The 144,179-nt window shown below is 39.2% G+C and overlaps 3 protein-coding genes, 1 long non-coding RNA gene and 1 pseudogene across 6 annotated transcripts; 2 read left to right on the forward strand and 3 right to left on the reverse strand.

Annotated features, from left to right (window-relative positions):
- Positions 1 to 8,705: 8,705 nt before the first annotated feature.
- NDUFB5 (NADH:ubiquinone oxidoreductase subunit B5) lies at positions 8,706 to 24,125 on the reverse strand. The gene is made up of 6 exons (XM_036115932.2): positions 23,902 to 24,125; positions 17,222 to 17,310; positions 15,789 to 15,855; positions 14,234 to 14,295; positions 13,191 to 13,297; positions 8,706 to 9,367 (listed from the first exon to the last, which is right to left on the reverse strand). Exons 1-6 carry the CDS (start codon positions 24,023 to 24,025, stop codon positions 9,247 to 9,249), a joined length of 570 nt encoding a protein of 189 aa, XP_035971825.2. The 5' UTR covers positions 24,026 to 24,125; the 3' UTR covers positions 8,706 to 9,246.
- Positions 24,126 to 24,171: 46 nt separating this feature from the next.
- MRPL47 (mitochondrial ribosomal protein L47) lies at positions 24,172 to 55,178 on the forward strand. The gene is made up of 7 exons (XM_036115921.2): positions 24,172 to 24,308; positions 27,760 to 27,911; positions 28,671 to 28,731; positions 43,581 to 43,677; positions 48,917 to 49,047; positions 51,323 to 51,418; positions 54,085 to 55,178. Exons 1-7 carry the CDS (start codon positions 24,211 to 24,213, stop codon positions 54,206 to 54,208), a joined length of 759 nt encoding a protein of 252 aa, XP_035971814.1. The 5' UTR covers positions 24,172 to 24,210; the 3' UTR covers positions 54,209 to 55,178.
- ACTL6A (actin like 6A) lies at positions 54,677 to 81,863 on the reverse strand. 3 transcript variants are annotated; one of them, XM_036115915.2, is made up of 14 exons: positions 81,670 to 81,863; positions 72,677 to 72,753; positions 72,346 to 72,520; positions 69,629 to 69,729; positions 68,689 to 68,786; positions 62,848 to 62,942; positions 62,441 to 62,547; positions 62,254 to 62,343; positions 60,665 to 60,726; positions 60,263 to 60,377; positions 60,033 to 60,113; positions 58,935 to 59,030; positions 56,343 to 56,429; positions 54,677 to 55,155 (listed from the first exon to the last, which is right to left on the reverse strand). In XM_036115915.2, exons 1-14 carry the CDS (start codon positions 81,692 to 81,694, stop codon positions 55,075 to 55,077), a joined length of 1,290 nt encoding a protein of 429 aa, XP_035971808.1. In that variant the 5' UTR covers positions 81,695 to 81,863; the 3' UTR covers positions 54,677 to 55,074. The 3 variants fall into 3 exon arrangements, with proteins under 3 accessions (XP_035971808.1, XP_077924991.1, XP_077924987.1); XM_078068865.1 differs by lacking the exon at positions 81,670 to 81,863 and adding an exon at positions 81,190 to 81,319; XM_078068861.1 differs by lacking the exon at positions 81,670 to 81,863 and adding an exon at positions 74,337 to 74,397.
- Positions 81,864 to 85,067: 3,204 nt separating this feature from the next.
- LOC118550790 (uncharacterized) lies at positions 85,068 to 118,101 on the reverse strand. Its single transcript, XR_013443380.1, has 4 exons — positions 117,989 to 118,101; positions 89,475 to 89,590; positions 86,328 to 86,433; positions 85,068 to 86,087 (listed from the first exon to the last, which is right to left on the reverse strand). It is a non-coding gene; the product is annotated as an uncharacterized LOC118550790 (long non-coding RNA).
- On the forward strand, positions 102,053 to 102,574 carry LOC118550789 (large ribosomal subunit protein uL5 pseudogene; annotated as a pseudogene).
- Positions 118,102 to 144,179: the final 26,078 nt, after the last annotated feature.

Consider the following 144,179-nt stretch of genomic DNA (forward strand, 5'->3'; position numbering starts at 1 on the left):
TATAAACTGTGTTGAATCATTTTCAATGTCACGTTGACAGCCCCATCAAATTAAGCAGTTTGCAAGAACAGCTTAAATATATGAATATTTCTCGAGAAGTTTGCCCTATGAGACTGTCAAGAGAAGAAGAAGGTAAAGGACAATAAAAGGATGAGGAGGAGGAGGAAAGGGGGAAAGAAAAGAGAGGTAGAGAAATAGGAAAAGAGTGGTAACGTATTGAGCTCCTGCTGCACCAGGGGCTACATATGTGTTATACCATTTAATCCTCAGAAAACCCTACCTTGAATGATTCTTACATCTTTTTTCCACCATTACAGTCCTAACAACAGAAACAATATGAAAACACTGAGACAAAACCGGAAGTAAAACACACAAATCATCCCAAATTCTTTCACTCCGAACTACCGTTGTTTATAATACGTGAACTTCACTCTAGCTCTCTCTGTATGTCTATAGATTAAAAGGTGGATGGAATGGCTAGTCAGAAATAATTTTTTTAAAAATGAAAACATGTGACACCTGAAGCAAGTTTGGTTTTTCTACCTTATAAATGATCTGATTTTTTTACCTGGAGATTTCCCCTACCCGCATTTTATTTTTTTTTAATTTTTTGAAGTACAATACAGTGTTATCAACTACAGTCACCACGTTATACACTAGATCCTGTCTTTATTCATCTTATAGCTGAGGGTGCCCTTTTTCCAACCTCTCCCTATTTCCTTCATTTTTAAGCCCTAAATGCTATCACTGAATCAGGATATTTTTTTTAGCATCTATTTTTCCATTACTTCCTAGAACATAGTATGTCCTTTTTATCATTGGCTTAGGTTCTTCCTTTATTTCTTAGGAATTTCCCTTCTTGGAGCACCTGGGTGGCTCAGTCAGTTAAGCATCTAACTCTTGATTTTGGCTGGGGTCGTGATCTTGAGGTCATGGGATCGGGCCCCATGTGGGGCTCCGCACTCAGTGCAGTCTGCTTGAGATTCTCTCCCTCTCCCTCTGCCCCTCCCCTCGCGCGCTCTCTAAATAAATAATAAAATTGTTTTTTCTTTAAAGTAAAGCAATTTCCCTTCTTACATCTCCATCTCAGGGATTTCAGTGCCTGCTCCTACTTCACATTTCATCTTCAACATGATTTGGACCGGCAACGGGTGGCAGAAGTAAATGCAAGGGAAATCCAAAGCTCACAGTAAAAAAAACATCAGGCACACAAGAAAAAGCGTGATTAGTGACGTCAGCTGAAACAACCAATACACAAAGATATACCTGCAAGACTTCAGGTACTTGAATTCTCAAACACAGACTATAACATAACTCTGGTTATCATGTTCAAAGAAATGGAAAACAGATTTTTAAATACCGGCCGGGAACAGAAGACTACCTTCTGAAGAAATGTGTTTTGTTGGTATTAATCATCTTTTATTGCAATTCAATGAGGACATCAAACAATTTAGTAAACAGTGTCAGATGCCAAGATCTGGAATGCTGAGCTAAGGTATAAGGTCTGTGCTGAATGGGAAAGAGTATGTTGAGAATTACAGTGTCGAAAGGAACTATCTGTCACAAAATCGTACCATCAGGCTGACAATAGATTTGGAAGTTAAGAAAATTGATGCCCTCTTATGAGGCCTATGGGAGTGTGAATTGGTCCAACATGAACAGGAGGGCAACTTTGAAACGTACCAAAAGCCTGAAAACTTACTCATTTGCTAAAATCTCCCTTCTGGGAGTTTATTCTAAAGAATCAATTCTTTAATGCATGGAAAGAGGGGCACCTGAGTGGTGCAGTTGGTTAAGCATCTGACTCTGCTCAGGTCCTGATCTAGGGATCATGATATTGAGCTCCAAGTCGGGGCAGAGCCTGTTTTAGAATTCTCTCCTTCTGCCCCTCCACACCACACCCCTGCCCTGCTCATGCTCTCTCTCTTAAAAAAAAAAAAAAGGGCATGGAAAAATTTAATTATGATATTAGAAGCAATATAGTTGTCCAAAAATAGCAGATTGTTAAATAAGTTTTGCACATCCAAGGGAAAGGAGGAGACTGGACACTTAGAAACAGATATGTTAAATGAAAGCCACTTTGCAATGTACCAAAGCCGAATCCTGTCACTTCCCCTCTGAAACTGGTGTGCTTTTATTTATTTATTTTTAATTCCTTTTGAAAATCTGGTACAACTTTTATTTGACTCAACCTTAGGCTACTTACTTTATTTAAACTTTCTGCGCTTCAGTTTTCTTATTTAAGAGAGAATAGTCAAATCTACGCTGCAACATTATTGTAAGAAATAAACAGGATTAAACAGACAAAGTGCTTAATTAGTGTTTGCTATGTACTGGACTCAAGAAGGGGTAGCTACTTTTTTTTTTTTTTTAAGATTTTTTATTTATTTATTTGACAGAGAGAGACACAGCAAGAGAGGGAACACAAGCAGGGGGAGTGGGAGAGGGAGAAGCAGGCTTCCCGCTGAGCAGGGAGCCCGATGCGGGGCTCAATCCCAGGACCCTGGGATCATGACCTGAGCCGAAGGCAGACGCTTAACGACTGAGCCACCCAGGTGCCCCAAGAAGGGGTAGCTACTTCTAATTCATTGAAAAAGAAATGTGAAAAACAGTAAATAGCATCACAAGAAGTTGGATATTTGAGGGGAAAATAATTCCTCCACCTTAAGTCAACCATTTTATCTTTTTTTTCACTTTTAGTTTTGTTCACATATGCAATTATGGTGGACATATACTTATTTTTTATACATTATTTTTAAAACTTTTAAAAGTAATAATAAAGTTGTATAATAAAATAGTACAAGGAACACTCACATACTCATACTCTTTACCCAGATTATCTATAATCCTTATACTTCATTTGCTTGAATTTTGTCTCATTCCTTTGTGTATATAAGGGTGTATACATGAGTATACACGTACACACACACACACACACATAGATACAAAGATATACAAATATATTGCATTAGTCCACAAGGGCTGCCAGAACAAAGTACATAGATTGGGGGGGCTGAAACAACAGAAAATTATTTTCTCACAACTGAGAAGGCCAGCAGTCCAAGATCAAGGTGTCAGCAGGGTTGGTTTCTCCTGAGGCCTCCCTCCTTGGCTTGTAGATGGCCATCACTTCCCTGCATCTTTCCATGATCTTCCCTCTGTACATGTGTGTGTTCTATTCCGCTCCTCTTAGAAGACCAGTCATGTTGGATTAGGGCCTACCCCATGAACTCATTTTAACTTAATTACCTATTTAAAGACCCTACCTTCAAATACAGTCATAGTCTGAGGTACTGGGAGTTAGGACTTCAACATGAATTGCGGGGGACACAATTCAGCTCATAACACACACACACACAGAGATCTAAATCTGTAGAGATAGATACACACAGACACAATACATGTATATATGTGTACATACATTCATATCATATACATACATATATTCATATACACACTTAGATGCACATGTATGTATACACATGTGTATGTATATATACACATCGATAAATATAAATATTTTTTCTGAACCACTTGAGGTAAGTCACACACATATCACATACATCACCTTTACCCTAAATATTTCTACTTTCTACTTCTAAATATGTCTATTTCCTAAGAATGGGGATAGTCCCTCATACAACCACAGAGTGTTACCAACTTCCTACATTCACTGTTGTAATACTTTCATCTGATCCATCTTCCATACTCCGATTTTGCCAATTGGTCTGACAATATCCTTTATAACATTTCCTCTCGCTGTAGTGCAGTGCAGTATCGAGTATTGCATTTACTTGCATGTCTCTTCATCCCCTTTTTATGTGGAAGATTTCCACAGCCTTTCCTTGTCTTTTATGACATTCATATTTTTAATAAATACACTTCAGATTTTTTTTAAAAATGGAGTACTTACCATTTTTGTTTGGCTTATCTTTCCTTGCAATTTGATTGAATTACACTGAGGTTATATATTCATGGTTGGCATACTGCCTGGGTCATGTTCTTCTCAGGGTACATCCCTATGTCCCTCATATCTGAGGTTAACTTTTGTGTGTGTGATGCTAATTTTGCTCATCGGGTCAAATTGTTGCCTGACTTCTCCACTGCATTAATTACTGTTTAGCATGCAGTTACTTTTCCATCCTATTTTCACTTAACATTATAGAAGATTGAAAAGAAAAAAAAACGTAGAAGATTGGCAGAAACTCTAGTTTCCCTTCAACATCCATTCTCCAAAATTTTTAGCTGGTTATAATCATGTGACTAAGTCCTGTCCAGCGATGTGGGAACAGAAGTGACATGTGATTTCCAGGCATATGTTTTAGAGGGAAAGAGCATTTCTATTTCCCTTTTCTATTTCCCTCTTCCCATTGGCTAGGATTTAGTGATGACAGCTGAGGCTAGATCAGTCATCTTGAACCACGCAGTGGAAGCTGCATGTGTAGAATGACAGAGCAACAAGACAGAAGGAGCCGAGCATCCTGGGAATTTCATGGAGGAGAGCCACCATACCAGCTGACACTCTACAAAGACAGATAAGTAAACTTCCATCGCACTTGTGATATATTTTGGGTTTTGTAATAGCTTTGGTACCTGTATTTTAACTAACATAGGTGTTACCCCTCATTGCCACAGTTTTTATAATCGTTAATTGCTACATTATATTCCATCAAGTGATGGTAGTAAATTAACATTCTCCTATTAAGTATGTATTGATTATGTTTTCCCACTATTACATATATATAACTATATTCCACTATATTATACATATATTATATATAACATTATATATAATATAGCATTACATTATATATAATATATATAGCATTATATACAATATACATTATATACAATATAATACTATATATATGTATAACATTATATATATATATATAATTAGGAGTTTATATAACTTTTTCATTTTTGTGGATTATTTCCTTAAGATAAATTCCTATATATGTGATTAGGCTAAAAATAGAAAAGAGATCATGGCTCTAGGTAGGTTCTGTTCAAATGTTTTCCAAAAAGCAACTCTGTGGTTGGATTCTGATGTACAGTGCTGAACAACTTATGCTTTTGGCTAATTAACTAAATGTGATGCTAAGTGATATGCTTTAGCAATTAATATGTAACTTAAAACAAGTCAAAATGTGACTTAAGATTAATTTTAATTGATACGTTAGAGATATTTATTTACATATTTCCCAATGTCAATAGTACTGCCATCCTAATGAAATATAAAAATTTGCAAAAGTGGGCATATGTAGAACTGCCATACAATCCAGCAATTCCACTTCTAGGTATTTATCCAAAGAAAATGAAAAACACTAATTTGAAAAGATATATGCATTACTATGTTCATCACAGCATCATTTACAATAGCCAAGATATGGAAGCAACCTAAATGTCCATCCATGGATGAATGGATAAGGCAGATGTGACATTTATATATAATGAAATATTACTCAGCCATAACAAAAGAATGAATTCTTGCCATTTGTGACAACATGGACAGACCTAGAGGGTATATGCTAAATGAAGTAAGTCAGACAGAAAAAGAGAAATAGCATGACTTTGCTTATATGTGGAATCTAAAAAACAAAACAAACAAAACAGAAACCAACTCACAGATACAGAGAACAAACTGATGGTTGCAAGAAAAGGGTGTTGTTGGGGGGGGTAGTGGACGAAATAGGTGAAGGGGATTAAAAAGTACTAACAGTTGTAATAAGACACAGGGTTATAATGTACAGCATAGGGAATATAGTCAATAATATTGTAACTGCTTTAAATGGTGACAGATAACTAGACTTATTGCAGTGACCATTTCATAATGTATATAAAAACTGAACTACTGTGCTATACACCTGAAACTAATACAATATTGCATGTCAATTATTCTTCAATAAAAATAATAAAATATATTTTAAAAAAAGATGTGGGCATGTACCTGGAGGATATAATTCATCACATCATGACTAAGTTACTGCTTTTTCAATTCTCCATTTGATTACATCAAGAAAAGCCTCCATTTGGTACTGGTATGTTTTAACGCCACTAATTTCCTTTTAAAATTCTCCATTTTCAACAAAAGGAGAGCCAGGCCTTAGGCTCAGAGCTTTGGGTGGGCAACAGAATCTAGGTGGAACATAATAGTTATATCTGTGATTACTTTTTAATTATGACAAGGGCCTCATTTTCTATTCATAGTCATGATATAACATTTCTTTTTTCAAACTTAAAGTTTAAAAAGGTCAATTTAAAGAGAATATTAAGTATATATCATACATGGAGGCAAAATAGAAACAGTTAAAATCAAGGACTGAAATTTGAGAAATAGTGACATAAGAGATTGAGCCCAGGAATTACTGCAAACTCTTTTTTGATCTCCAGCAGTGTATTTTTTTCTAGTGAGAATAGTATGCTTAATTTACATTGTAGAATTTGGACTTTTTCCATGGTTTGGAAGTAGTGTCAAAAACATTGCCCATTGGCTCTAGTCTACCTGAAACTCCATTACTCTTTGAAGTCAATAGGCTTGAAGCAGAGACAGTATGGGATATTTAGTAATTTTCTTGGAAAAGGAGTGGACCATTTCAATCTTGCAGAGAGAAGTCTTCATCACCTATTATTTACTAGTGTAGTAGGCACTTTACATTGTCCCAGTAATTTTTACAACATTACCAGGGGACGAAGATTATCATTTCTTTTAGAGATAGGGCTCAAAGCAGTGACGAAAATTTCCAAATATAAGTTCCTAGTGCAGTGTCTGACACATGCAGCAGATACCAAGTAGATGATAGTCATCATTACTGTCCTGGTAATTAGCAAGCTCAGGATTTAGTCTGAGGTCTGCTCAATTCCAACAAGCCCACCATGCTGGGCTCTGTAGAATTGCAGAAGAGAAAAAAAAAAATAAAGATAACCCAAACAATATTAAATCCATGTATCATCCACTCAAAAGATCTTTACTCAGTGTCTACTATGTTCCAGATGCTATGAATTGAGCTTATAAACATTCCATGTTGCCTTAGGCTAGTTTGGGGTCCCACAGATTGCTACAATGCCATTCTTCCTGTCAAACCCAGTGCATATAATTTCTACTTTAACATCTATCATTTATACTAAAGAGTAAACTCTTGGGAGGAAATATGTCTACTGTGTCACTAATATATAATAAGCTTAAATATTTAAATTAGAAAAAAATTACATAAAAATCAATATAAACATATATATACTAGCTTTATTAAAATTTCCCTTCAAGAAACACTTTCAAACCTTAAAAAAAATACATATGATCCCAGCTATGTTAAAAGAAGGAAGACTGGGGCACCTGGGTGGCTCAGTCGTTAAGCATCTGCCTTCGGCTCAGGTCATGATCCCAGCGTGCTGGGATCAAGCCCCGCATCGGGCTCCCTGCTCAGCGGGAAGCCTGCGTCTCCCTCTCCCACTCCCCCTGCTTGTGTTCCCTCTCTCGCTGTTTCTCTCTGTCAAATGAATAAATAAATCTTAAAAAAAAAAGGAAGACTGAAGGAAATTTCTGAAATTTCTTTATGGATGGTGGCATTAATAGTATTTCTTATACTTTCGATATTTCTATGTCATGTTTTCTTACATCTATATTAGTAGAAAGGAGAAAATAAAGGAAAACCTAATAATGCCAGAAAGTAACCTATAAACTCTTAAAAATGTTAACATAAATGTCCATAGATGTAGCATAATTTACAATTACCATTCTCAAGACCTATCTGCCTCCATTCTCCTACAAAATTGAATGATTCTTGTAAACAGAGGCTTAGGGACTGCATGCCCTTCCCTCAAATCCTTTGTTAGAATTATGAGGTGGTAATTAGACTTCATTAGGGAATCTTCAGAATGAAATCTGGAAGTAGTCGGGTGAGGCAGCCCTCTTCTGGGAAAATAAGAAAATGCAACTACTCCAAAGGATCTTGGCCGGATTGTAAAGGGCACTAAGTGCCTCTCTGGGGCACAAGGATACTGAAAGGTATTTCCTGAAAACAATGGATTTTTGAAGCTAAAGGTCATTCTGGAAGTTAAAGTGTAAATATTTATTTCTGTAAGTATTGAGTATGTATTTAAAATCTCTGAGCCTCAATTTCTTACCTGCAAAACATAGTAATAGTATCTCATACGGTGATTTTGAAATTAATGTGAAAAAATACAATCATTTAGGGCGCCTGGGTGGCTCAGATGGTTAAGCGTCTGCCTTTGGCTCAGGTCATGATCCCAGGGTCCTGGGATCGAGTCCTGTATCAGGCTCCCTGCTAGGTGGGGAGCCTGCTTCTCCCTCTGCCTCTGCCTCTCTCGCTCTCTCTCTCTCTCATGAATAAATAAATAAATAAAACATTTAAAAAAAAATACAATCATTTAGCACAGTGTTCCCCAGACAGTAAATGCTTAATAAATGATAGCCATTATTTTAGCTGTTACTCACATTTTATAATCTTTGCAGTAATCATTTTACATTGTGCAACTTTTCCAGTGTTTACCAAAAAAAAAAGACTCTAGGAATCTTAAGAGATTGAATCTAAGAAAAGGGGTGCAAGTGTGTATGCATTTAAAAAGCATAATATACTATACTACATCTGAAACCAACGTAACATTGTGTGTCTACTATAGTTCAATAAAAATTACTTTAGTAATAAAAAAGTTTTAAGGTAGAAAGCATGAAAATATTCAACAGATTTGTTCACTGAAAAACTGTTTATTAAGATGTTAATGTTTAGTTCAGTAATTATGTAATTTAAAATTCTGAATCACCTCTGAATAATTTAGACATGTATGTAAACTACTATATTTCCTGATATTTAATATAATTAGACTTCTCTAACTTCCAATTATCAGACAAATGAAACATTAAACTTTCAAAGACACACCCTTAGGAGTTCATAAATTCCTATTTGCCCAAGTTTTTTTTAAATATATGATAAACCTTCTTAAAGGAGGAAGCCCAAATCCACAAATCAAAAGTCTTATTCTGCCTTTCACAACATATATCAAATCATCACAATGTACACTTTAAATATCTTACAGTTTGTCAATTATGCCTCAATAAAGCTGAAAAAAAAAAAAAGAAATCCCACATGGAAGTCTTAATCTGAACCAATGTTGAGAAATAGTACAATGGAAGATCTTTTATTCATCATGTGACCAAAAATACAGAATATATTTATTGATTAATTTTCCCCTAAAGAGAATATACTTTGTATTTAGAGAAATAAAAGATTAATTGTCAGGAGTTGCTTTTGGAGAATAATCAATCAGCGCCTTATCAACAGTCGGATACTGATACCAGGGACCATCACCTCTCGCACGCATTAACCTTCGCACTTCCAGCTCCTGTACCCTGTAACAAACAGGATAGCAGTATTGTGGGTCCAGCATTTCCAATTGCAAAGTTAATGAGTTATCTCCATAAAGAATAACCACCAGAGAGTCTTTTGCTTTTGTGTAAAGTATTATCAAAAGTATTTTATGTGGGGCGCCTGGGTGGCTCAGTCATTAAGCATCTGCCTTCAGCTCGGGTCATGATCTCAGGATCCTAGGATGGAGCCCCGCATCAGGCTCCCTGCTCATCGGGAAGCCTGCTTCTCCCTCTCCCTCTGCTGCTCCCCCTACTTGTGCTCTCTCTCTCTCTGTCAAATAAACAAACAAAATCTTAAAAATAAATAAATAAATAAAATAAAGTATTTTATGTAAAGTATTAATGTACCTCCATAGATTGATGTGTATGCATGCATCTGATATGCACCTATTAGCAAAATCTGGGACTTATTTTTGACTTTCATTATTTTGCTTAGGTGGTTAGCAACAAATCCTGTTTTTAATCACCAAAACACTACTTGAATTGATAATCTATTCTCTCCTCTTGTCCCTGCTCTTTATCTGGACAGATCACTTTCACGTGAATAATGGTAATGCAGTTCCTGTCTTCTTGCCTTTTAGAAAACCTCTTGAGACCACATATTCCTGAAACAGTCCCTCTCCAAAGCAAACCATATAAGAGACTCTTAACTATAGAGAACAAACTGAGGGCTGCAGGAGGGGAGGTGGGCGGGGGATGGGCTAAATGGGTGATGGGTATTAAGGAGGGCACTTGTGTTGAGCACTAGGTGTTATATGTAAAGTGATGAATCACTAAATTCTACTCATGAAACCAATATTACACTATATGTTAACTAACTAGAATTCAGATAAAAACTTGAAAAATAAAAAATGAGATAGTCTTTTCTCCATCAAACCTTTTTCTTTCCATTTTTATAGACTACATATTAAATTTTTCATGACTGGAAATTTATCACAGTTAAATAATTCACTTTATTAACCTTAACCAGCTCACTAACCCTATCCCCTATGAGAAACTACAAACCTTTGTGATTGTGTATCTGAGTGTATTTCTTTCCTTTTTTTTTTTTAGGATTATATATCTTCATATTATCCTTTTTCTTTTCTACTCTTTAGAATGTAATTATCCAAAATGCAAATATTAAAATATTCATCAAAAGGACTGGTTAAATAATGTTTCACCCTTATAAGAGACTACTAGCCATCTGTTAAAAAGAATGAGGAAAATCTGTATATAGTAAATACAGATGATACACATATGGTTAAATTAAAAATGCAAGGTATAACGTGAGTATGTGCAGCATATTCCCATTTCATTAAAAAATAGAAAGTAATCATCTGCGACTATGTATATGTACACATGCAGAGAGTATTAAAAAATCTGGAGGGCCATAATAAATAGTTATCTCTAAGGAGAGACCATTATGGAAGATAGCCCCTTTCTATTTTGTATCTTTCTTTTATGCTTCAGTTTTCCAAATACCTAAATATACTTTTTAAAAAATGTAGGTACTCTCATTCCATCCTCACAATGGCATCTTTTCTTTGGGGGTAGAAGCCAGGGTTTTTTGTTTTTACTTTGTTTTGCTTGGAAATTGTTTAAAATCTCTATATGTCTAAGGAATTCTGGGATCTGTCTTTTAATTGGAACTCAAAGGTATATGTGTGAAGTTCAAAAAAGTCCAATGTTACGAAGTATGAGCCATATTGCTGTTCCACGCTCTTAAATATTTAACAACAATTCCATATGGTAACTATATATGTGTATAATTTCAAATCTAGGAAACAGGCCCATCATACATTCCTTTAATCATTTAAATATTTTTTAATATCATAACAATTTTTATAAACTACAAAGTTTAAAAGAGAATAAACAGAAAGCAGATCAATGGTGGACTTGGGCCAGGAGGAGGGGATGGGGAATGACTGGAAAGGACCGCAAAGAGGCTCAGTAGGTGATCGAAATGATCTTGACTGTGGTGGTTACACAGCTATTTACCTTTGTCAAAAACCTATCAAACTTAATGGGTACATGTGACTGTATGTAAACATCACTACAAACACTAAGATAAATCTCAGACAGGATCACATTTAAAAGTAGCAAAAGGAAAAATGAGTGAACATTTAAAAAAATAATTTGGACTTACATATTTGCTTATTTAATCACTATCAGAGGCCTATGCATGACACAAAATCCCAAAAGCTAAAGAAAAAGACTGACAAACCTGACAATAATCAAATGAGTAAATATATATAAGTAATTAAAACACTAATACATAGTAAGTGTTCAGAAACATATTAGCTACCACTATACTTTTGTTATCTGAAACATAAAAACACTTTAGTTGCAAAAAAATTCTATACTATCAAAAGACAAATGACAAGTTGGGAAAACATAATTGCCACAAAACCCAAAAGAGGTATTTTAGTTAAATGTATAAATTAGTAGAAAAATGGGCAATTTACAGGACAACAAATACAAACAACCAACAGATATATGAAAAAATACTCAACCTTACAAAAAAAACAAAATTAAAATAATAACACTTTTCAACTATCTTATCAGCAAAATGTTTAGGTTTGATAAATTCCATTTACAGGGAAAGGCATGGAAAATAGAAATTATCATGTATTGGTGGCAGAAAAAACAACTGGTACTTTTTGGAAAAGAGTTTGGCAACATCTATCTAAAATTTAAAACATAAAACATTTGGTTTATCAGTGCCACAGCTAGGAATTTATATTTCAGATACACTAAATATGCAGAAATCTATGTATGAGGATATTCACCATAGCACTATGTATATTATCAAAAAACTTGGAAAGAACCTAAGTACCAACAACATGGGACTGGTTTAAAAAAAAAAAAAACCCTAAGTACCAACAACATGGGACCAGTGAAATATATGATGCAGCCATTAAAGTGAATGGGGTATATACTATTATAGAAAGATCACCACGATACATTTAAGTGAAATGAAGACAGGGTGCAAAACAGTACTTATAAGAGGATTCTATTTGTATTAATATATTTTTATTTTATTTTTTTATTTAAATTCAGTTAGCCAACATATAGTACATCATTACTTTCAGATGTAGTGTTCAATAATTCATCAGTTGTGTATAATACCCAGTGCTCATCGCATCACGTGCCCTCCTTAACGTCCATCATCCAATTACTCCATTCTCCCACCCACCTCCCCTCCAGCAACCCCCAGTTTGTTTCCTACAATTAAGTGTCTCTCATAGTTTTTCTCCCTCTCTGATGACTTCCCAGTTTTCCCTCCCTTCCCTTATGGTCCTCTGCGCTGTTATATTCCACATATGAGTGAAACCGTGTGATAACTGTCTTTCTCTGACTGACTTATGTCGCTCAGCATAATACCCTCCAGTTCCTTCCACGTCGATATAAATGGTAAGTATTAGTGTTAATATATTTTTAATGCATTTTTTTTTTAGGAACAGAAAAAAAAAAAAGAACTAAGTAAGTAGTAGTCACCTTTAAGGATGAGACTAGGTAGAAGAGGAAAGGAAATTGGGAATAGGGGCAGAGGGAGGGGAGGGCTGCCTTGCACTCAAGAGTGGGATATTTTAAAAAGAATTCCTTTTACTCTGACAGATATTATCAACTAGTAGTCTCTCAGTCTCCAACTTATAAACTCCACTCTAAACAAGCTATTCCCTCCCTGTCTTTATCCTTTTACATGGAGCATTCTATAGTGCTGATATAGTTTATTAGATTTTTTTTTCACGGCTTGCAATAGTAAGAAAGGATTTTCTTCCTTGCCCCCCCTTCCCACTTTATTTATTTATTTATTTTTTACCGTAAATCAGCCTTTTCAGCTTCAATCTGAAGGATAGCCATTGTTTTTTCATAATTCTTTTCAGGGCTATCAAAGAAAGTTCGGGCAATCCATCTTGATATAGGATGCTACAAGAGAAAATTTGTTTATTTTCTGAACAGTACTTTGCTCTTCCAGTTTCCTATTCTTTAAAATGGCCATCTCAGGTAAACCAATAATACTTACTAAATGCCAACTACTAATTTTAATCCATTAGGTGGATACTATTTTTGTCCCCATTTTATAGATGAGCAAATTGCACAAAGTTATACAGTTACTAAGTGCCAGCAGCTGGACTCAAACCAGGTCTGTCTGACTCCAAAACCTGTGCTCTTCGCCATTATACTACACTGAGTACTTTAAGTGGCAGATTTAGGAGCCAAACCCAGGGTTTGATGATCAAAAACTGAAGCTCCTTCTCTCAGCACAGAGAGACTACCTGTATGGCCTGCCTTAAGGTATGATAATGATATTCTTTTCTGAAATACAGTTCATTCAGATAATAGAACATGACAGTATTCACTCTAATCAAGGCCACAGGCTGTCGGGCCAAGCCTACCTAGGCTCCAATACTGGCTCTAATTCTTGGACAGGTCACTTATCCTCTTTTAAGCCTGTCTCTTCATGTCTGAATTGGGAATAGTAACAGCACATTTCACATGGAGTAAGAGAATATTTGCAAAATACTACCACAGTGCCTGCCATAGAGTAGGTGCTCAATAAAGAACAGCTAGCATGAGCATGGGTAACATCCTCCGGGACTGAACTTAGGATAAATTCTGACTGCTACTCTGCTGGGATAAGAACACACTACAGAGTCACACTTTAAAAAACCGTGAAGATCAAAGTAATAAAATGCAGAAAATTACCAAAAGAAGTTGCTTGTAAAGAGTGAGCACAAAAGTGTCATCTACTTGATATCAAAAACTGAATATAAAACAGTATCATAATTGCTAAATAAAGACATTAATCAGTGCACTGACAAGACACCTAACAGAAAGTAACTTTCAATGACGCATACCAACCTTGAAGTATTCCCAGTGTTCTGGGATGTAGCCTTCTGGAATCTCTGCTAACTCAGCTTCACCTAGTAAGAGAAAATAGTGGTGTCCAATTTTAGTATCAAGAATTTATAATATTAATTCTTCCCCATTTAAGTAAGAAACCAACTTCTTGTGGTTTTAAAGGAACTTTTGTTTGTACCAATGAAGATTCAAACACAGTTGACCCTTGAACAACATGGGTTTGAATGGCCTGGGTCTACTTACACATGGGTTTTTTACCGTAGAGTACTGTAAATGTATTTTCTCTTCCTTAAGATTTTCTTAACATTTTTTCTCTAGCTTACTTTATTTTTTCATTTAATTTTATTTATTTGAGAGATCGAGCATGTGCGCAGGTAGGGAGGGGCAAAGGAAGAGGAAGAAGGAGAGAAGCGGACTCCCCGCTGGGGAGTGGCCAAGCTTGATGCGGGGCTGGATCTTACAACCACGAGATCATGGCCTGAGCCTACACCAAGAGTTGGACACTTAACCGACTGAGCCACCCAGAGCCCCTCTAGCTTACTTATATAAGAATACAGTATATAATACAAAAATTAGCCAAAGTACATGTTAGTTATTGATAAGGCTTCTGGTCAACAATAGGCTATTAGTAAAGTTTTGGGGGGAGTCAAAAATTATATGTGATTTTTGACTGAGCAGGGGGTTGACACCCTGACATTGTTCAAGGATCGACTGTATTTTAATTACTTTAATGTGGTTGAAAATCATTTCATTCATTAGATATTTTTTAGATGTCTTCAATGTGTAAGGCATTGCCTATAGGCATTATATAAGAGTTTCAAACTTTGTTTTTATATAGTATAACAAAATATAATAAAAGACACATTATTCCTTCTGGTTTTTCCTATCACTACTAGACAAAACATTTTAGGATTCAAGATGTTAGAAGTACTTTGGACAGAATTTCCCATGAAAATCTAATGTTAGCTGTCTTTCACAGTTTCAGTCTTTTTTAGAAGATTATAATTTTATGTGTTCCAAGATGGATAAAAAAAAAATTCTTCCATCCCTCAGCCTCTCTTCCACCTCTATTTCTATTTTCCTTATTCTGGTTTGTCAAAGCTGGTTTGGAGAAGTAAAAAGGAGGAGGAAAACAAGGCTTTCTGAAGCCTTTTGTGGCCTCTACAGAGCTGATGACCTTAAAGGCTGTTGGAGCAAAAAAAAAAATGTTTAAAAAAAAAAACATTGTATACTATTGCAGATTAAGATGTCGTTACTGTAAAATAAAATCCCATGCCTACGTTTATTATTTAAATAACTTTTCTTGGGGCGCCTGTGTGGCTCAGTCGGTGAAGCGTCTGCCTTCAGCTCAGGTTATGATCCTGGGATCCTGGGATCAAGTCCCGCATCGAGCTCTCTGTCTGCCCTTTCCCCTGTTTGTGCTCTCTCTCTGTCAAATAAATAAATAAAATCTTTAAAAAAAAAGGATTAAAAAACAAATAAATAACTTTTCTTTATAACATCCATAATTTCTTTGTTACTAATGGACATAGGTTTTAGTCAGAGAGGTACTTACCAATGAATATATTCACCAGAGTTATGCCAATTGCTACTGGAATCCCAGTCAACAAAATGTAGAATTTCTGTTGAGATTAAAAAATAGTTTTCAGGGGCGCCTGGGTGGCTCAGTCATTAAGCATCTGCCTTCAGCTCAGGTCATGATCCCAGGGTCCTAGGATGGAGCCCCACATCGGGCTCCCTGCTCTGGTGGAAGCCTGCTTCTCCCTCTCCCACTCCCTCTGCTTATGTTCCCTCTCTCGCTGTGTCTCTCTCTGTCAGATAAATAAATAAAATCTTAAAAAAAAAAATAGTTTTCAAATAACCATTTCTTAACTCTCTTTCCCCACTCTCAAACTGTCTACAATTTTTTATTTCCTTACATTGCCTGTAAAATAAACTTGCCAAATTGAAGATGTGATACCAAATTATCTCTGAGGTTTTCTTTTACTCTTTTATAGATGCCTATATTTGGTACCAAAAATGAAAGAAAAAAGTAAGGATTAATTGTACAAGTATAATACAATATCTATTCAAGTGATTTTTCATTTTTTGGTTAACACAATGTAATACAAGTTGAGAAATTTTTGTATTAAGATAAAAATGTTAAAAACATTTGAGTGATTTCAACCACTGTAGAGTTTGAGTTGGTCATAACAAGTAAAGTGGGAGCTCAACCAAGAGGAGGGATATTAAGAACAAAGGGCAAGCAAGAGGTCTAGAGGGCAGCCATTGCTGAAATGGTCACAGCTGTAGGAAGAATGGTAGAGAATCCACACAATCTTCCATCTTCCAAGCCTCTACTTTTCATTATAGAGCCTTGAAATACAAATATACAGCCAGTAGCTCACTTGATCCTCTGAAATCAATGTTCCTGAACAATACAGAAATAAAAAATTATAACCCAAAATAATGGAGTTACTTATTTAAAGAAGTCTTCCAGTGAGTTCCTTGGTAATTTAAAGAATATTTTAGGGCAACCCTGTCGGGACCCCTCTCACTCTTGAGAGCTTTTTCTGTATCTTCACTTAATAAACTTGTATCTCTTTACTCAAAAAAAAAAAAAAAAAAAAAATAACTATCCCCAAACAAATCCATTTTCAAAGTTCTATAATTTATAGATTTTGGTGTGTATGTGTGTGTGTGTGCAGGGAACACAGATTATATTTCAAAACCCCACAATCTTAAAAATAAGGGAATGGCTCAAATTTTACCTCCAATACACATGAATCCTTTTTATGATGAAGTAAAGGTTCATTAATTTAAAAAGAAATTCAGGAACAAATCAGACATTACTACAAAATCTCAATATCTATTGAGAAAATAAATATGAATTTACAAAATAACATCTTTTATAAAATGAAAGATGTTCTCTAAATAGACAAAAGAAAAAAAAAACCCACATTCCTATTTGTATGTAAAGAGTTTAGTTCAGAAAAATTTTTAACTCACCATTAAACTCAAAAAACGTCTGTCATAGAATCCAGATGGTTTGATGATAAACAGTCTTTTCCCATGGTCTCCACTGTGTCGCAGAGGAGCTGGAAATATTAAATTACCCTGTTATATGCAAGGCTCAAGGTATACTGTTATATTCTGAGATCAAATCAGGTTATAAGAAAATGTACATGCATAAATTTTTAATATGAATTAAGATAAAAATACGTATTTGACTACTAAAGGCAGAGCAGATATCTTTAAACAGAGACTGGTATACTGTTGTAAACTATAGTTCTCTCCATTTTTATTCAACGTTAAAGAAATATCTAAATAATTGTTTCAAATTGTTTCCATAGCAGGCAGGGAGGTCAGATACTCTTGGCAGGCTACTTGTCTTTGTTTACCTCTACAATAACTATTTGCTAAAGCTATTAAATAAATAAACTTAATTTAAATCGTGTCATTTCATATGATGGGGCAACATACATTAGGGGCTCACAGCAAAATAGACGGAAAGACATTTATTCAACATATCTCCAGCAGGAATTTGAACTTGTTCAAAAGTAAACACTCTAACGTATCTCGATAAAATCACTCTGTAAGCCATTTCTGATTGTGAATACCGTCCTCTTCAAATTCTCCCTCAGATGGTATGTAATCAACTCTCACTGGAGATAAACTGAGGCAAAATTTCACTCCTGATCTTATTTCCACACGATTTCCCTTTCTTGGATGTCTGGAAGGACCATTGCAAACACTGTAAGCCCTTTCTGCCGGAAGCAGGGAAGGATCTCACTGCTACTGGGAAACTGAAGTTACTGCTTCTGCTGTGTGTAACTGTATTCAAGGAACCTTCACATGAGAGTCACTGTGGGAGAAAAAACTAATTCCCATTAAAGGAATTTCAGTCATGATAGACGTCATAAAGATTTGTATCCTTTGTTCAAGCGTAAATGTCTGGAATGCCCTCCCCTCTCCTGAAATCTATTCTTTAGGCCCAGATGACATTTTATCCTCCAAGAAACCAACCCTCTTCCCAAGCATATGAGATCTCTCCTACCTTTGAACTGTGATATTCATACTTGCTTTCACTGCTCCCACTGAAATATAAATGTCTTGAAGGCAGGAACTGTATTCTTAATTTTGGCATCACCTTCAGCAGCTTGCAATGAATTTAGGAGGTTAATTCATAAGAGAATTAGAAGCTGGCATGAATTCACTGGGTACAATTCATACCGTTAAGGCTTCTACAATGACAAGAGAATGTGACAAAGTAATCATGTATTTCAGAAAATAATTTGAGGGCGCCTGGGTGGCTCAGTCGTTAAGCGTCTGCCTTTGGCTCAGGTCATGATCCCAGGGTCCTGGGATCGAGTCCCACAGCGGGCTCCCTGCTCGACAAAAAGCCTGCTTCTCCCTCTCCCACTCCCCCTGCTTGTGTTCCTGCTCTCACTATCTCTCTCTCTGTCAAATAAATAAATAAATTAAATCTTTAAAAAAAGAAAAAAAAGAAAATAATTTGAAAGATACAATGGAATTCTTTGTGGACTAGGTGGGAAAAAAAGGGCTGGATAACAGTATAAACCACTCAATAATTCAATAAATATCTAAGTGCAGGTCCTGTGCTAGGCCTACAGTCTAAAACGGATATATATTCCGCTGGGAGAAACAAATAAACATAATTAGACATCTATAAGGACAACAAAGAGAAGAAACAGGATGTGATGTCAGAAAAAAAACAGGCCCAGAAGTTCCTATTTACACAGGACGGTGAGGGTGGGGGAGTATAAAGAAGGTGGATTATAAGCTGAGAGAAATAGCAAGTTAGGTGAATTTGTAATGGGTAATTGATTGATTGATTACATCCAAAAGGTGCTGGTTACTTAATTCAATAACCTGCCAAAAGGCTCTCTCCATAGCCCTGAGAGGTCAAGACTTCTATACATGGCCTGGATGAGGTGAAAATATGCCTGATGACACAAAGCTACTACTACAAGAGTGGTTACTGCACTGATGATGAAGTGGGATCCCAAAAGTCTTCATACACATTTACAAAAGGCTGATTCTAAAAGGATTAAATATAGTAAGTGGAAAGTCCTGACCGCATCCCCCAAAAGTTGCTCACAGATTTAAGAAGAGTCATTGGTGTGATGTGGTTACTAAGAAGGCCAAAGACAGTTCAATCCTAATCTTATGTAGTAGAAGCATAGGGTCAAAACAGGAGCACCCACCCCCAACTCCTAACCACACCTGCAGAAGTGTGTCCATCCCAGAGTACACCATTTTAGAGAAACAATCTGGAGCACACCCCAATTTAAGCAACCAGGATGGCAAACAACCTGGAAACTGATACAGTGAGCCTTAAAGAACTGAAACCGATTGGCCTACAAAAAAGAAGTCTGGGTAGAAACCAGTAAGTGCCTTTAAATAGCTGAAGGGCTATCCCATGACAAAGGGCTTACACTATTCTGTATTGACCTGAAAGGAAGAACCAGGATCAATGTGTGAAAGAGTAATTTTCAGCTTAATACAAGGAAGAAGTTTCTAACAATTTTACTGGTTCAAAATAAAATTGGATTGCATTTCCAGTTCCCCTTTATGGAGTTATTCAAGTATCAACAATGGGATATAACAAGGATACTCTGGGAGTTGGCCTAGAGGATTTCTAAGGTCCTTTTCCTCAAAGAATCTGAACTTATGACCTGTCTTAGAACAAAAGGGCATACCACTGGACCTTATCAGTCTCAATGATTCCCTTCCAACTCCAAGAACTGGTTCCAGGCTTCATGTTTTTGCACTTACTTTCCTCTTTGCCCAAAAGCTTTTCCCCAGGCTCTTTGAATAGTCACCTCCACACCTCATCCTTCAGGGCCAAGATCAAATGTAACCTCCTCGAAAAGTCTTCTCTGCCTTATCGAAAGCTGGCCTCCCACTTACCCTCCTTAACATCATTTGGTTAGTTCCTTTAGAACAATACACACTAAGCCTGATTTTTTTTTTTAAGCCTGATTATTTTGTTAAAGTCCATCAGGTCAAGGACTGTATTATTCAGTACTGTATCTCCAGTACCCTTTAGTGTCTGTCACATGGTAGGTGCCCCATAAATATTGTTGAATTTACATTTCTTAAGTAAATTAAATGTTAGTCAGGATCCTTCCTCGCCTTCTGAAAGTAAATCTACTCAGAAGAGACAGCGTACTCCCAAATTTCCTTTTCAATCCAGAAGACAGGCAGGCAGGCAGACAGAAAGACACACACACACAAACACACATACCCCACAGAGAGAGCGAGATGGATTATGCTCTGCATGGTTTTGGGGACAACTGATAATGAATAACACTCTTAATAGATATGGAAAATGTAACAAACAAAAAACTATGGAAGAATACTTGGTCTGGCTGCATTCTAGTTAATATTAATGCAGTTAGGAAAGCGAACTGCTTGCTTTCTTTCCATATAATTACCCTACTGTTAAACAACAATTATTAGTGTCATTAAATGTGGTAAATAACTATTGTTACTATTAGCTGTTCTAAAGTATACTTCATAGCACTAAACTCTTTTCCAATATTCTGAGGCTTCATGATTTGTTGTTGATGTAGTAAGGCCATCTGCTTACAATCTAAAAATATTAGGGTGAACACTGCTTACAACCAGGTGACTGCCAGGATTTCTGGAACTCAGATTCTCCTTCCACCAAAATACGCATCTTTACCATTCTCTAAAGCCTGGACTTTCTCAACTAGGTATTCATTTAGCTATATGAAACTCAAGTTTCAATAACCAATTTTTTAAATGCAAATAACTTCAGGAAAGCTATGTTTTTGACAACTGTGATATTTGTGAGAATCAAATAAGATAATGTAGATTTTGTGTCTTCATGACAACAATCGAAAATCGGCCACTTTCTTTCTCTCATTCTCAGACTACTCCCAGTTAATGACTCCACCAACTCAATTACCCAGGGTAAAAATCTCACTCATCTTCCTTGCACCTCCCCCTTGCTCACCAGCTGTCAAGGCCTCTTGATTCTTCAAACTTTTTATTTCTTTCCATGCTCTCTTCACCTCACTCACTGGCTTAAGTAATCAACACCTCCTTAGAAGCCAACCAATATTTAGAAGCATCTTCCCAAAACACTACTGATGTTGCTCTCAGCTAAAACATTCACTCTCTGCAGCCTACAAAAGAGTTAAGATAGTTTGGTTTTGTATTCAGTCCCTCCACTCCCCCAATTTAATCCCAACTTCCCTTTCTTAAGCCTTCTCTCTCAACACCTACCTACCGCAAGAGCCCCATATTAGATACATCAGAAAATACAGCCTCTATTTTTCTGCCAATTGCACCTGTTAAAACTAACCAGAATCTAATTAAAATGTCCCACCTTCTATGTCTGAATTAACTCCATACTGCTTTGTTTATATAATCATTTAAATACTCTTCTCAGTTTTTTTAAACCATAATATGCACACATCAGTCTTCAAGTTAAAGCTCCTGCAGCTGAGGGAAGAACTTAAGTTCATTTCTGGAATCCTTTGATATAAGACAATAAATAATTTAATTAAATAGAATACTTGTATGTGCTTACTTCCTGAGAAAGGTTTTCAATGACAGTGAATGAAGGTAACGTGACAGTACCAAATGTTTAAGAAAGGGGTGGTCACAAGGCTCTGTAGAAGGCTAATGCTTCTAAATCCAGGTGCTGTAGATTTTCCCACTCACTCTTCACAACCCCCTTATGAGGTAGGTTAAAATTATCCTCCTCTTTTTTTTTAAAGCAGTTCTTATGGTAAGAGATAAGTACCTTTCAAAATGACATTCTAGAAAGATGCAAACTTATGCAGAAACATATTTCAGGGTTATAAATTCTTGTCAGTAGGAAAGAGATTAGATTTATTTTCTCTGTCAACTGAATATAAAGATACTTGTAATAAACATCCTCTTTTTTTAAAGATGAAGACACGTAGGTTCCAAGTAATTGCCTTCCACTTAGCTTCCAAGATATGATGACCCAAGGTCACATAGCTACTAGACTCTGGAGCCAGGATTTGAAAGTAGGCAGTCTAGCTCCAGGAAAAACAAAACAAGGCAAGGTTCTCTACACTGCTGGATCTTACAGTCAATCTCATAGGGGCAGACATAAGCAATAATACAACAGATTAAAACCTTTCATTCAACTGTGATAGATGAGACCACCTGCAAAATACCTTTGAAAGCAGGTATAGGGCTGAAACACAGTAACTCTAGCGTAGCTATTAGATCCTTTCCTGCTCCCAGTGGAAAGGGTGTAGATTATCTGTATAGATCCTTCCAGAACTCCAAGAATGGGGTATAATGTATAAAGAGGATCTGGGAGTGAGATTTTACCTTAGTTTATCTCCAACAAAGCATGATTAAATACTATCCCCAGCAAATATTTGAAGAGGATATTTGTAATCAAAAATGGCTTACAAACAGAGTTTATCAAAGAATGTTTGCACATGTAGTTTTTTAACAGGTTCAAATTCCTGCTGGAAATTTGAATACCACTGGTTCTTTCCAACATTTTTGAAACAAGTCTCTGTATAATGCCTCATCATGTGAAGTGACATAACTCAAATTAAATTGGAAGAAGAATAAAGGAGTAAACAGAGAAAGGTATTTTCAGGGTGGAGAACTTTTTGGCTTCACTTCCTCTCTACCTGCTTCTATTGCATAGGGCAGATAGCTTATGGTATATTTTTTACCAAGAGCATTAAATGAATTAATACCTTTAAAATCTTAGGATGGTACATGGCACACAGGTGTTCAATAAATGTTAGCTACTGTTATCATTATTAAATTTGATGCAGCACTGCATGATTTTTGTCATAACTAAGTCACAGTTCCTTCATTAGTAAAATGGGGATACTAACATTGTACTTACTTTGCAGTCTTTGAAAGAATTAGATTGAATACAAGGCATCTGAGGCTTTGCTATTACTATTATTCATTCTCCTATAAGTCAATACACAGTCTCCAAGAAGCTCCAACTAGCCTTTCCATGACTTTCCTGGACCTAGTGACTTTTCCTTCATGGGCCCCTTCCTCTCTAAGAAGATATTAAAATTATTATTTTATGACCGCGCTGATATAAAACGAGTACAATCCAGGCTGGATTCCTTACCACATATCATTAACATTAACCCTAAAAACGTAGGTGTTTTTTTTTTCTTCTGGTTTTAAAATGAATTTAAATTAAAACATTTTCATGGACCCTAAAAGTATCGTGTAGGCACTGTACCTACCTAATGAGTTAGCCCTGAGCCTCTCCACCTGCCTACCTATTACTTAGCATCGGTGGGCTCCTGGACAACATGACTTCCAATATTGTGGGACTAGTACCTAGTGCGGGGGAACGTACAAAGAATCTGGTGCCTGAGAAACATAGGTCTCAGCTCTATGCCTTCTTAACCTCAACTTCATCCGCAAACCAGCACCAACTGGAATGGCTGAGAGGCAAAGTGTTCACAAATGCTATTTAACAATTTAAAAGCGAACGATCTGATTACTTCAGGAAAACCCTTGTCTCCTCACAAAGACCACGCTCCGTCTCTCCTCTCAAGCCCCAGGCCCGCAATTTCTCCCAGATCTCACCAAGGTCACCCGGGAAGAGTTCTCCATCTCTCACCCCACATCCCCCGAGCGCGCTTTCTCCCAAATCTAGCACCCACCGACAGTCTTCGGAAAGCCACGGGTGAGGAAGCCCCCGAATCCAAGCCGAATACCAAGCCGGTGGCCGGAGAGCGCGGCCACTGCAGTGACCGAAGCCCGCCGCAATAAGCTCATGGCCGCCATGGCTACTACGGGCAATTGAAAACTGAGGAGAGTAACGGGAGCCGAAAGAGCCAATTTACGAACCAGGGCGAAGGCGGAAAGTGGCCATGTTGAGTGAGGGCAAAGCCTATTTCTGTTTTCTCCATCCGGTCGGCGGAAGTGACGTTATTGGAGGAAAAGAGGGCTGTGCTTACTTCTGTGGAAATATGGCTGCGGCCAGTTTCGGCGTTCTTTGCAGAAAAGTCTTAACCGGCCTGAAGGTTTCCAGGTCACTTTTAAGTCCTCAGGCCCTAGCTAGCACAGGGTAAGTGATGCGAGGAGTAGGTTTGTTCTCCTCTCCGACTTTAGATCTTGTTTGGCTGCCGAGATGCTGAAAACCCTGAGAGGCCGTGCGGATGGCTGAGACCAAACGCGCTTGGGTGAGGAGGGCATGACCTTAGAAAAGTCGCCCATCTCCGACATTTCGGTTCTTTCCTCAAAAGTTTTGTTGTCTCCTACTGTGGACCAGGCAGTCCATGGGGTCTGTGCATACCCAGTATTTGTTGAATTAAACCTAGAGGTACAGAAGCATCCTGTTTGGCTGGGTGAGTTGCACTGGAGAGTTTTTTGTTATGGAACGGAGTCAGGTTTGGATGGATAAAAAAGAAGGGGCCTTTGTACTTCCAGAATCTATCACAGAGATTGTTTGGTAATGTTCAGTGAATAAATGAAAAGTAGTCAAATGAACGGAAAGTAGCCCTGGCGGTGTGAGAAAGGAACGTTCTATATATGGTGTTCATTATTTCTGGAAAAAGTTTGTTTTCTGGACAGACCGACTAGAGTTTATGGTGTATGGTTTCCTCACTTCTTCGGCTTTTGTGTGTAGTGAGTTGAATTTTATACATAGTTGGGTATGTCAGATTTTTTAAAATTATTTATATATAGGGTGCCTGGGTGGCTCAGTTGGTTAAGCGACTGCCTTCGGCTCAGGTCGTGATCCCGGAGTCCTAGGATTGAGTCCCGCATCGGGCTCCCTGCTCGGCAGGGAGTCTGCTTCTCCCTCTCACCCTACCCCCTCTTGTGTTCTCTCTCTCTCTCTCTCTCTCTGTCTCAAATTAAAAAAAAAAAAAAAAAAAAAATTATTTATATATATATATATATATATATTTTTTTTTTTTTTTTAAAGTAGGCTCCACACTCCTCTGGCAATGGAGCCCATCGCCTGGCTTGAAAGGAAGTAATGTATGTGCCCTTGAATCCAGCACAGACAATTGTTGAGCATCTGTTACGTGCTACAGTATTATAACTTACACTTACCTTAGAGATAAGAATATTTTTTTCATTTTGTAGAGGCTCAAAGGTTGTAACTTGATAAAGGTGACAAACTTGGATCAGCTGTCTCTTCCTCATCCTTTTTTCTTCAAAGTAAATTTTAGATTTTTATTACTAAATGAATATCTGTTCATTTGCAGACACTTTGGAAAATAAGGCAAAGTGTTTTGAAAAAAGTAATAATAGGCTATAATTTTTGCCACTGATACATAAAGATCTCCTTCCACTCTTTAATTTTGCATATATACACATACATGTAATTTTGAAATAAAGTCAGAATCATATTTACATATATGCAGTTTTGTGCTTTATCCTTGTTTCCCCAACTTTTTATTTTTAAAAATTTCAAACCAACAGAAAAATTGTAAGAGCAGTACAAAGAATAACCATATACTCTTCATCTTTATTAAGCAATTCTTAGCAATTTTGTCACATTTTCTTTTTTTTTTTTAAGATTTTATTTATTTGTTTGACAGAGACACAGCAAGAGAGGGAACACAAGCAGGGGGAGTGGGAGAGGGAGAAGCAGGATTCCCACCAAGCAGGGAGCCCGATGCGGGGCTCGATCCCAGGACCCCGGAACTATGACCTGAGCCAAAGGCAGCGGCTTAACCAACTGAGCCACCCAGGTGCCCCTTGTCACATTTTCTATATCTCTTTATATCCATGCCTTTATATTTTTTTTCTGAGCTAATTGAGGCATGTCAGAATTGCAAACATCATGACACTTCAGCATATATCTCATAAGAACAAGAACACTGTCTTAACTACAGTACTACAATGATCACGCTGGAGAATGTAATATCAACATACTACAGTTACTGTTCTTTTATCTAGCATACAGTCCAAATTCAAATGTCTTCAATTATCTTGCTAATTTCTTTTTTTTTCTTTCATAATTTTTTATCCAGGGTCCAGTCAGTGATCATTTGTTGCATTAGTTATGTCTCCTTCATTATCTTTAATCCAGAACATTTTTTTATAAAATCAGCCTTTTTAGATTATCCCTCCATTTGGATTTGTCTGATTGCATTCTTGTGGTTAGATTCAGGTTAAATTTTTTTTTGTTAAGATTTTATTTATTTGCGAGAGAGAGAATGAGAGACAGAGAGCATGAGAGGGAGGAGGGTCAGAGGGAGAAGCAGACTCCCTGCCGAGCAGGGAGCCCGATGTGGGACTCGATCCCGGGACTCCAGGATCATGACCTGAGCCGAAGGCAGTCGCTTAACCAACTGAGCCACCCAGGCGCCCTCAGGTTAAATTTTTTAGGTAGGAATACAACACTTGTGATGTACTTTGCTATTATGTTTTCAATGATTTCACCAAGTTATTAAATATTCTTTAAAAACATGATTTTTAGGGACGCCTGGGTGGTTCAGTCAGTTAAGTGTCTGCCTTCGGCTCAGGTCATGATCACAGGGTCCTGGGATCGGGTCCCATGTCCGGCTCCTTGCTCAGCAGGGAGCCTGCTTCTCCCTCTGCCTGCCGTTCCCCTTGCTTGTGCTCTCCCTCTCTCTTTTTATCATACAAATTATCATACAAATGCATAATTGGGGAAATTATCATACGAATGCACAGTAATTGGGGTGCTTGGTGGCTCAGTCTGTTGAGTGTCCAACTCTTGATTTCTGCTCAGGTCATGATCTTAGGGTTGTGGGATTGAGCCGCCCCGCCCCCCCCCCCCCCCCCCCCGCAGGGTCCACACTCACTATGGAGTCGCCTTGGGATTCTCCCTCTCCCTCTGCCCCTCCCCCTGTGCGAGTGCATATGCGCGTGCGCATGCTCTCTCTCAAATAAATAAAATCTTTTTTAAAAATGCACAAATATGTTTTTAACCATTTCCTGGTTGCATATTTACATTATTATCAACTTTTGGATATCACATATAATGCTTTAATAGACATTTTTACTTATCAGTTTCCATCTATAATATTTTTAGTTGAAATTTCTAGATGAGGAATTATTGGGTTGAAGGGGGAAGCATGGAGGCTTATGATACATGTTTGCAAAATTAACCTTCAGAATGTTTTTATCTGCTCATAGAACCACTAGCAGTGTATGAAAGACCTAAAAATGTTACTTTGAAATATAATTAATATCAGTGGGGTGGCTGGCTGGCTCAGTCTTTTAGAGCATGGGATTCTTGATCTTGGGGTTGTGAGTTTAAGCCCCATGTTGGAGCGTACTTAAAAAATAAAAAATAAAAATATAATTATATCAATATATTACCTCCAAAATCATGTGAATATATTAACCTCTGAAATTAAAGGGTAGCAACATCTATAATGCAATATTAAAACTAATTTCTAAAGCATTTTATGTTTGTTTCTTGTGCAGAAACCCTGAGTAATTTTTTTAACATTGTAGATGAGGAAATGATTCCGATTATTGCTTATGAAATCCAAATGTTGTAAAACTTTAATCACTTGTTTATATATGTTCAGTTGCAGGTTTTCTCTTAGTCTTTTGCCTAAGAACATACCAAATGTCACATCTTTTCACCAGTGTAGATTACTTCATACCACATTGTCAACGAAAGGACTGGAAGAATTTTTTGATGACCCAAAGAATTGGGGGGAAGAAAAAGTGAAATCTGGTAAGATATTTGGGTTGGTCAATATTAAATATATTTATTGAACCCTCTATTGTTTTGGGATTATTTATGCACCTTGGAAATCATTTAGGTGTTTCGTTTTGATTTTCTTTGGGAATGTCAAAGAAAATTAAAAGGATAATGTAAGTAGAGTTAATTGTTAATTGGCAGGTTGGCAAAAGGTTTAGAAGAGGAGTAGGTTGAATTTATTAACTGAGGGGCACCTGGGTGGCTCAGTTGGTTGAGCATCCAACTCCCAATTTTGGCTCAGGTCATGATCTCAGGGTCAAGAGATTGAGCCGTGTCCAGGCTCCGTGCTGTTCAGCCTGGAGTGGCTTGAGATTCTCTCTCCCTCTGCCCATCCCCGCACTTGTGTGCACACTCGTGCTCTCTCTCTAAACAAATAAATAAAATGCTTAAAAAAGAAAAAAATGTTAATTGAAGGGAGGTTTAAGGTTTTAGATTTCATTTTTTAGAAGTAATTGAAAATTTATGATGATATAAAGTATTTTGTCATTAAATTTTGCAAATACATTCTATATTAATATAACATTTTTTGAATGCTATTGCCAGTCACATTACTAATATTTTCATATGTTACCTAATTTAATGCCAGTTTAATACTAATTATGTGTTACACTACAATATGATAAAACTATTATATTTTATAGATAAGCAAATAGGTTTAGAGAAGTTAAGTAATTTGCCACAGGCCCATAGCTAGAATATTATTTCATGTTGTGGATTTCATAATTTTAATAGGAGCTTCATGGACCTGTCAGCAATTAAGGAATAAAAGTAATGAAGATTTACATAAACTTTGGTAAGTATACTGAGTACATTAATATGTAAGTGTTCGAGGGGTGCTGGACTGGAGTCAGTAGAGCATGTGACTCTTGATCTTGGGGTTGTAAATTCAAGCCCCACATTGGGTATAGAGATTACTTAAAAGTAAAATCTTAGGAAATATATATGTGTAGGTGTTTGAAGCAGTTAAAGTATAACAATGAGGTATAAACATTATATCTATTTGATGTAAGAAATTGAGTAACATGTTTTGTCTTATAATACTATGGATGATATATAAAATCATTATAGATTTTATAAATATGACAGGTTAAATTACATGAAGACAAATTAGTGTTCTCAAGTATTTGGGGATTTAGAAATTTTACTGTTACTGCTACTAGGCATACTAGCATCTTTATACTAACAATTTTAGTAAACTAATGAAATGGGAAGAGTTTGTTATATTTAGGCCTTCCTCCTTTTTATTACCTTATGCATGGTCTGTAATCTTTAGCTTATTTACTCTGGGGAAGTATGTTGGAGAGTGAATTTAGCTAGATATTTCTGGCAGATTTTCCTGAATTAGAGAGGGTTGAGAGAATTTAAGACAGGGTTGCATTTTTAATGGATTACTTATTTATTTACTTATTTGTCTTTATTTTCATTGAGGAGTAATTGACATAACATTATGTTAGTTTCGGGGGTACAACATAGTGATTTGATATTTGTATGCATTGTAAAATGATCACCTTAATAAGTCCAGTTCAAATATGTCACTGTACATAGTTGGAAAATTTTTTTTCCTTGTGATGAGAACTTCCAAGATCTGTTTTCCTAGCTAATTTCAAATATGAAGTACAGTATTATCAACTGTAGTCACCATGCTGTACATTACATCCTCATGACTTACTCATAACTGGAAATTTGTACTTTTTCACCCTCCTCACCCATTTTGCTATTACCCTTAAAAATAAAAGTTATCTTACCAGCAAAAATGGGTTTATTCAGGAATAGCAGAATTGAAGTTGAGGACAAGCAAGCTATGGCAAAACCATAGACAAGTCCAACAAAGGAATACTATTTTATGGAGAAGGAGGAGAAAGTTGAGCGGGGTTGTTTTGAATGAAAGTCCACTGGAGAAAAGCAAGAGTTCAGGGTGATGATGGTTTCTCATTGGCTGAGCTGCAGAAGTAATTTCTTATAGGAGATGGCAATGTATGTCTTTCCCTGTTGGAGCCTGTAATTGATTCTTTCCTGTTGAGGATTCTTCTGTTAGGGATCTGTAATTGACATTTTTTCCTATACTTGACATGGAGTGTTATGGCTCCCCCTTTCAGCATCCCCTTCCATCATCTCCAATCCACTTTAGTTAGGTTTTCCTTTTATTAATTCTCACGTTTCCCTCTTTTGATCAAGATCTTTCCTTGAAAGCGGTGCTAATCAAGTCTCAGTTTTTCTATATTTAGTGGAATTGTCCTTCAGTGCCAGGAAGGACCTTTCCTGGTTGTCATGTCCTACCTTGGAGGGAAAGTGCCTAACAGTTGGGAACCTCGGCAGGCCACATTTGAGTAACAAGGAAGGTTAAGAGGGAAAATTCTTTGGCAATTCCCATCTAAAGTTGTTATGTTCTCAAGGCCCAACTGTTGGAGATCATCTCCTTATTGGGTGCATCATTTTTTTTTAATTTCAGTATAATTAACAGAGTGTTATATTAGTTTCACGTGTACAGTATAGTGATTGAACAATTCTGTACATTACTTAGTGCTCATCACCCTAAGTGTACTCTTAATCTCCTTCACCTGTTTCACTACCCCCCACCTCCCTTCTGGTAACCATCAGTTTGTTCTCTAGAGTTAAGACTGTTTTTTTGTTTGTCTCTTTTTTACTTTGTTTTGTTTCTTAAATTCCACATATGAGTGAAATCATATGGTATTTGTCTTTCTTGGACTCATTTCACACTTAGCATTATATCCTCTAGATCCATCCTTGTTGCAAATGGCAAGACTTCATTTTTTTTATGGCTGAGTAATATTCTGTTGTACATATATACCACATTTTCTTTATTCATTTATTGATGGATACTTGGGTTGCTTCCATACTTTGCCTGTTGTAAATAATGCTGCAATAAACATATGGATGCATATATCTTTTCGAATTTATTTTAGTATTCTTCGGGTAGATACCCAGTAGTGAAGTTACTGGATCATATGGTAATTCTATTTTTAACTTTTTGAGGAACCTCCATGCTGTTTTCCACAGTGGCTGCACCAGATTGCATTCCCACCAACAGTACACAAGAGTTTCTTTTTCTCCATATCCTTGTCAATATTTATTTTTTGTGGTTTTTATTTTAGCCATTCTGACATGTATGAAATGATATCTCATTGTGGTTTTGATTTGCATTTCCCTGATGATGAGTGATGTTGAGCATCTTTTCATGTGTCTGTTGGCCATCTGTGTTCTTTGGGGAAATGTTCATGTCTTCTGTCCATTTTTTAATTTGGTTATTTGTGGGTTTTTTGGTGTTGAGTTCTATAAATTCTTTATTATTTTAGATACTTACGCTTTATCAGATATGTCATTTGCAAATATCTTTGCTCTGCAAAGGGCTTTGTATTTGAATTGTCCCAATACTTTACTTTTTTAATTTATTTTTTAAAAAGTAGACCATACCCAGTGTGGAGCCCAACATGGGGCTTCTACTCACGACCCTGAGATCAAGACCCGGTAGTTTATTTTTGCTTTTGTTTCTCTTGTCTCAGGAGACCTATCTAGAAAAATGTTGCAGTGGCTGGTATCAGAGAAATTACTGCCTGTACTGTCTTCTAGGATTTTTATGGTTTCAGGTCTCACATTTAGGTCTTTAATCCACTTTGAGTTTATTTTTGTGTATGGTGTGAGAAAGTGGTTCAATTTTATTCTTTTGTATGTGGCTGTCTAGTTTTCCCAATACCATTTGTTGAAGAGACTGTCTTTTTCCCATTGCATAATCTTGCCTCCTTTGTTGAAGATTAATTGACCACATGATTGTGGATTTATTTTTTTTTTTTACGGTTTTTTATATTTATTTGCGAGAGAGAGCATGTGCGTGAGGCGGGGAGGAACAGAGTGGGAGGGAGAGGGCGGGAGAAAGAATCTCAAGCAGACTCCCCACTGAGCACAGAGCAGGACCCTGAGATCAGGACCTAAGCCGAACCAAGAGTCGGAGGCTTAACTGACTGAGCCACCCCGGTGCCCTTCGTGAGTTTATTTTTGAGCTCTCAATTCTGTTCCATTGATCTAGGTGCCTGTTTTTGTGCCAGTACCATACTCTTTTGATTACTACAGCTTTGTAGTATAACTTGAAATCTGGAATTGTGATACCTCTGGTTTTGTTCTTTTTCAAGACTGCTTTGGGTGTTCAGGGTCTTTTATGGTTCCATGCAAATTTTAGGATTGCTTATTTCTAGTTCTGTGAACAATGCTATTGGTATTTTGATAGGGGTTACATTAAATCTGTAGATTGCTTTGGGTAGTATGGGCATTTGAATAATAATTGTTCTCCTAATCCATGAGCATGGAATATCTTTTTGTATGTGTTGTCTTCAGTTTCTTTCATCGGTGTTTTATAGTTTTCAGAGTTCAGCTCTTTCACCTCCTGGGTGAAAGTTTATTCCTAAGTACCTTATTATTTTTGGTGCAATTGTAAATGGGATTGTTTTCTTAATTTCTTTTTCTCCTGCTTCACTTTTAGCGTATAGAAATGCAGCATATTTCTGTAGATTGATTTTGTATCCTGTGACCTTACTGAATTCATTTATTCTAGTAGTGTTTTGGTAGAGTCTTTAGGGTTTTCTACATACAGTATGTCATCTGCAAATAGTGAAAGTTTTATTTCTTCCTCACCAATTTGGATGCCTTTTATTTCTTTATGTTGTCTGCTATGGCTAGGACTTCCCGTACTGTGTTGAATAAAAGTGGTGAGAGTGGACACCTTGTCTTGTTCCTGACCTTAGGGGAAAAGCTCTCACTTTTCACCCATTGAGTATGATGTTTGCTGTGGATTTTTCATAGATGGCCTTTATTATCTTGAGGTGTATTCCCTCTAAATCTACTTTGTTGAGGGTTTTTTTCATGAATAGATGTTGTATTTTGTCAAATGATTTTTCTGGAGCTATTGAAATGATCATATGGTTTTTATCTTTTCTTTTGTTGATGTGATGTATCATGTTGATTGATTTGTGAATATTGAGCCACCCTCTCATCCCAGGAATAAATCCCACTTGATTATGGTGAATTATTTTGTTAATGTATTGTTGGATTCTTTTTGCTAATATTTCACTGAGGATTTTTGCATCTAAATTCATCAGAGATAGTGGCCTGGCGTCCTCTTTTTTTGTAGTCTTTATCTGGTTTTGCTATGAGGGTAATGCTGGCATCATAGAATGAATTTGGAAGCTTTCCTTCCTCTTCTATTGTTTGGAATAGTTTGAGAAGAATTGAGTATTAACTCTTCTTTAAAAGGTAGAATTCCTGGGGTGCCTGGGTGGCCCAGTCAGTTAAGCATCTGACTCTTGATGCTCAGGTCATGATCTCAGGGTCATGAGATCAAACCCAATGTCGGCTCCTCACTCAGTGGGGAGTCTGCTTGAGATTCTCTCTCCCTCTGCTCCTCCCACCTGCGTGCCTCCCACGTGTGTGTGTGTGTGTGTGTGTGTGTGTGTGGTGTCTCTCTCTCTCTTGCAAATAAATAAGTAAATCTTTAAAAAAATAAGTAAATAAAAAAATAAAAGGTAGAATTCCCCTGTGAAGCCATCTGGTCCTGGACTTCTGTTTGTTGGAAATTTTTGATTACTGCTTCAGTTTCATTGCTGGTAATTGGTCTGTTCAAATTTTCTATTTCTTCTGGATTCTGTTTTGGGAGGTTATATGTTTTTAGGAATTTATCTATTCTAGGTTGTCCAATTTGTTGACATATAATTTTTCATAATATTCTCTTACAGTACTTGTTATTTCTTTGTCGTCAGGTGTTTCATTTATGATTTTGGTTGGGTTCTATCTTTTTTTTTATGAGTGACTAAAGGTTTATTTTGTTGATATTTTCAAAGAATCAGCTTCTGGTTTCATTGATCTGCTCTATTGTTTTAGTTTCTATTTCATTTATCTCTGCTCTAATCTTTATTATCTTCTTCCTCCTGCTGGTTTTGGGTTTTGTTTGTTGCTTGTTTTCTAGCTCCTTTAGGTGTAAGGTTAGGTTCTTTGAGATTTTTCTTGCTTCTTGATATATGCCTGTATTGCTGTAAATTTCCCTCTTAGAACTGCTTTTGCTGCATCCCAAAGATTTTGGACCTGCTGTTTTCATTTTCATTTTCATTTTCATTTGTCTTCATGTATTTTTTTTATTTCTGTTTTGATTTCTTGGTTCACCCATTCATTTTTTAGTAGCATGTTATTTTAACCTCCATGTATTTGTGTTTTTTCCATATTTTTCTTGTAGTTGACTTCTGGTTTCATAGCGTTTGTGGTCAGAAAAGATGCATAGTATGACTTCGATTTTTTAAAATTTGTTAAGACTTATTTTGTGGCCTAACGTGTGATCTGCTCTGGAGAATGTTCCATGTGCACTTGAAAAAGAATGTGTATTCTACTGTTTTAGGATGGAATGTTCTGAATATATCTGTTAGATCCATTTGGTCCAATGTGTCATTCAAAGCCACTCTTGTTGATTTTCTGTTTAGATGATCTCTCCATTGATGTAAGTGGGGTATTAAAATCCTCTGCTATTGTATTACTATCAATTATTTCCTTTACATTATTAGCTGCTTTATGTATGTAGGTGCTCCCATGTTGGGTGCATAAAAATACACAATTGTTATGTCTTCTTGTTGGATGTTCCCTTTATGATTACATATTGTCCTTCTTTGTCTCTTGTTACAGTCTTAATGTTTTAAAGTCTATTTTGTCCAATATAAGTATTGCTGCCGGTTTTCCTTTTGCTTCCATTTGCATGATAAATGCTTTTCCATCCCTCCACTTTCAGTCTGCATGTGCCTTTAGGTCTGAAATGCGTCTTGTGTAGGCAGCATATAGATGGTCTTGCTTTTTTATCCATTCCATCACCCTTTGTTTTTTGATTAGAACGTTTAATCTGTTTACATTCGAAGTAGTTATTGATAGCTGGCCATTTTATTACTGTTTTATGATTGCTTTTGTCCTCTGTTCCTTTCTTCTCTTGCTCTCTTACAGTTTGCTCCCTTTCTTTAGGGATATATTTGGATTCCTTTCTTGTTATTTTTTATATATTGATTACTGGTTTTTGATTTGTGATTACTTTTAGGTTTATGTAAAACATCTTGTGCATATAGCAATCTATGTTAGGTTGATGGTAACTTAAGTTTGGAACCCATCCTAAAAGCACCAAATTTTTACTCCTCTATTCCTCATGTTTTATGTATATAGTGTCATACTTTACATCCTTCTATTTTGTGAATTCCTTGACTGATTTTTGTAGATATACTTAATTTTACTGCTTTTGGGCTTCCTACTTTCCTTTTTCCTGCTTATGGTCTTTCCACCCAAAGAGTCCCCTTTAACATTTCTTATAAGGCTGTTTTAGTGATGAATTAATTCCTTTAACTTTTATCTGGGAAACTCTTTATCTCTGCTTTTATTCTGAATGATAACTTTGCTGGATGATAGAATATTGTTGGTTGCAGGTTTTTTTCTTTCAGCACTTAAAATATATCATGCCACTCTCTCTGGCCTGCAAATTTTCTGCTGAAATCAGCTGATAGCTTTATGGAGTTTCCTTTGTATGTAACTGTTTTCTTTTGCTGCTTTTAAAATTCTCTTTTGGTCACTACCTTTTGCCATTTTAATTACTATGTGTCTTGGTGTGGACCTCCTTAGGTTGATTTTGTTGGGGGCTCTCTGTGCCTCCTGGATCTGAATTTCTGTTTCCTTTCCCATGTTCAGGAGGTTTTCAGCTATTATTTCTTCAAATAAATTTTCTGCCCCCTTTTCTCTCTTCCCCTTCTGGGGTCCCTATAATACGAATGTTATTATGCTTGATGATGTTGCTGAGTTCCCTAAGTCTATTGTCATTTTTTTTCCCCTCTCGCATTCAGCATGATTGCTTTTCATTTTTCTGTCCTCCAGATCGCTGATCTGTTTTTGTTTCCTGTAGTCTGCTATTTATTCTCTCTAGTGTATCTTTAATTTCAGGTATTGAGTTGTTCATCTCTGATTGGTTTTTTTTTTTATACTTTCTGTCTGTTTGTTGAGGGTCTCACTGAGGTCCTCCACTCTTTTCTCAAGTCCAGTGAGTATCTTTATGACCATTACTTTAAATTCTCTATCAGGAAAATTACTTACTTCTGTTTCGTTTAGGTCTCTTCCTGTGATTTTGTCCTTTTCTTTCATTTGGGACATATTCCTCAGTGTCCTCATTTTTGTCTAACTCTGCATCTGTTTCAATGTGTTGGGAAAATCAGCTATGTCTCTTGCTCTTGAAAGTAGTGGCCTTATGAAGAAGAGGTCCTGTATGCCCTGCAGTGCAGTGTCCCCTGTTCACCAGAACCTGGCACTTTAGGGGTATATCCTATGTGTGTTGCATGCACCCTACTCTTGTGTCTGAGGTGTGTTTGGATTGTCAGTCTAGTCATCTACAATGATTTGCATTGTGTGTTGTTGGCAGGGTTTGGTCCCTGTCTTGTTAGTGTGCCAGTCTGGGGCCACCTTGGCTTGAGTTGGGTGAGATCAGGTATTTGCCAGGGCTGTGGTTACACCAAACTGCAGGGTATTCTCCCTGTGTTGTTCCCTAAGTCTTCATTGTTGGGCAAGGTCTGCAGATGTCTGCTCCCAATCCACTGCTGGGACCACGGTGGAACCAATGTATGCGGTTATCTTCCTCTCTCCCCAAGATAGGAGTCAATTTGGAGTGGTATTGACCCCTGTCAGGGCTGCTTGCACACTGCCAGGCTTGTGGTGCCATTTTGGATGGACTCCTACTGAGAGAGAGTTGGAGGGAGCATGTCCACAGAAGAACACAAGGGCAGGTGCACAGTGTTAGTAGAGTTTGTGCTGGTCTGCTGTGGGAGGTGGCCAGGTTGGAGGGAGTAGATCTGCAGAAGTGGTTGGGGGCCAGGCACACAAGCGAGGTGGAGAGTGTTTGCACCACACTGGTTCCCATAGGTGTCCATGTATCTAGGGAAGGGAAATGGCACCTACAAATTCCTTTGTTCTTAGAGAAATCTCCCTAAGATCCTTGCCCCTCCAGCATAGGTCCCGAGATTAACAAACAAATCTCCCTCCTGTACATCCCAGGATTCTTTCAAACTGGTGCTCTGTTTTGTATTTCAGTGGGACTGTTTGTTGTACTGTCTTTAAGAGTGGGGACTCCATTTCCTCTCACACTCAACTCTCTTGGACCCAAGCCTGCTGCTTTTTAAAGTTACAAGTGTTGGGCGCCTGGGTGGCTCAGTTGTTAAGCGTCTGCCTTAGGCTGAGGTCATGATCCCAGGGTCCTGGGATCGAGCCCCGCATCGGGCTCCCTGCTCAGCGGGAAGCCTGCCTCTCCCTCTCCCACTCCCCCTGCTTGTGTTCCCTCTCTCACTGTCTCTGTCTGTCAAATAAATAAATAAAATCTTTAAAAAATAAAAAAATAAAGTTAAAAGTGTTAAACCCCAGTGATTGTAAGGATTAGAGAAATTAAGCCCCTCTGCTTTTCAAAGGCAAATGTTACAGGGATTCATCTTCCCAGTGCAGGTCCTCCATGTCTCAGGTGCCTGGCACAGGATCTGCTCCTCTCTCCTCTCTGCATCCACCCTATTCCTCTTACGGACAGTCCCATTGGTTTGTTTGGCTCCCCACTACATCTCCACCCTTCCTACCCTCTTTGAGGTGGCCTCCTCTCTACGTTTAGCTGTGGAAAGTCTGTTCTCCTAATCTTCGGGTCGTTTTTTGGGTTATTTACACTGATGGGGGTGTTATCTAGGTGTATGCATGGGAGGAGGTGAGCCTGGGATCCTCCTACTCTGCCATCTTCCACATGTCTGGGTACATTTTTTACAAAAGTTTAACAGACAACAAAGTACAAAAATTTTAAATAACTATACAAAATACAAGAAATAACAATTCAAAATTGTTTCATGATTCTTAACTAGGACCCTAGATCTGAAAGTAGTGAACCGAAAATATTTATTGGCACTTACTCCAACTTAAGAGGAGAAAAGTTCAGGATGCCTGGGTGGCTCAGGTCATGATCCCAGAGTCCTGGGATCGAGTCCCACATCGGGCTCTCTGCTCAACAGGGAGTCTGCTTCTTCCTCTGCCTGCCACTCCCTGGCTTGTACACGCTCTTGCTCTCCCTCTGGCAAATAAATAAATAAAATCTTTTTTTAAAAAAAAAAAAGGAGAGGGGCACCTGGGTGGCTCAGTCGTTAAGCGTCTGCCTTCGGCTCAGGTCATGATCCCAGGGTCCTGGGATCGAGCCCCACGTCAGGCTCCCTGCTCAGCGGGAAGCCTGCTTCTCCCTCTCCCACTCCCCCTGCTTGTGTTCCCTCTCTCACTGTGTCTCTCTGTCAAATAAATAAATAAAATCTTAAAAAAAAAAAAGGAGAAAAGTTCTCCCTACAGAGGCAAACGCAGAGTCATGTATGCCTCCTATAAGTCCCCACTTAAAGTGGCCACAAGAGCAAAATGGATACTGCGAAAACACACTGGAAGAATCAGTCAAGTGCATTTTGGAAGATACAGTGCAGGTGTAAACATGAATCGAGAGTTAATGAACTTTTGCAAAAAAAAGCAAAACTTCAAAAATGTATTAAAACAGTATTATCTGAAAAACTGTTTGAAAACAGACATTATTCAATGATACAACCAGTAAGGTTGCATATTCAGAGACCATGACTTTGGATAAGTACCCAGAATCAGATAATAGTTTAGATGAAAGACTTTTTTGAATTCTGAACCTATTCTAACCCTTCAGGAGAAGCCCGCAAAAAAGTTGTTCGTCACAAGGTCATGATGAGGCTATTTCTGAAAGGCCATAATGAAAAAAAAAAAGAGGTTTCCCCCCTCTTGCAGGCATTTGGGAAATGCACACAAGGATATTTTCTTTCCAAGAAAGAGATGGTAGAAGCAAACAGGAGAAGACATGCAGGCCTGGTCTGGGCATGTTGAGAAAGCTGTCTCGTTACATGTCTGCTTCAATTCTAGGAAACTTTACTTACAGGTCACTAGAGGTGTGCAGGTCTGGTCAGGGTTTAGTGCCTTCTCTAGATAGGTCATGTGAATCCAGGATTCTGTTCCTTGGAGTTTGGTGGCACAAGGTTGAAGAGAGTCTTTCTGGAGGTGTCTTTTTCACTAGATGAAATCTTCAGGTTGCAAAGTGTGATGCTTAAGGTTGCCATCTCTAGGGAGTGCACTGTGAAAAGATCGCTCTACCAAAGCATGGTTATTTTTTTTTAGAGACTTTATTTATTTATTTGACAGAGAGACAGTGAGAGAGGGAACACAAGCAGGGGGAGTGGGAGAGGGAGAAGCAGGTTTCCCACAGAGCAGGGAGCCCAACGTGGGGCTCAGTCCCAGGACCCTGGGGTCATGACCTGAGCCGAAGGCAGATGCTTAACCGACTGAGCCACCCAGGCGCCCCTCCATTATTATTTCTTCAGTGGCCTTAATTAAAGGGGTGGAGGCAGGAATGGCTCTGAGACAAGGGGGAATCCCCATGCCACAGGGTCTGGTTATTAGCTGTAATACCCTATGGGTTGATGATGGTCCCCATGTTTTGGGGTGAGTACTCCCGAGGGCATTCTCTTCTCTCTTACAAAGAGGTAAAAGGAAAGTTGATGATTAGGACATCCAAGGGCAGGGGACATTACTAGGCTTTTTTTAAAGTTCCAAAGGTTACATCTTCCTGACCTTTCCAAATAATAAGGTCGAGTTTGTCATTTTTTAGTAAAGCATATAGAGTTTGAGTCATAAGAGAATTTTGGGATCCCATTTCCAACGGTAGCCAGCAAGTCCAAGAAAACCTCATAATTGGTGCTTAGTTTTAGGTTTTGGGAGGTTCAGGATATCTTGAAGTCTACCTGGATCCAAATATCCTTGTTCCAAGATCAGGTGCCCTAAGTATCAAACCTAAGTTTGAGCAAACTGCAGTTTATCTTTGGAGAGTTTATGTCCCTTTAAGGCCAAAAGTTGCAACAGTTAGATGCTGTCTTCCTGTGAAGAGTTTTGAGAAAGGGAGCAGAGAAGCAAATCATCTACATAGTATAACAAAGTAGAGCCTACAGAAAACTATATCATCTAAATCAGTAAGATTTAAAAAAACCTCTAAGGTTTGTGACCGTAAGAAAGACTCTCTGTAGGCCTGAGGCATTATTGGCCAGGTGTATTTCCCATTCTGCCCAAGTGAAAGCAGAAAGATTAGCTATCCTTATCAGCTGGAATACTAAAATACTACTGCAGAGGTCAGTTACAGTGAAAAATCTGCTTTCAGTGGGAATGGATGTCAGTAGCATATGGGGGGTGGGGAGCCAGTTAGGAACAAGGTGCCAAGGAATAACAATGTTATTTATTGCTTGGGCTAACCTCCATCCTTGGCCGTCTGGTTTTCTTACAGGTAAAATAAGGGTATTACAGGGACTAGTGTAGGGATTAATGCAGCCCAGAGCCTTGTAATCTTTTATTATGGGCTTGATGCCTTGCAAGGCTTCTTTATTTATAGGCTGTTCATTAATTCTCGGGATGGGTTTTGAGGGATCTGTTTGAATCTTGATGGGAGATGCACTCTGGATTCTGCCAACATCAGTTGAAGATCTTGCTCATCAAGAGGATGGTAACTTATCCAATAGGGACAAATGATCAGTGTCCCCAAACTCAGCTATAGTGCTGCCAGAGATGGAGCAAATAATAGATGTCAGAGGGCCATTTAATTTACCTAATTGGCTATTTTGATTACTACCTTCAAATTCCAGAATTATTTCCCTATTTAGGAAGAAAGGAATTCTGGTATGGTATTTTTCTAAGAGATCTTGGCCCAACGGGGCAGAGGAACTAAGGAGAAAGAGTTGTGTCTCTCAAAGTGCCTAGACAAATGGGAATAGGTTCAGGGACAGGAACCTATTGCCGTTTATTAGAGATCCCTACTATTTGAACTGTTTTAGTACTCTGAGGCAGAGGCTGCAGTGGGGTTGAGCATCAAGAGTGTAGCTCTCACATCAGTAGAGACAGATTCATTCCCAGTCTGGAGAGTGGTTTCTCTGAGCTGAATAAGAGGGAAAACTGGGAAGAGCTCCTGTTGTTCCTCAGAGCCCTGTCATTGGGAATTAGGAAGACATTGGAAAGGCTGGCTAGGGGGCTGAAGGCTCCTGGAGCATTTCAGTTGGTAACAGTCTTTTTTTTTTTTTTTTTTTTAATGTCCTGGCTCTTTGCAATAATAGAAGGTAGGAGGGTTTTTGTTTTGGTTAGGGCCCTTATTTGCAAGACTTGAAAAGTAAGAATTCTAGGTGACTCCTCCAAGGATGCAAGTAAGCTCATTTGCCAAATTAACTAAATCTGCAGTGAACATAGTTTCCCTTTCCATCCTGGTCCTTGTAACTAAAATAGAAGTATCTTGGTTCAGTCCATTAATAAATATACGGTTAAATGTTACCCAAGTGGATTCAACATATAAAAAGAAGACCAAATTGTCTTTCAGTTTTCTTTAAAAGACAATTTGGAGTCGATTATAATAATAATGACAGATTCACCAGACTTTTGTGTATAAGCCTGCATTTCATTCTAGTCAACAGGCTTAGGAAAAAGTACTGTAATTGCTTGGTGGAGATTTCCAGTGAGTGTCCTAGCATCTTGCCAAAAATTAGGGATCTGTTTCTCTAAATCCTTTTACGATGTTTCCATTGAGCTAGTTTCATCTAGTGTTTGGTCTAGCCCTCACCAACAAGGATATTATCAATCTGAGAGACCGGGTTGGTGAGTTTGAATGACAATGCTAAATTCTTCAGCAAACCTCTGGGTGTCCTTGGTCACTTTAGGGAACTCCTTTAACTATGGCTTGCAATTCAGCCTTAGTTCAGTGAACATAGATATGTGGGGTTTATTTAGATCCTCAGAAGACTTAACTTCAAATTCAGGTTCAGGAAAGGAAAGGAGAGAGGAGGGAAGTTTGGTGAGAATTGGCAAGGCGAAACTGCAGGTGTGGAGGGGGAGGCAGTGCAGAAGGGAAGGAGGAGGACGGCACTGGATGTGGGGCCTGAACACAGTGGCTGCTGCACATCCTGAGACAAAGAAGATAGGAGGGGAAAGACCTTATAAGCCTTTTTGTCTTTTTAATTGTTTGCCTGTTAGTCTAGAAATTGTATTTGGCAGAGAGACAATTTTAGATTCCTAATAATATTTGGAAGTTTCAAAATACCAATCAATCCCATTCTGTCTTGGCAATTTTAGAGCCATGGCTGTCCAGTTCAGTTTTGAAAAAAGTAAGTTCGGGAAGATTGAAAGACCTCCCAAATGGCCACTGAAGCCCCAGTTTATAGCTGTCAGTCAAATGTCTGGGGGGGGCTGGAACTTGCTATTGGCATGTAAAGTGGGGGACAGTCTTAGGGGACTGAAGCCTTAAATCTGTGGAATCCGGCTCTACAGGGAGTGTCAGAGTGTTGGAGAAGTGGTGTTGGAAAAGTCAACACGTATTTGGCATCAGGATGGAAAAAATTTTTCATTTGGTATCAGAAGTGTTATGTGTAGAACAGCACAGATTCATTATAGAAAAATTAGTTGTATAAAAGCATTGTTATTGTAAGTTATTGGTAAAGGGCTAGTCAGGGCTGTTCAGTATTCATCTTGGCTAAAACCAGTTTATCTTCTGCCAGTTCCTTCCCCAAAATCATCTTGCATAGCTTAAGATACCCCAATGCCTTTGTGTCATTTTCAGTGCCCTCCACATTTATTTTCTTTCCTTTGTTCCAGCTCTAAATCTCAAACAGATTTATTCACAAAACCTACCCCACTTCAGCTCTGCCGCTTCAGTAAATTTGGTTATGTTTGCTTTGGTTTCCTTTCCAGCCTAAAAAATCCCATCTCTCTGAAGCTTTTCTTGATCATCCTAGCTAGAGGAGATGTGTCCCCTCCCTCCCACTTAATTCTTCTGGTACTTGTCTATGCCACTTAATACACCACATCACATTACAATTTCTGAGGCAGCATAGTGGAGTAAAAATAAAAAGAATTATGCACACAAGGAGTCCAGAATTTGAATCTTGAATTAGCTATGTGCCCCAGAATAGCTTACTTCTGTCAGCCTTACTTTTTTCTTTTAGAAAGTGGAAATAGTACCAACCTCAAAGGATTGTTGTGAGAATTAAATGAGGTAATATATATAAAATGCTTAGCACATTGCCTGGCATGTCATAGGCACCAAATACATATTATCTTCCATCTTCTCCCTCTACTTGGAATGTAGGGACATTTTGTTTATGCTTTTTTATACACTCTCTTGACAATACAGTATGTGGCAAATGGAAGATTTATTAAACGAATAAGAATCAATACAGCTTTGTTTAAAGGATAATTCTCTGTAATGACACTCTAAAGGACTTTTGAGTACAGATCATCAGTTTTTATGTCAAAAATTACAACCTCAGGGTCACCCAGGTGGCTCAGTTAGTTAAGCGTCCAACTGTTGCTTTCACGTCAGGTCATGATCTCATGGCTCCTGGGATCAAGCCCCGAGAGGGACTCTGCACACAGAAGGGAGTCTGTTTGGGATTCTCTCCCTCTGCCCCTCCCCCTGCTTGCTCTCTCTCGCTCTCTCTGTGTCTCTCTAAAATAAATCTTTTAAAAAATTTACAACCTTAATGTAACCATAGGATAGCATTACAAGCTTTGTGTTCTTTGCTATAGGTATGTCCTACTGAAAGAAAGAAACATGCTCCTAACTCTAGAGCAGGAGGCCAAGCGGCAGAGTTTGCCAATGCCAAGTCCGGAGCGGTTAGAAAAGGTAACATTTATGGGAGACTGGAGACTGTTGGATGGGATAAAAGCCAAAATATGTAAGTGTGTGGTTCCTATTTTCTTGGCAAGTAGATTTCTTTTTTTAATAAGTTGGGGTTTTAGTAAATGTACAGAGTTGTGCAACCTTCACTATTTTAGAACATCTCCATCACCCCAAAATGAAGTGTCATGCCCATCTGTAGTCACTCCCCATTCCCACCTGCAAACCTCAGTAGATATGTGGACATGTGTTTTTATTTCTCTTGGGTAGATACCTAGGAGTGAAATTGCTGGGTCGTATGGTAAATCTATGTTTAATGTTTTAGGAAACAGCCCAACTGTTCTCCTAAAGTAGCTGCACCATTTTACATTTCTAGTTCCAGTTTAACTACTTCCTTATGAACCAGGTCAAAGTTTTTAATACTTTTTTTTTTATTGTGGTAAAAAACAGATACCATAAAACTTACCTTTTTAGTCATTTCTAAATGTATAGTCCAATAGTGTTAAGAATATTCACATTGTTGTGAAAAGGTCAACTATTGCTCAAATTAGGTTTTCTTCATCATTAAAAAAAAAAATCCCAGGGCACCTGGGTGGCTTAGTCAGTTGAGCGACCGACTCTTGATCTCAGCTCAGGTCTTGATCTCAGAGTTATGAGTTCAAGCCCCACATTGGGCTTCCTGCTGGGCATGGAGCCTATTTTAAAAAAAAAAAAAATGCCTTGGGTTCATTATTTCCACTCCTGGAGGTAATCAGTCATACGTATTTCCTATTTATCCATCAGAATTTTTCTCTGCATGTAGAAATGTGCCTAATTATTTTTATTTACAATAAGTAATTCCTCTAATTTGGTTATACACTATAAACTCTTCTGACATTGGCGTCTTCCACTTACCTAGTATATCCTGGATATCTTTCCCTATCAGTATATGTAGATCTGCCTTTTCTTTTTCGTGGCTGTACACGTGTAAGCTAGTTCTTCCATGTCGAAGTTTTTTGGTTTATTTAGTTAGATTTCTCAGGGTTTTTTGCCTGGATTGCTTGCGAGTCCGCTCTTTGTTGATGTGTCTGTGCCAGAGTAAGTAGTCAGTGAGAACAGAGCTCGGCTGTTTGCCTGGCCTCAGCTGTGTTTCGCTTTCCTTTCCCCACACTACTCGCGGCCGTCTCTGCCTCTAAGAGAGGAGGACCTAATATTCCTGCAGAGAGTCCAAGAAGGTAGAGAGTAACATCTCAGTTATTTACCCTAACTAGAATTCCATAGCATACTTGTTTTTTTAAACTTTATTTTGACATGAGACTGACAGAAAAGAGAATGGTACAGAGGTACTTTTCACCCAGTTTCCCCAAGTGAATATTTTACCACATTTGCTTTATCCTTCTCTGCCTCCTTCTCTAAATAACACATTTTTTTCTTCAGAAGTTTGAGTAAGTTATATACATGCTGTCCCTTTATCCATAAATAATTAAGTATATGTTGCCCCAAAAAACAAGGATATTTCCTTAGATAAGTATTGTACAATTTCCAAAATCAGGAAATTAACACTGATACAGTACTGTTATCTGATCTGCAGATCTCTTTCATCAGTTATCCTAACAACATCCTTTATAGCAAAAAAAAATCCTGGATCATTTGTTTTCAGTTGTTCTCTTTAGTCTCCTTTGATCTGGATACTCAGTCTGTGTGTGTCAGGACATTGACATTTTTGAAGAGCATAGGCCAATTTGGATTTGTATAATGTTTCTCCTTATAATCATGATGATTGGCAGAAATATCATGGGGGTGATACTGTGTTCTTCACAGTGCGTAATATTAGGCAAAGGATGGGGATTTTTTTCTGTTACTGGTGTTGACATTAATGATTTTGTTAGTGTGGTATCTGCCAGGTTTCTCCACTGTATATATAGTTACTCATTTTTCTTTGTATTGAGATCATGTAAATATCCTGTAATTCCTCAAACTTTTATTCACTAGTTTTAGCATCTCTTGATCAGTTATTACTGTGATGTTTGCTAAATGATGATTTTCTTATCCCACAATTCATTCTATGTTTATTGGTTAGCTTTTTTCTAAAGGAATGGTTTTCCCTTCTGTTTCTTCCTTCTTTCCTATCACTGTGGACTCCTGGATTCCAGTTTTATTCAGTGAGTTATAATTCTTTAATACCATCATCCCTAAATGGCCAGTGTGGGTTCCTTCACACTGGCCTCTGTGTTCTCATCATTCTTTCATAAGGCACAACAAGTTGTTCTGGATTCATTTTGTACTTTCCCTGCCCCAGCCTTGGAATCAGCCATTTTACAGAGGAATACCCTGATTCCTTTTAGTGGAGAGTGATTTTTTTAGAAACTAAGATCTGGGTGATAGGTGTCCTCATTGCTACACAACATTTGTAAAGAATTGAGATTTTATTTTCAGGTATATTTGCTAATTCTGCTATTAAGGAAAGTTATGTTTTAGAGATTTTTTTTTTTTAAGATTTTATTTATTTATTTGTGAGAGAGACAGAGCATGAGCCAGGGGTGGGGAGTAGGCAGAGGGAGAAGCAGACTCCCCACTGAGCAGGGAGCCTGACACGGGACTCGATCCCAGGACCCTGGGATCATGACCTGAGCCAAAGGCAGACGCTTAACCGACCGAGCCAAGAGATTCTTAATAAAAGTGCATTGGCTATTTATAAATAGCACATTGTTTATTTGGTGAAGAAGCTTTTGCTTGTTCTAAGATTTTTAAACTTCAGAGGTAGACTATCCCCTATCCCTGTTTAAAAAAATATATTTCAGAAGTGAACTTCATCCCCATAGGTCCTATTAATGTATTGCATTTTCTGAATAAGTGGAATCCAAAAATAACATTTTCTCCAGATAAACTGAAAGCAATAATTTTTTTTTTTTTTTTAAGATTTTATTTATTTGCGAGAGAGACAATGAGAGACAGAGAGCATGAGAGGGAGGAGGGTCAGAGGGAGAAGCAGACTCCCCGCTGAGCAGGGAGCCCGATGCGGGACTCGATCCCGGGACTCCAGGATCATGACCTGAGCCGAAGGCAGTTGCTTAACCAACTGAGCCACCCAGGCGCCCTGAAAGCAATAATTTTTTAAGCCTCAAATGTATGGAGTCTTCTCCATGTTTTGTGACATACTACTAAGGAAAATTTATCAAGAAAAATACTTAAAAAGAATTATTCTCAATTTAAGATAAAACCTGAAGATTTGGAAGTGTGTAAGGACACTCTAAGCTCTGGAGTAGTTAAACTAGAAAGGAAAGAAAGCTCTTTGAGGTTGGCTTGTTTTGAATAAGGTGTATCTAATTGATACTTCTGATTTTCCTTCTTATCTGGTGGCATGAACATGAGTTATCGAATGTTAACTCTGTGGACTGGGTAGCCATTTACTTTCTTTGTGAGCTAACAGTAGATTTCAGTTAGGAGCCCCAGAAGTAAGCTTGCATGGGAGAACTCTAATGTAGTCGGTTCACAGCCAGGCTTACTAAGTTCCTAAGAGCTACACAGCTTCGTATTAGGCCCTGACCAGTCTGGTTTCTTCACTCTTCTGAGTTTGTCTGTCTTCAAAATAGGATTCACTATTCTCACCCATCTTTTATTTCTCAGAGATTTTGTAGAAATTCATATAGTTAAGAGGAAGTACATGTGGATTCAGCTGCTCATTGTGGCTTTGACTGAAGAAGGGAGAATAGAAGCACTGAGTGTGAGCTGAGTGTACGGGTTATGAGGTAGTCTATCTAAATTTGTGGCTTTCATATCTCTTTTGGGTCTCGCAGCCAACTAGAAGACTTTTTTTTTTTTTAAGAGTGTGCGCGCCTGTGCATGTGGGGGTGGTGGGCAGAGGGAGAGGGAGAGAGAATCTTAAGTAGGCTCTACACCCAGCATGGAGCCCAATGTAGGGCTTGATCTCATGACCCTGAGATCATGACCTGAGCTGAAATCAAGAGTCAGACACTTAACCGACTGAGCCACTCATGCACCCCTGGAAGATTATAATCTAATCTGTCATCCCTCCTCCCCCCCCATTTTTGAGAGCTCTTTTAAGAAACAAATATGTATGTGCAATATTTCTATTTGTTATGATGCTCACAGAGAATACATACAACCAGCTAAAAATGCCTCTCAGTATTTAGAGCTATGAAAAAATTTAGCTCATCTGTCATTATAGTCCCCAAATATGAATATTTATTTATAAAAATACATATATTGCCTTACCAGTATATTATTATATGCATTGTAAAACTCAATAGAAATGTTAAAAGAAAGAGATAAGAATAGAGGTCCTAATAGGATCTTCTTCCATCTTGATGGATCTTTAGAGATTAGGATTGGGGTAGACTGATACTCCATTCTCTGTAATAGTAGCGGCTGCCAATTAGGTCAAAATATCAATGTCTGTGTGTTAGGGCACACTGATTAGTTGAGGCCAAAACATGGGTTTTAGCAAACTGTTACCATTTAATAATTCATTGAGTTTTGAAATAACAGGAGTCAAATGGGGTCTCCATAAGGAGTCTCTGCAAGTGTATCCCACTCCAAGCAAAACTAATACATATATATGGAAATCTGAGCTAAGTAGATCTTCATTTAAATGAAACTAAACTTTTGGGGCACCTGGGTGGCTTGGTTGTTTGAGCATCTGGCTCTTGGTTTCAGCTCAGGTCATGATCTCATGGGTTGTGAGATCAAGCCCCGAGTCAAGCTCACACTCAGCGGGAGTCTGCTTGAAGATTCTCTCCCTCTGCCCCTCCTCCAACTTGCATGCACACGAAGGTTCTCTCTCTTTCTCTCTCAAATAAATCTTTTAAAAAATAAATGGAACTAAACTTTTAAAAAATTACAAAAAGTGATACTGTAAACACCCATGTATACATACCTGTGCCAAAAAGATTTTTAAGAAATATTTGACAGAATGGTTTTTTGTTTTTTAAAGATTTCATCTATTTATTTGACAGAGAGAGAGACAGCACAAGCAGGGGTAGCAGCAGAGGGAGAGGGAGAAGCAGGCTTCCTGATGAGCAGGGAGCCCGATGCGGGCGCTCTATCCCAGGACCCTGGGATCATGACCTGAGCTGAAGGCAGACGCTTAACCGACTGAACCACCCAAGCGCCCCCAGAATGGTTCTTTGACAAAAATATTCATTAAGGTTTTCTGTAGCATTGTCTTTATATGTTCTCTCTCTCTTTTTTTTTGGTATTTGTTGTAGGTGATTGTTGAAATTACATCTTCTTATTCTCTTACCAGGTAATAGATTCCATGGATGCATTAGATAAAGTTGTCCAGGAAAGAGAAGATGCCCTAAGACTTCTTCAGACTGGTCAAGAAAAGGCTAGACCTGGTGCTTGGAGAAGAGACATCTTTGGAAGAATCATCTGGTACATAGTTTCCACTGTGGTTTTTCTACGATGAGAGTGGCAGTCTCATGGCTTATTCTCCTGTCCAGTATCTTTTACAAAAACTCTCACCATAAGAAATATATTATAGATGTATCTAATGTAAACAGAGGTCCCCAGGCCCCTTTGGGGCCCCAGGATATGAATGAAGGTAACATTATCTGGTAGGCCAGGCACCCCATTCTCATGATTCAGTTATTCGTAGGTTCTTTTTTTTTTTTTTTTTTTAAAGATTTTATTTATTTATTTGACAGAGAGAGATACAGCGAGAGAGGGAACACAAGCAGGGGGAGTGGGAGAGGGAGAAGCGGACTTCCCGCCGAGCAGGGAGCCCGATGCGGGGCTCGATCCCAGGACCCTGGGATCATGACCTGAGCCGAAGGCAGACGCTTAACGACTGAGCCACCCAGGCGCCCCTATTTGTAGGTTCTTTATAACAGTAGTTCCTAACTTATGTCAGTCATATGACTTTTTGAGAATTTGATTAAAGTTATAGATCCTTTCCCTAGAAAAATGAATGTACATGTGCACATGTAATTTCAAAGAGTTATAAAAACCATGAAGCTAATTTTAGGGCACATACCTGCCAATTAAGAACCTGAGATTTAGGGACGCCTGGGTGGCTCAGTTGGTTAAGCGACTGCCTTCGGCTCAGGTCATGATCCTGGAGTCCCGGGAGCGAGTCCCGCATCAGGCTCCCTGCTCGGCAGGGAGTCTGCTTCTCCCTCTGACCCTCCTCCCTCTCATGCTCTCTGTCTCTCATTCTCTCTCTCTCAAATAAATAAATAAAATCTTTAAAAAAAAAAAAAAAAAAAGAACCTGAGATTTAAGCGGCATCTGGGTGGCTCAGTCGTTAAGCGTCTGCCTTCGGCTCAGGTCATGATCCCAGGGTCCTGGGATGGAGCCCCACATCGGGCTCCCTGCTCAGCGGGAAGCCTGCTTCTCCCCCTTCCACGCCCCCTGCTTGTGTTCCATCTCTCGCTGTGTTTCTCTGTCAAATAAAGAAAGAAAGAAATCTTAAAAAAAAAAAAAAAACCTGAGATTTAAAAAATTCTCAAAAGAAAAAAGTTCTCAAGGAATAAGGCCATATGAACCCATTTCAATGTTTGCTTCCATTGCCATCAGGATAAGCCCTAGTCCAAATTATGAAACAGTTTATTTTCATTACATCTTTCCACCTTTTGTCCCTCTAGTTCCCGAAGTTCTGTCAGACCTTGGGAAAGGATCTGATAATAAACATTCAAACTGAGGTATAAATAATTGAGAAGACCCAGTGTAGTCTGTCTCTTCCAGGGTTGTACTGACATTTGAATTGAGCTGCTAAAAGGAAGCATACTTAGTAGAATTTTAAACATCAGTCAGCAAAACGAAGAAGGCATTGTGGGTGGTTAGAGACCTTCTGTGCGCTCCTGAAAGTAAACCACATAATAGTGCTTACTCATTAGATAGGATCTTTTAATGGAGTTTGCAGTAATGGGGCTGCTTGGAGCCAAGTGTAGGGGAGTAGCTATATGTCTGTAACTGTGTAATCCAATACAGGAAAGAAAAATTACCAAAACACCTAAGTAGAAACTTTATTTTTTACTAATTTTTATTTGGATTAATCCAGTTGAGGTCAATTAGGAAAGGGTGAGGATAAAGGAGAGAATCTGTGTCAATACTAGAATCTGGATGAGTGCTATTCTCTTCCAGATTTTTAAAAATTTTGCTTTTTAACTTTCCAGAGCTAAACAAAGTAGTAAACAAAGCAATTATGTCATCTTTCCAATGTAGTTTATTAACTCAAACATTTTAATTCCAGTGCCTTTTCCCTAATTTTCTATTGCATGTTAAAATATTTAAGATGCTAAACCTTTTAAATGCAGAGCTCCTTCTTAAAAACATTTCATCTAAGGTTTTTTTTCTGTCAACAAGAACATGTAGCATATTATGTTATATTAATATTATTGCAGGGGGAGGGGCAGAGGGAAAGAGAATCCTAAACAGGCTCCGTGCTCAGCGTGGAGCCCGACATGGGGCTTGATCTCATGACCCTCAGATCATGAGCTAAGGCGAAATAAAGAGTCGGACATTTAACCAACTGAACCACCCAGGTGCCCCTGTAAAAGCTTTTAAAAGCCAGTTTAAAAAAGAAAGCCAGTTACATCTCATTTTATTGAAACATATTTAGCTCAAAGATGGCTAAAACTTTTTGTAAAAAGTGAAAAATGTATTAAATATTTTCTATTAAGGCAGTACCTTTTTGTTTTCTTGGCAGGCACAAATTCAAGCAGTGGCCTATACCTTGGTACCTAAATAAAAGATACAATAGGAAACGATTCTTTGCAATGCCCTACGTGGAACGTTTTGTCAGGTGAGCACAAATACCCTTAATAATGAAACTTAACACAAGTTAAGCTTTTACGTAAGTAATACATGTACATTGTGGGAAAAAATAGAAGAATCAGGTAGAAAAGATGAAGTTAAAGTCTTCCATAATCTCACCATCCAGAAATAGCTTCTGTTAACATTCTAGTGTATATCCTTTCAAAAATTTGTATTGCCCTTCTATTCATCAATCTGTATGTAAGTACATGATTAAATCCCTCTGTAATGTGAAAAGGAAGGTCCAGATACTTCAGTTGCATAACATAGGAGCTCATGTTATCGCATGAAAGGGAGCTAGGGTGAGGGGAGTGCATCTTTTGTTACATTAATGATGTAACTTTTGGAGAGCACCTAATGATGGGGACTAGTTGCTAGAGGAACCAACTTTGAATAGATGGTTGAAACTTTCAGTCCCACTCCCTGATTTCTGGAGAGGGGAAAGGGGCTGGAGGGGAATCAGTTGCCAGTGGCAAGTGATTTAATCAGCCATGCCTATGTAATGAATCCTCCATAAAAACCCAAGAGGACAGGGTTCAAGGAGCTTCACTTTTGGTGAGTAGCACCTGGAAGTTGGAGGAGAGTGGGATGCCCCACTCTTTGCCCTGTGCACCTCTTCTATCTGGTTGCTCCTGAGTTTATATCCTCTTATAATAAATCAGTAATCTAGTGAGTAAAGGGGTTTCCTGAATTCTGTGAACAACTCCAGCAAATTAATCGAACCTAAGGAGGGGTCTTTGGAACCTCTGATTTACAGCTAGCCTGTCAGAAGTACAGATAACAACCTGGACTTGGAACTGGCATTTGAAGGTCAAAAAGTTGTGGGAACTTCCAGCCTGTAGCGGGTTGTCGAGCACAGGTGACGACCTCTGATGCAGTTTCCATGTAGATAGTGTCAGAATTAAGTTGGAAGTCTCAGACATTCTGCTGGTGTCTGAGAATTGCTTGGTAGGAGGGTGGGGGTAGGGGGGCCCACCACCCATGGAATTAGGTCCAGAACCCTTTTATATAGTACATCGTTTTACATGGGCATTAAGTAGCACTCATCTTTTTCATCATCAGTGCTCTAGATGCGGTCAGTCCTTGATTTAATTCTTCTTGCAGGTCTCCAGGGTCTGTCCTTTGTACTCCATCTCTGCCCTAGTGCATTCCCTCTTCATCAAAATGAATTATTGAACATCTTCCTCATTCCAGTCCATTCACATATTGCTTCCTGGCTCATTTTCCTCAAACCTTTTTTATCACTCAGTGTTGTTCAAAAATCTACAGTAGCTTCTTGTCTACAGAACAAATCCCAACTCCTTCCCACCCATTTCCACAACTTAGTGTTAGCTGCATATCCTTCATAAAAGTCATACCTTTCTTATTTCCTGAATAGTCTTGCTCATTTTCCTTTTGTTGCTCCTTTATCTACAGGTCTGAAATCTCTCCACCATTCACATTTTAAGGCCCAGTTCAGATGCTAAGCAATTAAGAAATTCAACTGCACTGTTTTTTTCCTCCAGTTTCTCTAAGCCTAATGTGCCATTTGGTGCTTTTGTCCCTTAGTCATACAAGGTGAAGCTATAGTTGACTTTTAAAATAACGTATGAGAATTTATGAATCCAGTGTCACTCTTATAGGCCTTATACATGTTCTAACTATTCTATTTTTGAAACTACCTTTTTAGCCTTACCTTCAGAGCATGAAGCATAATCTTCTGACTATTCTTAAGAATAACAAACCTTATTCTTTCATATGGGTTCATTGATTTTTTTAATGGCCAAAATTTAGTTGGAGCAAAGATTGATGAATAGAATGGGTAATCTGATTTCAGCTTTGCTTAGTCTTTATACTTAATTTACAATATACCTTGTATTTTTAAACATCTACGCCTATTTTGGTCTTCACCCAGATAGAATTCTTATCTCAAATTTCTATGACCTCTCCCACAGCATTGGCCTATTAAGTTATTCACTACATAGCTCTTAATTCTTGTTATATTTTATATAAACTTATGCCTAGTGATCCATACAGTATCCTGGAAAATATCATCTTAAGTACAGCAGAGGGTTGGCATCCATGATGAATTTGTCATTTGCAATTTTGATTCGTAATTGACCTTAGAGGTCAAAATAATTTTAGCTGAGGCACAAATGCTTCATGCTCCAGGATGGTGATGGGTAGAAGCAAACTCACATAGAAAGTGGCGAGTCTAACTAGCACGTAAGCATCATCTGTTAGTAGAGTTTTATTCTCTCTGTTGTAGGGAAAAATGATATGGTAGACTGAGTGCTATTTGGAATTAGGGAATTCCTAAAAGTCTCAGGATATATCTCAGGGTACAGAAAAATCTATTGTATTCAATAAAACTAGTGCTTTTAAAATAAAGTATAGAAAGGTAGCCCAGTCTTTTACAGGCTCACATGATCTGTTCATTCTTTTCAGGTAGGAAACAGAAGAATTGGTGTAGGGTTACAGAGGGTTTTTATTTCAAGTTCATCTCTGACTTGTGTAGGTTTACAGTGATTATTCAAGTTTAATAGTCTATATGACACACTTAAGATGGAGGCTGGCATGACTGAGGCTTTTAGGTAATGGATTTGGACATACTTTGATAGTACTGATAACGGGAATAGTTTTGTATAAATTGCTGTTATGCTTTTATTATTCTAGATTGAGACTTGAGAAACGAGCCCGCATTGAAGCAAGAAAGAAAAGTTTAGAGAAAAAGAAAGAAAAATTTCTTCAGAAAAAGTTTCCACATCTTTCTGAAGCCCAGAAGTCAAGTCTTATGTAAAATGTCTGAATTCTTAAGTTGCCATTTTGTTTTCCTTTGATAAGTCTATATACAAAAGTAAATATGTATTAAGTAATTTTATAAAGAAATTGTGTTTTTAGTCAAATGACTATCAACTCTTTTAAGAATTAATATGCATGCTAACTCTGGAAGTGGTCATGCTTCTGCCAAAATTTTTTAAAAATCAGGTATAAAGTTCAGATACCCACTTTATAAATTCTGACATCTAAATAGACTTTAATTAACATCACCTGTACCCTGGGGTGGGAAAGTAATGTCAACTGCTATAGCAGAGGCTGTAAGGTCGTTTTGGATCCAGGTAACATTTTTACTTTTATGTTAACAGCATATGAAGGGGGTGTGGATATTACTGTTAATAAACAGTGAGTACTTTCACTCAAAATCATGATAAATATATTTAGTCCTTAAAGTAGTTAAGTCATAACACAACAATAATCCAAAAAAGTATTTCTGGAATGGCTAATAATTTTTATTTAATTTTGCAAGCCTAAGGTAAAAAGCATAGGCAATAAGTTTTACTAGTCAATAAAAACCAATTCTACTAGTCACTGGTAACTGACATACTAAACAGAGTTGGAAAGCATTTTACTGAAAGCAAAATATTTAGAGAAAATAGACATTTATACAAAATTATAAAATGCTTGTAATAAGAATAAGTGCATTTCAAGGAAAGCACAAACTTATCTTAATTTATAGAGCCAGTTAAAGCCTTAAAAAATTTAAGTGGAAATTGAAATATGCAAAAATGTATAAACATTCTACAAAAGATGGTCATTCTTTTCCTGAGTATACTAAAGCTATGAAACTTAAGGTGACACAGGAAGGTAGAGCTTTGGGAACTCTTTTCAAGGGCATTTCCTTTCTACACACTGTTTCCCTCCTTCTTCATATTCTTGTTTGGAAATCCACATCTGTTGAAAGGTACCCTATAAAATGGAAAGAAAAGTTATATATTGTGCCTTTTTATTAGAAAATACTTTTAAATATCTTTTCACAACTCCCAATCTTTAAAGAACTCTTAGGCCCCTCCCCCAAATAGTCCTCCATCACTCCCCTATTTCAGCCCTCCTCTAGAACACTCAAAGACACTATTTGGAAAGAATATTAAGTCTTCCTATTCACACGGAGGCTTTAGAAAATGGCTGTGACAGGAAGATGGGAGGTTTAGCTCTGATGGCTTGCTGCCAACCTACGACAACAATAGAAACTGTCGTTGGAAGGCTTGATCCCAGTACAGAATTGAAGAGCTATACCCTAGCACTTGACTAATGGCAGCACTTAGATCTCAAAAGTGCTCATCCATCAGGACTAGGATAAAGTTTTGCAAGTACACACTTGATAGTACATAGGCACTATAGACAATGGAAAGGAGGAAAATGACCCGAGGAGGAAGGAGCCTAAGCTACATTAGTAATAAAACATATAAGTAGGACAAATTCATTCCCTAAGATTGACTCTATTCAAGTGGATTCATGCGTGGTACTCCATTTTGATCTAAGATCTAGTAAAAGACTGCAAATAGAACAAATACATAAGAAGACATTTACTAGCTTAAAAATGTTCAGTATAAGTACTTCATGACATTTACTTTGGCTGCTCTGAGGTGAAGGGGAAATTCTCCCCAGTCTAGGATTGCAGGTAAGTACAAGGACTTTTTCTCGTGATTCAAAGCAAGCACCTGTCAAAGCAACATGCAAAACCCAGCACTATGACTTCACCATTTGCCCCAAGAGCCAACTCCTGATTTCTTCTACCTCCCCAAGAGGCCAGGGAACAACCAGGACCTGAGAAGGAATGATTTAATTTCAAGTGTGCTACAGAGAAGTCCTGACCAGTGCCAATGGGACTATGAGAAGAGGCGTGAGTAAGTTAGTAAATTCCCACCTTTGAGAAGGGAAATTGAAATTCGGCTGACAAATAGCCACTGATAAGGCACTGAAGCATTTTGTTAAATTAGAACATGTGAAACTGGTATTATTAGGTCCTCTACTCATCTGATAGTTATAAAATACAGAGATAAATGATGCACTAGAATTATTTTTAGTCTTTTTACTATATTCACTGGTACACTTAAGTTAAATCATTCAATAAGACTATTTTTCAGTTTACTAACCAAAGATGCTAGAATCGAGCCTCCAATCCATGAACTAAACCTCCGTTCAACTGTTGTATTATTTGCAATCAATTTCAACCGCATACTCTAAAATAGAGGGAAAATTAAGTATTAGTACAATCAAAACAGATGACTCAACTCAGAAAATTCAGTTGACTGCCTAATGACTTTCAAACACCAATTATATGTGATTATTTTGCAACAGCTAGGCTAATAGTAGGCATGGGTTGAATTACTGTATAAAGTATTTTGACTAAACTACTTTGATTGTGGCTTTTAATGTATAATATTTAATAATAAATTATATAAACCTTACGAACTACATACTAAAAAGTATGGCATTCACAGTTTATATCCTAGAATAGCAAACACATACTGAATACTTATAAATCAGATACTATGCTAAGTGCTTCATATATTATTTCATTTCTTCTAACACCAAATCTGTCATCCCAACCTGCTACCCGTTCTATATAATCCTCCTCAACTTGCTAGCTACTACTCTTTTAGGCCTTCACGCTGTCCTAATCCCTTCCTATCTAAGGTCACTCCACCCCCCTCCACTTCCAAATCAAAATGCAGACATTAGATTTCAGGTTAAGTTTTTTATTCATATTGATTTCCTCCCAAATTAGTGTTTATATTTTGAACTCTCTTGATAAACACAGTTTATGGCTCAGTACTGTCCCTGTCTCCCTATATCAGGAGATTTTCCCCCTACCTAGGACTTTGTTTCTGGGGAAAGTTCTCAAATTGTTGATACTTCCCTATTATTTTATATGAACACATAGTTTTGAGTCTTTTTCACAGTGAATAAATGTGTATGTTTTGGGGGTAGAATATGTGATACAGGAGGGAGGGGGTGCTGGAAGCAGGAGGGATGAACATGGATTTTTGTAGGTGAGGAACTGGTTGATATGGATCATGAGGAAATTTTTTTCCCTGTTATTGCATTGATTTTTAATTGCCTCCTAAATGACAAGGATAATACCTAACTGCTCTTGACCAGACCTTGGACAGCCCAGGTCTATATATTCATTATTCTGGGACTTCCTATCAAATCTAATTAAAGTCTTTTCCAGGTCAGACTATATCTCCAAGAATGTAGTAAATACAAGTCAGGTGTCAATCCTGTGCCTATTATCAATATTTAAATAACAATATAACAACTTAAATAACAATTCTAAAAATGTGCCATATATAAAATGTTCCTTTATATGAGAAACAAAAAAGACTCCCAAATATAGAAATTCTATAGATACAATTAGGGCCCATGTAACCCTTAATAAGTTTCTTTTAATGTAATAACTAGTACAGAGTAACATACAAAAAACTACTTGATAGAAGTTTTAAAATCTAAAGATTATGACTACTACTCTGTTATCAATGTGTACCAGATCTTCTCCCCAAACCACGTTCTTCTAATCCTTTTAAAATCCTTTTTAAAATTGTCATAATGCACCCAGTGATCTTTTTAAAACAAACATAGGAGTTCTGCAGTCCTCTGCCAAATTTTATCCCAGAGGTTCACTATTAATAAGCAACATGACCTGGTACCTATCTGTGTGGGTGGAATTGTGTCCCCCAAAGAGATATGTTGAAGTTCTAGTCCCTGGTACCTGTGAATGTTACCTAATTTAGAAATAGGTTCTTTGCAAGTGTAATCAGGATACAAATTAAGGACATATTGGAGCAGAGTGGGCCCTTAATCCAATAGGACAGGAGTTTTTATAATGAAGAGAATAGACCCACAAGAGAGGACTGCCCTATGACAATGGAGACAGACTGAAGTGTTGGAACTGCAATCAGTAATCACCAAAGGACTCCTCGCAAACCATCAGATGCTAAGAGGGAAAAGAAGAATTCTCATCTGTATGTTTCAGAGAGGAGAGCCTGCTGACATGTTGATTTCAGACTTCTGGCTTCCAGAACAGAGAGAATAAATTCCTGTTGTGTTAAGCCACCCAGTTTAGTTTGTGGTACTTTGTTATGGCAGCCCTAGGAAATTAATAAACCATCCATCTTCCCAGCCATATCACTCTTCCCACTTCTGCACAGACTAAGCCAACTACATTGAAATACCAGAATATGCCATCTTCCCTTCATAGTTTGCACATGGCATTCCCTCCACCTAGATGTCCTTTCATAAATTACCAACCAGTTGAACTATTCATTCAGTTTCTTCATGAGGGAGTTAAGTGCTCGCTCTAGAGTGTTCCCTAGAGTGCCTGGTTCATGACCTACTAAAACCACTTAGCACGTTACAGTCTTTATGCATGTCTATTCCTCCTAGCAGACTGAGCCCTTAGTGGGCAGGGATTATAGTTTATATCCCCTAGTGCCTAGCAGACTACAGGTATTTAAATATGGAATCAATGAATAAAAGATTCAAGTACAAGAGTCATCTATGAAAAGATGTCATCTATGAAAATTTAAGTAACAAGGGCTATTAACGTTTTTTTAGGTAATACTGTATTAGGCACACACAAAATATCAATCTACTACTGAAAAACAAACCTTATCTATAAGATTACACCAGCGATGAGGACACACAAGACTGAAGAATACTGCTAAAGAACAAACAAAACTTACTGGGGGAGTTTTCTGAGAGAGCTCTCTATTCAATCTGTCAGTAAAGCTCTGTATTAGCGTGTTTCCTCCTGCCACTATAACACTTCCATAGAGACCCTAGGATTAAAAAAAAAAATTAGTTCCAAATGTTTCCAACAGTTTTGTTTTTTTTTTAAAGATTTTATTTATTTATTTGACAGAGAGACACACAGCGAAAGAGGGAACACAAGCAGGGGGAGTGGGAGAGGGAGAAGCAGGCTTCCCACCGAGCAGAGAGCCCGATGCGGGGCTCGATCCCAAGACCCTGGGATCATGACTTGAGCCAAAGGCAGATGCTTAATGACTGAGCCACCCAGGCACCCCAGTTTTTTTTTTTTTAAAGATGTTATTTATTTACTTGAGAGAGCACAGAGGGAGAGGGAGAAGCAGACCCCTGCTGAGCAGGGAGCCTGATGCGGGGCTCAATCCCAGGACCCTGGGATCATGACCTGAGCTGAAGGCAGCCGCTTAACCGAACGAGCCACCCAGGTGCCCCTGAATCTAGAGTTTAAATAAGATATAATCAATCTAATAATTAGTATATATATAATATGGAGTTAGTATATAAAACTTGGCAAAGCACAAAAAATATGAAGGTTGATTCTCTAAACTCCATGTAAAAGTTACATAATTTAAACCCATACCTTCCTAAACAATAAAAGTAGCAAAATTACACAAGAAAAATCACCAATAATATATATTTTGGTTTGTCACGTTTTAGGAAATCTCTAGAAGAGCACTGTCCAAAAGAACTTTCAGTGACGATAGAAATGTTCACTATCTGCACTGTCAAACAGTAGCCGTTAGCTACATTTACAGTGTGGCTAGTGCAACTAAAAAATGGAATTTTAAATTTTTACTTATTTTAATTTAAATTGTCACATGTGGCTGGTAGCCTCCACACTGGACACCATAGCTCTAGAGTTCTGCATTTTTCCTTTTCCACTACTTCATGATTTTACACATTCTAAAATGGACTTCAAAGTCAATGGCCAAAGTTGACAACTTAAATACTGATCTGGGGGTACTTCCTTACCCAAAAAAATACCTTTATACTGCAAGCAGGAGGCTGACACTTACTGGTCTGATATCAATATCGCACATTCCAACACTTGTAGTGACAACGTGACTGACTCCCAGCATTGTATTTCCTGATAATCCCTACAACAAAATAAAAATTAGTAGTTAACAGAAGAACTTCAAACAACACACCCAAAAATATCTAGTCAGTCTTATTTAGGTTTTATAATTACACAAGATCTTCACATATATGGGACAAGTCAAGCTAATTATGAAACAAGCTTTTATACCTTTACATTGGAAGGGTCAAATAATCCTTCAGGAATCTTTAACCGTTCTGCTCCAAAGTCACAGTTGTACCCATTGGGGAATTCATAATGAACAGTTGGCATCTGTGCAGCTACTCTGAAAACATATTAAACAACATTAAACAAAAGACAAAAAAAAATCCTGCTCAAAATATAAACTAAGAAATTATCAACTTGTAATAAAGCAGAGTGAGAATATCTTTCTTTTATGTTAGTCAGTGTTTCTTACCATAACTTTTTACCTTTAGACCAGTTAAGCATATTCTGCAATTCTTTAACTAAACAAATCGATTTCTCTCCTCATTTATGAAGTATTCAGTGTTTAGAAGTTTAGTATGAAGGTTTTAATGAGCTATTATAAATCTTGTAGATAAGAAAACATACTGTTCATCATAAGTTGAATCTGATACTTGAAGTACTGAAGCTTGAAAGTCCTGGATAACACACTATGGATTAAAAAAAAAAAAAAAAGAGTTTTTAAGAAACAAGGTTATGGAGATTTGTCTTTGCAATCTATACTTTTGTAATATTATATTTAAAATACTTTTCTTAACGAAACCAGACCATGTTCCTGGATGGCAAAGTCATTTCAAGGGTATAAGTCTATCCAGCAAGGACTCAGAGTATCAAGAAACCCAATTCTAAACATTTGCATTAGAAACTATATTATACCACATTTAAATTAACAATAATTAGGGCGCCTGGGTGGCTCAGTTGGTTAAGCGACTGCCTTCAGCTCAGGTCATGATCCTGGAGTCCCGGGATCGAGTCCCACATCAGGCTCCCTGCTCAGCAGGGAGTCTGCTTCTCCCTCTGACCCTCCTCCCTCTCATGCTGTCTCTCATTCTCTCTCTCTCAAATAAATAAATAAAATCTTTAAAAAAATAAATTAATTAATTAACAATAATTATGGAACAATGATGAAATAAAAAAAATCAGGAACCCCTGTACCTGTCCTGCATAACAAAACTGATTTGAGAACACGGTTTTTTCCTTAAAAATAAGCCTAAACTTAGAAGCAAGATTTCATTATCTGAATATGTGTACATGTACACATACATGGCATCTTATGTAATTTTTAATGACTGCACATAGTGTAAAAACAATTAAAAAATTTTGCTACGAAATACATACAACCTCTAGGCTGCTAAGGAAAAATCTAATATCTAGGCAAAATTGTTAATCATCTTCACAATTTTTCCTTCTACTGAACACCCACAAAAAATCTTTATCTTTAGGTGCAAAAAAGTATCAGAGAGGATACATCTCTGACATAGTAAATTATGGCTTTCATATCCTTTTACTGTTAGAAATGCATATACATCTGTGGTGTGAGAGGTTTTACTAACCCCTCTTCCTTTAAGTTGTATGTTCAGAGATGGATCTTTAGTAAAGAGAATCTTACTGGCTCCTTACTATGAATAATGACACATTTTTTTAATATGGCTGACTGATGTTAAAAAAGAGAACATAACTGAGCCATAATAGCAGGTCTCTACATACTAAAACCATTCCCTATCTTAGACGAAAAATGTACAGAATAGCATAATGTTTGTTTTTACTCCAAAACCAAAGTTCCTTCCAGGTCTTATTGTAATCCAAATGAATATATATAATAGTTTGTTGAGATAATTTGTTTGACAAATATGAAAAGCATCCCTTCCCTCTCAAAATAAGCTATTATTTTTGTTTGTAAAATACCATTAAAACTATAAAGTGCTCAGGGTACCTGGGTAGCTCAGTTGGTTAAGCATCCAACTTCAGCTCAGGTCATGATCTCAGGGTCCTGGGAGTGAGCCCCGCATTAGGCCCTGCACTCAGTGGGGAGCCTGCTGCTCCCTCTCCCTCTGCCCCTCCCCCAACTTGTGCTGTCTCTCTCAAATAAAATCTTGAAAAAAAAATACAAACTGCTCACATTCTACTCAAAAACATATAGCCTATAATAGTTTTATAAAGAGAATAAGGGTACTTACATTACACATGTAATTGTGCCAAGATCTTGTAACCTGTGGCAACTTCTCTTTTCTTTTCCAGTTTGCTGGAGATCCTTCACGAACAGCTTCCTGAGTACCAAGAGCATGTGCTAGGTTAATAGAGTTCACAACATGGGGGTGGGGAGTTGGAGATAAATCCCAAAGAGAAAATTCAAGCATCACTTACTTTTGACGCAATCATATATGGAGGAATCAGTTCTATATTCATTTCTTGGAAGAGTTCTCTGCATTGCATAGTAATGAAGTCTCCAGCAAGAGGGGATTTCACAATGCCTATGAAAACAGATTAAACAAGGCTAAGACAGCATTAAATCCAAGCTCCTTGGGACAAATTCTTCTGTGTATTTACATATGAATAATTTTTTCAAGTAGAATTAACTGAACTATCCCTCTAAGCATGAATGAAGCCATGCATCAGTTTCAAATATACATTATAAAGATGTTTTAAAAACTCTTAATAAAGAGACATTATTTGGAAACTGATATGACTTGATAGTCCAATTCACTGCTCTGTTATCTACGTCTTCATGACAGCTAACATCATCTCAGCATACCCTCATTAAATCCATTTACCTTGCTGAAGGACATAGCCATCATGAACTGGAATTGCAGTGGTATGAGTGGCTCCACTGTCCAAAATAAGCCCAGTAGAACGACCATTAGCAAATCTAGTTTAAAGCATTAAGGAAAAGAAAGTATCAAGGCTTGTAAAGGGAAAGTTTTATTAAGGCATTCTTAAACATGTGTATTATGGCTTAAAAGGTGTTAAAGTTAATCCAGGGATGAAAACTGGTGTCAAATAACTGGCTTAAAGACAAATGACAACAAGCAGCACTTCCAAAATGATGGTGAGAGGGAGTCAGGGAAACCTTTATCCCAGAGAGACATCTATTAAACTGGTCAAAATTAGCACAATCACTCAAAGTCTCTGGAGACAAATGAAAAGACTTCTATTTAACAAAATCTATAGAAACTCAGTAAAACGGTGTGAGGCTGTGGCATTTGAGCTAGGAACTAAAACCATTCTCCACATAGGTTAAAGAACAACCATTTCAGCAGTGTGGCAGTTCCCACAACTCAATGGGAAAGCTATTCCAGGTGGATTCAACAGCCAACCAATACTGGCAGACCCCATCTTCCACAGCTCTGTGCTGCAGAAAGCATGTGTCACATGAACCTCATAAACCAGTATGCAGGAGGAGGGCCATTCACTTGGTCATCAAGTATTTATTGAGCATCTATTAGGTGCCTAGTGTTAAGTCTGGTACTGAATAAAGGAAGGTATTCAGTCTGGCCCTGACATTCCCAAGCACAGAAGGCACAAAAAGGTGCTCCTAAATGGACTCCGCCCTGAAGGATATCCTGTTTAGTAGAGACCAGTAACCTGTAAAAAGAACAACTCAGGGTGCCCCGGGGTTGTAATGGAGAGCCCACCTAACCAACCCTGGGGAAATCTAAATGTAAGCTAGGGAGGAAAACACAGGGAAGATAGAGGAACATGTGGAAAGGGCAGGCGGCAAGAGGGTACAGTGAGGCCAGCAAAGTGCAAAGTAGTTCAGCAGAGCCTGCAAGAATGTTGAAGATGATTCTGGCTTAAAGCAGCCTGCAATTAAAGATGATTATTAGAGGGGAGTAAAAAGAATGGGCAAGGTAAGAGGAAGGCTTACAGTAATCCCAGAAATAGCTTGCACTGAACGCAGTGGCAGTGGAGAGAGAGAAATCAATGAATTTGAGAGGTAGTGGGGAGAAAAAAAAAAAAAAGGTCTTGATGACTGACTAAATTAGAAGGGGTAAAAAGAAAGATTTCTAGTCTGCGCAACTGCGAGTAAGAAGATATAAAGAAGGAGGAATAAATTTGAGGGGAGAGAAGATTAATTCAGTTTTGGACATAATGAGTTTAAAGTGCTTCAACAGATAATTAATACAAAAAGTTCTAGTAGGACAGCTGGATGTGCGCCTGGAGCTCACAAGATCTGGGACACAAAACAGATACGGATTTGGAATTTGTTAGTGTAGAACTGGTATCTGAAGCCAAGGAAATGGATAATTTAAACCAGAAAGAGCATGTCAAGAGAGATGAAGGGCTAAGGGCAGAAAACCAAGCAATGTGTAAGAATGATCAGAATCAATGAGAATCAATGGCCAGAAAGACAGGTTGGTGATTTATCTTTGCTAGTACTGGTACTCTATTGACCTCTGGTCAACTATATACATAAACATTAATCTGATGCTCTATTAATACAAAGTGACAGATGCAGTAATACCAGACTAAAAAGTGGCATAAAGGTATATGGACCTTCCTATAAGTAACAAAATCTGGACAAATTATCTTAAATGACCATTTTAAGATAAAGTGTTCAAAAGCAGTCAAAATTCAGCCAAAATTTACTCTCATAAAACTGCAACTGGAAGGGGTAAGAAGTTCAAGTTGTAGCTTCCTTGCCTGAAAGTGCTCCCCACCTCCATGGCTACGGTTGGGAAAGCAGTGGTGGAAAATTGCAACTTTACCACCTTGAGTGAACAGAGAAAGGAGTTCAGGGCTGGAAGAAAAGCTGGACAGGTAAGGTAGAAACCCTAGAAGTCAGAGAACTACAGAAGGGGTCAAACCCAAAATCAGAGTATAAAATATACCCACATCTCTGACTGACTGCTAAACTCTTCAGGGGCAGGACTTCAGGAGGCCCAACAAAAATAGAACAGAGAGTAATCCACTCTGCAAAATCACAGCAGCTAACTGCATTCTCCAACAGTATGCAGCTTGGACAGCAGAAGGCCCTCTTTACTAGCCTGAGGTGTCAAGAGGACAGGGCCTGAGGTTGGCAGATATGAGAACCCAGCTATCAGTTAAGTCAGATAAAACAATGCTATCCTTCTCACTAATATTTTTGTTTTGGAAAATATATCTTTTTCATAAAAATGGTATTTATGTTAACCTTAATGGGTCTTTTTTGGTCATATTTAAGTGAATAAATAAATGCTAAAACAATTCTCAGTTGGGGCACCCGGGTGGCTCAGTCAGTTGAGCACCTGACTCTTGGTTCTTGCTCAGGTCATGATCTGGGGGTCCATAAGATAAAGCCCCGCATTGAGCCATGCGTACATCAGGCCCCCGCATGCATCAGGCTCCGAGCTCAGCTGGGAATCTACTTCTCTCCCCATCTCTGCCCTTCCCCCACCTCACACACCTGCTCACTCTCATAAATAAATCTTTAAAAAAAAAAACAATTCTTAGTTTTAATTTCTCACAGTAATCCTGACATATAATCCACATAAACAAAATCTTGGCAGTCCTCAGTAATTCTTTAAAGTGTAAAGGAATCCTGAAGCCATACAAAATGTTTGAGGTCAAAACAATTTTTAGAATAATACTAAGATGTTATTTGCCTTTTTCACTCTCACCCTCTCATGAGTGTATATGCGACTTTTCCAGAGACCATGTCACGTGTGATACAGAACAGACTGAACTCAAAAGACAGATATGAGAATCCAACATCTGCTATTAAGCCTGACATTAAAGAGATCTGAAAATATGTAAAATAATTCCACTCTTCTCGTAATTTTTTGGGTTTCAGAAATCAACTGATTTTCATTAAAATATTTTACATTAACATATAATGATTTATTATTAATTTACTTAAACTAAGAAATCTAATTTTTTTGGTTTCTATTTTAATTTCCAATATGGTAAACACTGCCAGATACAATCCACATAAATAAAAGCTCTGGATGTAAAAGGTTTGAGATCCACTGGGCTAGAAGAACATAGTAAAAGGACACCAGTCAGCTAAATCCAGAAATGTAGGAAATTCTACAGGACAATCTACTTCCTTAACAGACAAATAACAAGAGAAAAAAAGGGTCAGGGGGAGTAGAATCTATAGATTAAAAGAGACCTAAGAGACATACTGAACAAATACAACGTATGATCCTTGTTCAGATCCTGACTCAAATATACTACAGTGTTTTTTAAAAAAGTTGTGATTACTTCTTTTTTTGTCTTTAGACACATGGTAAAATCTTTTAGAGATACATGCTAAAGTTTCTATGGATAAAATTATACCATGTCTGGGATTTACTTCAAAATCATAGTGGGAGGGGGAGTGGGCAGGGTTGTAACTACTACTAGTTAGCTATGTGTTGAAAACTGAACTGTGTGATAGGCACATGGAGGTTCAATATAACATTCTATCTTCTTTTGTGTTAGAAATTTTCCATAATAAAAGGTTAAAAAAATAGAACAATGCCCCATTCTGTTTACACACTCCTTGTAAGGAAGTAGCCAAACAGACCTATATTCAAAATCAGTAAAGCCACTTTTAAATTGTGAACTTGAACTAGTTTGCTTACTTTGACCATGTTCCTGAGAGGCTTATTATGAGTATTAAATGAGATAATGCACACAGTGCTAGCTAGCATTCTCCAGCCTCTACTCAAAAACCTGCAATGCTATACTAGAGTCTAAAGTTCAAATTTTAGAAATCTAACATGCAAGGTCTCTACAGTTTGACCCAAACCTATTTCCACAACTCCTTCTGAAGTCTAATAGAAATCTTCAACCATAAACTAAGTCACCGGAAAGAACACTTACACTTTCTACCTCCACACTTTCACTAAAATCATCTCCAAAACACAGCACTAGGGACACCTGTGTGGCTCAGTCGGTTAAGCGTCTGCCTTTGGCTCAGTTCATGATCACAGGGTCCTGGGATCGAGTCCCGCTGAGCAGGGAGCCCGCTTCACCCTGCCTGCTGTTCCCTTGCTTGTGCTTGCTCTCTCCCTCTCTCTCTCCTTGTCAAATAAATAAAATCTTAAAAAGAAAAAAAAAGCAGAACACAGCACTATAGACAATGTTAGATTACAGTTACCACAGTGATTCTCATATATATGTAAAATTTACTTGAATATTACAGCAATCCAGGGAGGTATACGGCATAAATGAGTAAAAAGTAAAGCTAGGTTTTAAGTACTTAATTCAAAAATCACAGTTTGTAAGCATTTCAACTTAAACTCTAAATACAGGGCTCCTTCCCCCACATCATACAAATAAATTCTATTCTCTTCATAAAGATTTTTTTTTAGTTTTAATTTTTTATTGTTATATTAATCACCATACATTACATCATTAGTTTTTTTTTTAATTTTTTTTTATTTATTTATTCATGAAAGTCAGGGAGAGAGAGAGAGAGGCAGAGGCAGAGGGAGAAGCAGGCTCCCCGCCCAGCAGGGAGCCGGATGCGGCACTCGATCCCAGAACCCTGGGATCATGACCTGAGCCGAAGGCAGACGCTTAACCATCTGAGCCACCCAGGCGCCCCTACATCATTGGTTTTTGATGTAGTGCTCCACGATCCATTGTTTGCGTATAACACCCAGCGCCCCATGCAGAACGTGCCCTCTCTAATACCCATCACCAGGCTAACCCATCCCCCCACCGCCCTCCCCTCTAGAACCCTCAGTTTGTTTTTCAGAGTCCATCGTCTCTCATGGTTCGTCTCCCCCTCCGATTTCCCCCCCTTCATTCTTCCCCTCCAGCTATCTTCTTCTTTTTTTTTCTTAACATGTAATGTATTATTTGTTTCAGAGGTACAGATCTGTGATTCTGATTCAACAGTCTTGCACAATTCACAGCGCTCACCATAGCACATACCCTCCCCAGTGTCTATCACCCAGCCACCCCATCCCTCCCACCCCAACCCCCACTCCAGCAACCCTCAGTTTTTTTTTAAGATTTTTATTTATTTATTTGACAGAGAGCGAGCGAGCACGAGCAGGGGGAGCAGCAGGCAGAGGGAGAAGCAGGCTCCCTGCTGAGCAGGGAGCCCGATGTGGGACTCGATCCCAGCACCCTGGGATCATGACCTGAGCCGAAAGCAGACGCTTAACCGACTGGGTCACCCAGGCAGCCCTTAAAGTACTATTTAAATCAATTATTTACCTTTTAAGAAGAATATTACATTACAAATTCTTTGAGATAAGGACATAGTATTTCCTTGTCTGTCCCTTAACATGTCTACAATAAATATGTGATTTTCTAAAAATTGGTGATTAAATCTTAAGTGAATTTATAGGTAATTTCCACTTTTCTATGGCAATGAGAGAGGAGAACAGAAATGGCAATCTTTGAACTTATTTAATCCAACTGGCTTAAATATTACCTTCTATTCACACTCCCCTCCTAAAAACAAAATTTTTAAAAACCTTGTCAACAAGCAGGATTTGAGCATTTCTTTCTTATTTCCCTAATAACTTCTGGTATATCTATTCCAATAAGAAATACTGAAAGACAGATAGCTACAAAGGAAGAGAGAAAAAGCCAAAGAACTGGCTCATGTCTTCCTGCTGGAGGCATTCTCTTTAACGGCAGCACCACATTTACTTTGAAAGAAAAGCTGAGTATTACTCATTCAAGGATACGCTGTCAAAACTGCAGTTTTGCAAAGGAAGAATGCAGGGATGTTGTAGTGTTCAAACATTAACTCTGTCAGTTTCTCTCTCTTTGCTCTAGTATTCCACTTGAGAAGAGGGAAAAAGAAATGCAAGTTATTTACTGTTTAAAAACTAAAATGTTGATTTATTTCAAGATTCAACATAGCACTATATTAACAAAGATGTAAACTTAATATTAAAAATAGAATAGAGTACCACAGAAAATAATCTTCATATATATGTATTATTTCTATTTATTTGTAAATAAATTTAGTAAATATAAATTAAAATTTATCATTTAATAAGAAGTAAAATTATCTGTTGCCATAAACTCTACAAGTTACTGACTTTTCAAAGTACAAGAAAATCACGATTCTTATAAACATAAAGTATATTAAATCTTAAGAGTGAATCTAGTAATTTTAAACCACCAAATTTTCCTACTTAAAAGGAAACTAGGGAACAAAATACTGATAATTTATGATCGCTATGCTAGCCTGCTGGGCTCTTTGGACTCTGTACCAAATTCATTTCACAAGAGACTTCGGTCTAGTAATTTCCAGCCCTAGCTCCACATTTGACTTCTCTCCTGGAAAGCAGAGTATAAAAGCAGATACGCCCTGCCCCTGGGGCATAGGGACAATTCATAAACCCAAATGGGAAGCAGCCCAAGGAAATCAAATGTTAAATAAATCCCTGGGAAAAAAAATAATAATCAAACCCCATTTAGGGTGCTTTGTTATTGTTCTCTGAATATTTTAATTACTGAAATAATAAAAATTATAATAGTATAGAAAAATTAATCCCCCTTTCCCTAATTTTCAAAATTCAAAATATGAACTTCTATGCCTCTTTAAAGAAAAATAAAACATTCTTCGAATTAGTTTAAAAATAACTACAGAAACTCAGAAAAGAAAGCTTGTCTTACCGGTGCTTCTGACATGAGAACAGGATGCAGGCTGGCTTCTGATTTGACATGCATTTTGTAGGTATGATCCAAAATAGCCTGGAAACTATCCCAGTCTTCAACTACAATATAAGATTAACACCTTGAAAACAATGCTTAGCTGAAGATAAATAAAGAATCTTTTAAGAGACTGTTTCTACAGTTTAGCATTAACACTTAATATACAGAACCTACTTATTTCATAGATTTACTTCATAATATAGTACTTTATATAGACATCATCTTTGTTTTCTAAAAATATGGAAATTCTTTTTGGTTGCTCTAGCCCCCACAGCATCACAACCCTTAGACCTGTCCCAAATGTAATTAGTGATACCAAATAAATATTATTCAATAAGTACTTACTAGAGGCACAGTATGCAATTCAAATGGTAAGAGAAAATACAAAAGAATGGTATGATCTAGATCTGATATTCAAAAAGCTTATAATCTACTTGAAAAAAGATTAAAAGATTAAAAATAAGAACCCTCAGGGAATATAATATGCCTTCAATTTGGCTTCCACCTAAACATTCCATCAAAAATGCATGCATAAATCACTAATGACCTTCTAACAGACAAATCCAGCAGAAACTTCACATTTGTAATATTGCTTGACCTTTTTTTTTTTTTAAAGATTTTTATTTATTTGATAAAGAGACCGCGAGAGAGGGAACACGAGCAGGGGGAGTGGGAGAGGGAGAAGCAGGCTTCCCGCCGAATAGGGAGCTCCACGCGGGGCTCGATCCCAGGACCCTGGGATCATGACCTGAGCCAAAGGCAGATGCTTAACAACTGAGCCACCCAGGCGCCCCTTGACCTCTTTAACATTATCTGACATTAGTGACTGCTCAAGAGTTTACAAACTTGCTCTGCCACAGTCCAAAGAAGAATGTCATGACTCGTACAACATACTCCCACAGGCATATGAGGATTTTGTTTTGGTCAATGAACTTTGTCAGTCACTCTAACTTTTCCCTTCTTAGTGTAAATCTCAATGTCACAGCTGAGAACAATGAGAATGAATCACTTCTATGCTTCCAGAACTTGTTCTTCCCTTGGCCTTCTGCTGAGTATTTATTCTCCTACATCCCTAACTATTCCTTCTCATTCTCTTTCATGGGCACCCTTTCTTCTCTTCGGTTAAATACAGAACAAGCTCTGACAAGGAACCCCATCCTCAACCCGTGTCTCATATTTCACACTCTTTCTGGCTATTAAAATGCAACTCCGTGTCTTAAAATTTTTCTCACCTGCTTACTACAACAGCACCTATATTCAAATACTTTGAACGCAATAACAAACTCATTTACATGCTGTACAGAAAAAAGCATGCTGTACAGAAAAAACCCTTGGCTGGCATCCAGGAACTGGCCAGTTCCCTACACTGATATAAAACTTCCCCTAAATGATAAGACTAGTTCACTGAGCCTAAACTGTTTGTACAATGTGGTTTATGCTGAACACCTTCTTTCCCTCTGGGAGCCTTGGATTTTTAGTACATGCGAGGCACAGGGTCCCTACGTGACCACCCCCAGTAAAAATCGTCTCTAATGAGCTCCTGTAGTAGGCAATACACATGTTGTTACATCTCGTCGCTGGACGAATTAAGTACATCCTGCCTGACTCCACTGTGAGAAGACTCTGAGAAGTTTGCGCTGGTTTCCTATGGACTTCACTCCCTGCCCTTTTTTCCTGTCTATTTTGCTTTGTATCCTTTCAGTGTAATAAATTTTAGCCATGAGTACAACTATAGGCTGAGTCCTGTGAGTCCTTCTCGTGAATAACTGAAACTAAGAGTGATCTCAGGTAATACACTTGCCTTTTAAGACCATAAACCTTGCTCCTTCCATTCTATCCTACTTCAATGCATGGTACCCAATCACCCCAATCAAAAATCAAGGAAACTTTTTCAACTCTTCTCTTTTCACCTCTTTGATATCTCTCAAAGCCACCTCAGGACCTCCACCATCAGTGATAAAATTTCAACGCTCTTCACTTCTCATCTGAATTCTCACCTCCCTAACTGATCCTCCTGTCTCTATTAACTCCTTCCAATCTAGCCTACATATTGCTTTTAGAATCATCTCTCCAGCTGACAAATATGAACGTTTCATACCTCCGTTTAAATTCCTTTGGGGTTACCTTTCAGAGTTGCCAGCTTAATATACCCTTTGCATGGTTTACAAGCCCTATTATGACTGCTCTCTGCCCACCTTTCCTGCAACTGGTCCTAATGGATCCACTCTTACAGCCATACTTAATTGATGATCTTTCTAAACATGTACGCTTCTTACACAGCTCCACCTCTTTACATATGCTGGTTGCTCTCCTTTACCCAGCCTTCCAGTCAGGCTAATCCTTATTTATTGATCAAGATCCAGTAAAAAAGTTACCTCCTTTATGAAAACCATCACTGACCCCCAATGACAGAGTTAAATACCTCTCCTCTCTAATCCCACTGCTTATCAAACATAGCTATAACATTTATCCTACATATTTGTATATTTGTATCTATCTCCCCTGTGAGTCTGTTAAGGAAGAGGAACATGTTTAATGCATCTTTGTATTCTCAGTGCCTGGAACATCAGCTTGTGGAATAAAAACAACAAAATACCCGATATTCGACTTACAAGTTTTAGCTCTAAAACATAGCATGTATACTCCATAAATCAAATCCACAGAAGCAAACATCGTACCCATCCCATTTTTTAGTGGTGAAATGGCCTCCGTGTTCTCCCTGGGAACGCGCAGGGCATTAGTATCTATGTAATAGGTGGGGCCGCCTTGTTTGCCTTTATCGCCGTCTATCTCCATCAGTGTGCTTCCATCATCTCTTTCTACCACCATACCAATAGCTGTGGGGAAATCCACCTGGAAGAGTCAAGAACATGATATACAAGTTTCACCTGCTTTCATCAAGTAGTCATTTTTTTCTAACTAAAGTCTTACTATAAATCAGTCAGAATTTCTGCACAAATTTAATTCTACATAAATGGCCTTTTCATATCCAATTAACACTACACTTACCTTGGGACAGTCTTCACCAGCATAACCAGCTCTCACAGTATAGGATCCAATATCAAAAACAAGAGCTCCAACTTCATCTGAAAAGATGAAAGGATAATTAACATTAACAACCTACAGGTATCATATGAAAATTGAGAAAGTATGTAAAACCTCTATTACAAATTAAAACAGGTATTACATTCACATTATTACTAGCTTGTATCTAGTTTTGAATACACCTTAAAAGAAAGATTCATTTAGCTATAACAAGTCATAACTGTATATCAGTATAGGTTCAATCAGGAATGAGATGGTACACTAAAACTGGGTAATTTGCAAGAGTTTACTTATTAAAGGGACTATTTACAAAGATATAGGCACAATACAGGAAAACCAAAAGGGATAGTATGATACCCTAGCACTAATAATAGAGATCTGTTACCACCCTTAGAACTGAAGAAACAGGGGCGCCTGGGTGGCTCAGTCATTAAGCGTCTGCCTTTGGCTCAGGTCATGATCCCAGGAGCCTGGGATCGAGCCCCGCATCAGGCTCCCTGCTCAGCGGGAAGCCTGCTTCTCCCTCTCCCACTCCCCCTGCTTGTGTTCCCTCTCTCGCTGTGTCTCTGTCAAATAAATAAATCAAATCTTTAAAAAAACAAAACAAAACAAAAAGAACTGAAGAAACATGGAGAAAGAACTATTACAGACCCCAGAGACAGTTGTGTTTGGAGGGCTACCTGACAGGAGCTGTGACTTCAGTTAAGGGATGCAGTGAGCCATGGCTAACCCTGAGGGGAAGAAACCAGACTAATAAATATGCCAACCTCTCTGTTCCCCCTCTCCATTGGCTCGGGTGATCTCACAATTGGTCACCCAAACTGGGCCACTTCCGAATGCGAAAAGGGTTCCCTATTAATAGTTCTACCAAGACAGGAGGCATAAAGCATGAAATATGGTTACCCTACCACGGGCCAAACTAGAGGTTAAGAGACCCACTGAGGCAGTCTATAAGGATCAGCCTTCAAGGGCACAAAGAGGGTGGAAATGGGTGGAAAGTAGATCTGGAGGGGCAAAGGGAAGATACGCAGTACTTTGGTACCATTTTTTCATATGTTAAGGGAAATTATATCCTATGCAATTAGAGAAGAAACTTAGCAAAACTCCAAGAAAAAGAGGGACTCTGAAGGATAAGAGTTTAAGATATAATTATACAGGCCAAGTAAAAATCATTAAAATGAAGTTATCAAAGTTCGCACATTTCAAAGATTTTTAGTAAAGTTTAATGCTGAGGAAGAAAGCTGGTAATTTTTTTACATTCATATTCAGAGAAAAGCCTCTAATTATTCTTTAAAAATATTTCACCCCAAACAGAATGCCTCCAAAAACAAAACACTTGGGTTTTCCAGGCACTAATTTTTCAAAGAAGAATTTTTTTCAATCATTAAAAAGAATAAAGAACTGGGGCACGTGGGTGGCTCAGTCGTTAAGTGTCTGCCTTCGGCTCAGGTCATGATCCCAGGGTCCTGGGATCGAACCCCACATCGGGCTCCCTGCTCCGCGGGAAGCCTGCTTCTCCCTCTCCCACTCCCCCTGCTCGTGTTCCCTCTCTCGCTGTGTCTCTGTCAAATAATAAATAAACAAAATCTTTAAAAAAAAGAAAAAAGAAAGAACTATTATTTACCTCCATTAAATTGGCAAAATCCATCTGATAAGACCAAGTGTTGTCAAAGATGTAGGGAAAGGAGCTCCTACACATTTGTTTATAAACACGTTTTGTAAACTGATACAACCACAATGCACAATTTAGTCACATATTCTAAAGTTGAAAATGTGCATACACAGAAATTACACTTTTATCTTCTCTAGAGAAACTCTCTCATACATATCACAAGGAGACATGTTTTAGAATGTTTACTAGCTATATGACCTTGGGTGATTTCTAACCTTTCTGCCTCAGTTTCCTCATATGTAAATGTGCATAATAGTTCCTATCTCATAGGATGCTCTAATAATTAAATGTGTTAAATGCTATAATGCATGTAAGCACCTAGAACAGTACCTGCACAGAATAATCAGAGTAAGTGGAAGCCGCTATTACCATTATTATCACCACACTGCTCGTCACAGGAAAAAAGAGAAATAATCTAATGGTCTCTCAGTAGGGAAATAAATAAACTATAATTTATTCACACCATGAGATACTATACAGCAGTTAAAATGGTCTAGATCTATATGTATTAATATGGATAAATCTCCAAAAAATGACTAGTTTGAAAAGCTAGTTACTATACACACACACACACACACACACACACGTTATGATACTGTTTAATTCATTATGGACACACAGAGTAAAAATATAAAATCTGCATGGGGTCTGGGAAAGTTGCCTACAACTTCAGTTCTGTGGCTACCTCTAAGGAGGGAGAGAAGGGGACTCTATATCAATAACATGCTACTTCTTAAAATATCTCAGGCAAATACAGTAAAATATTACATCTATTTATCACATATAAATTTAACACATACTTTTAGTATGTTGGAAGTACTAAAAATTAAGTTTTAAAATGAAGAAAAATCAGTGATTATACAGATATTCGTAGTTAAGAGATGGTGTCCTTACAGAATAATGATCTCATTTTTAGTCAAATAAAATGAAGAGCCACCTATTTTTATTTCTAATTTGAAAGGAAGTTTCTGCATTTATTACATTTCCCAAAGTAATTATCCATTCTCTATACAATTCTCTGATCCAAATTATTCTGTCTGAAAGTAGGGGTCCTTAAAAGCAGAACACTGCATTTTTTGTCACCATAGCATGTACACTCAAGTACAAATAGTAAAGTTACCAATGAATATGAATTAATAAACATTAACACTGACTAACCAGAATACTGGCTAAAGAAATATCCTAACTAAATAAATGAATTGCCTTGCCTGGTTAACCAAAATTTTCAATTACTGTTCTCAAGGATCAATCTTTTGTCCTACGCCAGGGATCTTAACCTTTTCTGTATCATGGACCTCTTTCACAAAGCTCTGGGCTGAACTGTTTCCCCCTAAAATTCGTATGTTGAAGTCTTAACTCCTAGTACCTTAAAACACGACTGTATTTAGAGATAAGGTCTTAATTTAAAGAGGCAATTAAATTAAAATGAGATCATTAGGATGGGCCCTAACCCACTATGACTGGTGTCCTTGCATGAAGAGAACATTTAGACACAGATACATAGAGGAAAGACCACGTGAAGACAAAGGGAGAAGACAGCTTGTATAAGCCAAGGAGAAAGACCTCCAAAGAAAACAACCCTGCCAACACTTTGATATCAAATTTCTTGCTTCCAGAATAGAGAAAATTAATTTCTGTCATTTAAGCCACACAGTCTGTGGTACTTTGTTACGGCAGCCCTAGCAAACAAATACAGACACATTAGGAAACTTATGACTCCCTTCTTAGAATGTTTTAAAATAGATTATAAAAGAAACCAATTATAGGGGCGCCTGGGTGGCTCAGTCGTTAAGCGTCTGCCTTCGGCTCAGGTCATGATCCCAGGGTCCTGGGATCGAGCCCCGCATCGGGCTCCCTGCTCCGCAGGAAGCCTGCTTCTCCCTCTCCCCCTCCCCCTGCTTGTGTTCCCTCTCTCGCTGTGTCTCTCTCTGTCAAATAAATAAATAAAATCTTTAAAAAAAAAAAAAAAAAAAAAAAGAAACCAATTATAATAAAATATAGTTCTACCTGTGGATTACTTAGGGAGGCCAGGAACCCTTCCTTAATTCATCCTTTCACAGGTAATCTGCTCCACCCCTACAGCCTCAACTTCTACCAAAATATTAATAATTTCAATCTCAAATCTCTCTCAAGCCCTCACCTTCATCTAGATCCATATCTCAAACTTTTTTTTTTTTTAAACATCACAAACAAGATTTTTTATTTGTTACCATTAAATGTCTAAATTTTAAACAGATTCTTGGACTGGTGGCTCAAATCCATCATATCCAATTTCATCAGGGGCACGTGGGTGGCGCAGACGGTCAAGTATCGGATTCAGTTTCCGCTCGGGTTGTGATGGAGCCCCCCCCCACCCCCTCACCTGCTCTGTCCTGGGTGCAAAGTCTGCTTAAGACTCTCTCTGCCCCACCCTACACCACCCTCCCCAATGAATGCGCACACACTCTCTCTCAAATAAATCTTTAAAAATAAAAAGTAAAAATAAATGCAACTTCATCATTCTGCAGATTAGCAAGGCTCACTTCAAAAACATGATCCTTAGGCCTTCAGATGCGATTTTGGTTCCATTGAGTTCTCTTGACTAGTGTTTTTCCAGTATTTCTTACACTGAACATAGGTGGTGCTTTCACATCAGACCAATTTTTCTTAGAAAACAGATCAACTGCTTTCTTCTTGGCTCCCTTTCTGCCACCTTTCATAAGGCACTTGTTCTTACCAACCACCATGGTGCTACTCAGAGAGCCAAAAGGTCGTATCTCAAACTTCTTGGTGTACAACATCAATTCCTCCTGATGTCCCACTGGTACCTCAAATTCAGTGTATCTGAAGCACTGCCTTCTTTTCCCCATCCTACCTAACCTAATCTCAGCAGTGCTATCACAATTAATGGCCTAGTAAGCAGAGGCAGAACACTGAGAAATGTGAATGTCTTCAGATTTTCATACCCCTCATCAAGTTTTGCCAAATATTTCTGCTAAATATTCCTCAATTACTTTCCTCTTTACTGCCATTGCCACTGTCTTGAGTCAAGCTCTTCTTTTAAAAGATTTGAGAGTACAAGTGCGCGGACACACACACACGGGGGGAGGGGCAGAGGGAGAGGGAGAGAATCTCAAGCAGAGTCCCCAAGAGGGGCAGAGCCCAAGGGGGGCTTGATACAATGACCCTGAGATCATGACCTGAGCAGAAATGAAGAGTCGGATGCTCAACCAACTAAGCCACCCAGGCGCCCCTTGAATCAAGCTTTTATCTCAACAGGGAATTATTACAATTCCCCATAAGTATTATGCTTCCCATCTCTTCACCTTCTCCAACCCCTTTCAAACTGCTGCACTGTTATCTTTCAAAATTGTAACTCTGAACATAAGGGTACATATATCCTTCAATGAAAAGAGAGCATCCCTCAGTGGTTTCCCATCATTTCAAATCATTTCACCCAGTTGATACTCAAGGCTTAGCAAAATCTGACAGTAGTCTCGTATCCCACCTCACATTCTAGCATTACTGGATAATGTTGTCTCCGAAACGCACCATGTGCTCTCACTAAGCTAACCTTTGCATATACTGTCCTTCTTTACTCCTCTTCCATCATCCCCATAAACCTCTCTTGTGAAGTCCTCTGACTCCCCCACACTGAGTTAGTAACTTTCTTGTCTGCTCTACCTTTGAAACTTCTATATATTGTCATTACTGAACACACTATGTTGAATTAGTTACCCTTTCTCCTCAAGTCACCCAATTCTCATCATAGGATATAAATGATAAGATGCACCATTACTTCATGCATCAGTAAGAAAAAAAAGCATGCTGCCAATTAAACTCTGCCACACCAATTAAACTCTGCCAAATCATCAAGAAATATTCCTTGTTAATTAGACTGGAATTAATTTTGTTTTAATTTTAAATATGTAAAATAGAAAAACCTCCACAAAAAAAGAGAAATATTCCAACTTCAGCTCTTTAAATATGGGGGGGAGGGGAATGTACAACTAAAAATGTATAAAATACGGTGTCTATTTATTTGACTGACTCACCTATAAGACTAAGCTTCTTGGAGGCAGAGGCTATACCCATACCTGCCTGGCACATAATGAGCGCTCAAAAACATTTTTTTTTAAATGAAATGAAAAATCTAACAAATCAATTATGCTCCTGTCCTAATTAGATGGCAAATTATTTTTTTAATTTTTTTAAATTTTTTGGCAAACTAGACGTAGAATTTTAATCTGAGTGAGACTCTTGATTCTTGGAATTCTGCATCTGCTTATTTTCCTTTTTCAAAGGATGGGAAATAGGTCTATTTCCTGTACCTTGTTTTGTTAAAAACGAAGTACCAATGAACCCAAAATAGGAGAACGGCAAAGGGAGATAGGAGGCTTAAACCATAGCCATGGAGCTCTGGGTATTTATTTTTTATTATTTTTCTTTTTAAGATTTTATTTATTTATTTGACAGAGAGACAGAGAGAGAGCACAAGCAGGCAGAGTGGCAGGCAGAGGGACAGGGAGAAGCAGGCTCTCGATGAGCAGGGAGCCCGACGTGGGGCTCGATCCCAGAACCCTGGGATCATGACCTGAGCCGGAGGCAGCTGCTTAACCAACTGAGCCACCCAGGTGTCCCAGGTCTGGGTATTTAAAAACCAGGATACAATTTCTAATGGATAAAAATCCTCAAGACTTGGATCTCTTTGCTACTAAAAACACTGTTTTCACTTTTCTGAGGATGCTGATGTTTTTCCACAGAGTAAATGGCTTCCAAGTTTAGAGGTGTGGTGATTTTTCTGGGAAAACATGAAGCAATGGTGGCAATTTTCTAACCTGGTCTTATATGATAAGGTCCAATATGATACTGAAAAAGGCAAATGACTTTGGGAGAAAGCAGGAAGGTTGTTTTATTTTTTTGTTTGGACAAGGATACCCCAACTCATGGGGATGATGGTTTTAAGAAAATTTTAAGGTTAGAGATTTGGGGGTAAGGGGTGCAGGAATGATGAAACACAATTTATCAAAGTTGGACTGTTTATTTTTACAATGCAAGTTTGAAGTAAAAGAGAACCACGAAAGATGGTCACAGGAGCAATGAGTAGGCCCAGAAATCAGAAAGTATGGAAATCCCGATGAATTATGCATTATACCCAAAGCTAAAGATCAGTGTCAGATCTAGTCAGAAATCATTATTAGAATGAGATAGCTATAAATTTTAAAATTTAAACTGCAAAGATCTTTTAAATTAAGCAAGCAACTTAAAAATACAGCTTACTAAGTTAATTACACAAAACCTAGGTGGGAGGTTTGGTTTCTTTTCACAGTACACCCTTTGGAAAATATGACCTACTATAAATACTGGTCATACAGGGGTAACTCAAACACAAAACCATACACTTATTTTTGTGAGTTTTAAATATTTTATATATGAAACAGGCTTTAAGACATATTCCTCTCCATAAGCAAATGAGACACAGGACGTTTATTCTGAATACCTAAACCATACACGAATATGCTGTGGCTATATAACTGAAAAATGACTTATGGAGAAACAACCAAAAAACTATTTTTAAAATGGGAAAGGGTTTTATTGAAATGCCTTTTTCTTCATCCCAGAGATTCTTGTTCACCACTTATTAGGAAGTTATGTAACTCTGGGCCAATTAATCTTTCCCATACCTTATTTTCTTATTCCATTATACGGGGATAGCAGTATCATTTCCTATGGCTGTTGCAGATTGAGTTAATGCACATATTAAATGCAACACAGGAAAAGTCTCTGGAACAGCTCTTAGTACAAAGTATGCACTCAATAAATGTTTGCTGCTGGCATTATTAGTATCCATTTCTACCTCAGTCAAATTAAACAATGCTTTCTAAGGAAAAACTCATGAACAGCTTCTAGGTCCTTGGATCAGTGAACCTAAAGGTCAAAATGGAGTCAACAGCCTCTGTGAGCAAAGGCACAAAGACCTAGTTTTTTGGTCAGGATGGCATCTTCAGATGGGAAAGAGTAAATCATGAAGATCCACTAGGCTTTGAGTAAAAATGGGGAACTACTGACTCTCACATTTGAGAAATCAAAAGCAAGAACATAAACGGGGAAGAAGGGGATGAGGATCAGCATATTACCGCAAAGAAACTCAAGCTACATTCCAAAAACTACTAAGAACTTTGAAAACCTCATTTTTATCCCTTACCTGTAAAATGCCATCCTCTTCAGAAACAATAACCTTACTAGACACAATGACAAAAGCAACACTTTAGATTTGTCTCCTTGTCCTCTAAACTCATCAAACACCGCAAAAACCAGAATCATACATCAGTGCTTCCTACCTATCTAGCAAGAATGAAAGCTCTGATTCGGTATATTTCAGGTGGGGCTTGAGATACTGCATTTCTAAAAAGCTTGCAGGTGATGCTGACACTGCTGATCCATGGACCACACTTGGTGTAGCAAGTGTATCATTATCTCACTGAACCTTCACAACCACCCCACTGGGTAGGAATTATCATTCCCAAAACGAGGAGCCTGAAGTTGGGAAAAGTTAAGTAACTTGCCCAAGGCCAAATCGCTCCATAAATGGTGAGACTGAAAGTACAAGCCAGGTCTGTGTAACTGCCAGGCCGGTGCTTATCTTTCCACCACACCGCAGCCGACCCAAGGACAACATCTTTAAGTTACAGGTGTTCCCACGAGTAACTCTGGAGAACCCACAGTCAGCAAACAGGCAGAAGTTAATGAAAGGTGTAAGGCAACAGAGCACGGAACAAGAGGAGGCTGCGTCCTGAGTAGCCAGCACTCCTCCAATCAGTGGTACCTCTCGCGGCTCGCTTTACGGTCCACGGGTCGTTGTGGAAACCCTCGGTCCATGCTTGCAAACTGCTGGGACCTCCCAAGTTTAAACACGCGCGCGCGCCCCAATGTAGCCGAGTTATGGAGACACCCGGGAAGATGCGACCCTGCGGCCAGCCACTCAAGCAGGGGCTCTGCGGGCCGACCCCCCAGGATGGAGTGCCCGCCCAGGCGGAGGCCGGCACGCACCCCCAAAACCCTGTTCCTCCGGGGGCCGAGGCTGGAAGGAACCGCAGGAGGCGGCGACTCCGGGCGCCCGAGGCTCTCGCCGAGCCGGGTGGGCTCCGGGGGCGGGCAGAGCACGGGGCGGGGATGGGGCGGGGAGGCTGGGGTCCAGAGCAGGGGAGACCGGAAGGGGCCGCCGGGGAGGGGAGGGCTGGGGGCGGCGGTTACAAACCCCACACGCTAAAAAGGCGCGCTCTCTCGTCCGGCCGCACTCACTCACCTCCCCCGTACACCCCGCCGCTCATGGCTGCTCTCCGCGCGACTCCTACGCTAAAGGCTACCGGGCGAAGTGACTGCGACGGCCGCGACTGCGGGTCCGGAGAAGCACTAGCCCCCTACCCCCTTAACTTCCACCGCCACCCCCCTCAGGCAACAAAGCGGCGTCCACACAACCCGGAGCTCAGTCACACTTGCTGTCTGCTCTTATCAGCCAATCATGAGAGGCCCGGATACCCTTTAGCCAATCAGGACGGAGGCTGTGCCGCATCTCTGCCGCGGCACAGCCAGTTTAGCCAATCGAAGGCAGCCATGGAGGCGGGGAAAGGGGAAAGCGACGGAAGGAGGGAAGGAGTTGGGTTGCGGAACCGGCCGTAGGCTGGAGGGGGGATTGAGGGGTGAGATTGGGGCGGGGCTTCCCGAGTGGGCGGGAGATTAAGCCGGAGGGAGTGGGAGAGGGAGGAGAGAGACTGGAGGGCAGTGTCGGGGTGGGTCCAGGGGTGTGGCTGGGCTGGGCGCCGAGGAGCGGTGGGAATCCGAGAGCCCAGAGTAAACCTCTGGAAAACAGTCTAGAAATATAAAGTGTCTCCACGCAGCGATTCCTAGTTTTAGACTGTGGAGAATGCAAAATTTTTTTTCCCCAGAAAATGTACTTTCAGCTAACTTTTATGTTAAAAAAATTAAAATGTTATGCTCAATTTTGGGGTAGGGAAACAGTAAATCAGACAAACCGATAGGATCCTGCAGTTTTTGAAATGGTTATTAATAATTAAAAGAAGAAAGATGATATACTATATACTTTCCTAACTAAATTTAGGTAGCACTGTATCATCAGTTTCTTTTATCCTGTGAGACAAATGTAAAACAATCCTCATCCAAGCGAGTACCTAATACTAAATACATATCCAGTCTGTCTACTGTTCTTAGTCTCCTATTTTTACCAGCCCAGTCCGCGTCGCCATTGTCTTTCTCCCTGAATTACTGCAACAACTTAATTGCCTTGCCTCTTGGCCACATTGCAAGCAGCTCAACCTATAAAAACTCCCAAATCTGGTCATGTTACTCCAATTCAAATCCTTAAGATGGACTGTATACTCTTACAGTTGAAAGCAGTTCTTTAGTTGATTTGTCTAGAGTCTAGACATAGAGGCCGCTCTTAACCTTAGGAACAATGGAATAAAGCCCTATAAGTCTTAGTGCCAGCAGCGTGGCAGAAGGTTATAGCAGGGTGAGGAACAAGGCTAGTGAGAAAACTTTCCCATTCGCTTAACAGTACAATCTCAGTATATCTGATCATTTAGGAAAACCCCAGTAACCCAATGAGATAATGCAGAGGTCAGCAAACCATAGCCCCATGGCCACGTCCAAGGTACTTTCTGTTTTTGTGTGGCCTGTGAGCTAAGAAAGCTTATTCCACTTTTAAATGGTTTTTTGGAAGGGCACTTGGGTGGCACAGTCAGTTAAGTGACCGACTCTTGGTTTCGGCTCAGGTCCTGATCTCAGGGTCATGAGATGAAGCCCTGCCTGGGGCTCTGCTCTGAGTGCCAAGTCGGCTTGAGTTTCTCTCTCCCTCTCCCTCTGCCCCTTCTGCTTGTGCTCTCTCTCTCTAAAATAAATAAATAAATAAATAAATAAATAAATAAATAAATAAATCTTTATAAAATAAATAATGTTTTAAGATTTTATTTATTTGTCAGAGAAAGAGAGAGCACAAGCAGGGGGAGCAGCAGGCAGAGAGAGCAGCTGACTCCTTGCTGAGCAGGGAGCCCGATGCGGAACTCGATCCCAGAACCCTGGGATCATGACTTGAGCTGAAGGCAGAGGCTTAACCGACTGAGCCAAACAAGCGTCCCTAAGATTTATTTATTTTAGAGTGAGAGAGAGTGTGGGCACGCACTAGTGGGGTTGGGGTGGGGGGAGGGGTAGAGGGAGAGAATTTTAAGCAGACTGCCAGCTGAGTGGGGAGCCCCAAGCAGGCTCCATCTGAGGACCCTGAGATCAGGACCTGAGCTGAAACCAAGAGTTGGTCACTCAACTGACTAAGCCACCCGGGCACCCCCATTTTTTTTAAGATTTATTTATTCATTTTAGAGAGAGAGTGCGAGAGGTGGGAAGGGCAGAGGGAGAGGGCGAGGGAGAGAGAGAATCTCAAGCAGACTCCCCACTTTAGCACACAGCACACTGTGGGGCCAATTCCAGGACCCCGAGATCATGACCTGAGCTGAAATCAAGAGTCCAACCCTCAACCGACTGAGCAACCCAGGCACCCCCATTTTTAAATGGTTTATAAAAATATTTTTAAGAATAATATTTTGTGACATGTGAAAATTATATGAAATTCGCATTTCAATGACCATAAACTGAGCTTCACTAGAACACAGCGAGGCTTATTGCTTATTCGCTTATGGCTGTTTTTGCTCTGTAAAGCCAAATTTAGTAGTTATGACAGAGACTATGACACTAAGCTGAAGAGCATATTTACTATCAGACCCCTTGTATAAAGAGTTTACCAACCCCTAAGATACTGCATTTAACACATCTAGCACAGGGCACTAAGTACTCTGTGTTAACTGTTGTCCCATGATTATAGCTCTCACTATATAGATACATATCAAATCCCAAAAAACATTTCCATTTCCACTCTGTGGTTTTATGCTGTGTTTGACTAATAAAGCTGATGAACTATAAAATATGTGATACTTTGGTAATAATTAAACATTGAAGCAATACTATTTGTGTTCATAATACACAGTAATTCATTTAAATCTGTTCACAATTTAAATGCATAGGAATTCATATATACCAACTTAAGTAGGTTATATGTATTGATATCTCTCATCAATACTATCTCCAACCTCTCCCATACATGTAGAGTTGGGTTGAAAAAGTAATATATTTGTCCTACTAGTTCAGAGTTCGCCGGAAAACAAAACAATTCAGTAAGGTTAATGAGGACACACTGCTAGCCTTCAGGGAGGCCTGGGATGCTGTGAATGTCTCCACTCATAAAGAACACAGTGGAGTGCAGGGGAATCTTCAGAATGACAACACAAAGAAGACAGCTTGAGAAAATACTGGAAAGTCATTCTTAGCTGTTTTTGTTTAAAATAAGGGCTTTGCTTCATTTGATAATTTGAAACGATATTAGAAAACAGATCATTCATCCATAATTTCAAGTCAGCTTATTCTCTTGATGTATCACTGGACATGTTACTTTATATATGATAATAAACCATCGTAATGAACTTCAAACGAACTGAACTTCAGAGTCATTTGATATGTCTTGACTAATGACATGTTAATGCAGATAAAAGTGCACACTTAAGTCTTTCATAAATTTTTTTTAAATGTTTTTTTTAATTTATTTATTCATGAGAGTCAGAGAGACAGAGAGGCAGAGGCAGAGGGAGAAGCAGGCTCCCCGCCTAGCAGGGAGCCCGATGCGGAACTCGATCCCAGGACCCTGGGATCACGACCCGAGCTGAAGGCAGACGCCTAACCATCTGAGCCACCCAGGTGCCCTAAGTCTTTCATAAATTTTAATCAGCCAAATTGTTATAGGGTACTAAGATTGTTGGCCTTAATGTATTGAATTGCCGGAGGAAAGGACTATTGAAAAAGGAAAACTATTCTGTATCCCAAGAGAACAATGTCAGGGAACTGTGCATCCTCGGTAATGACATTGTTTCCTTTTTGGCAAGACTTATACTGTGGCAGCTTGTTGTTTTCCATTCTTCATAATTAGGAAAATTGGTAGAAAATACATTAAAAGAAAAATACTGACCCAGCAAAGTCTACTTCGTAAAATATAAAACACGTGAGGGTTTTTTGGGGTTGTTTTTTTTTTTGGCATTAATATTTCTCCTCTGTAGCCTAACATGTTTTCCCTAAAGTCTTTGCTCAGCCTACATTAACATTACTGATAGCTAGTCGGGTTAAAAAAACAACAAAAACAACAGCAATTCAAGGTTATTGTCTGTATGCCATTTCTCGAGGGCATAACATACCCAAGCAATCAATGCTTGCAATTTTCCCGCTTGAGCCAGCATTCTCCTTCTATCAACCTAAAAATAAAAAGATATTGAAGTAACATGTATGTAAACTTATTGAGCCCTTAGTAGATGCTCAGTGGTTGCCTCTGAATCCAGATCAATAAAAATTAGTGTCCTTTCAGAAATCCTTTGTAATTTTCAAGCGGCAAGAATTTCCTCTGTGTACCCGGTGCAATACTTGGTTTATCCTCACTGGGTCACTGGTCTTCCATTCTCTTAATGCTGCACCGGCGCGCACAAGATGCACTCCTTTTTCACCAACTCTGTCAGATTTCAGATGATGGAATCACAGCAGTTGTTACAAAATATTATCCATCTTGTCCTGTCTCAGCCTTTATCAGTCTCAGAGTTGAAAAGAAATTGCAACTTCCTAATGTAAGTTAGGAAACACATTCAGGAGATTATCATTTGTTAAAAAGAATGACACAACAATTCATATACATTTAGAATTACTTTCATGCATAATATGTGACATTAGCAATTACCAAAAACTAATTTCAATGTAAACAGTTTTGTGGAGATATGTCTGTGTATAAGGAGTCATTGTAAGTACAACTCCATTTATTGAAATTCCAAAAATATAAGCACTACCGGGATAAAGGATAAATACCTGGAGTCTAGAGTTTTTCACCAATAGAAATATGATCGATCAGATTTATATGCCTGCTTGCCATTAGAGTAGTAAGAGCTCTGCTATCCATTCCAAATAATATGACCTAGGTAGACAACGAAGCAAATGAAAAATATGTGGTTCTAGCTGGTACCTTTATAACATGCCAATAGATATGTCATAGTATTAACAATGTGATCCTGAAAAGACAAATAAGGAAAGAAAGGAAGATGAAGTGCTAGATGTTCTGTGGATTTTATAAGTCTTTGTTCCTTTTTTTCATAATCACTCTAAAAATCTCTTTGCTTATTTGAGATAGCTCTTTTCAGAAATCACAGCACAAGCAAACACTGTCAACATTTAATTAACTGGTGCTATGAAGTGGCACCATGCCCCCTGGGGTCACTGCTGGGCCAATCCTGGGCTTCCTGCTGATCTAGGTCAGTGCCAGTGCCATGTTATGGGACTGTTACACACCCCACGTAGTAACACTGAACCGAGTCCAAGGTTCTTGTTCTGTATTGCTTCTTTAGAACCCTTGAAACTGTTTTTGGAATATGAAGAAGTTCATCTGCCATATGATAATAACGACTACAAATGCACTTTATATGTAGTATTTTCTAGGTAATCTACACAACATTCCCCGTGAGGGTTTTTTCATAAGAAGCCCAGAGATTTCAGCAAGTTGCCCAATATCACACAGCTATTGAAAGAGTCAGGATTTGAAACTAGTGCTATCCGACCGTACCAAACATGCTGTTCCTACTTCCTAAGATACCTTTTCCTTTCCACTTCCTCTACACCTCTCATAAACTTTATCTTTTTTTTTTTAAAGGTTTATTTTTTTATTTGAGAGAGAGAGTGCACAGGGGAAGGGGCAGAGGGAGAAGAAGGGAGAGGGAGAGAGACTGTCAAGCAGACTCTGCACTCAGTAGGGAGCCTGACGCTTGATCTCATGACCCATGAGATCATGACCTGAGGCGAAACCAAGAGTCTGACACCTAACCGACTGAGCCACCGAGGTGTCCCACTTCTTGTAAACTTTAAAAACAAAAGCAATTTTAATTTTTATTATATATATATATATACACATACACATATTTTTTTTTAATCAAAAGGTACAAAGACATAGACTCTCCTCTACCTGTGTCCTCAGCTGCCCCATTCTCCTCTTCAGAGATGTTCTATGCTTCTATGAGTAATTATGTAGATATATCACTCCCCCCCACCCTTGCAACTTTCCTGATATAAATGGTAACTCACACTATGGTGAGTTTTAAAAAGCATTCTCTTTGGAAACTAATTTTAAGATGTTTACTTTTGAGCATTTTTATTTAAAATATCTTAGTAGCTAGTTTATACACACAGCTAGAAACTGAAACAATACAAAGGGGTGAAAAAAGCAGGGCGCCTGGGTGGCTCAGTCAGTTAGAGTCTGCCTTCGGCTCAGGTCATGATCTCAGGGTCTTGGGATTGAGCCCCAGGTTGAGCTCCCTGCTCAGCGGGGAGTCTGCTTCTCCCTCTCCCTCTGCCCCCTCCCATGCTCTCTCTCTCTCTCTCTCAAATAAATAAAGAAAAATCTTAAGAAAAAAAAAAAAAGAGTGAAAAAAGCAAGTCTCCCTCCCTCCAATCCTTGAAATTCCTTGGTTTCTCCACCCGATTGACCCACTCTTACCAGTTTCTTTTCTAACCTTCCAGAGATAGTTTTCTCAAGTAAAAGCATATATGTGTATCCCTTCCCCTACCTTTTTTGTTTTTTGTTTATTTACACACAGTAACATACTGAACACGCTGTTTTGCACCTGACTTTTTTCACTCAACCATGTTATCTTGGCAATCATTCCATGTTGGTACGTGTAATTCTATATTATTCATTTTAACATCAGACAGAATTCCATTATATGTATATACCATAATTTATTTTACCGATTCTCTATACACAGACATTAAGTTGTTTTTAGTCTTCTGCTGGTATAAAGAATGTTGCAATGACTATTCTTTCCTGTACGCATATGTGAGAGAGTTTTTATGCAGGATGGACTCCCAGAAGTGGAATTGCTGGGTCACAGGGTACATTCATTTCTTTCAATGGTCATTGCTAAATTACTCAGAGGTTGTACAATTTACATTCATCCATTAACATGTTTGGGAGTATACTTTTTCCTCCAAACCTCACCAGCATAGAACTTTATCAAACTTCTGTCAAGATGGAGTTTTTATATAAGATGTTTCATTCATTCATTAGCTGTTTAGGCAGAGCCCCTGATTATATTAACTGTACCATTAACGGCCTACCAGATCCAGGAGTACATTTTAGAGGCTCTAGACTCTGGATGACAAATCAAACTGAATCTTTGATCACTTAATTTATCGAGCACCCGCTCTAGGCCAGGCACCGAGAATACAAGGAGAAATGAGCTGTGGTTCCACTCAAGGCCTCTAACAGGTCCCACATTCTATGAAAATGGCTGCTAACACATTCCAGTTGCTACTTGGAGAACGGATCCCAAATGTTCACTTACGTTTGGCTTCCACCAAAGCTTGCAAAGATGTGGGCGGTGGTTGTGCAATCCTTTCATTTAAAGTCTTTTATCTCCACTCTGGCATATGAATAAGACAGTCACAAAGAAAAGAGAAAGCATTTGGCACACCCAATAGGTGGTACTCCCATTTTAATTGCAGTATGCACTCTGGCTCTAGCCAGGGAACAGCTTCTAGGGTTTGTTTTGTTGGTAGGTGTGAGAAGGTGTTTTTTTGTTCTGGTTCTTTGGCAGGTAGGGGGAGATCCAAGTTTTAGAAAAAAAATATATCAGAAACAGAGGACTCATTAATTACAAAACCATCGGTCTTTGCAGATAATTCAAATAACTGCCATCTTCCAGCGCTACCTAAACAGACTATAAGAAAATCTGCATTTAAAATTACCGTTATGTTTGTTGACTTCTGATAAAAATGTCAAAAGTGCCCACATCCAGATGGAAAAACCCAAACATTGAAGAATTTGAGCATTAAACTGGGTCATAATTAGCCTATTGTACATAATCAGTACAATGAGGTGTGATTCTGGAGTCCAGCCTCCTTTCCCACCCTCCCTTTACCTCATATAGTTTGTATGGAATCATATTATGCCACTCTAAGATTACTCACTTTATCAACTGTCAGACTTTGATAAATTCACACAGGGATTGAAAAGCCTCTGATTTTACTCCTTGTACCATCAGTGGTGCACCAAACCCGGGAATACATTTTCGGGGCTCTAGACTCTGGATGACAAAAGCAAGCAGAATAATTCACAAGCTAAACCTTTGATCATTTCGTATCGTTCCGTCAGCTGTTAGAAGCATCAAAGTCATTCCCACTGTGCCAACGGGGCTATAGTAAGAAACAAGGAGATCGTAATGCTCTGGGAAACTTTTTGGTGTCTATCCCCTGGGACATCTGAACAAAGAGATTATGAAGGATTTTATCCCTTCTGAAAGGTTCCTGAGTAACATTTGACAGTAAACTTTGTGAATGCAATTGCTAGTTTTTCCCAAGAAGCCTTGTTAAACAACTTTACCTAGGGCACCTGGGTGGCTCAGTTGGTTAAGCGGCTGCCTTCTGCTCAGGTCATGATCCCGGAGTCCCTGGATCGAGTTCCGCATCAGGCTCCCTGGTCGGCAGGGAGTCTGCTTCTCCCTCTGACCCTCCCCCCTCTCATGTGCTCTCTCTCTCTCATTCTCTCTCTCTCAAATAAATAAATAAAATCTTTAAAAAAAAAACACTTTACCTAAAATTGCTCTACTTCACATCATTATCACTACGATCATAATCACAGCTGTTAACTAACATTTATTGAACTGTGGTTGTGGCAAACTGCTGACTCTGAGGTTACAATAGGAATAAGGCAAAGAAAATCAGAAAAAAATACACACTTTGACAAACATATAATGCAGATAAGGATTGAAAGAGAACAGAGAAATGAAAACAGTTGTACATAACTAGTAGTCATATGTACATTTTTAATATTTCGTTTTGTGCCATAAATTTGTTTTAACAATGATTATTTTTAAAAACTCATTTAAAATTTTACACCAGGAAAATAATTTTACAATCCTAAATTGGGATATCGATCTCCAGGTTAACATTTTGGTACATATTATTTTAGGCTTTTTTCCTTTGCTTGAACTCTCTCTTTATCTACATGAGGATACAGATACAATTTTGTATGTAACTACACTACCTTAATATATAATCATATACAGTTACACATAATTTTATTTATATAAATTTGATGTATAAAATATTTAATAAAATAACATACTATATAAGTACACATCTATTCTGAAATATGCATTTTTTTGCTTAATGTAATTTAAACAGGTTTCCATAGTATTATATATAGATTTACCTAATTTTTACAAAAATTATTGTTTAGAAGAGGGATTAGCAAACTATAACCCGTGGGTTGGCCACATATTTTCGTAAATAAAGTTTTATTGGAACAGCCTATGCTTTTTTGTTTCCTGATTGTCTATGGTGGTTTTTGTGCTACAACTGCAGAATTGAGTAGTTACAAAAGGGACTTCATGACCCACAAGCCTAAAATATTTATTATCTGGCATTTTACGAAAAAGAAAGCCTTCAAATTTCAACGTCAGGATATTTCATAATTTCAGCAATTGTCTTTTGATTGACATTTCAATCATGTCTAATTTTCTGCAGTTATAAGTATTCATATAAACGATGGTTTTATCTTGAGTTATAAATATCTTGAATGTTTATGTCTTTGCGTCTTTGTGAATATTTATTGACATATAGAAGTTTAAAATTTTGGGGGTGCCTGGGTGGCTCAGTCATTAAGCGTCTGCCTTCAGCTCAGGTCACGATCCCAGGGTCCTGGGATCGAGCCCCGCATCAGGCTCCCTGTTCGGCGGGAAGCCTGCTTCTCCCTCTCCCACTCCCCCTGCTTGTGTTCCCTCTCTAGCTGTCTCTCTCTGTCAAATAAATAAATAAAATCTTTAAAAAAAAAGTTAAAAATTTTTATATTGACATTGATATGAATACGTCAATCTTTTCCTTTATGATTTTTGCCTTTAGTATCTTGCACAGAAACGTGGGTAGTTCACTTTTGTTAAAATACCAACCCAGAGCTACTAGGGGCTGGAGGATTTTGCTGGGTTTTTTGTTTGTTTGTTTGTTTCAGAATATCTAACCCTCAGCTGTATTCTTCAATACTTGGATGGGTCTGTTTATCTTCTTCCCATTTACATCAGGAAAACCGCTTGAAACCAAAGCAGGCAGGGGATAGTGGCTGCCCACGGCTCAGCTGCCCTGTCCTGACTGTGCTCCAGGGGCTGGCGACTGAGTTGATCTTTCCAGGCTCTGGCTGAATTCCTTTATCTCCCTGCTAACTCCGAATTCTGACTGAAGCACCCAACTTGGGGCCTACCTGGCCTGGCTCTCCCCCTCGGCCTCCCCGGGACTCTGCCTGTGCCCCCCAGCTAGTCAAATACAGCTGCACTCTCAGAGTGCTAACCTCTAGGACTCCATACTTGCTCATGCCTTCCAACTTGTCTCACACCCTTACCTACAACTTTTTAACTCTTGGCTTGCCTTGTTTGTTGTGTGGTCACCAGCTTGGAAAGGCGAACAGAATCATTGCCCAATTAAATTCTTCTTCAAATAGTTCTCAGTGTACGGAGTTTGTATACATGTGTATTTTTCACTCAGGAAAAAAAAATCCATTATGTAAGAAAAATCCAATTAGCCCTCTGGAGTAATGCCTTGCACGTACTTTCAAATGCCTGAATTAAATCACAGCAAGCCTCAAATACCATCCAAGAAAAGATCTGGGAGCACCAGGGAGAGAGGTGAGAAGGATGCATCTATATTAATAAAATTAACTCTTACAATTAGCTGTTTTTCTTTAAGTAATCTCTACACCCAACATGGGGCTCAAACTCATGACCCCAAGACCCAGAGCCACATGCTTTACTGACTGAAATAGCCAGGCACTCCTACAATTAGCTATTTTTTAATGATTCAGAAGACCTAGAGGTTGACACTACAGTATAATAATTTATAGGACAAAGTGGAATTTTCCTTAAATTTTTTAAAAAATATTCTTTCTTGAAGTTTATGAGAATTTACTGTCACAAGTTTTATTGGTGCTAAGAATCCATTTCCTCATAAACAGTATAGAATTACCTTACAAAACAAAAATGCGTGGAATAACTTTTTTTCTGGTTTTGTTGTTGTTGTTTTTGGAATAGCTATTTCTAAAATGCAGTATTTATTTTCTTTTAACTTCTCTTTCATCATTTACAACTCTCTTTCATTGAACCTTTCCAGGAGGAATTTCCAATTCTCTTTGCAAACTAACAAACGTAACTTCAGAACACCCTGGAATTTGTGTAGAAGCATAGAGCCATTGCATTTTTTTCCTGAGCGAATTTAGCTATTATTTCTGTTACTTCTATTGGATTTTATTTTTTTTAAGATGTATTTACTTACTTGAGAGAGAGCGCGAGTGGGAGGAGGGGCAGAGAGCGAGGGAGAGAATCTCAAGCAGACTCCCTGATGAGCACAGAGCCTCACCTGGGGCGCAATCTCACAACCCTGAGATCATGACCTGAGCCAAAACCAAGAGTCAGATGCTCAACCGAATGAGCCACCTGAGCACCCCTACTTCTATTGAATTTTAAAGATGAGGAATAGCAAATGACAATTCCTTATTATTTTCCCATTTAACTCCAGCCCTCCTTTTCTTGCCTTTTCCTAACATTGTGAAGTCAAAGCCTGGATTCTCCTCAATCATCTCCTTAGGTGTTGTATTAATTTTTTATTGCTGCTATAACAGAGTATCAAAAACTTAATAGCTTAAAACAGCACAATTTTTTTCTCTTACATTTCTGAAGGTCAGAGCCCAAAATCAGGTCTTAGGGGGAACAGATCAAGGGGCTTGTAGGGCTGTGTTTGTTCTGGAGGCTCAAGGGCAGAATCCATTCCTTGTCCTTTCCAGCGTCTAGAGGCTGCCTGCATCCCTTGGTTCATGGGTCTCACATCACTGTGTTCTGTTTCTGTCAACATATCTCCTTTTCTAAGTCTGACCCTCCTGCCTGTCTTATATGGATTCTAGTGCTCGCCCAGGTAAACCAGGATAATGTTCCAATCTTAACCTTAATCACATCTGCAAAGTCCATGTTGCCATGGAAGGTAATACATTCACAGACTTCAGGGATTAGGCTATGGACAACTTTAGGGGGACCGTTATTCTGTCTACTAAAGATGGAGTTCTAATCTAGTCATCCACTTGATCTGCTTTATAATTTTGTTTAGATTAACACACTAACAGAAAAACACCATTAATATTCTCTGCCTTTAAAACTAAAGTATAGGGGTGCCTGGGGGCTCAGTTGGTTAACTGTCCTGCTCATAATTTCAGCTCAGGTCAGGATCTCATGGGTCATGGGATTGAGCCCTTCGCCAGGCTCTGAGCTCAGCAGGGAGTCTGAGATTCTCTCCCTCTGCCCCTCCCTCCACTCTCTCTCTCTAAAACAAAAAAATAAATCTTTAAAAAAAATAAAATAAAACTAAAGTATAAAGACAATAGCTATGCCCATGAAAAGAAAGAAAAGCAGAGATTAGGGCAAACATACTTGCGTAATGATCTATTTCCGTAATTATATAACCACATATCCTCTCTGCTAGTCCCCCGCTTTCATACCTTGGCTCTGTCCATTCTCATATCTCCCATGCCTGGCCTTTAACTAGAATCTCCTTTTGGGCAGTAGGAACTCCCTGTTCTAGGGTCAACAAGCTCCCCTACATCCTTGAACACAGTTTCTCAAGATACAGTTCATGTCTCACTATGATTCAACATTGGTTTTCCTGGGCACCTGGTGGCGCAGTCGGTCAAGCATCTGACTCTTGATTTCGTCTCAGGTCTCGATCTCAGGGTCGTGAGATCAAGCCTCCCTCAGGCTCTGGGCTGTGCACTGGGCATGAAGCCTGCTTAGGATTCTCTCTCCCTCTCCCTCGCCCTTCCCCCCCCCCCCACACACTCTCTCTCTTTCTCTCTAAAATAAATAAATAAATCTTTTAAAAAAATTTACCAAGAAATAAAAACATTTTTCATCTGTTCCCCTCTGTGTTAATGCCTATGACAATGTTCTGTCCCTGTAGACCTCCATGGGTCCTGACCTCTCTCCTTTGTTTATTTTTTTTTAGTTTATTTTTTTAGTGAACTCTACACCCAATGTGGGGCTTGAACTCACAACTCCAAGATCAAGAGTTGTATGCTCTTCTAACTGAGCCAGCCAGGTGCTCCCCCACCCTTTTTTAAAGTTTATTAGTTTTTTTGGTAATTGACCTCTCTCCTTTAAAACTGCAATCCAAGGCTGGGGCTTTATCTGTGACCAGCTTTCCTGGTACTGGAAACCTCTTTTGTATTGTCTCAACTCTCTGAATGTTACCTGTGTCTAGGTTCCAGCAGTCACATTCACCCTGAGGCTGACAATTTATTGGGACCCTGAATTGTATAGGTTCACATATTGCCTGACTACTGTGTTCTGCCTGCTCGACTGAACATTCTTCCCAGTACCAACAGCTGGATCTTTATCCCTGGCACCTGTCCAACAAAGTAGACTGGTTCAGCTTCAGTTCAGTCTAGCTCACCAAGCTGTAGTGAACTTCTCTGTGACCAGCTATGAAATGAGATACAGTAATATCCCATCCCCCTAGCTTTCTACCACTCTCTCACCCCTTTCAAACTAGATCTTCCATCTCCCTTTGTTCTCCAGTCCCTTAATATCTACCATGCTGCACAGATGCTCTACTTCTTCCTTGCATCACTCCTTCACTGCTCCAGAACATTCCAACCATTTTAGATTCTCTCATGTCTTGGTTTCTCTGCCATATTCTTTCTGCCAGTATTCCAAACTTACTTAGTCCCTGGGGTAATCATTAAGACCATTTATAAAACTTTCAGTTCTCTTCTCTCCAGCTACCTGGTAGGATCTTACTTCTCCATTCCTCTACTTTGGCCAGTGAAATGTGAATAATTTTGAGGAGTCATATATCCAGGTAGAAACTTTAAGAGATAATGCTCCCTTTGTCATGTTTTCTTTCCTTTTGCCTATATGACAAGCAACACTCTCTGAAGTGGGGAAAGTGGCCCCAAACTGACCTACAATGGATGTAGCAACAGGAGAAATAAATCCCTGTTGTTTTAAGCCTTTGAGATTACAGGTTTGTTTGTTATTATAGCATAACCTAACCTATCCTGAAAGAAACCAGCCCTACCATCTATTTTCTCAGTGCTGTTCTCAGTCTGTGATGCACCTGGTTGTTTTGCCTGACTGGCATTCCTCTGAAAACCCACTTTGGGCCCATGTGATTCATGACTTTAGGGTGAGTTTATGATCAAGATTCAGGCAATCAAACTGTCCCAGCCCCTTGGCCCCAGTGATTAGTCTAACGTGGGGCACCTTACCCAAACTGGGCCAATTACAGTCTATACTAGGATTTGGCTGGAAAAATTGGGAAAGAAGGGCTCTTTTTGTGTGGGCTTACTAAAGCAGGTAGACTATGTCCTCTGGCGCTGTCAGTGGCTATCTAGGAAAGCAGAGCCAAACAATGGAGAGAAACATACTTTTGATGACAATTGTTTGATTTAGCTATGTCTTTTTTTTTTTTTTTAAAGATTTTATTTATTTGAGAGAGAGAGAGAGCACAAGAGGGGGGAATGGGAGAGGGAGAAGCAGACTCCCCGCTGAGCAGGGAGCCCAATGCGGGACTCGATCCCGGGACTCCAGGATCATGACCTGAGCTGAAGGCAGTCGCTTAACCAACTGAGCCACCCAGGCGCCCCTGATTTAGCTATGTCTTAAGAATCTTTAGACTTTCTTTGGACTTTCCTGTTATTTAAGCCAATCGATTACCTTTAGACTCTACTCTAGTTTGAGTTGGGATTTCCGTCAATTGCAACTGAAAAAGTGCTGACTGAAATAGCTTGAAGCATTAATGGAAACATCAGGAACCTGTAGAATTTTTCCTTCCACTTTTATGCTATAGAATATCTACTGAATTCTCACTGGGCTCAGCAATCTTTTGTTCAGCTTTATTTACTGCCTATTACATTCCTCATGGTGCTTATTTACCAAACACTTTCTACTCTCCTTAATTCCTTTCTCACTCTCCAAGATGAGTTGGCCTTTTACTCCTCCGAAATCAAATTCATCTGTCTTGAGCTTCCTCCACTTTAACCCCATTCCTATGTATTTTCATCTATCCGTCTCTTTCCAAGATAACCACATCACTCGTTCCTCCGCCGGTGGCTTTTGTGTCGTGGCTTTCCTCTGATACATTTGACCACGCCCATGCCTCCTCTTCCTTGTACTGCAGCCTGGGAACAGCTATTCATAGCCTCTACCTTTCTTTTCTTGCAGTACAGATCCCTGATATCTTTGGCTGTATCTGCCAAATAGCTCTCAAATCTATGTATTCCATAGATACATATTGGCCTGCTAGATGTTTGCATTCACATGTCCCAGGTGGGAATGTTCTTCAAACTTGACGTGTCCAAAAGTGAAATTATTCTGCTTTTCCAAAATTCAAGCTCTGAGTTATTCTAGGCCATCCCAGGGACTCTGCTTGGTACCCTCAGGTCCAGTTAGTTGCTCTGTCCTGTCCGTATCACCTTACAGTGCCTCTCCAAATTATACCCTCCTTACTACAAACACAGTGACTAGTTCTGACTTTTATTACCTGGTTTTTATACTCATGCGATCATTGCCTCAGTTTCCCTTACGTGATCAGACTCCAGAAGGCCAGAAACAAAATGATGTAGAAAAATACACATTAAAGTAAGTTTTAGGTTGCTACTTCTTGTCCAGGTGCATACATCAGTTCAGGTCTCTCAGCTGAATGCCTGCTAGAGATCTGGCGGTCACGAGTTGGGTCTCAGTATTTCCTATCCCTGATGACATCCTTGGCACACCTGGAAACAGTACATCTTATGCTCAGTGAACATTGCTGCAAAATTCTTTTGTAGTACTCATGGATCCACTGCAAATGTTGAACATGCTATTGTGAAAGGTTTCCAGAACTCATGCAACAGCGTTCCCCCAGCCTTGTCCCAGACTCTTTGATCTTCTTGTTCCACTACCATCCTTTTGTATCACAGCTAAAAATATGCAACATGATATAAGGCTCAAATACAAATACATAAACCTGGAAGAATCAGCCACAGCAGCAATAATCTTCCCAGCCTCCCACCTGTCTTCCTTTTAGCTCATTCTCTTCAAAAGATGCTTCCAGTTCCTTTCCTGAAGGGCAGCAAGGATCACAGTACCCCTCTTTAAAAAGTTTAGTTGCTCACACTAACTACAGGATCCAATCCAAACTCACTGGCCTGGTGTCTTAGACCATTTGGGCTGCTAAAACAAAAATACCATAAACTGGGTAGCTTATAAACAACAGAGATTTATTTCTCGTAGTTCTGGAGGCTGGGAAGTTGAAGATCAAGGATTCAACAGGGTCGGTTTCTTCTGAGGCCTCTCTCCTTGGTTTGTAGATGGCCATCTTCTACCTCTGTGTGTATATGTATCTGTGTCCAAACTTCCTCTTCTTGTAAGGACACTAATCATATTGGATTAGGGCCCACCTTAAAGACCTCATTTTCACTTAATTACCTCTTTGATGAGTACTCACCAATATGCTGGTTTTTAAAAGATAGATTTCACTTAACTAGGCAGAGATAGGGGATGCTGTAAGGATGTCATTTTGTGAGCAAAGCCCAGGGGCAAGGAAACTTCAGGGAATGCTGTGTGGCCAGTTTGGCTGGCCACAGAACCAGGTGATGGATGGATAGGCTGTGTTATGGGTTGAATTGGGTTCCCCCCAAATTTATATGTTGAAATCCTAATCCCTGGTACCTCAGAATGTAACTGTATTTGGAGATAAGTTCTTTTTTATTTTATTTATTTATTTATTAGAGAGAGAGAGAGAGAGAGAGACAGAGACAGAGACAGAGACAGAGCATGCGCAGGGGAGAAGGGCCGAGGGAGAGGGAGAAGCAGGCTTCCCGCTGAGCAGGGAGGCCAATGTGGGGCTCGATCCCAGGACCCTGATCAGGATCATGAGCTGAGCCAAAGGCAGACACTTAACCAACTGAGCCACCGAGGCGCCCCTGGGGATAAGTTCTATAAAGAGGTAATTAGCGGACAGCCCCTCCTCTGCTATCCTACCTACCACTCCCTTGCGGTGTATTCAATAAACTTCTATCCCCCTAAAAAATAACTAAATAAAGAAAGAAGTACTTAAGTTAAAGTGAGGTCTCTAAGGTGGGCCCCCATCCTAATCCTAGCTATCTTTCATGAAGTCTTTGCAAACACTGCATTAGTTACTACTGAACCATTGCTACTAAAGAAAATACAGGGTTACGTTCCCACGAGCCTCTGGTCACAACATCTTCGTCAACCGATTAATATATAATCTTTTTATGTGTGTTTCTGTTTAAAGGTGTTTCATTTAATATATATTGTTGCTTCATTAACATTGAACTCACAGCCAACAGCACTAGAACACATGCCTGAACACCGCTCAGGCAATGCATGGGTCTGTTTCTGTAGGGCACGTTGTAGCTTCTTGTGCTTGGGAACACTAGGCAGCACTTCACCACTGTGCTTGGGGGCCATCTTAAATGGCAAAATCACCAAGAAAAATCACAAAAATGCAAAACCGTGGCCCAAAATAGACCTAAAGATTACTTGTTTACAGCACGGGCTGAAGCAAGAAGGCAAAGTATCACCATGTTTAAACTCAGCTGGGAACATGCCCGTCAGGTGACTCAAATTGTTCATTGCACCGCGCAGGTTCATGAATGACTGGGAAAGTGCTGTGAGTATTCATTCGGGGATTACAAACAAATTCTAGCAAGTAGATGAATTCGCAAATATGGGATCTATAAATAATGAGGATCAACTGTGCTATTAATTTCATTTTACAGATAAAGAAACTAAGACTCAAAGCGGTTAAAATCTTACACAAAGTTACAGTTTGTGAAATTGGCACAGCCGGGATTCAAACTCCATTTTGTAGAAGAGGGAGATGTTTTTCACCTATCCTGAATCAGGATAGGATGAAGAGAGTTGAAGAAATCAGTCAAGCACATTAACACAGAGGCTACAAATAGCAAACAGTCTTTACAGAAACTTGCCAATTACAGGAAGCGTGCTTTCTGGGAATGGCAGAAGGTATTAGTGATGAGCAGTTTCACACTTTAATCAAAGAGGATGGTTGTTAGAAGTACAGTACTAATATATTTATCTGATGGCCCTAGAGCCCAATTGACCAAAATCCATAGCCTTCATTTCTGCAGAGTTTATGTTGTCATCTTCTCAATACAATTCTGCTTAAAAAAATAAAAGAACATTCACACCCAGGCATTATGGGATATACAAAAGCATAATCGGGGCCATATTATAATAGAGCAAATCAAGGAATTTGTTGTGAAGTCTATAAAGGAGGTTTCATGCACCAAAAGCTTACTATATCACAGTAAGCCATTTTTTTAAAAAGCATTTATTCATCTAAAAAAAAATCTATCAAGCTGCCACCATGTATTGAATGTTAGGTTAGGTACTCAACATCAGTGGTCAATATGAAATCGCTTCTGCCTTGGCCATATTCACAGCATAGTACCTGAGATGTGTATAGAATAATTGTGTGCGCCCTTGTGTGTGAACTCCTTGGCAGTTCCTCTCCATTTCCCTCTCCCTGCAAACCTAATGCATCTGTAGATTTGCGCAGTTGAGAGCCTCCCAGGAGAACTCAAACCATCTCCCTTAGGCCTGAGATACATGCAACAAATGGGTTGATCTGGGGATGTCAGAAGTCAAATTACAAAGCAATTTCAAGACACCCAAGAGGCAAAAAGGAGTCAGGAATGATAAGTGAGGGCAATAAGAGATTCTAGGAGTCCCAGGGAAATGGTGGCCTGGGCCACTTTGGAAGGACTCTTTCTCGAATCCATCTTCACTGAGCCACCACATGTTCCTGATTTTCTTACCGTGTCACCGACCTCCCCCTTGTGGAACTCACCTCTTTCCAGACTCTATATAAGAGTCAGTCCTCAAGTCTCTTTTCTATCTCTTACTCCCTAAGTGATCTCATCCAATCTCTGGTTTTAAAGTCAGTCAAGCCACCAACAGGAAACAGATGGCACTCAAACTAAGGTAATTCAAGCAGGGTCCAATAAAGGACTGTTTATAAAAGTGTAAGGATATCAGTACTCTGAAGCTAGTGAGGGGAGGAGCTGTCCCCAACCATGGTCCTACAGGGGTGAAGGGGGGAAGCAGTTATTGCATCTGGAGAGAGACAGCTGTGTGCAGACCTGCCTGACAGGGGCCATGAATTTTCATGGAGGGACTCAGGCAACGAAGGGGGCAGTGTAGGGAGGGAGCTGGGGGGAATAAAGTATCCCGTCTTACTCTCCTCCCTTCTGGTCTGAATCCAGCCAGAAACCAGAAGGTTGGAGTCCATCCACTTAATCCATACTGGTTAGTCGGTACTGAGGCAGAGAGAAGGGTGGAGAGGCAAGGAGAGAGAATTTGGAAGGCCTACAAAGATATCCAGGACACTATTCTATGGTGAAGACCCCCAAGTTTGTAAGCTCCAACCCTACCTAACCTTTCGAGTTGAGTCATGATGGCCTACTTGGGCATCTCCACCTGAATTTTCACTGGATTTTCCCCTGCCACAGCCTGGTCCCCTCCTAACCCGTTCCTTTCCCACTCCCCTCCAGCTTTACCACCATTCACTTTGTTGCTTCGGCCCCAACCTAGCTTTCATCCCTGCATCATTTATTTCTCTTACACCCAATCCCTGAGCGAGTTCTGTCAGCTCCACTTTGAACAAGTGTCCAAAATCTGGACACTTCTCATCACCTCCACAGCTTCCATCCCAGTTCGTGCCCACAGCATCTCTTGCTTGTATGACTCCAAAGACTACTAACTGGTTTCCCCACCCCTCCCCTTACTCCCACCAGGGTCTATTCTACTTTTGGCCCCACAAGGTCCCTACAGTCAGTGTCTAATTCGGTACCCCATTTACATTTTCTTCCCAGCAGCTATCTCCACCTAAATGCCTGTTATATGTTTATTCCTTTATCTCTTTCTCATTTTCTCTGTTAAAGTGTAAGCTTCATGAAGGCAGGGATCTTCTTGTCTACTGAGTTGTCCCCTCAGTTGAATAGGCTATTTCTTGTTTGTTTTTTTTCTAAAGATTTTATTTATTTATTTGTCGGGGGGGAGAGAGAGAGAGAGAGAGAGCACAAACAGGGGGAGCAGCAGAGGGAGAGGGAGAAACAGGCTCCCCGCTGAGCTGGGAGCCCGACACGGGACTCGATCCCAGGACCCTGGGATCATGACCTGAGCCAAAGGCAGACGCTTAACTGACTGAGCCACCCAGGTGTCCCGAATAGGCTATTTCTTGAATGAAAAAATGGGTAATGCTTCTGTGGAAGATGCTGTGAAGAGAATGAGAAGACATGCTCAGACTAGGAGAAAATGTTTGCAAAAGACAAATTTGATTAAAAAGAAACCCTATTATCCAAAATGTACATAGAACCTTTAAATTTCAACAATAAGAAAAACAAACAACTTGATTTTTAAAATGGGCAAAAGTCCTGAGCAGACTGCATCACCAGAGAAGATATACAGATATTTTCCCCATTCTCCATCATGGCACAAGATCAGGATGAAAAAAGAGAATCCCATGTGGGACCTTTGCACCCACAAACTGCCACAATGCCTGTGTTGAGAGAGTAGAGACAGACTGATCCTGGTGACCAAGGTGCTGGAGCAGCGCACAGGCCAAACCCCTGTGTTCTCCAAAGCTAGATATACCATCAGAACCTTGGGCATCAGGAGAAATGAAAAGATTGCACAGTCCATGTGACCAACACAGAAGAAATTCAAGAGGAAGGTCTAAAGGCATGAGTGAATGAGTTAAGAAAAATAACTTCTCAGATGCTGGAAACTTTGGTTTTGGGATCCAAGAACACATTGATTTGGGAATCAAGTATGACCTAAGCTTTGGTATCCGCGGCCTGTACCCCTACATGGTGCTGAGTAGGCCGGGTTTCAACACTGCCGACGACAAGCACAGGGCGAGATGTATTGGGACCAAACAGAATTAGCAAAGAGAAGGCTCTGTGTTGATTCCAGTAGAAGTATGATGGGATCATCCTTTCTGGCAAATAAATGCCTATTTCTATCCAGTCCCATAACATTTTTTCAAAGGAAAAAAAAATAAGATATACAGATGGCAGATAAGCATATGAAAAGATGCTGACATCATATGTCATTAGGGAATTACAAATTAAAACAAGATATGGGGCACCTGGATGGCTCAGTTGGTTAAACATCTGCCTCTTGGTTTCGGTTCAGGTCATGATCTCAGGATCGTGAGATCAAGCTCTGTGTCAGGCTCTGCGTTCGGCAGAGTGTCTGCTTGAGATTCTCTCTCCCTCCCCTTCTGCCCTTCCCCCACCCCACTCTCTCTCTCTGTCTCTAAAAAAAAAAAAAAAAAAATGAGATATCACTACATACCATTAAAATGGCCAAACTCCAAAGCACTGCCCACAGAGAATGTTGAGAGGGACGTGGAGCAACAGGAACTCTCATTGTTGCTTTTAAGAATGCAAAATGGTACAGCCACTTTGGGAGACAATTTAGTTGTTTCTAACAAAACTGAATATACTCTTACCATATGATCCAGCCATTGTGCTCCTTCAAATTTACCCAAATGAGTTGAAACTTAAGCCCACACAAAACTTGCACACAGATGTTTATAGCAGTTTTAGTCTTAATTGCCGAAACCTGGAAGTAACCAAGATGTCCTTCAGTAGGTAAATGCATAAATCAACTGTGGTACATTTTGACAGTGGAATTTATTCAGTACCAAAAAGAAATGGCTATCAAGCCATGAAAAAATATGGAAGAACCTTAAATGCATATTACTAAGTGAAAGAAGCCAATTTGAAAAGACAACATACTGTATGCTTCTGGCTATATGACATTCTGGAAATGGCTAAACTATGGAGAAAATGAAAGGATCAGTTGTTGCCAGGGGTGGGAGGGAGGGATAAATAGGTAGCATACAGAAGATTTTTAGGGCAGTGAAACTATTTTGTACGATACTATAATGGTGGGTATGTGCCAATATACATTTGTCAACACTCAGAGAATGTACAACACCAAGCGTGAACCCTCACGTAAACTATGGACTTTAGGTCCTAACGTAGGTTGAATGATGGCAACAAATTTACCCTTCCAGTTTGTGATGTTGACAGTGGGGGAGACTATGCATGTGTTGGAGGAGGAAGTATGTGGGAACTCTCTGTACTTTCTGCTAGATTTTGCTAAGAACCTAAAACTGCTCTAAAAATAAAGTCTAGGGGTGCCTGGGTTGCTCAGTTGGTTAAGTGTCTGCTTTCGGCTCAGGTCAAGATCTCAGGGTCCTGGGATGGAGGCCCACGTCGGGCTCCCAGCTCAGCGGGGAGCCTGCTTCTCTCTCTCTCTCCCTCTGCATCTCCCCCAGCTTGTGCACGCACTCTCTCTCGCTTATCCTTTCTCCGTCTCAAATAAAAAAATAAAATCTTAAAATAAAAATAAAAATAAAGTCTATTTAAAAAGAAAAGAAGAGTATGTATAGAGACCCTGAAGAAAGTAATCTGTACCCTGAAAAATCCTGGTTTGGTGCTCTTGTAAGAATGAGTACATAGTGGGGACCTGGAAGGGGGAGATGGGAAGGTGCTCCTTCTGCAGCTCCAAATAAAAAACTCATAGTCCAGCTTGGGTTACAAACCGACTTCATGACTTACTCAGGGGAATGGACTACAAGAAAGGTCATCAGATTCACTTGCCAGGGCCTGGGCTGATCAGTCAGTGGACACCAGTGGGGCCATCCCCAAGGCTGAAATCCTGATACATCCCTATATATTGTTATATAACCACTGCTGGAATCCCCTTAGTACCTGTCTGCTGCCCATTACCTTGGCCCATGCCATGTCCCCTGGACCTCCCCTCCTCATCCAGCTACTAAAAGAGAAACTCCACAACCCAGCTTGGCTGCTATGGCTGACTTGCGATTTGATCAATTGGGCTACCCCTTAACAGTTGTTAAATATTTTGACCAAGGTCAGCTTCATGAGTGTGCAACCTGTGCAACCGAAAAGGCCCTACACTTAGTTTAATGCTTGATTGTCACCATCTTGAAATTTTTTTTTAAGATTTATTTATTTGAGAGAGAGAGAAAATGGAGGGGAGAGGGAGAGGGAGAGAGAGTTTTAAGCAGACTGTGCAGAGAGAACCGGACACGGGGTTAGATCACACAACCTTGAGATCACGGTGTGAGACAAAACCAAGAGTTGGATGTTCAACCGACTGCGCCACCCAGGCTCCCCACCATCTTGAAATTCTTAATAAATTTTGAACAAGGGCCTTGCATTTTCATTTTCACTGGGCCTCAAAAATTATGCAGCCTGTTTTGATTTTGCCTTTCATCCCTGGAAATGGGGTATTAGGATTACATGGTTGAAGTAAGGGAAAGCTAGAACAGAGCAGACGTAAATGCTGGACACACTAATATTAAATGTCACTGAGCATGTACACTTGCAATTTGAGGGATAAATGAAGTCCTTGGGACAGTTCAAGGGAGGAGGCTCTTAGAAGTAATAAGCCCTTAGGGCACCTGGGTGGTGCAGTCAGTTAAGCAACGGACTCTTGGGCTTGGCTCAGGTCCTGATCTCAGGGTCATGATCTCAGGGGCATAAGATCAAGCCCCATGTCAGGCTCAGTGCAGAGTCTGCTTGGGACTCCCTCTTCCTCTCCCTCTGTTCCTCCTCTCCTCTCTTGCTCTCCCTCTAAAACAAGGAAATAAATAAATCTTTTAAAAAGAAGAAGAAGGGGCGCCTGGGTGGCTCAGTCGTTAAGCGTCTGCCTTCGGCTCAGGTCATGATCCCAGGGTCCTGGGATCGAGCCCCGCATCGGGCTCCCTGCTCCGCGGGAAGCCTGCTTCTCCCTCTCTCACTCCCCCTGCTGGTGTTCCCTCTCTCGCTGTGTCTCTCTCTGTCAAATAAATAAATAAAATCTTTAAAAAAAAAAAAAAAAAAAAAAAAAAAAAAAAAAAAAAAAAATAAAAAGAAGAAGAAGAAGAAGTAATAAGCCCTAATACAAAGCTCTAAAAAATACTTTCAGAAATTGGGAGGATGGTTGGAGTGGGATTGAATGGGAAGAGACATATGGGAACTGAGTAGGTTGATTGTGGTCTTTTATATCTTGATAGAAATTTATATGCATTTTTCAAAACTCAGCAAATGGACATTTAAGATTTGTGCATTTTGTTTGTAAATATTACATCAAAAGAAATATTGAACTATAGTTAATGATATGCGTGATGAAATATTTAGGAAGTATACTCATGCTTGCAATTTTGATGTTTAAATGCATCAAAAATTAGATGGCTTGGGCGCCTGGGTGGCTCGGTCGTTAAACGTCTGCCTTCAGCTCAGCTCATGATCCCAGGGTCTTGGGATCGAGTCCCACATCGGGCTCCCTGCTCCATGGGAAGCCTGCTTCTCCCTCTCCCACTCCCCCTGCTTGTGTTCCCTCTCTCTCTGTTGAAAAATAAACAAAATCTTGGGCGCCTGGGTGGCTCAGTTGGTTAAGCGACTGCCTTCGGCTCAGGTCATGATCCTGGAGTCCCTGGATCGAGTCCCGCATCGGGCTCCCTGCTCGGCAGGGAGTCTGCTTCTCCCTCTGACCCTCCCCCTCTCATGTGCTCTCTCTCATTCTCTCTCAAATAAATAAATAAAATCTTTAAAAAAAAAAAGAAAAATAAATAAAATCTTAAAAAAAATTAGATGGCTTAAGGTAGGACAAGAGGACAGATATATGGATGGATGGATAGATAGATAGGTAGATAGATAGATAGATAGATAGATAGATAGATAGATAGATAGATAGACAGACAGACGGTAGGTGAAAACGTATGTTATAAGGCCAGTAGAGTAGAATGGTAATGACTCTGGGTGATGAATATATAGGTTTCCACTGTAAAATTCTTTCAACTTCCTATGTCTGAACTTTTTCATATTAAAATGCTGAGGAAAAATACTTTCAGAAGAAACAGGCAGCTTCCATTTGTTTCTGAGATTTGCTAGGGCCCCACATTTTTATGGACTTGACAGTTATTGTGAGACAGAGCACCTAAGCAAGGAGCTAAATTGTATTTTGCTTAAATTAAAAACTCAAAGATGCTCGTTTCAGATCTCACAATCTTTATAAGTTTATGAAGAATGTTTGTAAATGGGAGATTGCTTGTGTTCCTCTTAAAGCCATTTAGCACCTGTATGAGCCTAAGAACCCGAAGTCCTCAGAATGATCTCTAATGCATGGAGTGTACGCTCTCAGCAGTGTTTTTCCTTTTTTCTTGACGTCAGTTGCCATTTGTAAGGGTTGCCAAGGTAATGACCAGACACATCTAAAGACAAGCATACAAGAAAGGACAGCATACTTATTTTTTTCCCTTTTAGCATCAAATATATTTAAAATTCATAACACATTCAGTTTGATGAAATTCTACTTCACAGAGAACCAAACTTCACAGTACAGAAAAGAACTCCCCCCTCCCTTGTCCTTGCAGCTCTGCCTTAAAAGACTGGATCTGTTAAAAAAAACTCCACGTAGACATTTATATATGCCACAGTTTGTTTGTTTGTTTTTCTGGGGAAAAAAATGTGAGGTGCGGTTGTGTTTCATAAAATCATCTTGGTAAAGTCAATAGAAAGATCTAGTTTGCCTCAAAGGCAGGCATGGGAAAAATTGGGATCTGTTCAAAAAAGGAATATTTCATGTTCCTTGTAAAGCAGTTGATTTTTAAAAATGTCTTAAGAAATAATACTGGGGGTTATCAATCAACATGGTTAATTAATATGTTTCTAATGGGATAGGCGTGTTACGTTACACTAATTCTATCAATACAAGTGTAAGTTTTACAACTTTACACATTAACAAATATGTCTTCATTTTGTGGCAGTAAGTAAACCATTCTGGATTGAGGAGAAACCCCATCACAGTTGAACTGAATTTCATTCTGTTTTGAAATGCACTCAATCTAATATTAGAAAATCAAGCTCTCTCCTGGGCTTCGATATTCTATTTCTGTTGGTGGCTCTTTCATTTCAAAATAAGTTCTTACTATTGTATACTCTTAAGTATGTATGTTTTGGTGTCATTGAAATTCGTTTATTTACATTTCAGATGAAATTAAAAACAGTGAGCAAAAGCTGTTTTCTAAGGAAATCCTCTGCAAAATGCAGATGTCGTTTTATGTCTGAACAAACATTTTAAAAATGTTTATATGAGATATAGAGACTTTTTGTTCTTGAGCATGCTTGCCTCGAGGATGCCAACCATAGAAGATCAGAAATATATCTTGTCCTCAAACACCCTTAGATTCTCTTAATAGCCCATTGTGAAATTGATGATCAAATATATTTACCTTTTTTGGGGATAATGTCTATTTTCAGTCTAAACCACTTCTTGAGCAGAAGATTCCATGAATTTGTACCAAGTGTTTCAGATTGTAGCATACCTCTTTTCAAACTTCAAATCATGTGCCCTTTTGGTATGGAGTTTGATGGAAAATTCTGTTTCCATTCACACAGTCCACTCCTTTCCTCACTTCATGGGGCTGAGTCATACTGCTTTCCTGAGTCTCCACCACAGGCCCACAACTCAGAGTCCAAACCCCTGGAGGTCGTTCTCTTGCCTTTGGTCATTTTGGAATTTCTGCTTTGGAGCTTCCACAGCTCCCTTATGTCCTCCTTGCAAGTAAACACCATTTCATGGAGTGTGCAAATGGATTTCAGTTTGACTCTTAAGACAAATGAGTGGATTAATAAATGTTGAATGGTAATGTCTTCATGGGGTGGAAACTCCTGGTGTGGGAAATGGGTATGAGAGGGGAAAAGTACAATTTGAAATACCCACAGGGTTGTATTAGCATTCTCAAAATTTTCTAAACCTTTGTTTTGCATGAATTTTTAAAAAAGATTTTATTTATTTATTTATTTATTTGAGAGAGAGAGAACACGCGCGCACGAGCAGTGGGGAGGGACAGAGGGAGAGGGAGAGGCAGACTCCCCAGGGATCCCGATGCAGAACTCAATCCCAGGACCCTGGGATCATGACCTGAGCCAAAGGCCGACACTTAACCGACTGAGCCACCCAGGCGCCCTATTTTGCTTGAATTTTAAGGGTAAGAAACATCCATAAGTGAATCCCTCATGGGCAATTTTATGACAGTTAATCAGTCAATGACTATCGATGGAGCCCCTGCCTTGGTGCCTGGCACCGCAGTAGGATATTACATTATTTGTGCCTTCCTGGGATTGCCCCAAGTATCAAGCTTCAGAGCCCACGTAAGGAAAACCAGGATGACTTTCTGATGCAGGCACAATCTGCCCCTCCCTAAGCTCCTATCCCTCACAGATTCTTTCTGGCTTTGGGTTCTCTTTTCTAGCTCTTCTTTTTTTTTTTTTTTAAAGATTTTATTTATTTATTTATTTGACAGAGAGAGAGACAGTGAGAGCAGGAACACAAGCAGGGGGAGTGGAGGAGGGAGAAGGAGAAGCAGGCTTCCCCCAAGCAGGGAGCCTGATGAAGGGCTCGATGCGGGGCTCCATGCGATGCGGGGCTCCATGCGATGCGGGGCTCCATGTGATGCGGGGCTCCATGCGGGGCTCGATCCCAGGACCCTGGGATCATGACCTGAGCCAAAGGCAGACGCTTTACCACCGAGCCACCCAGGCGCCCCTTTTCTAGCTCTTCTTGCAGTGACCTGCTCAGACCTCCTGTCTTGCTTCAGGGGCACCAGCTCTGCACCTCCACAGCCCACTTGCCTGTGTGCTTCATTCTGGCAAGCTTTCCCACTAAGAGAGCCTCTCCCCCCTTGCCCCAGACTCCTGCTTCTCCCTCTGCCCCTCACCTTGCTCGTGCTCTCTCTCATTCTCTCTCTCTTTCTCTCAAATAAATAAATAAAATCTTTTTTTTAAAAAAGTTGAGGGGGAGTTACTGAACAGAACTCAGAGCATTAATACTGGAAGCAGTGGAGTTGAGAGCCGTGTGAACTTGAGCAAGTTACTTAACAATTCTGAATCTGTTTTCTCTTCAGTAAAATAGAGGTGATAGTGCTCACTTCCTTGGGTTATTGGAGGGATTAAATAAGATCATATACAGAAAGAACTTACACATAATGGGCTTTTAAAATGATGGTAGCCATTATTTTTTTTTAAGATTTTATTTATTTATTTGTCAGACAGAGAGAGAAAGAGCACAAGCAGGGAGAGTGGCAGGCAGAGGGAGAAGCAGATTCCCCGCTGAGCAGGGAGCCCAACGCGGGGCTCTATCCCAAGACCCCGGGATCATGACCTGAGCCAAAGGCAGACGCTTAACGACTGAGCCACCCAGGCGTCCCAAGATGGTAGCCATTATTATTTTGAGATTACTTCTGAATTACTGTCTGTAATATTTGTCTGGAAGCCTGAGCCTAGGTTTAAAAAAACAAAAAAACAAAAAAACAGAACAGCAACAAGGAAATAAATCTGTTTGGCCCACAGAAGTTTAAAGTGAAAATGAAGAAATGGCCCATAGCCACTCTATTTATCTAAGCTTCTCATTTTTATGCATACTCACTCAGCAACATGTATGAAATGCTTTCTATTTGCCAGGCATTGTGCTGGCAATATACAGCTTGAGTAGATGTCCCTCTCCTCCAGGGACTTGCAATCTAGCCAAAAAGAGAAACATGTAAATAACCGTTTAGCGATATGTGACAAATATTGAAAGGGTCATATTGCTGTGAGAAGCCCTTGACTCTGCCTAGAAAGGTCTGGAAAGACCAAATCCCTGTTTTCAGTTCCCTGTAGAAGCAGTGAGGTAAAGAGGAAAGCTTTTACACTGTCATCTAGCCAGGGTTGAAAACTGGTGGCTTATGGGCCGTATTAGGACCACAAACTTGTTTTTGTTTTGGTCCATACAGATTTTTTTTTTAAGATTTATTTATTTATTTTTAGAGAGAGTGTGTGTGTGTGTGCCCACAGTGGGGAGGAGCAGAGGGAGAGAGAAGACCCTGAGCAGAGTCTCCAGTGAGCACAGAGCCCAGTGCAGGGCCACTCTCAAGACCCTGAGATCGTGGCCTGAGCCGAAATCAAAAGCTGGATGCTTAACCAACTGAGCCACCCAGGCACCCTGGTCCATACAGGATTTTAAAAATCAAGATTATCTCACATCAAAGTCCAGAATTATGGATTTTCTGAAAAATTACAAGATTTGGAAATTCTGGACCCAACTCAACTGGATCTAGACTAGCTGCTTTCAGTTTGTTTTATAACCAAACCACTTGACCCATCTGTTTGACCTACTCAGCCTCCATAGGCATTTGAGATTTCAATGTTTCAACCAGGCATACTTGGCCCCAAATCCCACTCTACCCCTAACTAATTGTATTGCCTTCATTGGTTGACTTTCCATTACCTGTCTCTTAAATGGGATCCATACCACCACCTTTTCCTCTTACAGAAAGTGGATTCTAGAAGAGCATGGATTTGAGCAGTATTTTTCAAAATGTGGGCAACAAACACTGTTTGTCAGTATCACCAATAACAGTGCTTCTAAAAATTTACCTGCACATGAGTCACCCAGGGATTCTGTAGGCTGTGCTCTTTCAAAGCCTTAGAGCTGTGTCATCGAGCACAATCCAATACAGCAGTCACTAATCATGGGTCACTCTAAATTTAAATGAATTAAAATTTAGTTCCTCAGTCACACTAGTCACATTTCAAGTGCTTCATAGCCATATGTAGCTGTGGCCACTTGACTGGAGAGTGCAACTATAGAACGTTTTCATCACCATGGAAAGTTCTATTAGATGGTGCTATAGACAGCATTGTGTAAGAAGTCCACCTGCGATCATCCAATTATCTCAGGGATGTAATTTTGTGTGATCTGTTATGTTTTATTAATTAGGATTCCAAGTCTTTAAAAGTAGCTATTAATGGAGAACAAACTGATGGTTGCCAGAGGGGAGGGGGGGTGGGGTGTGAGCAAAATGGGTGAAGGGGTGTGGGGGGTACAGCTTCCAGTTATGGAATGAATAAATCCCAGGGATAAAAGGTACAGCATAGGGAATATAGTGAATGGTATTGAAACAGTGTTGTATGGTGACAGATGGGAGCCACACTTGTGAGCACGGCATAACATACAGACTTGTCAAATCACTCTGCTGTACACTTGAAATTAATGTAACATTGTGTATCAACTATACTTCAAAAAAAAAAGCCTCAAGAAAGTAGGTAATGTCTAGAAGATTGTTACATTGCAAGTTATTTTTGTCCTATAGAGATAAAAATGATTTATGTCCGATAGAAAATAACCCTAAATGTTTGGTTTTATTGCTCTGTGGAACATTAGTCAGTTTTCTATTCTGTACCTTTGCAGTCTTGTCCAGCATGCTTTTCTTCCGCTGGTCACACACACACACACACACACACACACACACACAGTCTTGTATCCTCTCCTTTGAACCAGCTGGTTCCCTCATAAATGAGGTAAGTAAATCTTCCACATTATGTGTTTGTATAGAGATCATGTTTCTAACTTTTAAAAATTTGTACTTTGACAGGGTCAAACTTTAAATTTATACTTCGGGCAAATGATTTAACCTACCAAAAACAGGGACTTTCCTCATTGGGTTCTTGAGACTTAAATGGGATAACAAATATGAGACAATATAGTTCTTGGCATGTAAAAATGGCTAAATAAATGTTAGGTATTATGGTTCTTATTTAGAAAGGCGTTCTCAACAGTATTTCTAGATGTCTACGCATCTCAATTCCTACTTTCATGTAGTTCCATTCAGATGCTGGAAGTTCCAAATGTATTCTGGTCACAATGCCTGAATCTCCCGACTTTGGCTTCGCTCCATGTGCACTCAGCACCTTTTCATCCTTTGTGCAGCCACGGGAGAAGTTTTCTGGCCCATATCTGGTTCCAAATTGCGAAAGTCTTCCAGGCTGAGAACGACGAAAAATCCGGTGCCCTTCTCTGTTCTCCCTCCGCCTTTTCTACTTCTTCCTGCCAGTAGAAGTCACTGACTCCCCGCTTCCTGCCTCACACTATAAACACGTCTTCCAGCTGCTACCGGCATTCACTCAAGGTTTAACTATTTAATTGCTAACGACCCTGTCTCCAGAGCAATGCACACACAACCGTCTTACCCTCTAGGTTCGGGAATTGTTCACAGAATTGTCTCTCCCCTTTCCCTTAAGCCTCCTTGTGCATTCTACCAGTCGTATATAAAAGTAAATTTTGTTGTTAGTTCTGGGAATGATGCCAAAAATAATTTTCCTATAGCTCAGTTTATTGAGGATCTTTGATGTGTGTAACGCTGTAATTTATCTATCCTGTAAGGAACTACGCAACAAGGAAAAGAGAGAGGATGATTTTTGTTCTCTATTTTTCAAAGTTTATATAAGCAGATTAAGAAAACTCAATCTAGAGTATAACTTGACAGGGTCTTGGCACGGAAGTGCAGTTCAGATTTGCAATAAAGATAATAAAGAGAGTGTTGAGTTAGAGAGAGAATAAAATAGAGATGTCCAGGAAAGATCAGCAGACAACTCAAACAGAGCTTTATAGAGTGGCCCTCCAGGGTCCAAAGGGTAGCTCTCAGCTTTATGGGGGCAAGAAACTCCATTTTTGGTTCAGACATTAGAATCTTATGAGAAAGTTTGCTCAGATACCTGCCAATTGGAGTGTAATATGTTTTCTCTTCAGGGATACTGGGGTGGAGAGAAGTAAGGAAAGCTTGAATTCAGTTTGAATTCTTACATCCTGCCTTTGACTCACAGCATCTCGCCTTACCACTTAGTTTCATCACAGAACTTATATTCTACTTACATTTTGAGTTGCATCTGAAAATAAACAAATTGTCCTCAACGCATTGTCAAATGGCAATACTTCTTATTAGAATGTTAATAATATGGACCAATATCTAGGTATTACATCAATTCCAGTTGTATCAACCTCAGTTCTGCATTTCCTAGCCATAAAACCCAGGTGAGTTACTTAGTCTTCCTGTGCTTGGTTTCCTCATCTGTGAAATGGGCATAATAATAGTAACTACCTGATGTGATTGTCGTGAAGGTTAAATGAATCAGTACATGAGGAGCACTTAGAGTAGTGTCTGCTACATTGTAAGTACTCAGTGTAAGCAGCTGTATTAATTTTATTGTTATTTTTATTATTAAGTCATTTTACCTGGAATCACTCAGTGTGCTAAGATTGTGACTTTTAAGTATTTATATAGAAGTTAGCATATTGTAAATATGAATGGGGTATGCAGTATCAGCTGGCATACTGAGTAAAGCAGTGGAGTCAGTCTCACGTGTTTAAATGGAGAAGCAAAGCTTGAAGGAGTAAGAACAATTCCATTATTTTAAGGTATGACTATTCTAAAGTCTATTCTTTAGTAAGAACCAAGAAATGTTCGGGACGCCTGGGTGGCTCACTCCGTTAAGCATCTGCCTTTGGCTCGAGTCATGATCCCAGGGTCCTGGGATCTAGCCCCACATCGCATGGAGCCCCGCATCGCATGGAGCCTTGCATCACATGGAGCCCCGCATGGAGCTCCCTGCCCACATAGGGGTCCCTGCTCAATGGGAAGTCTCCTTCTCTCTTTCCCTCTGCCCCTTGCCCTGATCATGCTCTCTCTCTCTCTCTCAAATAAATAAATAAAATCTTAAAAACAAACAAACAAAAAGAACCAAGAAATGTTCTAAACCAAATGCTAAACTCTATGTATTGGTCTGCTAGGACGGCCTCAACAGAATACCATAGACTGGGGAGCTTAAACAACAGAAATTTTATTTTTTTCCCCACAGTCCTGAAGTGTGGAAGTCCGAGATCAAGATGCTGGTGGCTCCAGTTTCTGGCGAGACCACTTGTTGGCTTATAGATGGCCACCACCGCTTTGCTGTTTCCTCACCTAAACCTTTCCTTGCGCGCACACACACTCCTGTTGTCTTTACCTTCTTACAAGGACTCCAGTCCTATTGGATTAGGACCCCACCCTCATGACCTCAGTTAGCCTTACTTACTTCCTTAAAGGTCCTATCTCCAAACATTGTCTCAGGGAGGTTTAGTGCTTCAGCATATGAATGGGAGGAAAGGGGTGTCACAATTCACTCCACAACACTCTGCCTCAGTCCCTTGCTTTGAAACTTTTAAGGTCTCCTCACTGTCTTCAGAGATGATCCAACCTAAATCATGGTGCCTGAGGATTCCTTCCCACCACGCTTCCCCATGAGTTCCCTCAATGTCTTAAGAAAAATGCATCATACATTGTTTTGCTTGAGGTATATTCCTTTTTGTCTACTCATGTAGCTCCCTGCTTCTAGAATGCCCTTCTCCATCCCTTGTATATACCTACATCTCAGAATCCAGCCTAGATGCAGCTTCTGCCAGGAAGCCTGTCCCAGTCCTCCCTGAGGGAAATCCTCTTTTCTCAGCTGAGCTCGAAAAGCATGGGGTCTCTCTTTCATAACTTTACATATTCTCCATTTTCTATCTGTCCATGCTCCTCTATGAGTTCCTTGGAGGCCAGGTAGTTCTGATTCATCTGCCATCTGATTCATCCTTTCCCAGTACAGAGCCTTATTCTACAGAGATGCTACCAAAAAAACGTGTTGAATTAAATGTTGGTTGCGTGCCAGTGACAGCCAGGTAGGGGTGGACCGAGCATGAAGGATCGGGAAGAATAAACACCCAACTTGAGCTGTGGTTATGCATAAAGGAGTGGAATTTCGGATGTCTTCAAACATTTTTTAGAAGAGGTAGGTGGGAAAGAAAAGACTGATGTCAGGAAGCGTGGCGACTAAATGCATTGTCTGAGTGGCCCAAGTAGTGAGGACAGAGGGCTTCGGCAGTGCCTGACAGAGGTACGGACATTTGCAGAAGTGTGAGCCTAAAAAATAATTCACAAGGTTTGCAGAATGATTATGTGCACGTGTAGCTGATGACAAATGCCTTATACTTACTTTCTGTGGTATTGAAAAAATTTTAAGTATGTGTAATGCAATCCATTTTGAAATATAATTTTCACCACAAATTGAGCCTGCAACTTATCATTTCTTATTTTTCTCTTCTGGTCTTCCCTACCACATGGAAAGCCTTCCTAGAGTTCCAGAGAAAAAACAGAGATTTTTTTTTTTAAGATTTTATTTATTTATTTGAGAGAGGGAGTGTGTGTGTGTGTGTGTGTGTGTGTGTGTGTGCAGGGGTGGGGGGGCAGATGGAAGAGGGAGAAGCAGACTCCCCGCTAAGCAGGGAGCCCAACATGGGGCTCCATCCCAGGACCCTGGGATCATGACCTGAGCCAGAGTCAGATGCTTAACCAACTGAGCCACCCAGGCACCCCGAAAACAGAGATTGTTTTTGAAGTTAAAAATAATAAAGTCTTTCAGTGATAACTGGGAAAGATACATTTTAGTAGAGTAAATAATAATATGTTTGAAAAAAAAGAAGGTAAAATCTATTTCAGAACATACCTTCAGGCTCTTATGCATACCTTTAGGATTACCTACACAAAGCTGAATTACACACACACACACACACACACCCCTCCTACTAGGAAATCCCCAGATACTTATGCTCATTATACTTAACAACACATATGTGTAGAACCTAAAACGATGGTTGGTTACTTTTACTCTGCTTTGAACACAACACAGAAATGAGTCCAGAGAAAACATAAAGTGTGCTTTCCCAGAGTCCAAGCCTGCCATCAGACACAGTGAATGTTGTCCTCTGGGAGAGAAGCAAGCCATTTAAATTCAGAGGACAGATCCTCAACACTGGCAAGCTATTTTTAGCTCAAGCTGTAGCTTAATTTGGAATCCAACCAGTTGAGGTCTTGCCTTTTCCTTGGATGGATTTTTTTTTTTTTAATGGCAGGAGATATCTATACATATGGAAGAGGAGTTCTCCAAAAGTAGCATTTTAAATGTTCTTGAAGAATATGTATTCTAAAACTGGTTTTAAAAATGTTCACATTAGATTTTTGAAAGTTTTTGTTTATCTGTACACTGTTGTTGTTTTTAAATTCATGGTTATGGCCTTAGAAAAAAAGAAAAACGTTCTTAATTGGTTTATTCAACCACAGTTTGGGGTGGCGGGGCTCCCACCTGCCCAGCTACCTGATAGAATAGCAACACGGCCTTGATGCCAGGTGCCTGGCCTGGGAGGCCTGACCAAAATAAAGATGTGGGGGAGTTTACTGGCTTCCAGGAGACTGCCTGCTCATGCTCAAAAGGATGTCCCTGGGCCAGAGTCTGTCAGCCATGATGACTTGGCTGCTGAAAGAATTCCTGCTCCTGACTATCCGTCAGAGTAGTCCAAGTTCAAATCCTAATTAATTAAAATTAAGCTAAATTAAAAATTAATTTCCTCTGTCACATTAGCCACATTTCAAGTGCACAGTAGCCCCATATGGCCAGTGGGCTATCGTATTGGACAGTGTGGAGACTTTCCATCATGACAGAAAATTCTATTGGACAGCACTGGCCCAATGACAAAACATTAATCAGTTTTGTGAAAAGCACTAGATAGGGAGTCAAGAGATCCAGAATTTGGTCCTATTCCAGCTTCTAACCAACAGCTATATAATGCTTACTATGTACCAAGTATTTGAAGAACTTTATAAATATTATTTAATCCCTATAATAACTCTGTTTGCTGGTACAATGATCCCCATTTTCCAGAGGAGGAGACTGAGGCACAGAGACATTAAGTTAATGGAGACATTACTGAGCCAGTAAGTGGTAGAGCCTGGATATGAACCCAGGCATTCTGCCTTCAGAGTCGGTGGTCTTTTTTTAAGATTATTTATTTATTTATTCATGAGAGACAGAGAGAGAGAGGCAGAGGGAGAAGCAGGCTCCCAAGGAGCAGGGAGCCCGATGCGGGACTCGATCCCAGGACCCTGGGATCATGACCCGAGCCGAAGGCAGACGCTCAACCCTCTGAGCCACCCAGGCGCCCCAGAGTTGGTGGTCTTAACCCCTACTTAATGCTGCCTTTCTGAACATCCATGTGATTTGGAGAAATTGCTTCACCTCCCTCATCAAATAAGGAAAGCAAAGTGGATACCTTCTAAGGTTCTTCCCACTGCCAAGGGATCTGGGATTCGTTCACGCAGTTGTTGAGTGCTTCCGCTGGGTGGGGAATATGTTAGACCCTGGATATACATCAGCAAGCAAAGTACGCATGGTCCCTGCCCTCAGAGTGAGAGAAGCACACGTGAATCACACACGTCATTACATGGACAATGGCAATGGGGAGCAGTGTGACAAAGGATTGGCTTTGGGGGCTGAGAACGTTTAATGAGACTTGACCCAGTCAGAGAGGCCAGATCCGGCTCTTTTGAGCAGGCGGAACGTGAGCACAGCAGCCCACACGCACGGAAGGGGAAACCAGGGAGTCTCCACTGCCCTAGCTGCTGCCACCCAGTGAGGATCAGCTGTGCCCACCGTTCCCCCAGGGCGGTGTGCTTACCTGGGTCTCTGTGGTTGGGGGATGGGAGTGAGAGGGTGAGGCTGGAGGCTGTGGGTGAGCAGGACCACCGAGAAACAAAATTTGCCCTCCCTCAGGGCACTTTTCTCCCTGGTTTGCCCAGATTCATGTCTCCTGGGCAACCAGTGCATGTGCCTACGTCAGAGTTAAAAATGGAACACAGGCTAACATCTGTAATGGGGACCAAAAATAATTTGGGTTTCAGCCTATGCACAGCTCACACACAGGGGATAGTCGGGTTCATGCCTATGTCAGTCATGTCAGCGTGTGCAAATGTACTCAGAAACTCAGCTAGCGCATCAAGACCGGAAACTTCTTTTTTTTTTTTTTTAAGATTTTTATTTATTTATTTGAGAGAGAGAGAGCATGAGAGGGGGGAGGGTCAGAGGGAGAAGCAGACTCCCCGCTCAGCAGGGAGCCCGATGTGGGACTAGATTCCGGGACTCCGGGATTATGACCCGAGCGGAAGGCAGACGCTTAACCGACTGAGCCACCCAGGCGCCCAAGACAGGAAATTTCTGTTAGAGATTCGCTTCAGGGCTTCAGGATTCTTACAGAGGCTTTGCTTCAGAAAACGTACCAATTCTCAACTCCGTAAGTGGGAAATTTTGTTAAAGAAAAAAAAAAAAATGAAAAAGAAAGGAACAAATAGGAACCTCATTTGAAGAGGTTTTTTTTCTTCCTCTCCTTTTTCTATTGTGGGTTTTCCCCGAGGATTGGGCCTCAGTTTCCTTCTCTTCAGCAAATTCATTCTATTGCATGGCTGTAACCACCTCATCCATAGCTGGTGCAAATGCAGACAGGAGGTCACAGGAGATACCCTGCTCTGGCCCTGAACCTGGATCCTACGAAGAAAGACTGCCTTCTGAGAGTTAACTACCCAACAAGGGCAGTGGCTCAGGAGAGTGAGCGATCCTACAGAGGCACCTTAATACTGTGGTTGCAAACTCAGTACCTACACTGGTTAGAGAAAAGAATCCTCTTCAAGTAGCAGGTGCATGTCGAGTCACTTGTGTGGGGATGTATGCCTTGGATGATCATGGCTTGGTGATATCAGCCACTGGGATTACCCAGCTACGTCTGTTCACTCTGGCTTGCTGCTCCCCATGCTACTTTTGCTTATAATTTGCTCTCCTAAGATCTGTCCACAGATAGAGAATGCAGATATAAATAGCCAGTTTATTTGGTAGTTTTACTCCACCTTCTAAAATAATAGTCATTCTGATTTTACAAATTGACCTCTTTTGGTTAAACCAAGTGTGTCCCCCAGGACCTTATCACCTAAGACATGCTAGATAATTAAATTTCTATATGATGAATTTTATATATATATATATATACACACACACACACACACACACATGCACACACACACGTATCTCAGGTCCTAGATCTGGAATCACTCATTTCTGCAAGGAGCCTTGGCTTCTTGAGTGGGAAATGGTATTTAAAGGCCACAATCTGTGCTGTCATTACATCTAGGCCTTTTCAGTGGTCAGAGCTATAAAATACGTATTTCTGGAAATTAAAAAAATCACAGGCTCCTACTGATATTTCCAATTCAAATTTAACATTACAAGGGAGATATATATACTACTGTGGGAAATCTTGATTCCTAACAACATTAACATAGTTAACATTTGCTTTATCCTGCAATGTAAAAAATAGTTTCAAAATAATACTAATGTGACTGTTAACAATAAAACTATTCAATGCATGAAGTTCATGATTTCTTGCAGCTCTGTTTGTCCCTAGAATACATTCCACTGAGCGTATGTAGTAAAAATACAGTGTTAATAACTTGAAGTAATTATTTTCTCTGTGTAGTTCTATCACCAACTTGATATACAGCTAAAAATAATGAAACATTCATTTCATTTTTAAAAACTTATTAGGGATTGCTTTTTTAGTTATCTTTTGGATGTGTAAGATAGTGACAAGATATAAAGCCTAAAATTGTGTATAAAAACTGTGTATCTTTGCAGTGTTTATCTTTGCAGTGTTTCTTTTTGCAATTATAAGCAGGTAGGTATCTATTTTAACCCAATCCCCTTACCTGATACTGAAGGAGGGAGCCTCACGTTGCTCCGGATGCTGCCACTCCATGAGGGGTCAGTGGTGCCCACATGGGTCGTAGGGGTGAGCACTGTGGTTATATAAGAAATGTCTTTAGGGGCACCTCGGTGGCTCAGTTGTTAAGCATCTGCCTTCGGCTCAGGTCATGATCCCAGGGTCCTGGGATCGAGCCCTGCGTCGGGCTCCCTGCTTGGCGGGAAGCCTGCGTCTCCCTCTCCCACTCCCCCTGCTTGTGTTCCCTCTCTCGCTGTGTTTCTCTCTGTCAAATAAATAAATAAAATCTTTTAAAAAAAAGAAAATGTCTTTAAACAATCTGATTAAAAAATGGGCAAAGAACTTGAATAGACACTTTTTCCAAAGAAGACATCCAGATGGCCAACAGACACATGAAAAGATGCTCAGTATCACTCATCATGAGGGAAATACAAATCAAAACCCCAATGAGATATCACCTCACACCAGTCAGACTAGCTATTATCAAAAAGACAAGAAATAACAAGTATTGATGATGATGTGGAGAAAAGGCAACCCTCGAGTACTATCCATGGGAATGCAAATTGGTGCAGCCACTATGGAAAACAGTATGGAGGTTCCTCAAAAAATTAAAAATAGAGCTAACATATGATTCAGCAATTCACTTCTGGGTATTTATTTGAAGAAAGTGACAACACCAATTTGAAGAGATATGTGCACCCTTATGTTCATAGCAGCATCATTTACAATAGCCAAGATATGGAAGCAACCTGTGTCCATTGATGGGTAAATGGATTTAAAAAAAAAAAGATGTGGTATATATACACAGTGGAATACTGTTCAGCCATTAAAATGAATGAAATTTTGCCATTTGCAACAACATGAATGGGACTAGAGGGTATTATGGGAAGTGAAATAAGTCAGAGAGAGAAAGACAAATACCATATGATTCCACTTCTATCTGGAATCTAAAAAACAAAACAATTGAACAAATAAAACAAAACAGAAACAGACTCATAGATACAGGAAAGAAATTGTTGGTTACCAGAGCAGGGAAAAGATGGGGGTTAGGGGCAAAATAGGTGAAGGGGATTAATAGGTAAAAACTTCTAGTTATAAAATAAATAAGTCATGGGGCGCCTGGGTGGCTCAGTCGTTAAGCGGCTGCCTTCAGCTCAGGTCATGATTCCAGGGTCCTGGGATCGAGTCCCACATTGGGCTCCCTGCTCAGCGGGAAGCCTGCTTCTCCCTCTCCCACTCCCGCTGCTTGTGTTCCTGCTCTCGCTATCTCTGTCTCTCTCAAATAAATAAATAAAATCTTTTTTAAAAAAATAAATAAATAAATAAATAAGTCATGAGGATATAATGTACAGCATCGGGAACACAGTCAACAATATTGTTATAACTTTGTATGGTGACAGATGTCATCGTGGGGATCCTTTTATAATGTATAAAATTATCAAATTACAATGATGTACACCTGAAAAAAAGAGAAAATGCCCATATTTCTCTTTTCCATTAGGATACTGTCAGTGAAAACTCAATATGTATAAAGCCAAAGCATCAGCCTTCTCCTCAATCTAGCTCTGCCTCCACACTTCCCTGTATCTGTTCTCAGTTCCAAATCACCCAATATCAAAACTTTGGTTAACTTGGACATCTCCATTCTGTTTAGTCATCATATTCTATCAATCACCAAGACATTTGATATCCACATGTTTTAAGCATTGACTCGATGCCCAGCACGTGATGAGTCAGACATGACTGGTGATTCCAAGGAGCTTACATGGCAGTGGGAAGACACAGAGTGACTAACTGATACCAGTACGGTAGGAAGTGCTGTAATCAAAGCAGGCAGGAGATGGTTTGGGAGGGCAAAGGGAGTCCAGAAATCTCTAACTAAGGAGGACTGCACAGAAGAGGGGAAGCCTGAGCTGAGTTTTGGGAGAAAGTGGAAGTGGGATTTAATCATGAGAAGGGGATGAAGATGGGAGAAAGAAACATCTGATGGGTCTTCCAAACATCTGAAGACCCACTGCAAGCTCTCTGAGATGTTTTCCTACTGCTCCTTATCTCAGCTAAGGTGGGGAGGGGATGGGAAGCCTGCAATGCACAGCACTCCAGTAACTGTTTCCAAAAGCGATTCTCACCTCCAATGGTCCTCATCTCATCAATAGGCTGGAGGTGCTAGATGGGCTTAGATTCACAAAGTGAATTTTACAACCTCTTAGCATGTCTTAAATGTTAGGTCAGCACCTCCTTTTGTTGACTACTTTGGGGCAATAGCCAAAACTAATACAAAAGGATATTATATATATATTCAGAATATATATTTTCCACCTGTCACGTACTTTATACCTAAACCAGTTAGCATCAGGCCTGAGTGAGAGATGGGAGAAGATGATATCTAGTTATTTTTATAAAATGTTATCTCTTTATATCTAAGGTAGCTGCATAAAGGAATTTCACCATTATTTTTTTTTTAAAGCAGAGATTTATGAAACCTCAGGCAAGACTAGAAAGTTCAGAATCAAGATTAATACAAATGAAAGGGATTATAATATCAGAGGAAAGCTTACCTGGTCCCATCCATCCCTGGAAACAGTGATGAAATGGGGGGGGAAAAGTACACTTAGAAAGATCTGGGAATTCAGAACTCAGAACCATTCCCCAGTTTAATTCAACTTAGCTTTATCTGTTATTAGTCTTACAAACAAAAGAAAGCAATGCAGAGACCTGAAAGTAATATTTCAAATCTTGGCTGCTAGCAAATGAAAAACAGATTGAACATGTTTGGCTTGTGATTCATTCCACAATTGAAAGCCACTGCCCTTTAATTTAATCTTTTGAATGCAACTATAGTAGGTTTGCATCCTTGTATTTGGATAATAAGCCAACCCACCATGAATGCTGAAGGCTGTGTCTGGGGCTGCTTGCTGGTGCTAGATAACACCGAGTGCTATGACATTATGCCTCCAACAGTGTTAATTATGAGGGTCTTAGAATAGAAACACAGAACAGAAAATCAAAGATGTTCTTACTTCACTACTAGTAAACAAATGGCAGGCCACATATGGCAGAGGCTGTCTTGGTTGGAGGTACCACCACTGAGATATTGACCAGCTATCACGCCCAGAATACTTTAATGAACTGTGTAGTCGACAATAGGATTTTTTCCTGACATTTTATTATAATAATTTTCAAACATACCAAAAAGTTGATAAAATGTAACCTCTCACATATTTACCACCTAGATTCTATAATTAACATTTTGTTATATTTGCATACCTACTGGTCTATTCATCTATCTATCCACCAATCCATCTTTTTTTTTTAAATGCACTTCAAAATAAGTTGCAGACATCAGTACACTTCACGTCTAAACACTTCAGCATGCCTATTATTAACTAGAGTTCAATATTTGTTTATGGGGTCTTTTGGGGGTGGTAAAATTTACATATGGCAAAATACACAAATCGTGTACCATTTAACAGGTTTTAACAAATGCATACACCTGGAACATGAGTTTTAATCTCCAATTAAAATGGCTGTATTTTGGGATGCCTGGGTTGTTCAGTCAGTTAAGCGTCTGCCTTCAGCTCAGGTCATGATCCCAGGGTCCTGTGCAAGTCCTACATCAGGCTCCCTGCTCAGTGGGGAGCCTGCTTTTCCCTCTGCCTGCAGCTCCCCCTGCTTGTGTGCTGTCTCTCTCTGACAAATGAATAAATAAAATCTTTTAAAAAATTAAAATAAAATGGCTGTATTTTACTCTCAGGGCTGCATATTTCATTATCAGAAGATTATTGAAGTTCTGGGTTTTTTTCAAAACCTTGAATTTCAGAGACCACCAGAAGGATAAACTACAGGCTACCACCACCCATTCAGTTATTTCTCTCCATTCACTAGACAAATATACCACCAATAGCAGACTAGAAAACACAGTAAGACCAATGTTATTCACAATGGCATCCAAAATGCAACAGTACATCAGAATAAGTTTACAAGAGAAATGTGTGACATAAATAAAGGACACTATAAATCTTGAAAGATAGAAGGGTTTCATAATACAAAAAAAATTTTCTTTATTCCTGAGTGGAGACATTAAACATTGTAATAATGTCAGTTCTCCCCAACTTAGCTGATAGGCTTTAGACCATTGTAATTGAGGTATCAGTTGGAATTTCCCTGTATAATATAACAAAACGATTATGAAATTTATGACTGAAAAGTTTAAAATAAATAAGTAAATCTTTTTTAAAAATAGGTAGAAACTTCCAGTTATAAAGAAAAAGAGAGAGAGACAGAAAGGGAAAGAGGATGGAAAAAAGGAAGGAAGGAAGGAAGGAAGGAAGGAAGGAAGGAAGGAAGGAAGGAAGGAAGGAAGGAAGGAAGGAAGGAAGGAAGGAAGGAATTCAAGGGTGATGCCTATTTTTTTTACCTGAGTTATTTTTGGAAATGTGGAAGACAAGTCAGTAAATATTAGGAGGGAGAAGGAGGGAATCAGAAGTTTGATTTTCAGTTTTTGATGCCAAGTTTTAGACGCCCATTATACCTCCAAGAGGAAACCAGAAGTCAGCATTTGGATATTTGGGTCTGGAGTTCAGAGGAGTGAAGTCCATGTCCAGGCTAGAGTTGTAAGTACAAGATAAGATCACCTAGGGAGTAACTGTCAAGGAAGCGGGCACATGGGTGGTTCAGTCGTTAAGCATCTGCCTTCTGCTCAGGTCATGATCCCAGGGTCCTGGGATCGAGCCCCGCATCAGGCTCACTGCTCCACGGGAAGCCTGCTTCTCCCTCTCCCACTCCCCCTGCTTGTATTCCCTTTTTTGCTGTGTCTCTCTCTGTCAAATAAATTAATAAAATATTAAAAAAAAAAAGTAACTGTCAAGGAAGAAGAGAAGGGGTCTGAGTCCCAAGAGCTTCGGAGACAAAGACAGGTATTGCCCAGATTCCCCTTCCATGAAGGACTTGTGACCCCACTGTTGGGATGGTAGTCAACAGGAAGCCTCAGCTGTTGGCTCCTTCAGGAGCTTCCTCAGCTGAGAGAGCCACCTCAGCCAAGGTCCCATGCTTTCTCAGGCAGCCTAAATCCATGAAAGCGCAAACATTTTTGTCCACTTGTAGGACAACTCTGACCAGTAATATTTGTTCTAGGCACCCCACTGGGTAGACCACAGCTTTGTTGGGCTTGCACTGAAGTTCAACTCTTTCTGCCCATTTCTGCTTTCTCTTTCTTCCTTTCATAGATTTTGATCCTTATGATACATCTATACACTAAACTCAGCATCTGCTTCTGGAGAACTAAACCTAGAACAGAAAAACAAGGAGAGACCAGATAAGAGAGGCCTTTGAAGCAGGAGAATAACCAAGAAAAAGGGGGGTTGAGAAGCCAAGAAAAGTTCAAATGGTTATTCCATGAAGTCTACTGTATCAGAGATCTCTGGGTATCCCTCAATATCTGCTCTTTCTCCATTTGACAACTCCCAGCTTTCAGATGAGCACCTGGCTGTCCAAAATAAAGACAAAATTTGGCAATTTCCCTTAAAGCTAGTTGTGATGATGTGATTAAGTTCTGAGCAATGATATGTCACGCACAGGTGGCTGGTTCAAGGAAACTTCCTTATTAAACAAACAAATAAACAAACAAAAAACAAACCAACTGGGCAAAATCTTTGCCCTTCCCTGTCCCTTCCTTCCTGTGGCTTGGAACAGGGATGTCTGGGATGGCTACAACTCCATTCTGGACAGAGACAACAAGGGCCATCCTTAGGAATGGCAGAACAGAAGGTGGCAGTCAGTCTAGGATCCAATGATAGTAGAACCTCTACACCAGCTCTGGAACACTTCCATCTAGACTTTTATAAGACTAAAAATAATGATCTTTTTGATTTTTTTTTTTTTTTTGAGTCTATGTCACTCTTGGGCTAATATAATACTAAGTAATAGGTCTACCCTAATCCTTCTCTATCCCTTCACCCACCAGGTTGACCACTCCCTCTTTCCTGCCTTGCTGCTCTTTGTTCATGCCCCTATCACAGCACTTTCTTTCTTTTTTTTCTTTAGATTTTATTTATTTCTTTGAGAGAGAGAACATGAGAGACAGAGTGAGAGAGAGCCCACAAGCAGGGGGGAGGGGCAGAGGCAGAGGGAGAAGCAGGCTCCCCGCTGAGCAGGAAGCCCGACACGGGACTCGATCCCAGAACCCTGGGATCATGACCTGGGCCAAAGGCAGACGCTTAACGGACTGAGCCACTCAGGCACCCACAACACTTCCTATAATGTTATTGTTAAGATTTAGGTGTTTTAGTTGATGATCTGGGTATATTGAAATCTGTAAATGGATTTCAATTTGTTGATTTGGATCTTTATTCTCTTATGTATTATTGTAATTTTAAATTTTCTTATCCTTTCAATTAGATTCCATAGACTTTGAACACAGGGACCTCTTATCCATCTTTGTAAAATTTCCATTTGGTTCTTCTTTATATTTTCTATTTCTTTGCTGAGAATTTCCATCTTCCTATTTGTTTCAAGAGTGTTTACCCTTACTTCTTAGAGCATTTTTATAATAGCTGTTTCAAATACTCTATCATAAAATTCTAATTATATGTCATTTTGGTATTGGCCCCTAATGACTATCTTTTCCAACCTGAATTGAGACTTTACTGATTCTTTCAATGCTGAGTAATTTTGGATTGTGTCCTGGATATTTTGAATATTATAGGACCTGGGGTCTTATTGAAATCTTAGGGAGGATGTTTGTATTTTTGTTTTAGCAGGTAACTGACCTGATCGGGTTCAGGCTACAAATTTTGACCACATTTCTGGATATGAGGCTACCTTCGGTTCAGACAAGGGAATATTGAAGGGGTAAAAATTGAAAGTCGCTGCTGGTTCAGTGGTACTTCAAATTCTGAACTTCTTTTCTAATCCATCTTCTACTACTTGCTTTTTCAGAGTGCTAAAATAGCTGTTGTGTTATATCTAGATTTTATAGTTATATTCAGTGGCTGAAACAGAGCAAATTGTGTTTAACTCACCCAGGACAGAAACTTACTAAGTCATTTTAAAAATGCCTCAATTTCTACAGAGCTTAACTGGAAGAAGTTATCATAAGAATGGTTCTGAGAATAGTTCTGAGTGTCCAGAAAGTCCTTAAGATGTATCCTGACCCTTTATAGGGTTTTAAATGCTCTGTGCAATAAATAAATAAATACTAAATTCATTAGTTAAGTGCTCTGTACAAAGTGGCTGGAAAATGTGGAGAAAGCATAAACCTTGGAATTAAGCAGTCCTAGATGTAAATCTACATCTTATAGAATGGAAAATGGATTAATATGATGCTCACTGAGATGATTAAGTCATACCATATATGTAAATTCTCCAGCATACACAAAATAAAAAAATAAACATTAATTCCACTCCCTTTTAGAATTTAGTATCAGGAAAAGATTGCCTGAAGAAATTTTGGTCATATGGTAAGAATTATGTAACTTGCATTTTCCTTTATTCTTTGGCTGATAGGAGACTCAGAGCTAAGTGTAATAAGCAATCAGTATGTTCATTTGTGGATTAGTATATTTGCCTTTGTACAATAACATGGCATTCTATTTTCCATATTTTATTGCAATAGCCAAATTGTATAATGTGATTTTTATGGTAAAATATTTTAAGCTTTTTGGATATAGATAAAACATAGCTATAAAAAAGCTAGTGTATACTGTTCCTTGCCTTTTAATTTACGTGGTATTACTAAATGTTTTATATCCCTGGGGCACCTGGGTGGCTTAGTCGGTTAAGCATCTGTTTTTGGCTTAGGTCGTGATCCCAGGGTTCTGGGATGGAGCCCCGCATCAGGCTCCCTGCTCAGCAGGGAGTGTGCTTCTCCCTCTCCCTCTCCTCCTCCCCAGCCAATGCTCTCTCTCTCACTCATTCACTCTCTCAAATAGATAAAAGCTAATAAAAATAAAAATAAAAATAAATGAATGTTTTATATCCCTTAATTGAAAGTTTGCAGTTGTTTCCTTATAAAATAAATCACTTTGAATTAAAATGTAGTTATTTAAAAAAAAAAATGTAGTTATTTTAGAGTCATGAACACTTCGTCACAGAATAATCACATCTTATAACTGAAATTCATATTTTATGATTAGAGCTATCATTTTAAATCTCAAAACTGGCATTGTCCCTATATATGACCCATTTTTAAAACACTTCATATAAGATACTGATAATACGTGAAGAATATTTTTCTAACCAAATATGGTGATGTGATAAGATGCAGTTGTATAATCTTCTTTCAAATGTTATTAGCATATTCATCACAGTTAACAGTATGCCTTTCTTTGTTAAACAGTGTAGGAATTGGTTTATCGTCTAAAGACATTCACAGTAAGCACATGTTGCATTAAATGACTCTTATTTAAAATGGGTTTCGTTAGATTTTTGAAACAGTGAAGTGTCTCATGCTTCTAATGAAAGCTTTCTCTTTTTTCTTTCAGATTTTCCTTAGAAGGAGCCATTTTTAAACAGAGTGTTTTCTGATTTCAGGCCCAGGGTCTCCAGCTTGATTTATGCCAATGTGTTTTTAAAAGAGTGGTATGATTATGTTGTGAGGTCAGATGTTTAAACAGTCTTGTTTGGTTTTTAATTTTCAAGCTCACCTTTCACAAGGCAACACAACTTCCTAATTATTGAACGAGAGCTCTTTCTGAAGGCTTAGAGTTTCCCTAGTAATTCAGTTCATGACAGTGCAGCAGTATGCTGATGCACACACCTCAGTGAGTCTCATGCAAAACTTTGCTTTTTAAAATGAAGTAACCATTTAGGGGCACCTGGGTGGCTCAGTCAGTTAAGCGTCTGCCTTCAGCTCAGGTCATGATCCCAGGACCCTGGGATCGGGCCCCACGTCGGACTCCCTGCTCAGCGGGAAGCCTGCTTCTCCCTTTCCCACTCCCCCTGCTTGTGTTCCCTCTCTCGCTGTCTCTCTCTGTCAAATAAATAAATAAAATCTTTAAAAAAAATAAAAAAATAAAATAATAAAATAAAATGAATTAACCATTTAAACAGAGCAAACAAACAAAACAAAACAGAAACAGACTCAAATGTAGAGAACAAACTGGTGGTTGTGAGAGGGGAGAGAAGTGGGGGGTGGATGAAAGAGGAGCAGGGGGTTAAGATGTACAAAAGAAATAAATGAATGGATGGGTGGATGGATGGATGGATGGACAGATGAGTGGATGGATGGGTTGGCCAGCTTCAATCTGCTCAGATCTCTTTTGGACTTAAATGTGCATGTAATTTGCCACATCAAGTAAAATAGGATCAAAACCTTTCCTATGTCACCGAGAATTCTTGAAATTCAGTTAGAATCCTATGACAGCTTATTGACTTACTGAAGGAGATGTCAGGGATCTGCTTGTTTTCTTTTCATATTTTCTTACTCTTGTTTGGCTGAAAAATACAAATACTCTTCAACTTTAGGCAAAGATTGATGACTGAAGCTGGGAATTGGAAAAGCAAGATTAAAAGCTCCTCAAATTAATATCACAATTTTAAGATGGAGAACAATGCAAAAGAAGCAGGGAAGTTCACAAAATAAGGGATTTATTAAGTAAATGAACATGTGATTATTTTAAATTATTCAACAGAAGAATGGTTGAAAAATATTCACAGTTAGTAGAAAGAAGGGGATTACAGAGGACACCTGGGTGGCTCAGTTGGTGAAGCATCTGCTTTGGGCTCAGGTCATGATCTTGGGGTCCTGGGATCGAATCCCACATCGGGCTCCCTGCTCCGCAGGGGGTCTGCTTCTCCCTCTCCCTCTGCCCCTCTCCCCTGCTCATGCTCTCTCTCTCTCTCTCAAATAAATAAATAAATAAATAAAATCTTAAAAAAAAAAAAAGAAGGGGGTTACAGAACCCACACCCCAAAGCAGCCTCATCACCAGCCTGGCGGGCCTTCCAGTCACGCTGGGTTTGCAGTTCCCCGGGCCTGACATACTGCCTTCCAGAAGAGCCTTCTCACTAGCTACTCCTTCTCTCCCCTTATTTTCTTCAAGTTTCAGCTTTAACTTTACTTCCTGACCTCTGGGACTAGGTTGGGTGTTGTTCGCTTTAGGCACTATTAATTGGCTGCTAAAACAATAGTGAGAGGTACGCAGGCTAGGTAGTTATTAACCTCATTTAGAGACAAGAGAGAGGAGGACACTGAGGCCCAGAGCAATTCAATGATTTATCCGAGATCACACAACTCCTAGAGTGAGTGACGGAACTCGATGAAACATCTTCTGATGCTATTACAGCAAGTCTGAAATTAGCCAAATGGCTCTTTTCATTAACAGTACTTCCTAAATAAGATCCTTGAGACTTCTAAAAAGAAACAAATCTAAGAGGAATTTTTAAAAAGATTTTATTTATTTATTAGAGAGAAAGAGAGAGAGAGAGATCACGAGCAGGGGGGAGGGGTAGAGGGAGAAGCAGGCTCTCGCTGAGCAGGGAGCCCAATGAGGCCTCGATCCAAGGACTCCGGGATCATGACTTGAGCCGAAGGCGGATGCTTAACCGACTGAACCACCCAGGTGCCCCTAAGGGGATTATAATAGTTTGAATCACCAGTTTATATTGGGGTTAGGAGAAAATAATGATATCATAACTGTATAACTGAAATTTAAGTTTTCCAAAGAGTCGGGATAAGAGGAAGGGATTTAAGAGTGAGTGAGTGAGTGAGTGAGTAACTATTTAATTCATTAACATTGAACTCTTGGCCAACAGCACCCTAACTCGTGTCTGAACGAAACTTATCTAATACACATGTAAGGCACGTCACAGCCTTCTTGCACTAGGAACACTAGACAACACCTCCCCACTATGCTTGAGGGCCATTTGAAACAGAGAAATCACCAACAAAAAAAGCACAAAGTTAAAACAACAAAACAAAACACAGCACTAAATAGACCACAGAAAGGACACTTATTTACAATGCAAGAGCTGAAACAAGAAGGCAGAGTGTCACTTTGCTTGACCTCAGCTGGGAATGTGCATGTCAGACAACTTAATTTGTTGCTGCTCTGTGCACATCCTCGAATGACCATGAAGGCATGGTGAGTATTGATTTTGGAAATCCAAATAAATTTTAATGAGCAGGCGAATTGCAGATATGGAATCTACACATAATGAGGATTGACTTTTTATCTAGTAGAAAGGCAAATGATTTTTTTTTAAAGATTTTATTTCTTTATTTGACAGAGAGAGAGAGCACAAGCAGGGGGAGTGGCAGGCAGAGGCAGAGAGCGAAACAGGCTCCCCGCAGAGCAAGGGAAGCCCAATGTGGGACTCGATCCCAGAACCCCAGGATCATGACCTGAGCTGAAGGCAGTCGCTTAACCAACTGAGCCACCCAGGCGCCCAAGGCCAATGATTTCTATCCAGTGGAACAGAACCCCGTAGGTTATGATATGTGGTCCTGCTATAGTCAGTTTTATACTTAAGACAGAAATCAGATTGCCTATGTAATCTAGTTTCTCAATTGCTCTTCGAACTGGTTTTAATATCCTACTGGTTCCCTCACTAGTTAACAAGTTAAATAGGGGTGTCTGGGTGGCTTAGTCAGTTAAGCGACCAGCTCTTGGTTTTGGCTCAGGTCATGATCTCATGGGTCGTGAGATCCAGCCCCACGTGGGGCTCTGTGCTCAGTGGGGAGTCTCTGCTTGACTATTCTATCCCTCTGCCCCTCACCCCACTCACTCATGCTCTCTCTCTAATATAAATAAATAAATCTTAAAAAAAAACAAGTTAAATAAAATTTTTGACATGGGTTCATTTTTTAATTTATCTGAGAGTTAATGTTTTTTTTTTACAATTTGAAAATTGTACTGTCTCCATTTTCAGAAACTAAGACACAGAGAAAATATACCCATCACTACTAAATGAGGAGATTGAACTACAAGAGTTCTAAGTTCTTGCTTGCAGGTCTAAATTCTGCAATTTTAAGTCTTCGAGAAGGAACAGGTGAGGGATAATTCAGAACTATTTAAACCATATTGATTGCAATAGGTTTGTTAAATATTTTCAGTTTAGTTAACGTTTTCTAACCCTAATCTTTATGAGGACACTATCAGAAAAGAAAAAAATTCTCTTAAAGTCAAAATGGAAATAAGTCATCTAAATAATCTACAGAGAGTAGCAAAAGATAAGTCAAACCATTGTCTTGTGAAAGGCAACACTTTTTCAATCTTAATAATAGAGGTTATATTTACTAGCATGAGAAACAATTGCCTATTTGTCATAGGTTTTCTGCCATTTGTGATTTTAATAATTACTTCATCATAGTGCTCGCTTTGGCAGCATGTATACTAAAATAATTACTTCATCATATAAATCTACTATATAGTCCCCCACTGAATTAATGAAGGAAAATGAAATTACGCTAATTGTTTCTTTCTTTTAGTTTTTTTTTTTTAAAGATTTTATTTATTTATTTGACAGAGAGAGAGATAGCGAGAGCAGGAACACAAGCAGGAAGAGTGGGAGAGGGAGAAGCAGGCTTCCCAAGGAGCAGGGAACCTAATGTGGGACTCGATCCCATCAGACTTGATCCCAGGACCCTGGGATCATGACCTGAGCGGAAGGCAGACGCTTAACGGCTGAGCCACCCAGGTGCCCTCTTTCTTTTAGTTTTATTTGCCAGGCAGCTTAGAATGAAATTTGAAGCTCAACTATAACAACTGTAGTTTTTCAAGACCTGTGCCTTTGTAATCCTTTTTCTCTTCCTAATCTTATTTATAATTTATACAACTTATTTATAAATTGACTAAAATAAATGTATTTATTTGCAATGTAGTTTATATTCATTAATTACAAAGTTACTACTATATAATTTTCTCAGTCCCAACTTTTTACCTCCTACTTCAATTTTACTCTTCATTTTACATGTCTTTTGTTGTCAGCCATACAATTCTGGAATTAGAAGGGAAAACATATTCTTTTCTTTTTTTTTTAAGATTTTATTTATTTGACAGAGAAAGAGAGAGAGAGAGAGAGCACAAGCAGGGGGAGTGGCTGGCAGAGGGAGAAGCAGGCTCCCCGCTGAGCAGGGAGCCTGATGTGGAACTCGATCCCAGGAGGATCATGACCTGAGCTGAAGGCAGTCGCTTAACCAACTGGGCCACCCAGGCGCCCATATTCTTCTTTTTTGTGAAAGGAGGCAGAATGTACATAGGAAAACAGCAAATAAAGGAAATAAATGAAGGAAATTGTTAGATTGTCTTTTGGAGACAAAGAGAATGAGCCGTTGTTTTCCTTCAGGCAGAACTACGTCTATGGCTTCTTCTGTATGTGGGCATCATGGTTTTATTATCACAAACCAGGGGTGGCCTTAAAAGATAACTGGCTCATGGGGCGCCTGGGTGGCACAGTTGGCTAAGCATCAACTCTTCATTTCTGCTCAGGTCATGATCTCAGGGTCGTGAGACCCAGCCCCTCATCAGGCTCCACATTCAGCACGGAATGTTGCTTACAATTCTCCCTCTCCCTCTGCTCCTCCTTCCTGCCCCCACTCATACACTCTCTCTCTCTCTGAAAAAAAAATTTAAAAAATAGGTAACTGGCTCACTAGCTGATTATCTCTAGAAAAAGAGCTTCAGACCAACAACTTCTTATACTTGACATGATAAAGAATAGAAATCAAAAAGGCTCACCATTTTTTAGGGGCAGGAAGGTAAGATGCCTTATTTCTCCGGACTAACTTCACACACTGAGGCCAGAAAAGTCAAATCCCAGATTATACTTTCTTTTTTTATTTTATTTTTTTAAGATTTTATTTATTTGTCAGAGAGAAAGAGAGAGAGCACAAGCAAGGGGAGTGGCAGAAAGAGAGAAAGAGAGCACAAGCAAGGGGAGTGGCAAGCAGAGGGAGAAGCAGGTTCCCCACTGAGCAAGGAGCCTGACGTGGGACTCCATCCCAGGACCTTGGGATCATGACCTGAGCCGAAGGCAGCTGCTTAACCGACTGAGCCACCCAGGCATCCCAAAGCTTGACCTTTTAAAGAAGGAACTAATGAAAGTAAGCTCATTTTATCTTATGTTGAACAAAATTTAGGTTGTGATCGAAACTATGCGTGAAGTCTAAGAATGAATTGAGTCTTGACTTTGTTTTGGGGCATTGATGGAACAAAATATACTCAATACTTGCAGCATGATTAAAAAGATGGTTCATCATTTTATTAATTAAAGCATTCTTTTTTCTTTTAATTTTTTTAGAAGATTTTATTTATGTATTTGACAGAGAGAGACACAGCGAGACAGGGAACACAAGAAGGGGGGAGTGGGAGAGGGAGAAGCAGGATTTTCGCTGAGCAGGGAGCCCGACGCGGGGCTCGATCCCAGGATCCCATTCTTTTAAAAATGCCTATTGTGGGGTGCCTGGGTGGCTCAGTCGTTAAGTGTCTGCCTTCGGCTCGGGTCAAGATCCCAGGCGCCTGGGATTGAGTCTCCTGTTGGGCTCCCTGATCAGCGGGGAGCCTGCTTCTCACTCTGCCCACTGTTCCCCCTGTTTGTGCTCTTGCTCTCTCTGACAAATAAACAAATAAATCTTTAAAAATAAATAAATAAAAATGCCTGTTATGATTTTCATCTCATTTCTTTAACAAGTTTAATCTTCTTAAACTTTGTCAGATCCTCATTATCAATAACATTAGCTGTCTTTGAAAACTTGGAGGAAAGTAATCATCTTTATTTCTCAGGACTAGTTTTACAAAAACAGACCTCATGGAATTCTGGCATCTTTTACTGGGACTTACAACTTCAGTTTTCAGTTTGCATTGTATTCCCATTATTTCAGCAGACGGTTCCCATATCTAAAGATCAGGCAGAGATGACTGACCAAGTTGTAGATGCCATGGGCAAGGAAAGGCCGTAGTGTTAACTATGTGGGTGTTTGAGCAGTCATTTCATTAGTGAATATTTTCATGGAATAATAACTTTTGCTTCTTCACAGAGTATCTTCTCTGTGTGGACAATAAAGAAACCCTTTTTTTTTTTTTTTAATTTTTTTTTTTAAAGATTTTTTATTTATTTATTTAACAGAGATAGAGAGAGAGCGTAAGTAGGCAGAGCGGCAGACAGAGGGAGAGGGAGAAGCAGACTCCCCGCTGACCAGGGAGCCCGATGCGGGGCTCGATCCCGGGACCCTGGGATCATGACCTGAGCCGAAGGCAGACTCTTAACGACTGAGCCACCCAGGTGCCCCTAAAGAAACCCTTTTGTAGTTGACAGTATCAAGTAGTGGGCGGGGGGCGCAGGCTGTGAGATAAGAGTGATGCAGGAGACAAATCGTTTCCCAGGCTCCTCCTAGAGGAAGCAGAGACCTTGGGAATGACTGCTTTACAATGGAGAGAAGGAAAAATAAAGACAATGAGAGTGAAAGAGAGATAGCATATGAAAAGGTGCTCAGAGCTGTGGACCTGAAAATCGTTGTTGCTGTTATGACAGGATAACAGTCAGAATATCTGAGTTCAGCCACCAGATGTATTCAATACCTTTAAGCCAGTCATTTCCATTGGGGACAGTTACTGTTCTTTTCTGAAATGAAGGGTTGGGCTGCATGATCCTTAGGATTTCTTATGGTTCTAAATTCTATAATTCTATGACCTGAGAATATGCAGTATTTCTAAGGGATGCTGGAGCACATCAGAACATTTGAAAATTGTAATAATCCTGATATTTTCTATTTAAGAAGACATTATAGCCGAGGGTTTTTTTTTTTCTAATATGTATTCATACATTTGGCACTTAACTGTTTCTTCTACTTTTAATTGAGCTAATTAATTAACCCACAGGATGCCTTTATGTAGATTAGGAAATGCTCCACCAGTAGCTTGGCAGAAAGGACAGGAATTATTTTTGCAACATAGGCACTCCTTCCATTGGCTAGCTAAAGCCAAATTATCCCTCTCCTGGGCTCTTGACCTGGAAAGCTATGGCCCGATGGTCAATAATCTCATTTGATTTTCTCCCAGATAACTTCTCAACATCTACGTGAAGTGAACGTGAAAATATTAAGATGCCTGAATAGTTATGGGAGACAAACACAAGTACTAGACAGGAAATTGGGTCAGCTGGGCACTTGGACATGTGTGTTGAGAGAATTCCAACCATTTAAAAACAAGTGGACACCAGAAATTGTATAGAATCATTTGCTAGAGTCTAAAATTAAAGTGTATCTTGGTATCTTGTAAATTGACAGTATCATTGTACATATACAACTTTATAATCGTTTTAAAGATTTCTCGATTCCTAGAAACATACAAACTACCATTTGGCACTTAACAGATCGATTACTAGTAAGCAGATTGAATCAATAATCCAAAACCTCCCAACAAACAAAAGTCCAGGACCAGGTGGCTTCACTGGTAATTTCACCAAACATTTAAAGAATCAATACAGTCCTTCTCAAACTCTTCAAAAACAAAACAAAACAAAACAAAACAAAACAAAACAAAACAAACAAACAAAAATAGTTTCCTGAATTATGTAAGTAAGGTGGTTAGGAATCTCAAAGTATGTGACTTGTTTATAATTTCTACAACAGAAACAATAGCTAATACTTCTTTAGTGCCTATTATGGACCAGGCGGATAAATTGAGGAAGAGAAAATCGCCCAGGGCCACACAGCCACGATTTAAATCCGGGCAGTGTGACTCCGGAGTGTCACCTCTGTGCTGGAGTGCTTTTACCATCAGCAATTTGGCAAGAGAAACAGTCAGGTTTTGTCTTTTTGGTTCGTTTTAATCTCATAATCAAACAGATGTCATTTAAGAGTATTCTTTTTTTCAGTCCTCAGTGTTTTAAGTTTATGGTGAAACCTCAGCACAGTAAAAACGACAGAGAAGTTTATGTCAGTCAAGAGGCTCTTTTCTGCCCTCTTTCTCCTCACCCTTGTATGAGCTAAACTGAGCAGAGGAATGCCAGAACCTGGCCATTCTGTACAACGGCAGAGGCCCAGCACAAATGCACTCTTGAACTGAAACTGCAACTAAGTGGTTACATTTACAAATCCATAGGGTAGAAGAAAGTATACGGTATAACAGGCTGAGATTTCTTTTCAAGCATCTGACTCAAAGGTCAACCATGGGTAATTAGGAAAAAAATTATTACCCTGTTTTCAAAATAGAGAAAACAAAGGGACTGGATTTGCCTTTACAACTTACAACACGGCTGCTCAGCATGACTCTCATACTGTTAGAATAAAGAAATTAAATCCAAGAAATAGTTCACGTTTAGAAGTTGCTTTGAGAAGAAATTAGGTGAAGGGCACAACGGATCTCTCTGTATTATCTTTGCAACTTCCTGTAAATCTATAATTATTCCAAAATAAATTTTTTTTTAAAGTTCCTTCAGTATGGGAAATGGACTTTTAACCTTGGAAAGAATTACTGTTACATTCTTGAATTTAGCAGAAGAATAGGGAAAGGGATGTCTGCAGTCAGACCTTTGTCATTTTCAACAAGTATATTTGTATCTGTCCCTGGAGGGTCCCTTCTTCCAAATTGGAGTCAGCAAGCAGAAAAAATTGATAGAATGTTTGATAAAAAAATACATTCCTTCCTTTTCCAGCTCAAGACTTGAAATCAGAAGCAGTATTCAAGGAGCACAAACTATATATTTTGCTTTTATTTAAATTTTTTCCCTAATGATAGAAATAATACACATTCAGGGGCGCTTGGGTGGCTCAGTCAGTTAAGCGTCTGCCGTTGGCTCAGGTCATGATCCTGGGCCCTGGGATGGAGCCCCGCATTGGGCTCCCTGCTCAGCAGGGAGCCTGCTTCTCCCTCTCCCTCTGCCTGCCCCTCCCCCCAGCTTGTGCTTGCTCTCTTTCAAATAAATAAATAAATAATCTTAAAAAAAAAAGAAAGAATACATGTTCACTACAAAAATATGACAGATTGAAAGTCATAAATAAATTAATTAAGATGTCCCACAATTTAAAAATGAAAAATGCTATTGATATTTTGGTATATGTCTTTTCATTTTTTTCTATGTGTAAATAGTTTTGAATACAATTTGGGTCATACTCCATTTTTATTTGGTGAGTTGACCTTTACATATGGCATATTATGAACTTCTCCCCAATCAAAGCTAAGATTTTCTTGGCTGCATATTATTCTATTATGTGGCTACATCATAATCTAGTTCATCATTTCATTATTACGTTGACTATTTAAGTTATTTTTAATTTTTCACTAATATAAATAATGGCACATAAATTTTTTCACTCATCAGTCTTTCTGTGCATCTTTGTGTATTTTACATAAATTCTTAGAATTGGTATCATTGGGTCAAAGCATTCTAGTGTTTTCAATCATATTGCCAAATTCTCCTGCAGAAAGGCTATACTAGCAAATACCCACCTGAAGCTGAAATTCTGCTAGCAATGGCCTCTCCCTTTGATTTCCTCAAAGTCTATTTTACCTGTCCAACCCACAGCTTTTTCATATGAGACTAATACTAATTCACCCTAAAGGTCAGCTATAGTGACTAGGAAAGAACTTCTAATTATAGGCTGCCATTCCTCAGCCTTGTACAGTGCAAGTTGAAAAGATGCCATCACTTCCAGAACCTTCTTGCAACCATATTACATTAGTATGTTTTTGCATTTTTCAAACCCATGTTAGTCCAAATTATTACTGGACAGTAAAGAATCTCAAATGACTAAAACTGAGGCGAAAAGAGAGAGGAAAAAATGATTTCCTAATGTTAAGCATCTTAGAATCCTCATGGAAAGGACTTTATTCATCAGTGCTTCACAAACTTTAATGTACTTATGAAATATCTTTCTTTTTAACTGAGGTGTAGTTGATATACATTACATTAGTTCCTGGTGTACAACATAATGATTCAATGTTTGTACATATTGTGAAATGACCACCCCAGTAAGTTTTGTTATCATCCGTCACCATAGGTAGAGAATTTTTTCTTGTGATGAGAACTTTTAAGATCTACTCTCCTAACAACTTTCAAATATGCAACATAGTATTATGACTATAGTTACCAGGCTGTACATTATATCTGCATGATTTACTTATTTTATAACTGGAAGTTTGTATCTTTTCACCCATTTCGCCAACTCCCTCCCCCCATCTCTGCCAATTTGCTCTATCTATGAGCTTGGTTTGTTTGTCTGTCTCTAAAGATTCTACATATGAATGAGATTATAAAGTATTTGTCTTTCTTTGACTTATTTCACTTAGCATAAGGCCCTCAGGTTCCATTCATGTTGTTGCAAATGGCAAGATCTCACGCTTTTTTTATGGCTGAATAATATTCCTTTGTGTATATATACCACACCTTTATCCATTCATCTACTGATGGATACTTAGGTTGTTTCCATATCTTGGTTATTATAAATAATCCTTCAATAAACATGGAGGTGCAAATATCTTTTTGAGTTAGTGTTTTTATTTTCTTCCAATAAATACCCAGAAGTAGAATTGCTTACAGTTCTATTTTTAATTTTTTTAGGAACCTCCATACTGTTTTACATTGTGGCTGCACCAATTTACATTCCCACTGACAGCACACAAGTGTTTCCTTTTCTCCACATCCTCGCCAACACTTATTATTTCTTGTCTTTTTGATAGTAGTCATTCTAACAGATGTGAGGTAATTTCTTATTGTGGTTTTGATTTGCATTTCCCTGATGATTAGTGATGTTGAACACATTTTCATGTATCTGTTGGCCATTTGTACATCTTCTGTGGAAAAATGCGCAGTCAGATCTGCAGCCCATTTTCCAATCAGATAGTTTGGAGTTTTTTTGCTATTGAGTTGTATGATTTCTTTATGTATTTTGTATATTAACCCCTTATCAGATATATGATTTGCAAATATCTTCTACTATTCAGTAAGTTGCCTTTTCATTCTGTTGATGATTTCCTAGGTATCTTTTCTTAAATTTTTATATTTGCAATCTTTTCTTTTATTTTTTTAAGATTTTATTTTTTTAAGTAATCTCTACACTCAATGTGGGGTTTGAACTCATGACCCCGAGATCAAGAGTCGTATGCTCTTCTGACTGAGCCAGCCAGGCACCCCTTCTAGGTATCTTTTTAAAATATTTTAAAAACAGATTCTATTTTGTAGGTTGAGGGGCAAGGACTACAATTCTGAATGTGTAACAAACTCCATGGACCACACTGAGTAGCAGTTATTTGACTACTAAGAAAAATTTGGGGCACCTGGGTGGCTCAGTTGGTTAAGCGATTGACTCTTGGTTTCAGCTCAGGTCATGATCTCAGGGTCCTGGGATTGAGCCTCATGTTGGGCTTGGCACTCAGCGTGGCGTCTGCTTGAGATTCTTTTCCTTTCCCTCTCCTTCCCCGCTGCTACTCCTCTCCATTCACTCTCTCTCTCTTAAATAAATACAATCTTAAGAAAAAAAAAAGAAAGAAAGATAACACGTTTGGGTATCAATTATTTAGGCTTATAATAAACACATGACAAATGGCTAAGGTTGTTATTTTCACTGATATTATTCATGTGTGCATTAATTCTTTTCCTCTCCTGCAGAAGCAATGGCAAATTTATTTCAGGAAATTGTCTTTTACAGGTATGCCTGGGTGGCTTAGTTGGTTAAGCAACTGCCTTCGGCTCAGGTCATGATCCCAGTGTCCTGGGATCGAGTCCCCCATCAGGCTCCTTGCTCAGTGGGGAATCTTCTTCTCCCTCTGCCTGCCACTCCCCCTGCTTGTGCTCTCTCTCTGACAAATAAATAAATAAAATATTTATTTATTTATTTTTAATATTTTATTTATTTATTTGACAGAGAGAGACACAGCGAGAGAGGGAACACAATCAGGGGGGTGGCAGAGGGAGAAGCAGGCTTCCCGCCGAGCAGGGATCCCAATGTGGGGCTCGATGTGGGGCTTGATGTGGGGCTTGATGTGGGGCTCGATGTGGGGCTCGATGTGGGGCTTGATCCCAGGACTCTGGGATCATGACCTGAGCCAAAGGCAGATGCTTAACAACTGAGCCACCCAGGCGCCCCTGAATAACACTGTTTCTTTTCAATGTCTTATCTCTGAAAGACAGTACAGGATGAACAGATTCAGAGAGAAGTGAGTTTGACTTCTAATTGATTTCCAGGGGCTTTGTTGCTTTAAATGATTACAATGAATGTACTATCCACTAATAAAACTCTTAAAGAAATTGAAAATAAAGGCTCCTGGGTGGCTCAGTCGGTTAAGCGTCTGCCTTTGGCTCAGGTCATGATCTCAGGGTCCTGGGATCGAGCCCCACATCGGGCTCCCTGCTCAGTGAGGAGTCAGCTTCTCCCTCTCCCTCTGCTGCATCCCCTGCTTGTGTTCTCTCGCTTGCGCGCTTGCTCTCTCAAATAAATGAATAAAATCTTAAAAAAAAAAGAAATAAAAAAATCCCTATTCTTCTGCTCTTTTCTCAGTTAATCACTTTTAACTCATCATTTTCCTGCAAACTTTAGACTTTCATAAAAAGCTCTCTATCTCTTTTCATTCATTGGCTCTCTTTATTCCATTCCATCTTGATCACTTTTTTCGGTATATACAAGTGGGATTGGGTTAGGTAGAAGGAATCTTCTTTTTACTTACAATAACTCAATGCAGAAGAGAGGGGAAATGAATCAATTACTTTTACATAGATTTAAAAAAAAAGCTCAGAAAGATAGATTACTTGTCCAAAGTCACACAGCTCATAAGTGAGAGGCACTATCCGAACTTTGAGTTTTCTAGCCTCATGCATAGCTCGTGTTCTTTCAAGCATGCCATGCTTACTCTCAAATCAGAGAGATAAGGGAAGCTCACAGATTATTATAATTTAAGCCAAAGTGAGTAGTAGTGATGTAAGTACACAAGAGTGGTATAAACCAGGTGCTAAAAAGATCAGAAACAAGGAAAGATTTTTTTTCGATTGGTAGGATCAAGCGTGGCTCTGTGGATGGGTCTCTGTGTGAGGTGAGGCACTCCAGTTGATGAGAAAGCACGAGAAAAATGGGAAATCCCAGAACCTCTTCTCAGAAGTGGGAAGAGGAGAGTTTCAATGGAAAATACCACGGAGATAAAGCTTGAAAGGACAGGTTTGGGCCAGATAATGGAAGGTTACACATACCAGGTGAGGCCGGAGTGTATAATTCAGTAAACAACCTGAAATTGTTGTAGATTCTTATCCAAGAAGTTACTTAAGCAGAGCTGAGCTTTAGGAAAATAAATTTAGTAGTATATTGGATGAATTGGATATATTGGGATGGATTGGAGTCAGAAAGCTCTGTTTGGTGCCATGAAGGATGCAAAGATGGTTCAGACTTGGTTTATATCTTTAAGACTCTTCTTACACAATCACTTTTTACACAGTTACACAAATAGCTTCAATAAGAGGCAGAATTTAATAACTGTCATTGAAATGTACAAAGTGCCATGGTAGTTGTAGGTTGAGGAAGAAGATCTGGAAAGCTATTACGTTTTTAGTTGGTCTAGGATAGATTTTTTTGACAATCATTGTCAATGAGGTTAAAAAAAACAACAACCCAAAAAACGAGATCTGATTTCATGGAAAACATTTCAACTGGGGGCATTTAAACTTCCTTGACATTTATATTTCAGCTCACATGTGGACCCAAACAATTAGCACACGATCCCCAAACCAAGCAATTTCTTCCAAATACTAATACTCAAAAGTCATTTTTAAAAATTATGTATTATTTAGGTATGCAAAAAGGCAAAGTTAAGAGTTTGGTTTTTAATATAAAAGAAAAAAGAAAAAATCTACAGTAAGTTTTATTTTTAGAGCTACTGCTTTATCAACTAAACCAAGATGAAACAGTTACTCATTAGATGACAAAGTTCTTTTTTTCTCCTTAAATTCATTTCTGAGCTAATATAAATCTGACTCATTGTCACCAAAGAAGAGGAACCTTCTTGCAGAGACGTGTGCAGCTGCCCCACAGTCAGTCTCTACCAAAAATATACTTACCTTCGAGCAAAGCTAATAATGTAAAGTCTAGTTAATTGAATTCTGGGTTTGATTGTAACTAAGTCAGATTTTTTGAAAAATTAATAAGTTGGACTAGAATTTTCTTTGAAAAAATGAGACTTAAAAAATGAGGCAATCAATCACGTTACTTGAGAAGATGCAAGTTCCAAAACATGGACTCATTTGCAACGAGAAAGTCCATGAAATTCTCAGAAAGCAAGATGGAGCAGTATAAATACTATATCCATAATGAGCAATAATGCCACTTTGCAGAAAAGGTAGGATTAATGTCGTTCTTATTCAAAGCTTTTAAGCTAGGAAATCTATCTGACAGAAGGGATAAGAGCTCAAGTTTATTTCAGTTAAAGCAAAACAGGAAGAGCAGTAAGGAGCTAATCCTGATAAGGGAGGGCCAAAAAGGAGTAGCGAAGAAGTTGATGTTCCCAAATCAAAAGAATTTGTGAAGTCTCTGGGGTTTGGGTAAGTGTTGGGCCAAGTTGGATGAGGGTGGAATGGTTAAATTCTCCACCTGCCAGGTTTTTATTTATGTGCTACAACTGAAGAGAGAGAAAAACTTCTGAGGCATTCATTAGCAGGAGGTTTTGCCCTGATTTATTTAGAAGGAAATAGAATATTCAAAATGAAACCTAAGTGAAAGCAGTTGTGTTACTGCTTGGAGGGTAGGCTCCTAAAAGCAGGGACAGGAACATACCCAAGTATTAAGCCAGAAAGTCCTGGCTCCATATGTCAGCCCTGCCATTTACTGGATGTTTGGATATAGGAGGGTCTCAGGGGCTAGGATATTGCAGAAGGAGGGGCATGGTTAGAAGCTTCATTTGCATAACATCTGCATAAACCGTTTGTTTTAGATTGCACAGTTTCTGGGGTAGCTTTAAGGGCTGTTGGAGATGGGGTTGAAGGAGGGATAAGAAGTCTGCCCAACCCCTCAGGACCTTCGGCAAGATTCTACTCTCTCTGAGCCTCCTTTGCACAATGAGAATAACAATACTTCCTCATAAATCAGTCGTCCATGGTCAATGAAGTAAATAATGTGAAATGCAGGCTCCGGAATACTCAATAAATGTATATAAACCTAAAAGATATCAAAGGGGGAATACTGTATTATG

Source organism: Halichoerus grypus, chromosome 1 (assembly GCF_964656455.1).
Source record: "Halichoerus grypus chromosome 1, mHalGry1.hap1.1, whole genome shotgun sequence".
NCBI classification, from domain to species: domain Eukaryota; kingdom Metazoa; phylum Chordata; class Mammalia; order Carnivora; family Phocidae; genus Halichoerus; species Halichoerus grypus.

Coding starts and splice junctions, on each gene's coding strand:
- NDUFB5 (XM_036115932.2), bottom strand. CDS start 24,025: ATGGCGGCCATGAGCTTATTGCGGCGGGCTTCGGTCACTGCAGTGGCC. Junction 17,311..23,901: donor TGGCTTTCCGAAGACTGTCG/GTGGGTGCTAGA, acceptor TAATATTTCCAG/CTCCTCTGCGACACAGTGGA. Junction 14,296..15,788: donor TCTGGTGAATATATTCATTG/GTAAGTACCTCT, acceptor TTCTCTTACTAG/GTGAAGCTGAGTTAGCAGAG.
- MRPL47 (XM_036115921.2), top strand. CDS start 24,211: ATGGCTGCGGCCAGTTTCGGCGTTCTTTGCAGAAAAGTCTTAACCGGC. Junction 28,732..43,580: donor GAAGATTTACATAAACTTTG/GTAAGTATACTG, acceptor TCTTTGCTATAG/GTATGTCCTACTGAAAGAAA. Junction 49,048..51,322: donor ATCTTTGGAAGAATCATCTG/GTACATAGTTTC, acceptor TTTTCTTGGCAG/GCACAAATTCAAGCAGTGGC.
- ACTL6A (XM_036115915.2), bottom strand. CDS start 81,694: ATGAGCGGCGGGGTGTACGGGGGAG. Junction 72,521..72,676: donor CTGGTGAAGACTGTCCCAAG/GTAAGTGTAGTG, acceptor TGACTCTTCCAG/GTGGATTTCCCCACAGCTAT. Junction 69,730..72,345: donor ACCACTAAAAAATGGGATGG/GTACGATGTTTG, acceptor CTTATATTGTAG/TTGAAGACTGGGATAGTTTC.